Source organism: Pelophylax lessonae, assembly GCF_965119305.1.
Source record: "Pelophylax lessonae genome assembly, chromosome: 11".
Classification (NCBI taxonomy): domain Eukaryota; kingdom Metazoa; phylum Chordata; class Amphibia; order Anura; family Ranidae; genus Pelophylax; species Pelophylax lessonae.
In genome coordinates this window covers 236,443,339-236,587,517 of record NC_138778.1, presented here as the reverse complement: position 1 = coordinate 236,587,517, position 144,179 = coordinate 236,443,339, and the positions used below count along the sequence as shown (strand labels likewise).

At 51.7% G+C, this 144,179-nt stretch overlaps 3 protein-coding genes across 3 annotated transcripts in view; 1 reads left to right on the top strand and 2 right to left on the bottom strand.

Moving 5' to 3' along the window:
• PRKAR1A (protein kinase cAMP-dependent type I regulatory subunit alpha) overlaps positions 1 to 3,994 on the top strand; it is an 18,541-nt gene extending 14,547 nt beyond the window's left edge. Inside the window, exons 6-11 of the mRNA XM_082271216.1 lie at positions 487 to 533; positions 1,836 to 1,994; positions 2,074 to 2,134; positions 3,169 to 3,290; positions 3,377 to 3,458; positions 3,594 to 3,994. Of these exons, the coding sequence (XP_082127342.1) occupies positions 487 to 533; positions 1,836 to 1,994; positions 2,074 to 2,134; positions 3,169 to 3,290; positions 3,377 to 3,458; positions 3,594 to 3,766 (644 nt within the window). The 3' untranslated portion in view covers positions 3,767 to 3,994. The remainder of the gene's footprint in view (positions 1 to 486; positions 534 to 1,835; positions 1,995 to 2,073; positions 2,135 to 3,168; positions 3,291 to 3,376; positions 3,459 to 3,593) is intronic.
• Positions 3,995 to 31,661: 27,667 nt separating this feature from the next.
• On the bottom strand, positions 31,662 to 92,784 carry FAM20A (FAM20A golgi associated secretory pathway pseudokinase). Its single transcript, XM_082271688.1, has 11 exons — positions 92,320 to 92,784; positions 66,984 to 67,168; positions 62,639 to 62,689; positions 53,403 to 53,481; positions 53,205 to 53,297; positions 53,016 to 53,128; positions 49,268 to 49,448; positions 37,747 to 37,856; positions 36,756 to 36,837; positions 36,615 to 36,674; positions 31,662 to 31,982 (listed from the first exon to the last, which is right to left on the bottom strand). Exons 1-11 carry the CDS (start codon positions 92,685 to 92,687, stop codon positions 31,715 to 31,717), a joined length of 1,590 nt encoding a protein of 529 aa, XP_082127814.1. The 5' UTR covers positions 92,688 to 92,784; the 3' UTR covers positions 31,662 to 31,714.
• Positions 92,785 to 126,932: 34,148 nt separating this feature from the next.
• The window catches only part of LOC309566510 (cilia- and flagella-associated protein 337-like), a 99,522-nt gene continuing 82,275 nt past the window's right edge, over positions 126,933 to 144,179 (bottom strand). The window contains exons 19-21 of the mRNA XM_082271682.1: positions 128,784 to 128,839; positions 128,546 to 128,689; positions 126,933 to 127,194 (exon numbers count right to left, since the gene is read on the bottom strand). Of these exons, the coding sequence (XP_082127808.1) occupies positions 127,012 to 127,194; positions 128,546 to 128,689; positions 128,784 to 128,839 (383 nt within the window). The 3' untranslated portion in view covers positions 126,933 to 127,011. The remainder of the gene's footprint in view (positions 127,195 to 128,545; positions 128,690 to 128,783; positions 128,840 to 144,179) is intronic.

Below are 144,179 nucleotides of genomic sequence, written 5' to 3'. Positions count from 1 at the left end.
CCCCCCCACCCCGATCCTTCTGCGCCGTCGATTTTCCCCCCTGATACTTCTGCGCCGTCGATCCTCAAAACCCCCCCCCCTGATCCTTCTGCGCCACAGTTTTTTTCCCCCCTGATTCTTCTGCGCCGTCGTTTTCCCCCGCTGATCGTTTGCCATTGACTCGCTCCCCCAGATCGTTCTCTGCCATTGACAACCCCCCCCCCCTCCAGATAATTTTCTGCCATTGACCCCCCCCCCCAGATCCTTCTATGCCAATGGGCCCTCGCCCGATCCTTCTCCGCCATAAACTCCTCCGCAAGTGCCCCCCCCCCCCCAGAGCGTTATCCAGTATTGATTATCCCCAGATCCTTCTCCGCCATTGACTCCCCCAGTTGTACCCAACTGGCGGTCGGGGCTGCGGTCCCCCGGGGGCCTCTGGCGGTCGGGGCTGCGGTCCCCCGGGGGCCTCTGGCTGTTCCCTTGTAACTGTTGTTTTTTTCCTTGCAGGTGATGAAGGCGATAACTTTTATGTGGTAGACCAGGGAGAGATGGATGTAAGTATTTGGTGTCCTTGCTCGGGGTGATCGGCACATCTTCATGTATTAACCCTGGGTGACCAGTCCTCACTGGGTGTAGGGTGGAGTTGTGTTCATTAACCCTGAGTAACCAGTCCTCACTGGGTGGAGTTGTGTTCATTAACCCTGGGTGACCAGTCCTCACTGGGTGTAGGGTGGAGTTGTGTTCATTAACCCTGAGTAACCAGTCCTCACTGGGTGGAGTTGTGTTCATTAACCCTGGGTGACCAGTCCTCACTGGGTGTAGGGTGGAGTTGTATCCATTAACCCTGGGTGACCAGTCCTCACTGGGTGTAGGGTGGAGTTGTATCCATTAACCCTGGGTGACCAGTCCTCACTGGGTGTAGGGTGGAACTGTATTCATTAACCCTGGGTGACCAGTCCTCACTGGGTGTAGGGTGGAGTTGTATTCATTAACCCTGGGTGACCAGTCCTCACTGGGTGTAGGGTGGAGTTGTATTCATTAACCCTGGGTGACCAGTCCTCACTGGGTGTAGGGTGGAGTTGTATTCATTAACCCTGGGTGACTAGTCCTCATTGGGTGTAGGGTGGAGTTGTATCCATTAACCCTGGGTGACCAGTCCTCACTGGGTGTAGGGTGGAGTTGTATCCATTAACCCTGGGTGACCAGTCCTCACTGGGTGTAGGGTGGAGTTGTATCCATTAACCCTGGGTGACCAGTCCTCACTGGGTGTAGGGTGGAGTTGTATCCATTAACCCTGGGTGACCAGTCCTCACTGGGTGTAGGGTGGAGTTGTATCCATTAACCCTGGGTGACCAGTCCTCACTGGGTGTAGGGTGGAGTTGTATCCATTAACCCTGGGTGACCAGTCCTCACTGGGTGTAGGGTGGAGTTGTATTCATTAACCCTGGGTGACCAGTCCTCACTGGGTGTAGGGTGGAGTTGTATCCATTAACCCTGGGTGACCAGTCCTCACTGGGTGTAGGGTGGAGTTGTATCCATTAACCCTGGGTGACCAGTCCTCACTGGGTGTAGGGTGGAGTTGTATCCATTAACCCTGGGTGACCAGTCCTCACTGGGTGTAGGGTGGAGTTGTATCCATTAACCCTGGGTGACCAGTCCTCACTGGGTGTAGGGTGGAGTTGTATCCATTAACCCTGGGTGACCAGTCCTCACTGGGTGTAGGGTGGAGTTGTATCCATTAACCCTGGGTGACCAGTCCTCACTGGGTGTAGGGTGGAGTTGTATCCATTAACCCTGGGTGACCAGTCCTCACTGGGTGTAGGGTGGAGTTGTATTCAGTTCTCCCACTCTTCCAGGTTTATGTGAATAACGAGTGGATGACCAGCATCGGGGAAGGAGGGAGTTTCGGAGAACTGGCTTTAATCTATGGAACGCCAAGAGCCGCCACCGTAAAAGCCAAAACCAACGTGAAGTTATGGGGGATTGACCGGGACAGTTACCGGAGGATTCTCATGGTAAAAATCTGCACCATGTGAGCAAATAAAGGGGTCCACCATACTCCACACACCTAACCCCCCCATGCTTATGTTCCAGGGGAGCACGCTGCGCAAGCGCAAGATGTATGAAGAATTCCTGAGCAAAGTCTCCATTCTAGGTGAGTGCTTGGCTCCTCCCCATTAGCAGTACTCCTCCTCTTCCTGTTGGGTGTGGCCTGTGGAGCCATATATCCTGATACAGGAAGCGTCGTAGTTTACTCTCATAATAACATCCGCCCAATTCCTGGGATCTGCAATGCAAGTGATTGGCTGTTCCCTCCTACGTCACAAGACGTGATTGGCTGTTCCCTCCTACGTCACAAGACGTGATTGGCTGTTCCCTCCTACGTCACAAGACGTGATTGGCTGTTCTCTCCTACGTCACAAGACGTGATTGGCTGTTCCCTCCTACGTCACAAGACGTGATTGGCTGTTCCCTCCCTACGTCACAAGACGTGATTGGCCGTTCCCTCCCTACGTCACAAGACGTGATTGGCCGTTCCCTCCCTACGTCACAAGACGTGATTGGCAGTTCCCTCCCTACGTCACAAGACGTGATTGGCCGTTCCCTCCCTACGTCACAAGACGTGATTGGCCGTTCCCTCCCTACGTCACAAGACGTGATTGGCCGTTCCCTCCCTACGTCACAAGACGTGATTGGCCGTTCCCTCCCTACGTCACAAGACGTGATTGGCCGTTCCCTCCCTACGTCACAAGACGTGATTGGCCGTTCCCTCCCTACGTCACAAGACGTGATTGGCCGTTCCCTCCCTACGTCACAAGACGTGATTGGCTGTTCCCTCCCTACGTCACAAGACGTGATTGGCTGTTCCCTCCCTACGTCACAAGACGTGATTGGCTGTTCCCTCCCTACGTCACAAGACGTGATTGGCTGTTCCCTCCCTACGTCACAAGACGTGATTGGCTGTTCCCTCCCTACGTCACAAGACGTGATTGGCTGTTCCCTCCCTACGTCACAAGACGTGATTGGCTGTTCCCTCCCTACGTCACAAGACGTGATTGGCCGTTCCCTCCCTACGTCACAAGACGTGATTGGCCGTTCCCTCCCTACGTCACAAGACGTGATTGGCTGTTCCCTCACAGGTAATGAAGCGTTCCGCTATGCCCGCTGACTCATTTCTCTTTCCTGCAGAATCCTTGGACAAGTGGGAGCGGCTGACTGTGGCGGACGCTCTGGAGCCGGTTCAGTTTGAGGATGGACAGAAGATTGTGGTGCAGGGTGAGCCTGGGGACGAGTTCTTCATCATTCTGGAGGTGAGGTGATATTGGGGTGGTCCTGTTTTGGGGTGTTGGTGGAATCCTTCTCCTTCAAATGTAATATTTCTTGGTGGTCTCTGCAGGGTACTGCGGCCGTGCTTCAGCGCCGCTCTGAGAATGAGGAGTTTGTGGAGGTCGGCCGGCTTGGTCCTTCAGATTATTTTGGTGAGTTTATGGCATTGGCTGGTTCTGAACTCCATTACCCATCACATGTCTCCCCCCCCCCCCCCCCCCCCCCACTTAAGCCCCTCCTTGGGGAAGGTGTCATACATCGTACATTGACCTTGCTCTTCCTTCCAGGTGAGATTGCCCTGCTGATGAATCGGCCCCGAGCAGCCACTGTGGTGGCCCGTGGGCCCCTGAAATGTGTGAAGTTGGACCGCCCCCGCTTTGAGCGGGTCCTGGGGCCCTGCTCCGACATCCTGAAGAGGAACATCCAGCAGTACAACAGCTTTGTGTCACTGTCCGTCTGAACTCCTCTACGGCCCCGTCCCTCCACCACTGCACCGCTTTACCACGCCGCCACCATCCTCCGACACGCAGGGACAAAGCCCCTTCCTGTTCCTCGTCACCCTATAATTGCCAGTGTCTAGAGTGACCTGAGAGGGGCATTGTGGGTAGTCTGCTTGCAGTCACATTTCTCGGCTCTCCTTCGTCCTCTTGAAGGGCCAATTTTGGCCCCAGCTGACACCGCTTGTGTGTGCGCGGCTCGTGTGATGGGTGTTGTAGTGAGAGCGGGGGATCGCTTCTTCTTCTACACTGGGGAGGGGGGAGGGAGGGTGGGGTGGCTTTTTTATTGGACGATGTTTGTATTACTTGTGTAGCTTCTGTCCTGTCTGTCTCATATTTTCCTGATGTGTGGGGGATGGGGGACACGGAGAGGCCACTGGGGTTGGTGGATTTCGGATCTCATAGATCAGAGTAGTACAAAGTGATTGGGGGGGGGGGTTGGGGCATCAATGGATGGTAGATAGGGGGCTCTCAGCAACTGTGTTAACGGACTGTAGCTAGGGAATGCAGGGAGGTCACCATTGGGGGAGGGGGATTGATGGTAGATAGGGGGCGCTCAGCAGCTGCCGTGGTTGGTGCAGTTCCCGTATCATTGATCAGTAGTGTGGGTGTGGCGGGGGGAGGCGTGATGGACTGTAGCTAGGGAATGCAGGGAGGCCACCATTGGGGAGGGGGATTGATGGTAGGGGGTGCACAGCAGCTGCCATGGCTGGTGCAGTATGGGTCCCATGGATCAGAAGGGTGGGGTGGGGTGGGGCGGTGTTAACAGACTGTAGCTAGAGAATGCAGCAAAGTCACCATTGGGGAGGGGGATGGATGGATGGTAGATAGGGGGCGCACAGCAGCTGCCAGGATTGGTGGATTTCAGGTGGGTGGGGGGGGATAGACTGTAAATAGGGGGTGCAGATACTCTGATGGGGGGTGCCCAGGTACCTTGCACTGGCAGCTGTGGGATTGGGCTTTGTGGCGTGTTGGCTGTTCCCGTCTCTTTCCACATTCGTCCCGACAGCTTTTTATTCTTTGGATTTTTGGTACATTGGTCACCTCGTGTGATGTCATTCGTCACCTCGTGTGATGTCATTGTATTCTTAATTACTGCTTCTGAATGAAGGGGTCATAGGAAGAGGAACACGGCTAATCGGTTGGGGGTGTGGTCTATTTTCCTCTGTGTGTGTCTGCGTCTCGCTTCCAGTTCCGTATTTCGCAACACAAAGCGATTTTTTGCTTCATAGAAAATCCAGTTGAATTGAGGCCGGCGTGGCAGGAAGTACGGCGCTATTTCCTCCTGTCATGTGACCGCGCTCACCAGGGATAGGAAGATCCGAGCTCTCGCTGTCCTAGACAGGTACACTTTAGTCAGATAAAGAGGACCAGTTTTGTATTGTTACCTGATTCTAGAAGTCTCACTTATTGTATGTGCCGACAGATTATCTATAAATATATAAATATATATTCCTTTTCTTAGAGATTTCTCCTATAAGCAGGTTCAGCAATAAAGATGATTTTAATTCTTACCTTGTCGTTTGCTGCTTCTTCCTGTGGGGGGGGGGGGGGAGGGGCTGATACTACTGGGGGGAGCACTGCACCTTCACCTCTTATGTGCCGCCATATGAAGGATCCCTTCCATAGGACTAAATCTGGTCATCGTCTGTCATTTCTCACATGGCCACAGGAGGGCAACACCACTAACAAATAAAGCATGAGGTAGATGAGCAGATTCAGTGTTCGGAAAGGGACCCGCCGCCCCTCAGATGGCCACAAGAGGGCAGTATCCATAGGATAGATCAGGGGTGTCAAACTCCAATTTAATCGCGGACCGCATCAGCAGTAGGGTTACCCTCAAAGGGCAGGATGTATCTGGGGTGTGCTATGTACACAGTGCAAGATTCAGGAGTGCATTACCTGCAGAGTTCAGGACTACGCTATGTACAGTGTGCAGAGTTCAAGGAGGGCATTATTTACAGAGTACAAGGTTCAGGAGTGCGCTACGTAAAGAGTGCAGAGTTCAGGAGGGTGTTATGTGCAGAGTTCAGGACTACGCTATGTACAGAGTGCAGAGTTCAGGAGTGCATTATTTACAAGGTTCAGGGGTGCGCTACATAAAGAGTTCAGGAGGGTGTTTGTACATAGCGTAGTCCTGAACTCTGTGCAGAGTTCAGGAGGGCCTTGTGTACAGAGTACAAGGTTCAGGAGTGCGCTACATATAGAGTTCAGGAGGGTGTTATGTACAGAGTGCAGGGTTCTGGACTACGCTATGTGCAGAGTTCAGGAGGGCATTATTTACAGAGTACAAGGTTCAGGAGTGCGCTATGTAAAGAGTTCAGGAGTGCGCTATGTAAAGAGTGCAGAGTTCAGGAGGGTGTTATCTGCAGAGTTCAGCACTACACTATGTGCAGAGTCCAGGAGTGCGCTACGTACAGAGTGCAGAGTTTAGGAGGGTTTTGCGTGCAGAGTTTAGGACTACGCTATGTACAGAGTGCAGAGTTTAGGAGGGTTTTGCGTGCAGAGTTAAGGACTACGCTATGTACAGAGTGCACAGTTCAGGAGTGCGCTATGTAAAAAGTGCAGAGTTCAGGAGGGAATTCTGTGCAGAGTTCAGGACTGTGCTATGTACAGAGTACAAGGTTTAGGAGTGCGCTACGTACAGAGTGCAGTGTCCAGGGTGCGTTATGTACAGAGTGCAGCATTCAGGGCTGTGCTGTGTGTGTACAGGGTTTAGGGGTGCACTGAGTTTGTAACCCCAACCCCCCCCCCCCTTCCCCCCCATGAAGCCTCCTCACATCTTTCACCCACTTGGCTCTAGTACCTCCCTGTGTAGGCGGCTCTACTACCTGTGTATTTGCAGGGAAATTGTTCTTTCCTTTTAGATTTTGGAGATCTGTCCCCAATGTGCCCTACCCTGAGGGCGTCCAGGAATCTGTTCGATCTGGGAGCCGTTGAGGTCAAAGCTGTCCCTTGTAAACACAGAAGGGACAGTGGGGAGTGGGAGCGGAGGGTGAGAGCAGGAGGTGGCGGAATGGAGTTCCAGCTGCAAAACTGGGTGTGAGGGCCACATGACAAGGCCTGGAGGGCCACATTTGGCCTTGTGTTTGACATACATGGGATAGATAATGCTGCAGGCAGGCTCCTTCTGTGGGGCTAAATCTGGTCATCTGCACTATATTGACAAAAGTATTGGGACGCCCTCCAAATCATTGGAATCAGGTGCCAATCATCTCTGTGGCCACGGGTGTATAAAATCACGCACCTTGGCATGCAGATGGCTTCTACAAACATTTGGGAAGGAATGGGTCACTCCCAGGAACTTAGTTAATCCAAGCGTGGTGCCGTGATAGGTTGTCACCGGTGCCATAAATCCATCCATGAAATGTCCCTGCTACTTGAATATTCCACAGTCTCCTGTTAGTGGTATTATAACAAAGTGGAAGCAACTGGGAAAAAAGCCACAAAGTGGTAGGCCATGTAAAATGATAGAGTGGGTCAGTGCATGCTGAAGCTCACAGTGCGCAGGAGTCTCCAACTGTCTCCAGTCAATAGCTACAGACCTCCAAACTTCATTTGGCCTTCAGACTAGCACAGCAGAGCGTAGAGAGCTTCATGGAATGAGTTTCCATGGCAGATCAGCTGCGTCCAAGCCTTTCATCACCAAGTGCAATGCAAAGCGCTGATGCGGTAGTGGTAAAGCGCACCGTCACTGGACTTTAGAGCAGTGGAGACGTGTTCTCTGGAGTGACCAATCACGCCTCTCTAGAAATCTGATGGATGTGTCTGGGTTTGGGGGTTGCCTGGAGAATGGTACTTGCCTGATTACATTGAGCCAAGTGTAAAGTTTGGTGGGGGGGGTTTCAAGGGTTGGGCTTGGCCCCTTAGTTGAAGGGAACTCTTAAGGCGTCAGCATACCAAGACATTTTGCACAATTTCATTATCCCAACTTTGTGGGAACGGTTTGGGGGATGGCCCCTTCGTGTTCCAACATGACTGCGCACCAGTGCACAAAGCAAGGTCCATAAAGACATGGATGAGCGAGTTTGGGGTGGAGGAACCTGACTGGCCTGCACAGAGTCCTGACCTCAACCCCATAGAACACCTTTGGGATGAATTAGAGCGGAGACTGTGAGCCAGGTCTTCTCTCAAACATCAGCGCCTGACCTCACAAATGCCCTTCTGGAAGAATGGTCAAACATTCCCATAGACACTCCTAAACCTTGTGGACGGCCTTCCCAGAAGAGTTGAAGCTGTTATAGCTGCAAAGGGTGGGCCAACTCAATATTTAACCCGACTGTCTAATACTGGGATGCCATTAAAATTTGTGTGTGTAAAGGCGGTGTCCCAATACTTTTGGTAACTTCGTGTATTTCTACACCAGTGCTATTGACATGAAATTTTCCCCACATGTCGGTGACAACCCATGCAATCCATACATACAAAGACACCAAAACAAATCTGTTTAGAAATGAAGTTCTGTGTAATAAAATGGAAGGACACCGGGAAAAAGTATTGAACAGCTAACTGAAACGTATGTAATTCCTGGTAGAAAATAATTTGTTGGTAATGACGGCTTCAAGTCGCAGGCTCCTGTGTGGAGGAACGAGTGGCAGGCTCCTGTGTGGAGGAACGAGTGGCAGGCTCCTGTGTGGAGGAACGAGTGGCAGGCTCCTGTGTGGAGGAACGAGTGGCAGGCTCCTGTGTGGAGGAACGAGTGGCAGGCTCCTGTGTGGAGGAACGAGTGGCAGGCTCCTGTGTGGAGGAACGAGTGGCAGGCTCCTGTGTGGAGGAACGAGTGGCAGGCTCCTGTGTGGAGGAACGAGTGGCAGGCTCCTGTGTGGAGGAACGAGTGGCAGGCTCCTGTGTGGAGAAAAGAGTCGCAGGCTCCTGTGTGGAGAAAAGAGTCGCAGGCTCCTGTGTGGAGAAAAGAGTCGCAGGCTCCTGTGTGGAGGAACGAGTGGCAGGCTCCTGTGTGGAGAAAAGAGTCGCAGGCTCCTGTGTGGAGGAACGAGTGGCAGGCTCCTGTGTGGAGGAACGAGTGGCAGGCTCCTGTGTGGAGGAACGAGTGGCAGGCTCCTGTGTGGAGGAACGAGTGGCAGGCTCCTGTGTGGAGGAACGAGTGGCAGGCTCCTGTGTGGAGAAAAGAGTCGCAGGCTCCTGTGTGGAGGAACGAGTGGCAGGCTCCTGTGTGGAGGAACGAGTGGCAGGCTCCTGTGTGGAGGAACGAGTGGCAGGCTCCTGTGTGGAGGAACGAGTGGCAGGCTCCTGTGTGGAGGAACGAGTGGCAGGCTCCTGTGTGGAGAAAAGAGTCGCAGGCTCCTGTGTGGAGGAACGAGTCGCAGGCTCCTGTGTGGAGGAACGAGTGGCAGGCTCCTGTGTGGAGGAACGAGTGGCAGGCTCCTGTGTGGAGAAAAGAGTCGCAGGCTCCTGTGTGGAGGAACGAGTCCCATGCGTTGCTCAGGAGGGATTTTGGTCTTCAAATCTTGAAGGTTCCGTGGGCCTCTTCTATGAACTCTGATCTTTACTTCTTTCCATAGATTTTCTATTGGGTTCAAGTCAGGTGATTGGCTGGGCCATTCTATCCGCTTTATTTATTTTTTTCTCCTTGGCTTTGTGTTTGGGGTCATTGTCTTGCTGAAATGTCCACCCTCGTTTCATCTTGGTGGCTGCAGATGAGAGCAAATCGGGGCCCGGTAAGTGCCTTTCCTTACTTGGGGGTAATACCAGTGTCGGGCTTTAGTCCTCATGCTCTCTCCCTCCTTTTTGGGTCATTTGGGTTAGGGTTAAAGCATGGGAAGGCAATTTTACTTCAAAGGTAAAACAGTTTGTTCTTCCTTTTGAAGGGTCCTTGCTGTTTGGCTCAGGCCTGGATAAAGCTTTGTCCAGATCCTCTGAGAAAGGGAAGAAATGTTATTTTGTTTATTCGTGGACTCGGCTCCAGAATCTTCTTAACCATTGGGTTATGCTGCCCCCTACAGGAGTAGGGCACTAGGCAGGAAAAAGCTTTACAACACCTATGGGGCAGTCCCAGGGTATATACTCCCACTCTCTGCTATAGGCATTCCGTTTTTTTCTGCGTTTGCCCCCAGACCACCTGCAGGGTTTCTTCAGGGCGATACAGGACTTTTTACTACAAGGGGCGATTGTTCTGATTCCAAAATCTGAACGTTTTCTAGGTTTCTGGTCAAACCTGTTTACAGTTCCCAGGAAGGAAGGCAAGGTATGTCCAGTCCTGGGCCTCAAGGTTTTGAACCACTTTACTTGGGTACAGAAGTTCAGAATGGAGTCCATTTGTGTGGTTTTGGCATCCCCACATCAAAGGGCGCTTACCTTCATATTCCAAAATATGTCGGTCATCAGCACTTCCTCCTGCTTTGCCGTGGGCAGGAAGCATTATCAATTCATGGCATTTCCCTTTGGTCTTGTCTCAGCTCCTCGGGTATTCACAAAAGTGTTGGCCCCGGTGTTGCCATTGTAGTGGCAGCGGGAGATTGTGGTTCTGGGTACCTGGACAATCTTCTGTGAGCAGAGTCTCCGACTGCCCTAAAGGACAACCTGGAAATTATTGTGCGGACTCTGCAAGAGTTCGGTTGGAAATTGAACTTCCAAAAATCTGCTTTGGTTCTGTCCACCAAGTTGGACTATCTGAGTCTGACTCTGGACTCGGCTTCAGCCAGGGTTTCTTCCAAGGGAAAAAACTCCAAAAGAGTACTGAGTTGAATTTCAATAAAATGTTAAAAAAATAAAAACCTCCAAAAGCTGCAAGATGTGATTCGGCTCCTGTTGTAAAGCAGTCGGTCATCTTTCGCTGTGCCTGATGGTATCTACCTTTTGAGGCTGTTCCTTTTGCACAGTTCCACTCGAGACCTCTTTGAAGAGAGATTCTTGCCAAGTGGGACAAGAATCCAGTCTCTAGACAATCTGATCCGGTTTAGCAGAATACTAGAGGGTCCCTGATATGATGGCTTTGCTCTCCGGGCGCTTCGACAGGGCAAATCCTTCCTTTCCCTCTATTGAACGGTGGATCCCCATGGTTGTCAGCCTGTCCGGGTGGGGAGCCGCTGTGGGAACTGATGTGCTCAAGGGGTCTGGACTCTGGAGGAGTCAAGACTACCGATCAATATACTGGACCTTCGGGCAATAAGATTTGTATGGCTCATTGGACAGATCGATTGAATCCCTACCGGGTAACCCTGAAGGCAGACAATGCCACAGCCGTGGCGTATGTCAATAACCAAGGGGGCACAAGAAGTGTCCTGGTGGCTCGGGCGGTAGCCGGCAATCTAGGGTTCAGCTGTGTCTCCGGTCGAGAACTCCAGAGGTGGGCCTGTTGGCTTCTCGTCTCAACAGGAAGGTATGGTGGCTCCTTGGGGCCAGTATTCTCTGATATACGCATTTACTCCGCTAAAACTTCTGCCGAGTCTCCTGTGAAGGATTGAGGCAGAAGGGATCTGGTCATCCGAGTGGCTCCAGACTGGCCTCGCCAATCTGGATCTTGGTACGGCTGGTTGCCCATGCCCCTTGGAGACTTCCTCTCGGAGAAGATTTTTGGCCCAAAGGCCAATCTTCCATCCTGTTTTACAGACGCTGGCTTTAACGGCTTGGCTTCTTGGTAACCCAGAATGGGGTCTTTCATTGGCAGTTCAGGGCACTCCCCTTTGGTCTAGCAACCAGTCCAAGGATTTTCAGATCCTGCCTGAGGTGGTAGTCTTATCTTCATCTCCAGGAAATAGCTTTAATCCCTTACGTGGACGATCTACTGATCTTTGGTCCTTCGGCTATCCAGGTGAGATCAGACACCCAGGTTTATCATGCTAGGCTGGTTGGTCAGCATGGAAAAGTCATCCCTGGAGCCACCTCAGATTCAGACCTATTTAGGTTACCAGATAGACTCACAAGTACAAAAACTGAATAAAGTAGTCTCATCAGTAAGACGGCTGATAGGAGCCCCCTCGTGCTCCAGGAGAGAGATCCTGAGAGTTCTGGTGCTCATGGCAGCCAGCATCCCAGCAGTTTTTTGGGCACAACTACGCTTGAGACCTTCAATTCTTCCACCTTTCCTCCTGGGACAAAAAAGGTTGAGTCCCTGGACGTAAATGTTATCCTCACCCTTCAGGTAAAATCTTCCTAAGATGGTGGTTAGTACCAAGCAATAAGGAGAGGGGCAGACCCTGGGGTCAGTGGAGCCCTCTGAAAGTCACCACAGATGTAAGCACCTGGTGATGGGGGGCCCACCTAGAGAAAGCCAAAGCCCAGGGCACCTGGAACAAAGAAGTAGCCCAGGCTTCTTCCAATTTCAGAGAACTCAGAGCAGTGGGCGAAGCTCTTAAGGCCTTCGAGAGTTCCATTTTAGGTAAGGAGATTTAGGTCTGCTTCGACAAAGCTATGGAAGTAGCTTACCTGAATCACAAAGGAGGTACCAGGTCCAGGCCCCTCCTAGACCTAGCTAAGGAGATCTTGGGCCAGGCCGAAGGAAGGGTGGTCTCCTTGTCAGCTATTCACATAAAAGGGGGAAGCACATTTCCCCAGGCGCCAACCAATAAGACAGGGGAAATTGGAACTGAATCCGATGAATCCAGGTGTTTCAGACGTTAGTCCAGAAATTCGGCTGCCCAGAGATCGATCTATTTGCCAGCTTCAAGAACAAGAAGGCAAGGAGATTTTTCTCCCTCTCACAGGAAAGAGAGGTGGAGGGCCTGGATGCTCTGGCCCAGATCTGGCAGTTCGAGTTAGCTTATGCCTTTCCCCCTCTAACTCTAATCCCTCGTCTTACAGAAGCTCAGTCGTTCCCTGGACCTCTGCCTCCCCCTGATTGTGCCGTGGTGGCCAAGGAGGATGTGGTTTGCGACCTTGAAGGCGCTGTCAGTGGTGCCTCCTTTTAACCTCCCTGGCGGTATGATTCTGTCAGGAATTCTGTACCAAAAGCGGTACAATTCTTTTCATGGAAATTTGGCGTTATGTATTATAGGCCTACAATTCTTAGTAATTACTGACTTAAACCTGACCAAAATAAGACTCTAGTAGACATCCCAGATGTGATAAATTTGAAACACAGATGCATGAATTATAATCGAATCAATAATATGTATGTGTGTGTGTGTGTGTATATATATATATATATATATATATATATATATATAATGTGTATGTATATGTGTGTGTATATAGGTAGGTAGATATATATATATATATATATATATATATATATATATATATATATATATAATGTGTGTGTGTGTATATATATATATATATATGTGTGTGTGTGTGTGCATATAATATAAAATGTGTAATGTGTTTGTGTTTTGTGCAACTTTTTTTTTTTTTTTTTTTTTTGAATTTCCCTCCCTAGTTCCGCTCCCATGCAGCATTGCAGGGAACGGAACTAGGAAGTCATCAGACCGACGGAGAGCGACGGAGAGTGGCGGGGATCTCGGCTGGCGGTCACAGCAATGAGAGATCATCGCTGGATCGCCAGGAGAAGGTAAGAGAACACCGCTGCGCTCTCTGCACATCCACCCCGAGTGTGACTCGGGGTTACCGATCCTGGTATGAAAAATCCACCCCGAGTCACGCTCGCGGTTACCGCCAGGGAGGTTAAAGCTTCCAAACCTTCCAGACCTACTCTCTCAGGGTCCAGTATTGCACCTGAGGTCGGAGTTGTTCCAGCTGACGGCCTGGTTAGTGAGTGCCAGATCCATTGGAATAAAGGGCTGCTCAGTCAGTGTGGTAGACACACTCCTTCTGAGCAGTAAACCAGTAACGAGAAAAATCGAAAAGATTGGGTAGAGAAGGGTGTGGCGGTCAACACTCCGAGTACAAACAGCAGCTCTCTGTGTTTTTTAGATGCGAGACTAGCAAAAGAACCTTAAGTTAAAAGATTTTTGACAGCCAGGGATAGAGCTACCCCGTCACAAGAGATAGGTTCCCATCTTGGGACCGGACTAGGGTTCTAGAGGCACCTAGAAACCCTTTTGAACCTATTGAAGAGGTTTCCTTTAAGTTTTCGACCCTAAAACTAGCCTTCCTATTAGCTGTCACAACAGCTAGAAGGGTAAGGGACTTCCAAGGTCTTTCTATTAAAGAACCATTTTTGTTGATCCTCCCAGATAGGATTATCCTCAGGCCAGATCCTTTATATCTGTGCAAAGTAGCATCATCCTTTCATAGGACACAAGAAATAACCTTACCATCCCTTTGTGATAACCCTAAGAATGAGGGGGAAAAGAAATGTCATTGTTTAGATGTGAGGAGATGCCGCCTCATTTATTTACAGAGGACCAAAGAGTTTATGAAATCTAATCATCTTTTGATCCTCTACTCTGGACCAAGGAAGGGGCTTGTTAGCTCAATTCTCGTCAGGAGGCAATCACGATGATATACAGCCTTTCAGTGGCTAACCCCCCCATAGATAGTGAATTCCTCCTCTTCCAGCTGGGAGATGCAAGAACACAGAGTACCTAAACAAAGTGTAGTCACATCTGATTTTATTGCACGTGTAGCTCATATTTAAGGCATGTTTAAGCGGGAAAAAACTGCTTCAACTGGTTTACAATTCATCAGTCAAATTAACAATAGCACATCTCAGACAGAACAGTACATGAAAGGGCCTTTTGCTTTCGCCATGCATCTGTGTCAATATGAGGTGTTTTGTTGTAGTCGGACCGTCTGTGTTCAGCTTGTCTGTGTTAATGTAAGCAATTGTCAATTGTTTATGGGTGGCGTCAGCAATCTCTATGCAACATGTCTTGTAATCTAAATGCAAAATATCCAACTGTCAAGTGTTCAAATGAATGAATGGACAGGTGGTTTAACATGTCGACTAAATGCAAATATAGCTGTCTGCTGTCCAAGGTTGTTATGAATGGGTGCTAGTCTGGCTTGTTAAATCTGTAATTGCAGGGGGCCACCTTCCATCGTAGAATGAGCCCTAACAAAATGTAATATGAAATATAATTTCTGTAAGGCACGTTGATACACTCTTTCAGGGCTTCAAGCATCTAAAACTTCAGTCTCTAGGTGGATCAGATAAGCCATTACCGTGTCATGAGATTTTAGGGTTTCCTGCACCAGCAAAGCTGAAAGCACACTCAACCAGAGCACTGGCATCCTTCTGGACTGAGAAAGCGGGAGGGTCCTGGGAACAGATTCACAGTGCAGCCACCTGGTCCAGCCAAGGCACCTTCCTGAAGCACTACCGAGTGGAGGTGCTGTCTCAGCAAGACCTAGCCTTTGGCCGAAAGGTACTATAGGCCATGGTCCCAGCCCACGGTAGGCCTGTGGTTACTTGATTATCTTCTCGTGTTGCCTTCCTGGAAGGTGAGAGGAGAAAACTGACGGTTAGACTTGCAGGTAACGGTGTTCCTACGAACCTTCCAGGACGGCAGGCCTACTTCCCGCCCAGGTAAAGGGTGAGTAAACAATAGGTAGTAAGTACCAAGTAGTGAGTGTATACCCCTTGTGGACCAGGTGGGAGAATTACTTTTTTGGGACAAGGGGAAGGGTGGGGCCTCTTAAACAGCTGTGAACTGATTGTGTTTCCTGTAGGGTGGAGCCTCTCATCTCTCATGTTTTGCTGTCCTGGAAGGTTCATAGAAACACCATTACCGGCAAGTCTAACCATCGGTTTTCTTTTCCTTTGGTTACCCTTTTTTTTTCGGGAGGTTTCTTTTGATCAAGATTCTTTTGCTGCTACACAGCCACTGTGGCTTCTCTTGCTTTGGGCCTGGATCCAGCTGTCTCCAGTCTAAAGCCCCACACACACGCGTCAAAAATTGGCAGGGAATTTTCGTCCGACGACCGATCGGCCGATTTTCGGCTTGTTAGTATGATGCTTCCGACAACCAACTCCGAATTTTCGGCTGAAAAAAATCTGGTGTGCAGACTATAAAATTTTTGTTGGCAGTCAACACAACGGCCAATTTTCGTGCAGTCAGTACAGATTTTGACAGGGAAAAATCTGATGAGCAAGACTGGGCATGCTCAGAGAAGAAAGAACACAAAGAAAGCAAACCAACACATGACATCACTTCTGAAGTAGAATTTTGTTGGGTGAGAAAATTTGTGTGCAGTCTAGGCACATTCCAACCAACAAAACACAACTCTGGACAAAAGACGGACGATTGGTTGGCCGATAATCGTTGCGTGTGTACGGGGCTTGAGTCCCTACTCCCTTTTGAGACCAACTTACCCCCCCCCCTCTGGGGTGCCTTTATGCTCCTGTTTATCTAGAGAGGAGTTTTCAGCCACTATGTTCTTATTTCATGGGCAAAGTCAGCCCATTTAGAGATATTGGACTGTAGGAGCCACAAGCGGGCCCCTTGTCCTCTCTCACAGAGTCTATATCTGAATCTCCTCTGTGTGCAAGGATGGTGATCGCACCTTGTCTGGTTGTAAGGACTCCGTACAGGAGGAGGTCCAACATGCTGATTTTCCTCCAAAACACAATATAATTGTTGTCCTTTATAGACATGGTATGCATGTGCTTTGCCCTACAGCAGTCTGTTATCCCAACCCAAAGTCTCCAATGTTGGCTCAGCCTGTGCAAATCTTTCCTGTCCCCTCGTTGCAGCCCGTATTGTATGCTGATTGGCCTCATCCTAACAAATCTCCCCTCCCGCTAGTCTCCTGCTTCCTTCCAAGATGGCTACAGACCACCTGTGTGTCACTACTTTCTTATTCTTCATATCTACAGCCTTCAGTTATGCTCAGAAATGGACCTGAAGTGTTACTGATGGCTTCTGTTCTTATAAACCCGTTGTGCATTGCTTATATCCACACACTTCTTCATCTCACTCTTACTTTAAAATGTTTCATTTAAAATCTATTAAAAGTGAAGAGGGGTTCCCAAAGAAGTTGCATGTCCCAGCTGCAAAGCCAGACATCTGTTGTCCTAACCAGACCAGTAGAGGATGTCCCTATATATAAAGACCCTGTGGACACGAGGTTTGAGGCCCTCTTTAAGGCATTATTACTCTGACGGGCCCTGCTATGAAACCCTGGGGTTGTTGCCACGTCATTCTGCCTGATTCTAGCTGATCCTAGTCCAAGGATCGTTATCCTGGAGTCATCTATTCTCCAACAACTCCTTCCGGTGATCTTTCTGTCATTGTGTTGATTTCCAGCAGATTCACTTCATCAGATCTTCAGGATGGCCTCCTGTCAGTACACAAGGAGGACCTTATGGATGGAATGTTGGTCTGCAGAGCTTACTTGCAAACAGCAGCTTATGCAGGACTACTTATTTGAGGACTACTCCTGGCCTGTTTAATTATGAACATGAAAGAGCTAATCACATTGGCCTCTGTTCCATGTTCTTCAATGTCAGAGATGGACAGTCTGTCACTGGTGGTCTCTTCCTATTGTCTGTGTATTGAGGTGTGATGTGGATTCTGTTAAGCCTGTCTGTTCCATTGTTAATTGTTTATGAACTCACATATTGTTTCTGTCCAGATGGTTAGATAATTAGTTCAGGTTAATATTATTTCTTTATACAATTTCATCTGCATATGATAATGTAATCAGGCAACCCCTGACCTGTGTGTGGTAATCTGATCAGGAGGGGGATGTCCATGCTGTATATAAATTCTGTGTGACTGTTCAATAAAGGAGAAGGTTCCAGAACAAGCTAAGTTGTCGGCTAGCTTTTTATGGGGGTGGCTGGAAAATCTGATATCTATGTTAAAGACTGAAGGAAGCCGTATACTGACGGAAGTCCACAAGCACAGTGTGGGTCGCAGTTCCGTTACAGTGACATAATGGCATCACGCAGTTGCTGCAGATTTGTCGGCTGCGCATCCATGATGCCAATCTCCCGTTCAACCACATCCCAAAGGTGCTCTATTGGATGAGATGTGGTGAGTGTGGAGGCCATTGGAGGACAGTGACCTCATTGTCATGGTGAAGAAACCAGTGGTGAGATGATTGGAGCTTTGTGACATGGTGCATTATCCTGCTGGGAGGAGCCATCAGAAGATGGGGACACTGTAGTCATAAAGGGATGGACATGGTCAGCAACAATACTCAGGGAGGGGGTGGCATTTAAACCATGTTCAGTTGGTACTAAGGGGCCCAAAGTGTGCCAAGAAAATATCCCCCACACCATTACACCCCCACCACCAGAACCATTATCCCTACCACCAGCCTGAACCATTACCACCCCCCCCCCCACACCATTACACCACGACCACCAGCCTGAACAATTTAACCCCCCCCCCTTCCCCACACCATTATACCACCAGCACCAGCCTGAACCATTGATACAAGACATGATGGATCCATGCGCCAAATTCTCACCCTACCATCTGAATGTCACAGCTGAAATCCAGACTCATCAGACCAGGCAACATTTTTCCAATCTTCTATTGTCCAATTTTGGTGCGCCTGTGTTTCCTTTTCTTGGCTGACAGGAGTGGCACCCGATGTGATCTTCTGCTGCTGTAGCCCATCTGCTTCAAGGTTGGATGTGTTGTGCATTCAGAGATGGTATTCTGCATACCTTGGGTGTAATAAGTGATTATTTAAGTTACTGTTCCCTTTCTATCCTCTAGAACCAGTCTGCCCATTCTCCTCTGACCTCAACAAGGCATTTTCCTCCACACAACTGCCACTCACTGGATATTTTCTCTTTTTTCCCATTCTCTGTAATCCCGAGAGATGGTTGTGCGTGAGAATACCTGAAATACTCAGACCAGCGGAGACTGGGCACACGGGATAACCCTGCTATTGAGATCGGGTACATGGGGTAACCCCGCTATGGAGATCGGGTACACGGGATAACCCCCGCTATGGAGATTGAGTACACGGGATAACCCCGCTATGGAGATTGGGTACACGGGATAACCCCGCTATGGAGATTGGGTACATGGGATAACCCCGCTATGGAGATCGGGTACACGGGATAACCCCGCTATGGAGGTCGGGTACACGGGATAACCCAGCTATGGAGGTCGGGTACACGGGATAACCCCACTATGGAGGTCGGGTACACGGGATAACCCCGCTATGGAGATCGGGTACACGGGATAACCCTGCTATGGAGGTCGGGTACACGGGATAACCCCCCGCTATGGAGATCGGGTACACGGGATAACCCTGCTATGGAGGTCGGGTACACGGGATAACCCTGCTATGGAGGTCCGGTACACGGGATAACCCCCCGCTATGAAGCTCGGGTACACAGGATAACCCCCCGCTATGGAGATCGGGTACACGGGATAACCCCGCTATGGAGATTGGGTACACGGGGTAACCCCGCTATGGAGATCGGGTACACGGGATAACTCCCGCTATGAAGATCGGGTACACGGAATAACCCCCTGCTATGGAGATAGGGTACACGGGATAACCCCTCGCTATGGAGATCGGGTACACGGAATAACCCCCTGCTATGGAGATCGGGTACACAGGATAACCCCCGATATGGAGATCGGGTACACGGGATAACCCCGCTATGGAGGTCGGGTACACGGGATAACCCTGCTATGGAGATCGGGTACACGGGATAACCCCCGCTATGGAGATCGGGTACACGGAATAACCCCGCTATGGAGGTCGGGTACACGGGATAACCCCCCGCTATGGAGATCGGGTACACGGGATAACCCCCGCTATCTCCATAGCGAGGGGTTATTCCGTGTACCCGATCTTCATAGCGAGGGGTTATTCCGTGTACCCGATCTCCATAGCAGGGTTATCCCGTGTACCCGACCTCCATAGCGGGGTTATTCCGTGTACCGCTATGGAGGTCGGGTACACGGGATAACCCTGCTATGGAGATCGGGTACACGGGATAACCCCCGCTATAGAGATCGGGTACACGGAATAACCCCGCTATGGAGGTCGGGTACACGGGATAACCCTGCTATGGAGATCGGGTACACGGGATAACTCCCGCTATGGAGATCGGGTACACGGGATAACTCCCGCTATGAAGATCGGGTACACGGAATAACCCCCTGCTATGGAGATTGGGTACACGGGATAACCCCCGATATGAAGATCGGGTACACGGAATAACCCCCTGCTATGGAGATTGGGTACACGGGATAACCCCTCGCTATGGAGATCGGGTACACGGAATAACCCCCTGCTATGGAGATCGGGTACACGGGATAACCCCCGATATGGAGATCGGGTACACGGGATAACCCCGCTATGGAGGTCGGGTACACGGGATAACCCTGCTATGGAGATCGGGTACACGGGATAACCCCCGCTATGGAGATCGGGTACACGGAATAACCCCGCTATGGAGGTCGGGTACACGGGATAACCCCCCGCTATGAAGATCGGGTACACGGGATAACCCCCGCTATGGAGATCGGGTACACGGGATAACCCCCGCTATGGAGATCGGGTACATGGGATAACCCCGCTATGGAGGTCGGGTACACGGGATAACCCTGCTATGGAGATCGGGTACACGGGATAACCCCCGCTATGGAGATCGGGTACACGGAATAACCCCGCTATGGAGGTCGGGTACACGGGATAACCCTGCTATGGAGATCGGGTACACGGAATAACCCCTCGCTATGGAGGTTCCAGAACAAGCTAAGTTGTCGGCTAGCTTTGTATGGGGGTGGCTGGAAAATCTGATGTCTATGTTAAAGACTGAAGGAAGCCGTATACTGACGGAAGTCCACAAGCACAGTGTGGGTCGCAGTTCCGTTACAGTGACATAATGGCATCACGCAGTTGCTGCAGATTTGTCGGCTGCGCATCCATGATGCCAATCTCCCGTTCAACCACATCCCAAAGGTGCTCTATTGGATGAGATGTGGTGAGTGTGGAGGCCATTGGAGGACAGTGACCTCATTGTCATGGTGAAGAAACCAGTGGTGAGATGATTGGAGCTTTGTGACATGGGGCATTATCCTGCTGGGAGGAGCCATCAGAAGATGGGGACACTGTAGTCATAAAGGGATGGACATGGTCAGCAACAATACTCAGGGAGGGGGTGGCATTTAAACCATGCTCAGTTGGTACTAAGGGGCCCAAAGTGTGCCAAGAAAATATCCCCCACACCATTACACCCCCACCACCAGAACCATTACCACCCCCCCCACACCATTACACCACGACCACCAGCCTGAACAATTTAACCCCCCCCCTTCCCCACACCATTATACCACCAGCACCAGCCTGAACCATTGATACAAGACATGATGGATCCATGCGCCAAATTCTCACCCTACCATCTGAATGTCACAGCTGAAATCCAGACTCATCAGACCAGGCAACGTTTTTCCAATCTTCTATTGTCCAATTTTGGTGCGCCTGTGTTTCCTTTTCTTGGCTGACAGGAGTGGCACCCGATGTGATCTTCTGCTGCTGTAGCCCATCTGCTTCAAGGTTGGATGTGTTGTGCATTCAGAGATGGTATTCTGCATACCTTGGGTGTAATAAGTGATTATTTAAGTTACTGTTCCCTTTCTATCCTCTAGAACCAGTCTGCCCATTCTCCTCTGACCTCAACAAGGCATTTTCCTCCACACAACTGCCACTCACTGGATATTTTCTCTTTTTTCCCATTCTCTGTAATCCCGAGAGATGGTTGTGCGTGAGAATACCTGAAATACTCAGACCAGCGGAGACTGGGCACACGGGATAACCCTGCTATTGAGATCGGGTACATGGGGTAACCCCGCTATGGAGATCGGGTACACGGGATAACCCCCGCTATGGAGATTGAGTACACGGGATAACCCCGCTATGGAGATTGGGTACACGGGATAACCCCGCTATGGAGATTGGGTACATGGGATAACCCCGCTATGGAGATCGGGTACACGGGATAACCCCGCTATGGAGGTCGGGTACACGGGATAACCCAGCTATGGAGGTCGGGTACACGGGATAACCCCACTATGGAGGTCGGGTACACGGGATAACCCAGCTATGGAGGTCGGGTACACGGGATAACCCCCCGCTATGGAGATCGGGTACACGGGATAACCCTGCTATGGAGGTCGGGTACACGGGATAACCCTGCTATGGAGGTCCGGTACACGGGATAACCCCCCGCTATGAAGCTCGGGTACACGGGATAACCCCCCGCTATGAAGCTCGGGTACACAGGATAACCCCCCGCTATGGAGATCGGGTACACGGGATAACCCCGCTATGGAGATCGGGTACACGGGGTAACCCCGCTATGGAGATCGGGTACACGGGATAACTCCCGCTATGAAGATCGGGTACACGGAATAACCCCCTGCTATGGAGATAGGGTACACGGGATAACCCCTCGCTATGGAGATCGGGTACACGGAATAACCCCCTGCTATGGAGATCGGGTACACAGGATAACCCCCGATATGGAGATCGGGTACACGGGATAACCCCGCTATGGAGGTCGGGTACACGGGATAACCCTGCTATGGAGATCGGGTACACGGGATAACCCCCGCTATGGAGATCGGGTACACGGAATAACCCCGCTATGGAGGTCGGGTACACGGGATAACCCCCCGCTATGGAGATCGGGTACACGGGATAACCCCCGCTATGGAGATCGGGTACATGGGATAACCCCGCTATGGAGGTCGGGTACACGGGATAACCCTGCTATGGAGATCGGGTACACGGGATAACCCCCGCTATAGAGATCGGGTACACGGAATAACCCCGCTATGGAGGTCGGGTACACGGGATAACCCTGCTATGGAGATCGGGTACACGGGATAACTCCCGCTATGGAGATCGGGTACACGGGATAACTCCCGCTATGAAGATCGGGTACACGGAATAACCCCCTGCTATGGAGATTGGGTACACGGGATAACCCCCGATATGAAGATCGGGTACACGGAATAACCCCCTGCTATGGAGATTGGGTACACGGGATAACCCCTCGCTATGGAGATCGGGTACACGGAATAACCCCCTGCTATGGAGATCGGGTACACGGGATAACCCCCGATATGGAGATCGGGTACACGGGATAACCCCGCTATGGAGGTCGGGTACACGGGATAACCCTGCTATGGAGATCGGGTACACGGGATAACCCCCGCTATGGAGGTCGGGTACACGGGATAACCCCACTATGGAGGTCGGGTACACGGGATAACCCCCCGCTATGAAGATCGGGTACACGGGATAACCCCCGCTATGGAGATCGGGTACACGGGATAACCCCCCGCTATGGAGATCGGGTACACGGGATAACCCCGCTATGGAGGTCGGGTACACGGGATAACCCCCCGCTATGGAGATCGGGTACACGGAATAACCCCGCTATGGAGGTCGGGTACACGGGATAACCCCCCGCTATGAAGATCGGGTACACGGGATAACCCCCGCTATGGAGATCGGGTACACGGGATAACCCCCCGCTATGGAGATCGGGTACACGGAATAACCCCGCTATGGAGGTCGGGTACACGGGATAACCCCCCGCTATGAAGATCGGGTACACGGGATAACCCCCGCTATGGAGATCGGGTACACGGGATAACCCCCCGCTATGGAGATCGGGTACACGGGATAACTCTGTCAGATTCTGCACACAATACACTATAATAGCCCCTCCAGATTCCTCAAACATTGGGACATCTTAAAGGAACTCCATTTTCAATGTCATTCCTCCTGACAACCCCATGAAAGTTTTCCACAATCCCGGATGTATTACTGATAGAATTACACCCAGCAAATGTAAATCATCCGTTCCATCGTTCTTTTCCGAGATTCGTGGGTTCTTCAAGTGTGGGAAGTTTAGTTGTGGTGAATTTATGTGACTTGGAGAACCCTCTGATAATGAAGGGAGATCTTTATTTATAGGAGTCAGTGAGGTCCCATTTACACCAGGAAGGGTTCCCATCATACATGATCACATTACCAGTCCAAATGTCACCCCATCATACATGATCACATTACCAGTCCAAATGTTATCCCCATCATACATGATCACATTACCAGTCCAAATGTCACCCCATCATACATGATCACATTACCAGTCCAAATGTTATCCCCCATCATACATGATCACATTACCAGTCCAAATGTTATCCCCCATCATACATGATCACATTACCAGTCCAAATGTTATCCCCCATCATACATGATCACATTACCAGTCCAAATGTTATCCCCATCATACATGATCACATTACCAGTCCAAATGTCATCCCCATCATACATGATCACATTACCAGTCCAAATGTCATCCCCATCATACATGATCACAATACCAGTCCAAATGTCATCCCATCATACATGATCACAATACCCCTCATGTCTCTTCAGATGAAGTCATAGTCCATCTTCTCACCAACAACTTCATATTACTCAACGTATAACTAAAGGCAAAACCTTTTTTTTAGTGTTGGATGGGGGGAGGGGTGAGACCCCCCTGTCAGGTTTTATTGCTGTCTGTGCCCCCGTTGGGGAGATTTTTCCTCTCTATTTGTCCTGTTTTCTGTTATTGAAAGTGACAGAAAAACCCCAAATTTAGGTTGTAATAGAGGGGAAACCTTCCAATGGGGACACTAGTTCAAGTGACCTGGGGGGGGGGTTGGTGTCCCCAAGGGTTTCTTCTCATTTGCAGGGATTTCCTCTCACTTCCTGATTGGCTTTGGGACAGGAAGTTAAGGGAAATCTCACCAATGAGACACAGATGGAGGAAAAAAAAAAAAAAATCTGGCGGGGCTCTAACCCTCCATTAACCCATCCAAAAAAAAAAAAGTTTTGCCTAGAGTTCTACTTTAACACACAAAGAGAAAATGTTCTTCACATTTGGATCCTAAGGAAATAAGTGGTATATGGAATGACTCACTAGTTGAAACTAGGGCAGTACCGGGCCGCACTTGGAAGGAGAGAGCCAGGCCGCACTTGTTGGAGGGAGGGAGTTGGGCCGAACTTGGAGGGAGGGAGCCGGGCTGCACATGTTGGAGGGAGGGAGCCGGGCCGCACATGTTGGAGGGAGGGAGCCAGGCCGCACTTGTTGGAGAGAGGGAGCCAGGCCGCACTTGTTGGAGGGAGGGAGCCAGGCCGCACTTGTTGGAGGGAGGGAGCCGGGCCACACTTGTTGGAGGGAGGGAGCCAGGCTGCACTTGGAAGGAGAGAGCCGGGCCTCACTTGTTGGAGGGAGCCGGGCCGCACTTGTTGGAGGGAGGGAGCCGGGCCACACTTGTTGGAGGGAGGGAGCTGGGCTGCACTTGGAAGGAGAGAGCCGGGCTGCACTTGTTGGAGGTAGGGAGGGACCTAGGCCACAGTTTTTGGAGGGAGGGAGTTTGGCCGCACTTGTTGGAGGGAGGGAGCTGGGCTGTACTTGGAGGGAGGGAGCCGGGCTGCACATGTTGGAGGGAGAGAGCCGGGCCGCACATGTTGGAGGGAGGGAGCCAGGCCGCACTTGGAAGGAGAGAGCCAGGCCGCACTTGGAAGGAGAGAGCCAGGCCGCACTTGTTGGAGGGAGGGAGCCGGGCCGCACTTGTTGGGGGGAAGGAGCCGGGCCGCACTTGTTGGGGGGAGGGAGCCAGGCCGCACTTGTTGGGGGGAGGGAGCCGGGCCGCACTTGGAAGGAGAGAGCCGGGCCACACTTGTTGGAGGGAGGGAGCTGGGCCGCACTTGGAGGGAGGGAGCCGGGCTGCACTTGGAAGGAGAGAGTCGGGCCGCACTTGTTGGAGGGAGGGAGCTGGGCCGCACTTGGAAGGAGAGAGCCGGGCCGCACTTGTTGGAGGGAGGGAGCTGGGCCGCACTTGTTGGAGGGAGGGAGCCAGGCTGCACTTGGAAGGAGAGAGCCAGGCCGCACTTGTTGGAGGGAGCCGGGCCGCACTTGTTGGAGGGAGGGAGCCGGGCCACACTTGTTGGAGGGAGCTGGGCCGCACTTGTTGGAGGGAGGGAGCTGGGCCGCACTTGTTGGAGGGAGGGAGCCGGGCCGCACTTGTTGGAGGGAGGGAGCCGGCCCGCACTTGTTGGAGGGAGGGAGCTGGGCCGCACTTGTTGGAGGGAGGGAGCTGGGCTGCACTTGGAAGGAGAGAGCTGGGCTGCACTTGTTGGAGGGAGGGAGCTGGGCTGCACTTGTTGGAGGGAGGGAGGGAGCCAGGCTGCACTTGGAAGGAGAGAGCCAGGCCGCACTTGTTGGAGGGAGCCGGGCCACACTTGTTGGAGGGAGGGACCTGGGCCACACTTGTTGGAGGGAGGGAGCTGGGCTGCACTTGGCAGGAGAGAGCCGGGCCGCACTTGTTGGAGGGAGGGAGCCGGGCCGCACTTGGAAGGAGGGAGCCGGGCTGCACTTGTTGGAGGTAGGGAGGGACCCGGGCCACAGTTTTTGGAGGGAGGGAGCTTGGCCGCACTTGTTGGAGGGAGGGAGCTGGGCCGAACTTGGAGGGAGGGAGCCGGGCTGCACATGGAGGGAGGGAGCCGGGCCGCACATGTTGGAGGGAGGGAGCCAGGCCGCACCTGGAAGGAGAGAGCCAGGCCGCACTTGGAAGGAGAGAGCCAGGCCACACTTGTTGGAGGGAGGGAGCCGGGCCGCACTTGTTGGAGGGAGGGAGCCGGGCCGCACTTGTTGGGGGGAGGGAGCCGGGCCGCACTTGTTGGGGGGAGGGAGCCGGGCCGCACTTGGAAGGAGAGAGCCGGGCCACACTTGTTGGAGGGAGGGAGCTGGGCCGCACTTGGAGGGAGGGAGCCGGGCTGCACTTGGAAGGAGAGAGCCGGGCTGCACTTGGAAGGAGAGAGCCGGGCCACACTTGTTGGAGGGAGGGAGCTGGGCCGCACTTGTTGGAGGGAGGGAGCCAGGCTGCACTTGGAAGGAGAGAGCCAGGCCGCACTTGTTGGAGGGAGCCGGGCCGCACTTGTTGGAGGGAGGGAGCTGGGCTCCACTTGGAAGGAGAGAGCCGGGCCGCACTTGTTGGAGGGAGGGAGCCGGGCCGCACTTGGAAGGAGGGAGCCGGGCTGCACTTGTTGGAGGTAGGGAGGGAGCCGGGCCACAGTTTTTGGAGGGAGGGAGCCTGGCCGCACTTTTTGGAGAGAGGGAGCCAGGCCGCACTTTTTGGAGGGAGGGAGCCAGGCCGCACTTTTTGGAGGGAGAGAGCCAGGCCGCACTTTTTGGAGGGAGGGAGCCAGGCCGCACTTGTTGGAGGGAGGGAGCCGGGCTGCACTTGTTGGAGGGAGGGAGCCGGGCCGCACTTGGAGGGAGGGAGACGGGCTGCACTTGTTGGAGGGAGGGAGTCGGGCCGCACTTGGAGGGAGGGAGCTGGGCTGCACTTAGAAAGGAGAGAGTCGGGCCGCACTTGTTGGAGGGAGGGAGCCGGGCCGCACTTGTTGGAGGGAGGGAGCTGGGCCGCACTTGGAAGGAAAGAGCCGGGCCGCACTTGTTGGAGGGAGGGAGTCGGGCCGCATTTGTTGGAAGGAGGGACCCGGGCCGCACATGGAAGGAGGAAACCGGGCCGCACTTGAATGGAGGGAGCATGGCTGCATTTGGGGGGAGGGAGCCGGGCCGCACTTGTTGGAGGGAGGGAGCCAGGCCATACTTGGAGGGAGCTTCAATGCAGAAGAGACATAGAGGGGGAGATTTACTAAGACTAAAGCACTCAGAATCTGGTATCGTGGTAACCAATCAGCTTCTGACTTCAGCTTGTTCTATTAAGCTTTGACAATAAAACCTGGACGTGGATTTATTCCTATGCACAGCTGCACCAGATTCTGTGTGCTCCAGTTTTAGTAAATCTTTCCCGGTCTGTATACACCCTGTATTGTGAAAAGTATTGGGACGCCGGCCTTTACACACACATGAACTTTAATGGCCTCCCAGTCTTAGTCCATAGGGTTCAATATGGAGTTGGCTCCACCCTTTGCAGCTATAACAGCTTCAACTGGGAAGGCCGTCCACAAGGTTTAGGAGTGTCTATGGGAATGTTTGACCATTCTTCCAGAAGGGCAATTGTGAGGTCAGGCACTGATGCTGGACAAGAAGGCCTGGCTCGCAGGCTCTGTTTTGATTCATCTCAAAGGTGTTCAATTGGGTTGAGATCAGGACTCTGTGCCAGCCAGTCAAGTTCCTCCATCCCAAACTCGCTCATCCATGTCTTTATGGACATTGCTATGCGCTTCAGCATGTGCCGACCCCGCTCTATCATTCTATGTGGCTGAGTTGCAATTGTTCCCAGTTGCTTCCATTTTGGTATAATACCACTAACAGGGAAAAGAGGGGGGGGTTTGGGACTTTAAATGAGACGCACGGTGGGATGTGCCGTGCGTCTCCATCCCTCTTCAATTGAATAGAAAAAGAAGGTTGGGACTTTAAATGAAAAACATGACCAGGCTATCAGGGACAGTAAAATACATTTATTGATGTAACAAGTAATGAACATAATCATTAAAATTATTCACAATAACGGTAGAACGTAATTCCTCAGAGAAATACAAAAACTGGTAATAATAATATAATAATAACTAACAGGTGACCGTGGAATATTTAGTACCATCTGCTCCTATAGAAGGGGTGACTTCTATGGGACTAAGTCTGCTCATCTCCTAAATGAAGCATTATTTATTCTAGGGATACTGCCCTCCTGTGGCCATGTGAGGGGTGACAGGCCCCTTCCATAGGACTTGATGTGGTCATCTCCTATCTGGAGCTGTATCTGTTGGTGATACTGCCCTCCTGTGGTCATGTGAGGGATGGCTCATTTCTTTCATGGACCTGTATCTTGTTATATTTTAAAGGGAAAAGTAATTGTGGGGGTTTGCAAAGCTGGGATCAGTCATCATATTGGGGGACTTCAATTATCCCGACATTGACTGGGTTGAGGGGACTGCACACTCACAGAAGGCCCGTCTCTTCATGGAAACCTTACTGGATAATTACATGTCACAGTTGGTGGATTCCCCTACTAGAGAAAACGCAGTCCTGGATCTATTGCTCACTAATGACCCAGACATAATCTCGGAGGTAGGAGTCCAGGACAACCTGGGCTCTAGTGATCACAGGATGATCACATTTAGTATAAATAACAATATAGCAAGGCAAGTGGGGAACATAAGAACCCTAAACTTCAGAAGGGCAAACTTTCCAAAATTGTACTCATTGATGGAAAGGGTAAACTGGGACCAAACCCTGGGATCACTGACCACAGAGGAAAAATGGGAATGCTTTAGGAACATATTAAGCAAAGGCATCTTGCAGTGCATTCCTATGGGAAATAAATTTAGAAGAGACAAAGCCAAACCTGGCTGACTAAACCGTAGCGTTAAAAAACTTATTAGGGGAAAAAAATTGGCCTTCAAGAAATATAAATCAGAGGGCACAGTATCGGCTTTCCAGCAATACAAGGAGGCAAATAAGAAAAGTAAATACGAAATCAAAATGGCTAAAATCAGCTTTGAGAGACAAATAGCGGAGGATAGTAAAAAGAACCCAAAGAAATTCTTTAAATATATCAACAGCAAAAAAACTAGGGCAGAGCATATTGCACACATAATTAACAATGATGGGAGGATGGTTACAGAGGACACTGAAAAGGCAACCGTGCTGAACGCTTTTTTCTCCTCAGTCTTTACACAGGAAAAGGAGGGGTACACTGACCATGACTGTATGGGGTACACTGACCATGACTGTATGGGGTGCACTGACCATGGCTGTATGGAGTACACTGACCATGACTGTATGGTCAGTAGTAATACACAGGACTTGCCACTATGGCTAACAGAGGGTGAAATCAGGGAAAGGCTGGATAAACTTAACACAAACAAATCACCAGGCCCGGATGGCGTACATCCGAGAGTACTCAAGGAACTCAGTAAGATTATATCTAGACCACTGTTCCTGATCTTTGCTGACAGTATTAGGACAGGAGATGTACCAGGGGATTGGAGGAAAGCTAACGTGATTCCGATATTCAAAAAAAGGGCAGAGGCATGTCCTGGGAAATTACAGGCCTGTCAGTCTGACATCAGTAGTACGTAAACTTCTGGAGGGGATGATAAGGGACTATATCGTAGAGTTTGCTAAAGACAACAGCATCATCAGCAGTAATCAGCACGGGTTTACAAATGGGCGTTCTTGTCAAACCAATCTCTTAACATTCTACGAGGAGGTGAGCTGTGAGCTAGATAGGGGGAGACCAGTGGATGTGGTGTACTTGGATTTCGCTAAGGCGTTTGATACAGTTCCTCACATACTCCTTAATTTATAAAATAAGGTCTGCAGGCATCGACCGCAAGGTTTGCTCTTGGATACGGAACTGGCTAAAAGGGCGTGTCCAAAGGGTGGTAATAAACAGCGCATACTCAGACTGGTCTTCTTTGGTAAGTGGGGTCCCCCAAGGCTCAGTCCTGGGACCAACCTTGTTTAATTTATTCATAAACAGCATTGAGGTCAGGGATCAGTAGTGCTTTATCAGTTTTTGTAGATGACACAAAACTTGGCAAATGAGGTTTAATGTGGAGAAGTGTAAGGTTTTGCACTTGGGGACTAAAAACATAAAAACACAATACACTTTAGGGGGGGAACCCTTGGGGGAATCAAAAATGGAGAAAGATCTGGGAGTCTTGGTTGATGATAGATTAGGCAACAGCATGCAATGTCAAGCGGCAGCTGCCAAAGCCAACAGAATATTAGCATGCATAAAGAAAGGGATGTATTCCAGAGATAAGACTATAATCCTTCCACTTTATAAAACTCTGGTCCGACCGCATCTGGAGTATTCTGTCCAGTTCTGGTCGCCAGTCCTCAGGAGGGATGTGTTGGAGCTGGAGAGAGTCCAGAGAAGGGCAACTAAACTAATTAGGGGATTGGAGGACCTTAATTATGAAGAGCGTCTGCAATCGCTTGATTTATTCTTCCTTGAGAAGAGACGCCTGAGAGGGGACATGATAGCAATTTATAAATATCTTAATGGGGATCTCAGCTTAGAAAAAAAGCTGTTCATTCGAAGGAATTGCATGAGGACTCGAGGAAATACAATGCGATTGGAGGAGAAGCGTCTTAACCTCAGGCAACGAGGAGGGTTCTTTACTGTTAGGGCTACAAGATTGTGGAATTCTCTACCACAAGAGGTGGTTTCTGCGGGAAGTATGGTGGCTTTCAAAAGACTCTTAGACTTACATCTCAAGGATCAGAACATTCAGGGGTATGTGAGATGATTACAGCCACACACACCTACACAGGGGGAACTGGAAGGACTATTGTCTTTATTCAACCTCAACAACTATGTAACTATGTAAGTGGTTAATCTGGTCTCCAGCAAAGTCCTCCAAGCCATCTAAGCAGGGCTGTGAGGGCTGCTGGACCAATGGAAGTGTGAGCATGAATGGGAAGTTGCTGGTGAAGTCTCGTGTCTATTGCTGAGCACTAGTGACAGTATGTCTGTGTGGTCTAGTCTCAGGGGGTATGGGGGGGGAAGTGGTTGGTCTAGTCTCAGGGGGTGGTCTGGTCTCAGGGTGGGAGGGGTTGTGTGTGTGGGTGGTGGTCGGTCTGATCTTAGGGTGGGAGGGGTTGTGTGTGTGGGGGGTGGTCGGTCTATCGGCATACATGGAACATCACCCCCCCCCCCCCAGAATGGCACACATGGAACATCATTCCCCCACAGAACGGCACACATGGGACATCATCTCCCCCCCCTCCCAGAATGGCACACATGGGACATCAACCCCCCCCCCCAGTAGGGCACACATAGGACCTCACCCCCCCCCCCCCAGTAGGGCACACACGGGACCCCCCCCCCCCAGTAGGGCACACACGGGACCCCCCCCCCAGTAGGGCACACATAGGACCTCACCCCCCCAGTAGGGCACACATGGGACCTCCCCCCCCCCCAAGAATGGCACACATAGGATGAATATTCAGATTTAGGAATGACATTTATTAGAAGTTCATTGGCTCTGCAGTCTCTGTAGTACCCGGAATACTGTGCAGTGATTGGAGCACCGGGGTGGAGGTTGGATGACCTCTGGCAGTAGTCATTCTCTGGTTGTAGTCCTCATGGAGGGGAGAGGGTGTGTCTGGGGGGGGTGATGGGAAGGATGGGTGGGGCTTTCTTCTGAAGCACCGCCTCTTCTCCATGAACATTCATACACCGCCTGACCGCCCTCAGGACTGTCTGCAGCCTCCTGTCCAGGGCCCGGAGGTTAAGCTCGCTCAGGATGGGACTGAGGCTGTCCTGGTGTAATGATTCTCTCATGACATCACTGAGCCGATACTCAGGCCGAGCCAGCAGGTTCAATCGCTGCCACGTGTCCTCCTTCAGCCTGGAGGAGAGAGGAGACATGGTTACCTATCATACATCACCCCCAGTCCCTGTGCAGACCATTGGAGCCCACCCTGGCGGGACGGTCGCTGTGCAGACCATCGGAGCCCCCTCCCCCGACGGGGCAATCCCTGTGCAGACCACCAGGGCCCCCCCAATGGGACAGTTCCTGTGCAGACCACCAGAGCCCCCCCAATGGGACAGTCCCTGTGCAGACCACCAGGGCCCCTCCAATGGGACAGTTCCTGTGCAGACCACCAGGGCCCCCCCAATGGGACAGTTCCTGTGCAGACCACCAGAGCCCCCCCTGATGGGACGGTCCCTGTGTGGACCACCGGAGCCCCCCCCTATGGGACAATCCTTGTGCAGACCACCGGAGCCCCCCCCCAACGGGACAGTCTCTGTGTGGACCACCGGAGCCCCCCCGATGGGACAGTCCCTGTGTGGACCAACGGAGCCCCCCCGACAGGCCGGTCCTTGTGCAGACCACCGAGCCCCCCCCCCCCCCCCCCGATAGGACGGTCCCTCTGCAAACCACTGGAGCCCCCCGATGGGACAGTCCCTGTGCAGGCCACCAGAGCCCCCCCCCCCCGACAGGACGGTCCCTGTGTGGACCACTGGAGCCCTCCCCCCGATGGGACAGTCCCTGTGCAGACCACCGGAGCCCGCCCCCCGTCTCATGTGATTGGATGTACAGGTTACCCCGCCCTGTGTCTCATGTGATTGGATGTACAGGTTACCCCACCCTGTGTCTCATGTGATTGGATGTACAGGTTACCCCGCCCTGTGTCTCATGTGATTGGATGTACAGGTTACCCCGTCCTGTGTCTCATGTGATTGGATGTACAGGTTACCCCACCCTGTGTCTCATGTGATTGGATGTACAGGTTACCCCGCCCTGTGTCTCATGTGATTGGATGTACAGGTTACCCCGTCCTGTGTCTCATGTGATTGGATGTACAGGTCACCCCTCCTGTGTCTCATGTGCAGGCCACCAGAGCCCCCCCCCCCCCCGACAGGACGGTCCCTCTGCGGATCACTGGAGCTCCCCCCCAATGGGACAGTCCCTGTGCAGACCACCAGAGCCCGCCCCCCGTCTCATGTGATTGGATGTACAGGTTACCCCATCCTGTGTCTCATGTGATTGGATGTACAGTTTACCCCTCCTGTGTCTCATGTGATTGGATGTACAGTTTACCCCGCCCTGTGTCTCCTGTGATTGGATGTACAGGTTACCCCGTCCTGTGTCTCCTGTGATTGGATGTACAGGTTACCCCACCCTGTGTCTCATGTGATTGGATGTACAGGTTACTCCGCCCTGTGTCTCATATGATTGGATGTACAGGTTACTCCGCCCTGTGTCTCATGTGATTGGATGTACAGGTTACTCCGCCCTGTGTCTCATGTGATTGGATGTACAGGTTACCCCACCCTGTGTCTCATGTGATTGGATGTACAGTTTACCCCACCCTGTGTCTCATGTGATTGGATGTACAGGTTACCCCACCCTGTGTCTCATGTGATTGGATGTACAGGTTACCCCACCCTGTGTCTCATGTGATTGGATGTACAGGTTACTCCGCCCTGTGTCTCATGTGATTGGATGTACAGGTTACCCCGCCCTGTGTCTCATGTGATTGGATGTACAGGTTACCCCACCCTGTGTCTCATGTGATTGGATGTACAGTTTACCCCGCCCTGTGTCTCATGTGATTGGATGTACAGTTTACCCCGCCCTGTGTCTCATGTGATTGGATGTACAGTTTACCCCTCCTGTGTCTCATGTGATTGGATGTACAGGTTACTCCGCCCTGTGTCTCATGTGATTGGATGTACAGTTTACCCCGCCCTGTGTCTCGTGATTGGATGTACAGGTTACCCCACCCTGTGTCTCATGTGATTGGATGTACAGGTTACCCCGCCCTGTGTCTCATGTGATTGGATGTACAGGTCTGTAGCGGAGTAGCCGTACGATCCACGATATCTCCACTGGTAGTCAGGCACAGCATACAATAATCCTGGTAGCGTATAATATTAACAATCCTATAATAACCAGCAGACACATGGCTTGAAGATCAACACTAGACTGCCTTGTTTATTGAAAAACACAGGGATTACACTCAGCCAAAACCCCTCCCTCTTCGAGACATTCCACACACAAAACTGAACATCCCATAATACCTTACTCTGCCAGACAAACAATAGGACAATATCCAGTGGCTGTGTTTGCCACACGGGGTCTCCACAGAGGGACAGCAGGGGTTTCCAATACACATTCATGAGCCAGCAGCTAACACAATACAAAATCCTACAGGTGCTGCACGAGTTACGTTTCCACATACAATACACACATAATACAGTTGGACAATCATTCCTGACAGAATACTCTGTAAGTGGCGATGCTTGCCACAAGGTTACCCCTCCTGTGTCTCATGTGATTGGATGTACAGGTTACCCCACCCTGTGTCTCATATGATTGGGTGAACCAAAGGTGCTGGAGACCCCAAAATTGTAGGGGAGCGTCTTGGCTACCTACGATATTTTTTGGGGTCTCCAGCACCTTTGGTTCGCCCGTGACAGCTCCACAAAGTGACCGGAAAAACCAGAAACTCTACCCGGAGACACTCAGGTTTAACATTGGCGTTTATGGGGAAAGTTGGTCCACTTTGGCATGTCACTGCTCCGAGCCCAAAGGTCCCCGAGACCCCAAATTTTTTCCAGATGTACCCGAGGGTCTTCGCTACCTACCGTATTTTTTTCATGTCTGATGCAACCTATCGCTCGGTTGTGACAGCTCCCCAAAGGGACCGTGACCTAACCGCAAGGTGACCAGGTTTAACATTAGAGTCTATGGCGGAGGGGCCCGGTTCTCGGGGTCACTGCTCTGCGCCCTTTCATCCCCGAGACCCCAAACTTTGACCAGCCATAGGGGAGTGTCTTGGCTACTGCGATACAATTTTCCAGCACCTTTGGTTCGCCCGTGACCACAATTTTCCCGCGGCGGTGTGTGCGTCCCACCTCAGCCCCTCCTCCTCTCAATCAGCTGTTCGCTAAGTCTTAGGATTTCATCAGGCCTTGAAAATGTCTTGTGCGCATGCGCAGCGGGGCTCGCACCAGCTGGGTTATGACGAAGCGTCACCGGAAGTGACGAGGTTCGGAATTTTCATGGGTCCGACAAAATTTTAGAACACCGGTGTAATGTTTGAAAACCATACCTCGTGAAAATTCCATACCCACGTCACTTCCTGTCAGAAACGGCTGAGTAGCGTAGCAGTGCGCATGCTCACAGCTCCGGATACGTCATTGAACAGCTGAGGAGCTTACAAGTGCGCATGCTCGGAGGGTATGGAATTATCACGGTAGTGTGTTGCAACGTTACACCGCATCAGCTGTTGCAGCGGTTACATTAAAACAGGTCATCTCCGCTCCTACCCCTGTCACTTCCCTGATCTCCGCTCCTACCCCTGTCACTTCCCTGATCTCCGCTCCTACCCCTGTCACTTCCCTCATCTCCGCTCCTACCCCTGTCACTTCCCTGATCTCAGCTACTAAATGTAAAAGCGGCGGCGGGTCTATGAAAATATAAATCACGGAGATGTCGGCTCCGTGATTTATCCGCCGCCGCTTTTACATTTAGTAGCCGAGATCAGGGAAGTGACAGGGATAGGAGCGGAGATCAGGGAAGTGATAGGGATAGGAGCGGAGATCAGGGAAGTGACAGGGATAGGAGCGGAGATCAGGGAAGTGACGGGGATAGGAGCGGAGATCAGGGAAGTGACGGGGATAGGAGCGGAGATCAGGGAAGTGACAGGGATAGGAGCGGAGATCAGGGAAGTGACAGGGATAGGAGCGGAGATCAGGGAAGTGACAGGGATAGGAGCGGAGATCAGGGAAGTGACAGGGATAGGAGGGGAGATCAGGGAAGTGACAGGGATAGGAGCGGAGATCAGGGAAGTGACAGGGATAGGAGCGGAGATCAGGGAAGTGACAGGGATAGGAGCGGAGATCAGGGAAGTGACGGGAATAGGAGGGAAGATCAGGGAAGTGACAGGGATAGGAGCGGAGATCAGGGAAGTGACGGGGATAGGAGGGGAGATGACTCATGTTGCAATGTAACCGCCGCAACAGCTGATGCGGTGTAACGTTACACACACTGCCGTGATAATTCCATACCCTCCGAGCATGCGCAATGCTAAGCTCCTCAGCTGTTCAATGACGTAGGTGCACCGGAAGTGACGAGGGTAGGGAATTTTCACGGGTATGGTTTTTTCACGGGAACACCGGCCATACATGGATTGAAATTCCGCCAGTTCAGTGGGGACTGGGTGATGATCGATCGATGTACAACCAGCCTGTTGGGTTTTTCTTGAACAATCAGAGCTGCCGGTAATACGGCTCGGTGTTCTGATCCTGGAAAGTCTCCTCACTGTCTGGATAGAACAGCGGGAGGGAGGGATTCCCTCATCCACATCGAATGTACGGGTGAGGGGGGGGGGGGATTGAAACATTTTCTACCATTCAACCCGCTGGGTGAACAAAGTGTAATAATGTGTGGGCAGCTTTATAAAACTTCTCACGGATCATGGTTTACGCCCCGGGTATCGGCCAAGCAGGCTCCGCCCTCATCACTCACATGCAGCATTGGTAGAGAGGAGCCAGGATGGTCGTCTCATCGTGGGAAGGTTGTCCAAATCTGCAATACAGCCAGAAGCACATGAATAACGTGTTGGAAAGGCGGAGCCTCTGATCATGTTACTATGGATACGTCACCCACCCTCTGGCGTTATCCAGGTGCAGCAGGAAACCCTCATCTCCAAACTGGGTGAATATCTCATAGTGATGGCGATCCATGTTCCCTGCAGAGAGAAACACATGATGGAGTATCTGTGCAGCTCTATGGTGCGCTCCCTGCAGGTCGGGTTACTGTGGGGCGCTCCCTGTGGGCCGGGGTCACTGCGGGGCGCTCCCTGCGGGCCGGGGTCACTGCGGGGCGCTCCCTGCGGGCCGGGGTCACTGCGGGGCGCTCCCTGCGGGGTCGGGGTCACTGTGGGGCGCTCCCTGCGGGCCAGGGTCACTGCGGGGCGCTCCCTGCGGCTCGGGGTCACTGCGGGGCGCTCCCTGCGGCTCGGGGTCACTGCGGGGCGCTCCCTACGGCTCGGGGTTACTGCGGGGCGCTCCCTGCGGGTCGGGGTCACTGCGGGGCGCTCCCTGCGGGTCGGGGTCACTGCGGGGCGCTCCCTGCGGGTCGGGGTCACTGTGGGGCGCTCCCTGCGGGTCGGGGTCACTGCGGGGCGCTCCCTGCGGGTCGGGGTCACTGTGGGGCGCTCCCTGTGGGTCGGGGTCACTGCGGGGCGCTCCCTGCGGGTCGGGGTCACTGCGGGGCGCTCCCTGCGGGTCGGGGTCACTGCGGGGCGCTCCCTGCAGGTCGGGGTCACTGTGGGGCGCTCCTTGCGGGTCGGGGTCACTGCGGGGCGCTCCCTGCAGGTCGGGGTCACTGCGGGGCGCTCCCTGCAGGTCGGGGTCACTGTGGGGCGCTCCCTGCGGGTCGGGGTCACTATGGGGCAGGCTAGGGGGCACTGTGTACATGGTTCTGGTGTGGTTCAGGGGTTCCAGGCCATGACACACAGGCCAGCTCTTCCTTCCTCTGACCACATTGCTGTATATGTGGCTCAAGCCAGGTACGGACCCCCCCCCCCCTGTCATTACAAAGCACAGGCTGACCCAACCCCCCATCCTTCCCCAGCATGCGGAGCACAGGCTCTTACCTATCAGGAAGTCAAAGATGGCCATGTCAATGACATTGAGGAGTCTCTGGGGGTTGTTGTAGGGGGGGAGGTGTCTGATGGAGTCGCAGTACGCCGTATTCAATTCCCACCTAATAAAGCAGAGAAATGGGGGTCAGAAATATGGAGGAACTCCGACAATAATACAACCCCCCCCCCCCCCCCCCATGTACCTCTCCTATAGAAACTGAGCAATCATTCCCTGCTCTACAGACACAGGCCACAAGGTGGCGCCACAAACCGCCTGAGCCGCCTTCCCATCAGCGCTGTGTGAATTGCTCAATCCCAGACTCGGCCAGATGGGGACATCCAGATGTTTCTCCGCACTTCATCCCCGGAAAATTGGCCTCCAACGCGATTGTTATTCCGAAGAAAATAAATTCCCCCGCATCCACCCCACAATCCTGAACCCCCCCATCCCGGATTACTGAACCCCCCCCCGCATCCATCCCAGAATTCTGAACCCCCCACCCCGGATTACTGAATCCCCCCCCGCATCCATCCCACAATCCTGAACCCCCCCATCCCAGAATCCTGAATCGCCCCCCACATCCATCCCAGAATCCTGAACCCCCCCATCCCGGAATCCTGAACCCCCCCATCCCGGATTACTGAACCCCCCCATCCCAGAATACTGAATCCCCCCCCCACATCCATCCCAGAATCCTGAACCCCCCCCCCACATCCATCCCAGAATCCTGAACCCCCCCGCATCCATCCCACAGTCCTGAACCCCCCCCCGCTTCCATCCCACAACCCTGAACCCCCCCATCCTGGATTACTGAACCCCCCCACATCCATCCCACAATCCTGAACCCCCCCATTCCGGATTACTGAATCCCCCCCCACATCCATCCCAGAATCCTGAACCCCCCCCATCCCAGAATCCTGAATCGCCCCCCACATCCATCTCGGAATCCTGAACCCCCCCATCCCGGATTACTGAACCCCCCCATCCCAGAATACTGAATCCCCCCCCCACATCCATCCCAGAATCCTGAACCCCCCCCCACATCCATCCCAGAATCCTGAACCCCCCATCCCGGATTACTGAACCCCCCCACATCCATCCCACAATCCTGAACCCCCCACATCCATCCCACAATCCTGAACCCCCCCATCCCGGAATCCTGAACCCCCCCATCCCGGATTACCGATCCCCCCCACATCCATCCCAGAATCCTGAACCCCCCCCCCACATCCATCCCACAATCCTGAACCCCCCCATCCCGGATTACTGAACCCCCCCACATCCATCCCACAATCCTGAACCCCCCCCGCATCCATCCCAGAATCCTGAACCCCCCCCATCCCGGAATCCTGAACCCCCCCATCCCGGATTACTGAACCCCCCCATCCCAGAATACTGAATCCCCCCCCACATCCATCCCACAACCCTGAACCCCCCCATCCTGGATTACTGAACCCCCCCACATCCATCCCACAATCCTGAACCCCCCCACATCCATCCCACAATCCTGAACCCCCCCATCCCGGAATCCTGAACCCCCCCATCCCGGATTACTGAACCCCCCCATCCCAGAATACTGAATCCCCCCCACATCCATCCCAGAATCCTGAACCCCCCCCATCCCGGATTACCGAACCCCCCCACATCCATCCCAGAATCCTGAACCCCCCCCCCCACATCCATCCCAGAATCCTGAACCCCCCCATCCTGGATTACTGAATCCCCCCCACAGCCATCCCAGAATCCGGAATCCCCCCGCATCCATCCCACAACCCTGAACCCCCCCATCCTGGATTACTGAACCCCCCCCCACATCCATCCCAGAATCCTGAACCCCCCCATCCCGGATTACTGAACCCCCCCACATCCATCCCACAACCCTGAACCCCCCCATCCCGGATTACTGAACCCCCCCACATCCATCCCACAATCCTGAACCCCCCCACATCCATCCCCGAATCCTGAACCCCCCATCCCGGATTACTGAATCCCCCCCACATCCATCCCAGAATCCGGAATCCCCCCGCATCCATCCCACAACCCTGAACCCCCCCATCCTGGATTACTGAACCCCCCCCCCACATCCATCCCACAATCCTGAACCCCCCCATCCCGGATTACTGAACCCCCCCAGATCCATCCCACAACCCTGAACCCCCCCATCCCGGATTACTGAACCCCCCCACATCCATCCCACAATCCTGAACCCCCCCATCCTGGATTACTGAACCCCCCCACATCCATCCCACAATCCTGAACTCCCCCACATCCATCCCAGAATACTGAACCCCCCCATCCCGGAATCCTGAACCACCCATCCCGGATTACTGAACCCCCCCATCCCAGAATACTGAATCCCCCCCCCCACATCCATCCCACAACCCTGAACCCCCCCATCCTGGATTACTGAACCCCCCCACATCCATCCCAGAATCCTGAACCCCCCCACATCCATCCCAGAATCCTGAACCCCCCATCCCGGAATCCTGAACCCCCCCATCCCGGATTACTGAACCCCCCCATCCCGGATTACTGAATCCCCCCCACATCCATCCCAGAATCCTGAACCCCCCCACATCCATCCCAGAATCCTGAACCCCCCCCCACATCCATCCCAGAATCCTGAACCCCCCCCCCACATCCATCCCAGAATCCTGAACCCCCCCACATCCATCCCAGAATCCTGAACCCCCCCATCCCAGATTACTGAACCCCTCCGCATCCATCCCACAATCCTGAACCCCCCCATCCGGATTACTAAATCCCCCCCCCCACATCCATCCCACAATCCTGAACCCCCCCATCCCAGATTACTGAACCCCCCCGCATCCATCCCAGAATCCTGAACCCCCCTCCCCCCACATCCATCCCAGAATCCTGAACCCCCCCCCACATCGATCCAAGAATCCTGAACCCCCCCATCCCGGATTACCAAACCCCCCCCCCCACATCCATCCCAGTATCCTGAACCCCCCCATCCCGGATTACTGAACCCCCCCACATCCATCCCAGAATCCTGAACCCCCCATCCTGGATTACTGAATCCCCCCCCCCCACATCCATCCCACAATCCTGAACCCCCCATCCCGGATTACTGAACCCCCCCCCCCACAACCATCCCACAATCCGGAACCCCCCCATCCCGGATTACTGAACCCCCCCACATCCATCCCATAATCCTGAACCCCCCCATCCCCGATTACTGAACCCCCCCACATCCATCCCAGAATCCTGAACCCCCCATCCCGGATTACTGAACCCCCCGCATCCATCCCAGAATCCTGAACCCCCCCATCCCAGATTCCTGAACCCCCCCCACATCATCCCAGAATTCTGAACCCCCCCATCCTGGATTACTGAACCCCCCCGCATCCATCCCAGAATACTGAACCCCCCCCATCCTGGATTACTGAACCCCCCCCTCCCACATCCATCCCAGAATCCTGAACCCCCCATCCCAGAATCCTGAATTCCCCTCCCCCAATCCATCCCAGAATCCTGAACCCCCCATCCCAGAATCCTGAATTCCCCTCCCCCAATCCATCCCAGAATCCTGAAACCCCTCCCCATCCCGGATTACTGAACCCCCCCATCCCAGATTACTGAATCCCCCTCCCCACATCAATCCCAGAATCCTGAACCCCCACCATCCCAGAATCCTGAATCCCCCCCAATCCCGGATTACTGAACCCCCCCCACATCCATCCCAGAATCCTGAACCCCCCCACATCCATCCCAGAATCCTGAACCCCCCCCCCCCGCATCCATCCCAGAATCCTGAACCCCCCCCCTGCATCCATCCCAGAATCCTGGACCTCCCCCCCCCACATCCATCCCAGAATCCTGAACCCCCGCCATCCCAGAATCCTGAACCCCCCCCTGCATCCATCCTAGAATACTGGACCTCCCCCCATCCCCCATTACTGAACCCCCCCCATCCCAGAATCCTGAATCCCCCCCCAGCATCCATCCCAGAATACTGACCCCCCCATCCCCGATTACTGAACCCCCCCCATCCCCAATTACTGAACCCTCCCACCCCAGAATACTGAACCACCCCCCCATCCCCAATTACTGAATCCCCCACCCAAGAATACTAAAACCCCCCCATCCCTGAATACTAAAACCCCCCCACCCCCCCAATACTGAACCCCATACATCCAGAATACTGAAATCCCACACCCCCCAATACTGAACCCTACCCATCACCAAATACAACCCCCCCCATCCCTAAATACAGACCCACCCCCATCCCTGAATACTGAACCCCCCCATCCCCGATTACTGAACCACCCCCCATCCCCAATTACTGAACCCTCCCACCCCAGATTACTGAACCACCCCCCCATCCCGGATTACTGAACCCCCCCCACATCCATCCCACAATCCGGAACCCCCCCATCCCGGATTACTGAACCCCCCCACATCCATCCCCTAATCCTGAACCCCCCCATCCCCGATTACTGAACCCCCCCACATCCATCCCAGAATCCTGAACCCCCCATCCCGGATTACTGAACCCCCCGCATCCATCCCAGAATCCTGAATCCTCCCATCCCAGATTCCTGAACCCCCCCCCCCCACATCATCCCAGAATTCTGAACCCCCCCCATCCTGGATTACTGAACCCCCCCCCGCATCCATCCCAGAATACTGAACCCCCCCATCCTGGATTACTGAATCCCCCCCCTCCCACATCCATCCCAGAATCCTGAACCCCCGCCATCCCAGATTACTGAATCCCCCTCCCCACATCATCCCAGAATTCTGAACCCCCCCCATCCTGGATTACTGAACCCCCCCCGCATCCATCCCAGAATACTGAACCCCCCCATCCTGGATTACTGAATCCCCCCCCTCCCACATCCATCCCAGAATCCTGAACCCCCGCCATCCCAGATTACTGAATCCCCCTCCCCACATCAATCCCAGAATCCTGAACCCCCCCCATCCCAGATTACTGAATCCCCCTCCCCACATCAATCCCAGAATCCTGAACCCCCACCATCCCAGAATCCTGAATCCCCCCCAATCCCGGATTACTGAACCCCCCCCACATCCATCCCAGAATCCTGAACCCCCCCACATCCATCCCAGAATCCTGAACCCCCGCCATCCCGGTTTACTGAACCCCCCCCATCCCAGATTACTGAATCCCCCTCCCCACATCAATCCCAGAATCCTGAACCCCCACCATCCCAGAATCCTGAATCCCCCCAATCCCGGATTACTAAACCCCCCCCACATCCATCCCAGAATCCTGAACCCCCCCACATCCATCCCAGAATCCTGAACCCCCCCCCCCCCGCATCCATCCCAGAATCCTGAACCCCCGCCATCCCAGAATCCTGAACCCCCCCCTGCATCCATCCCAGAATACTGGACCTCCCCCCCCCACATCCATCCCAGAATCCTGAACCCCCGCCATCCCAGAATCCTGAACCCCCCCCCTGCATCCATCCCAGAATACTGACCCCCCCATCCCCGATTACTGAACCCTCCCACCCCAGAATACTGAACCACCCCCCATCCCCAATTACTGAACCCTCCCACCCCAGAATACTGAACCACCCCCCATCCCCAATTACTGACCCACCCCCCCATCCCCAATTACTGAATCCCCCACCCAAGAATACTAAAACCCCCCCATCGCTGAATACTAAACCCCCCCCCCCCACCCCCCCAATACTGAACCCCCCACATCCTGAATACTGAAATCCCACACCCCCCAATACTGAACCACCATCCCAGAATACTGAACCCTACCCATCACCAAATACAACCCCCCCCCATCCCTAAATACAGACCCACCCCCATCCCTGAATACTGAACCCCCCCATCCCCGATTACTGAACCCCCATCCTAGAATACTGAACCCTACCCATCACCAAATACAACCCCCCCCCATCCCTAAATACAGACCCACCCCCATCCCTGAATACTGAACCATCCCTAATTACTGAACCCTTCCACCCCAGAATACTGACCCCCCCCATCCCTGCATACTAAAACCCCCCCACCCCCCAATACTGAACCCCCCACATCCTGAATACTGAAACCCCCCCATCACCAAATATGACCCCCCCATCCCTGAATACAGAACCTCCCCCATCCTCGGATACTGAAGCCCCCTCATCTCCAAATACAGAAACCCCCCCCCATTCCCGAATACAGATTTTAGTCTCATGCCTTTCTGTATAGAGGGGTCTCTGGGTCCAACATATCTTCCCATCACGTACAGTAGGGGTACCAAATATCATCCACACTCCATGCAGCCATCATACAGAGCCTTGAAAAAGTATTCACCCCCCCTGAAATTTTCCACATTTTCTCATGTTACAACCAAAAATGTAAATGTATTTTATTTGGATTTTATGTGATAGACGACACAAAGTGGCCATAATTGTGAAGTGGAAGGAAAATGATAAATGATACAAATAAATCTGTGAAAAGTGTGGCTGCATTTGTATTCACCCCCCTTTACTCTGATACCCCTAACTAAAATCTAATGGAACCAATTTCCTTCAGAAGTCACCTAATTAGTAAATAGAAACCCCCTGTGTGTAATGTAATCTCAGTATAAATACAGCTGTTCTGTGAAGCCCCCAGAGGTTTGTTAGAGAACCTTAGTGAACAAACAGCATCATGAAGGCCAAGGAACCCCCCAGACAGGTCAGGGATAAGGTTGTGGAGAAGTGTAAAGCAGGGTTAGGTTATAAAAAAATCTCCCAAGCTTTGACCATCTCACGGAGCGCTGTTCAATCCATCATGGGAAAATGGAAAGAGTATGGCACAACTGCAACCCTACCAAGACATGGCCGTCCACCTAAACTGACCGGCCGGGCCCCTACCAAGACATGGCCGTCCACCTAAACTGACCGGCCAGGCCCCTACCAAGACATGGCCGTCCACCTAAACTGACCGGCCGGCCCCTACCAAGACATGGCCGTCCACCTAAACTGACCGGCCGGCCCCTACCAAGACATGGCCGTCCACCTAAACTGACCGGCCAGGCCCCTACCAAGACATGGCCGTCCACCTAAACTGACCGGCCGGCCCCTACCAAGACATGGCCGTCCACCTAAACTGACCGGCCGGCCCCTAACAAGACATGGCCGTCCACCTAAACTGACCGTCCGGCCCCTACCAAGACATGGCCGTCCACCTAAACTGACCGGCCGGCCCCTACCAAGACATGGCTGTCCACCTAAACTGACCGGCTGGCCCCTACCAAGACATGGCCGTCCACCTAAACTGACCGTCCGGCCCCTACCAAGACATGGCCGTCCACCTAAACTGACCGGCTGGCCCCTACCAAGACATAGCCGTCCACCTAAACTGACCGGCCAGGCCCCTACCAAGACATGGCCGTCCACCTAAACTGACCGGCCGGCCCCTACCAAGACATGGCCGTCCACCTAAACTGACCGGTCGGGCCCCTGGCCGTCCACCTAAACTGACCGGCCGGCCCCTACCAAGACATGGCCGTCCACCTAAACTGACCGGCCGGCCCCTACCAAGACATGGCCGTCCACCTAAACTGACCGGCGGGGCCTCTACCAAGACATGGCCGTCCACCTAAACTGACCAGCCGGGCCCCTACCAAGACATGGCTGTCCACCTATGGTTGTAACACGAGAAAATGTGGAAAATTTCAAGGGGTGTGAATACTTTGGCACATTACACACTCCATGCGGCCATCCTCCACACTCCATGCGGCCATCCTCCACACTCCACGCGGCCATCCTACACACTCCACGCGGCCGTCATCCACACTCCACGCGGCCGTCATCCACACTCCACGCGGCCGTCATCCACACTCCACGCGGCCGTCATCCACACTCCACGCGGCCATCCTACACACTCCATGCGGCCTTCCTCCACACTCCATGCAGCCATCATACACACTCCATGCGGCCGTCATCCACACTCCACGCGGCCGTCATACACACTCCACGCGGCCGTCATCCACACTCCACGCGGCCGTCATCCACACTCCACGCGGCCGTCATCCACACTCCACGCGGCCATCCTACACACTCCATGCGGCCTTCCTCCACACTCCATGCAGCCATCATACACACTCCATGCGGCCGTCATCCACACTCCACGCGGCCGTCATACACACTCCACGCGGCCGTCATCCACACTCCATGCGGCCGTCATCCACACTCCATGCGGCCATCCTACACACTCCATGCGGCCATCCTACACACTCCTTGCGACCATCCTACACACTCCATGCGGCCATCCTACACACTCCATGCGGCCATCCTACACACTCCATGCGGCCATCCTACACACTCCACGCGGCCATCCTACACACTCCTTGCGACCATCCTCCACACTCCATGCGGCCATCCTACACACTCCATGCGGCCATCATCCACACTCCATGCGGCCATCCTACACACTCCATGCGGCCATCCTACACACTAGATTTTACAGGAATAGAAATGCTCAGATCTATAGAAGGGGCCCCTGGACGGGGGAGGGTTAAATCTTTTTCAGCTGCAGCTGGAACATCTGGCGGCGCACTGACTGAGAATTGTGGGAAGTCACATCTGGAGCCACTCAGGAAACCGCGCCTCCCCCACTACCTCAGAACTACAAGTACCAGCAAGGATAAACCCCGTCAGCCCTTCTCCAGGGTGACCGTCACATGACCTGTACATGGGGGGAAGGGGGGGTCACCATGACCAGGGTTAGTTGGGGAGTCACTAGGACCGGGGTTAGTTGGGGGGGTCACTATAACCAGGGTTAGTTGGGGGGGGTCACTAGGACCAGGGTTAGAGTGGGAGTCACTAGGATCGAGGTTAGTTGGGGGGGTCACCATGACCGGGGTTAGTTGGGGGGGGTCACCATGACCGGGGTTAGTTGGGGGGGGTCACCATGACCGGGGTTAGTTGGGGGGGTCACTATAACCAGGGTTAGTTGGGGGGGGTCACTAGGACCAGGGTTAGTTAGGGGGGTCAATAGGACCAGGGTTAGAGTGGGAGTCACTAGGATCGAGGTTAGTTGGGGGGGTCACCATGACCGGGGTTAGTTGGGGGGGTCACCATGACCGGGGTTAGTTGGGGGGGTCACTATAACCAGGGTTAGTTGGGGGGGGTCACTAGGACCGGGGTTAGTTGGGGGGGGTCACTAGGACCAGGGTTAGTTAGGGGGGTCAATAGGACCAAGGTTAGTTGGGGGGGTCACCATGACCGGGGTTAGTTGGGGGGGTCACCATGACCGGGGTTAGTTGGGGGGGTCACCATGACCGGGGTTAGTTGGGGGGGTCACCATGACCGGGGTTAGTTGGGGGGGTCACTATAACCGGGGTTAGTTGGGGGGGGTCACTAGGACCAGGGTTAGTTGGGGGGGGTCACCATGACCGGGGTTAGTTGGGGGGGGGTCACCATGACCGGGGTTAGTTGGGGGGGTCACTAGGACCGGGGTTAGTTGGGGGGGTCACTAGAACCGGGGTTAGTTGGGGGGGTCACTATGACCGGGGTTAGTTGGGGGGTCACCATGACCGGGGTTAGTTGGGGGGGTCACCATGACCGGGGTTAGTTGGGGGGTCACTATAACCAGGGTTAGTTGGGGGGGGTCACTAGGACCGGGGTTAGTTGGGGGGGGTCACTATAACCAGGGTTAGTTGGGGGGGTCACTAGGACCAGGGTTAGTTAGGGGGGTCAATAGGACCAGGGTTAGAGTGGGAGTCACTAGGATCGAGGTTAGTTGGGGGGGTCACCATGACCAGGGTTAGTTGGGGGGGGTCACCATGACCGGGGTTAGTTGGGGGGGGTCACCATGACCGGGGTTAGTTGGGGGGGTCACTATAACCAGGGTTAGTTGGGGGGGTCACTAGGACCAGGGTTAGTTGGGGGGGGGGTCACCATGACCGGGGTTAGTTGGGGGGGGGTCACCATGACCGGGGTTAGTTGGGGGGGGGTCACCATGACCGGGGTTAGTTGGGGGGGTCACTAGGACCGGGGTTAGTTGGGGGGGTCACTATAACCAGGGTTAGTTGGGGGGGGTCACCATGACCGGGGTTAGTTGGGGGGGTCACTATAACCAGGGTTAGTTGGGGGGGGGTCACTAGGACCGGGGTTAGTTGGGGGGGGTCACTAGGACCGGGGTTAGTTGGGGGGGGTCACCATGACCAGGGTTAGTTGGGGGGGTCACTAGGACCGGGGTTAGTTGGGGGGGGGTCACCATGACCGGGGTTAGTTGGGGGGGTCACTAGGACCGGGGTTAGTTGGGGGGGGTCACTAGGACCGAGGTTAGTTAGGGGGGTCACTATAACCAGGGTTAGTTGGGGGGTCACTAGGACCGGGGTTAGTTGGGGGGGTCACTAGGACTGAGGTTAGTTAGGGGGGTCACTATAACCAGGGTTAGTTGGGGGGGTCACCATGACCGGGGTTAGTTGGGGGGAGGGGGGGTTACTATTTTGAGGGTTAGTTGGGGGGAGGGGGGGTCACTATGACTATGGTTAGTTGGGGGGAGGGGGGTTACTATTTTGAGGGTTAGTTGGGGGGAGGGGGGGGTCACTATGACCAGGGTTAGTTGGGGGGTCACTAGGACCGGGGTTAGTTGGGGGGGTCACTATAACCAGGGTTAGTTGGGGGGGTCACTAGGACCAGGGTTAGTTGGGGGGGTCACTAGGACCGAGGTTAGTTAGGGGGGTCACTAGGACCGGGGTTAGTTGGGGGGGTCACTATAACCAGGGTTAGTTGGGGGGGTCACTAGGACCAGGGTTAGTTGGGGGGGTCACTAGAACCGAGGTTAGTTAGGGGGGTCACTAGGACCAGGGTTAGTTGGGGGGGTCACTAGGACCGAGGTTAGTTAGGGGGGTCACTATAACCAGGGTTAGTTGGGGGGATCACCATGACCGGGGTTAGTTGGGGGGAAGGGGGTCACCATGACCGGGGTTAGTTGGGGGGAGGGGGGGTTACTATTTTGAGGGTTAGTTGGGGGGAGGGGGGGTCACTATGACCATGGTTAGTTGGGGGGAGGGGGGTTACTATTTTGAGGGTTAGTTGGGGGAAGGGGGGTCACTATGACCGGGGTTAGTTGGGGGGTGGTCACTAGGACCAGGGTTAGTTGGGGGGAAGGGGGTCACCATGACCGGGGTTAGTTGGGGGGGAAGGGGGTCACTATGACCGGGGTTAGTTGGGGGGGAAGGGGGTCACTATGACCGGGGTTAGTTGGGGGGGGGGGTCACTATGACCAGGGTTAGTTGGGGGGAGGGGGGGTTACTATTTTGAGGGTTAGTTGGGGGGAGGGGGGGTTACTATTTTGAGGGTTAGTTGGGGGGGAGGGGGGTCACTATGACCGGGGTTAGTTGGGGGGAGGGGGGGGGTTACTATTTTGAGGGTTAGTGGGGGGGAGGGGGGGTTACTATTTTGAGGGTTAGTTGGGGGGTGGTCACTAGGACCAGGGTTAGTTGAGGGGGGGGGGGGGTCACTATGACCATGGTTAGTTGAGGGGGGGGGGTATGATCAGTATAACTTGTAGGAGCTGATTGGACCATTTTGTGCGACTTACTCTTCCTTCCCGGTGAAGGTGTAGGAGCGGATCCAGGGGCTCGGCACGGACAGGCGGGGTGCAAAGGTCAGGGGAGGCAGGAATGTGGAGAGCGACCCCTCCAATGTATGGGGGTTCCCACACACCGCGTACTCCGTCTTACACATGTACGGACACTTCGCAAAGAAGCAGACATTTCCCGCTGAGGAGAGAAAGGAGGACATCAGTGATCCCCAAATAGAGGAGGAGAATCCCTGTCTATGGAGATCGCACAGGATCCCCCGTCTATGGAGATCACACAGGATCCCCCGTCTATGGAGATCGCACAGGATCCCCCGTCTATGGAGATCGCACAGGATCCCCGTCTCTATGGAGATCACACAGGATCCCCCGTCTATGGAGATCGCACAGGATCCCCCGTCTATGGAGATCACACAGGATCCCCCGTCTATGGAGATCGCACAGGATCCCCGTCTATGGAGATCGCACATGATCCCCATCTATGGAGATCGCACAGGATCCCCGTCTCTATGGAGATCACACAGGATCCCCGTCTCTATGGAGATCGCACAGGATCCCCGTCTCTATGGAGATCGCACAGGATCCCCATCTATGCAGATCGCACAGGATCCCCATCTATGCAGATCGCACAGGATCCCCGTCTATGCAGATTGCACAGGATCCCCGTCTATGGAGATTGCACAGGATCCCCATCTATGGAGATCGCACAGGATCCCCCGTCTATGGAGATCGCACAGGATCCCCCGTCTATGGAGATCGCACAGGATCCCCCGTCTCTATGGAGATCGCACAGGATCCCCGTCTATGGAGATCGCACAGGATCCCCGTCTCTATGGAGATCGCACAGGATCCCCGTCTATGGAGATCGCACAGGATCCCCGTCTATGGAGATCGCACAGGATCCCCCGTCTCTATGGAGATCGCACAGGATCACCGTCTATGGAGATCGCACAGGATCCCCCGTCTCTATGGAGATCGCACAGGATCACCGTCTATGGAGATCGCACAGGATCCCCGTCTCTATGGAGATCGCACAGGATCCCCGTCTCTATGGAGATCGCACAGGATCCCCGTCTCTATGGAGATCGCACAGGATCCCCGTCTCTATGGAGATCGCACAGGATCCCCGTCTATGGAGATCGCACAGGATCCCCCGTCTCTATGGAGATCGCACAGGATCACCGTCTATGGAGATCGCACAGGATCCCCGTCTATGGAGATCGCACAGGATCCCCCGTCTCTATGGAGATTGCACAGGATCACCGTCTATGGAGATCGCACAGGATCCCCCGTCTCTATGGAGATCGCACAGGATCCCCCGTCTATGGAGATCGCACAGGATCACCGTCTATGGAGATCGCACAGGATCCCCGTCTCTATGGAGATCGCACAGGATCCCCGTCTATGGAGATCGCACAGGATCCCCCGTCTCTATGGAGATCGCACAGGATCCCCGTCTCTATGGAGATCGCACAGGATCCCCGTCTCTATGGAGATCGCACAGGATCCCCGTCTCTATGGAGATCGCACAGGATCACCGTCTATGGAGATCGCACAGGATCCCCCGTCTCTATGGAGATCGCACAGGATCACCGTCTATGGAGATCGCACAGGATCCCCCGTCTCTATGGAGATCGCACAGGATCCCCGTATCTATGGAGATCGCACAGGATCCCCGTCTATGGAGATCGCACAGGATCCCCCGTCTCTATGGAGATCGCACAGGATCCCCCGTCTCTATGGAGATCGCACAGGATCCCCGTCTCTATGGAGATCGCACAGGATCCCCGTCTCTATGGAGATCGCACAGGATCCCCGTCTCTATGGAGATCGCACAGGATCCCCGTCTCTATGGAGATCGCACAGGATCCCCGTCTCTATGGAGATCGCACAGGATCCCCGTCTCTATGGAGATCGCACAGGATCCCCGTCTATGGAGATCGCACAGGATCCCCGTCTATGGAGATCGCACAGGATGCCCGTCTATGGAGATCGCACAGGATCCCCCGTCTATGGAGATCGCACAGGATCCCCGTCTATGGAGATCGCACAGGATCCCCCGTCTATGGAGATCGCACAGGATCCCCGTCTCTATGGAGATCGCACAGGATCCCCGTCTATGGAGATCGCACAGGATCCCCCGTCTATGGAGATCGCACAGGATCCCCGTCTATGGAGATCGCACAGGATCCCCGTCTATGGAGATCGCACAGGATGCCCGTCTATGGAGATCGCACAGGATCCCCCGTCTATGGAGATCGCACAGGATCCCCCGTCTATGGAGATCGCACAGGATCCCCGTCTCTATGGAGATCGCACAGGATCCCCGTCTCTATGGAGATCGCACAGGATCCCCGTCTCTATGGAGATCGCACAGGATCCCCGTCTCTATGGAGATCGCACAGGATCCCCGTCTCTATGGAGATCGCACAGGATCCCCCGTCTATGGAGATCGCACAGGATCCCCCGTCTATGGAGATCGCACAGGATCCCCCGTCTATGGAGATCGCACAGGATCCCCCGTCTATGGAGATCGCACAGGATCCCAGTCTATGGAGATCACACAGGATCCCCGTCTATGGAGATTGCACAGGATCCCCGTCTCTATGGAGATCGCACAGGATCCCCGTCTCTATGGAGATCGCACAGGATCCCCATCTATGCAGATCGCACAGGATCCCCGTCTATGCAGATCGCACAGGATCCCCGTCTATGGAGATCGCACAGGATCCCCGTCTATGGAGATCGCACAGGATCCCCGTCTATGGAGATCGCACAGGATCCCCCGTCTATGGAGATCGCACAGGATCCCCGTCTCTATGGAGATCGCACAGGATCCCCGTCTATGCAGATCGCACAGGATCCCCGTCTATGCAGATCGCACAGGATCCCCGTCTATGCAGATCGCACAGGATCCCCGTCTATGGAGATCGCACAGGATCCCCGTCTATGGAGATCGCACAGGATCCCCCGTCTATGGAGATCGCACAGGATCCCCCGTCTATGGAGATCGCACAGGATCCCCGTCTCTATGGAGATCGCACAGGATCCCCGTCTATGCAGATCGCACAGGATCCCCGTCTATGCAGATCGCACAGGATCCCCGTCTATGCAGATCGCACAGGATCCCCGTCTATGGAGATCGCACAGGATCCCCGTCTATGGAGATCGCACAGGATCCCCCGTCTATGGAGATCGCACAGGATCCCCGTCTCTATGGAGATCGCACAGGATCCCCGTCTATGCAGATCGCACAGGATCCCCGTCTCTATGGAGATTGCACAGGATCCCCGTCTCTATGGAGATTGCACAGGATCCCCGTCTCTATGGAGATCGCACAGGATCCCCGTCTCTATGGAGATCGCACAGGATCCCCGTCTATGCAGATCGCACAGGATCCCCGTCTCTATGGAGATTGCACAGGATCCCCGTCTCTATGGAGATCGCACAGGATCCCCGTCTCTATGGAGATCGCACAGGATCCCCGTCTATGCAGATCGCACAGGATCCCCGTCTCTATGGAGATTGCACAGGATCCCCGTCTCTATGGAGATTGCACAGGATCCCCGTCTCTATGGAGATCGCACAGGATCCCCGTCTCTATGGAGATCGCACAGGATCCCCGTCTATGCAGATCGCACAGGATCCCCGTCTCTATGGAGATTGCACAGGATCCCCGTCTCTATGGAGATCGCACAGGATCCCCGTCTCTATGGATTTCTCTCAGGGTCAATGCCCACCCCCATACCTGGAGAGACGAAGAAGACATTGTCCAAATAAGCATTGCTGGCCTCCAGGATGTCGCGGGTCACATTGACTAATCGGCCAGAAACCGGAGGAACTCGCCGGAAGTCCAGAACCCTGGAGAGGGAAAAGACGAGAATCATCACTGGAGGAAACCATTACAACGCGAGGAAAGAGTTCCTGAAGGACTTACCGGTCCAGGTGGAAGGCCGCTATCTCCGCGTTGTGTCGCTGGAAGTCCACAAAGTAAAAGAAATCTTCTGGGGTTTGCTCATCTCGGCTCTGCCTTAGGATGGAGAACACAAGAGCTAGCACTTCAAAGAGCAAGGAAAGTGAGGGCTACAACTGGGGGGGGGGGGGGGGTCATAACGCAGAGATCTGACTCCAATACCTCATTGGCTTAAACATGGCTTTCCCGAAATCCTGGAAACGCAGAACCAACTTCAGGTGAGTCCCGCTTGGCTTCACAACTACAAAGAAGAGATACGAAAGAGATTGTGAAACAATCTATTACCATCCCTGCCTCAACAATCCAATCACATCCAATCAGGAGGGCCATTGTACATCCAATCAGGAGGGCCATTGTACATCCAATCAGGGGGGCCATTGTACATCCAATCATGGGGGGCCATTGTACATCCAATCATGGGGGGCCATTGTACATCCAATCATGGGGGGCCATTGTACATCCAATCATGGGGGGCCATTGTACATCCAATCAGGAGGGCCATTGTACATCCAATCATGGGGGGCCATTGTACATCCAATCAGGGGGGCCATTGTACATCCAATCATGGGGGCCCTCCTTAAACGTCTATACCTGAAGGTACTCCACCCTAAACGTCCATACCTGGAGGCACGCCTCCCTAAACGTCTATACCTGGAGGCACGCCACCCTAAACGTCTATACCTGGAGGAACGCCACCCTAAACGTCTATACCTGGAGGTACGCCACCCTAAACGTCTATACCTGGAGGAACGCCACCCTAAACGTCTATACCTGGAGGTACGCCACCCTAAACGTCTATACCTGGAGGAACGCCACCCTAAACGTCTATACCTGGAGGCACGCCACCCTAAACGTCCATACCTGGAGGTACGCCTCCCTAAACGTCCATACCTGGAGGCACGCCTCCCTAAACATCTATACCTGGAGGTACGCCTCCCTAAACATCTATACCTGGAGGAACGCCACCCTAAACGTCTATACCCGGAGGAACGCCACCCTAAACATCTATACCTGGAGGTACGCCTCCCTAAACGTCCATACCTGGAGGTAAGCCTCCCTAAACGTCCATACCTGGAGGCACGCCTCCCTAAACGTCTATACCTGGAGGAACGCCACCCTAAACATCTATACCTGGAGGTACGCCTCCCTAAACGTCCATACCTGGAGGTAAGCCTCCCTAAACGTCCATACCTGGAGGCACGCCTCCCTAAACGTCTATACCTGGAGGAACGCCACCCTAAACGTCTATACCTGGAGGTACGCCTCCCTAAACGTCTATACCTGGAGGTACGCCTCCCTAAACGTCCATACCTGGAGGCACGCCTCCCTAAACGTCTATACCTGGAGGAACGCCACCCTAAACATCTATACCTGGAGGTACGCCTCCCTAAACGTCTATACCTGGAGGTACGCCACCCTAAACGTCTATACCTGGAGGTACGCCTCCCTAAACGTCTATACCTGGAGGCACGCCTCCCTAAACGTCCATACCTGGAGGAACTCCACCCTAAACGTCCATACCTGGAGGTACGCCTCCCTAAACGTCTATACCTGGAGGTACGCCACCCTAAACATCTATACCTGAAGGTACGCCACCCTAAACGTCTATACCTGGAGGAACGCCACCCTAAACATCTATACCTGGAGGTACACCACCCTAAACGTCTATACCTGGAGGTACGCCACCCTAAACGTCCATACCTGGAGGTACGCCTCCCTAAACGTCCATACCTGGAGGTACGCCTCCCTAAACGTCCATACCTTGAGGAACGCCACCCTAAACGTCTATACCTGGAGGCACGCCACCCTAAACGTCTATACCTGGAGGTACGCCTCCCTAAACGTCCATACCTGGAGGCACGCCTCCCTAAACGTCTATACCCGGAGGCACACCACCCTAAACGTCTATACCTGGAGGCACGCCACCCTAAACGTCTATACCTGGAGGAACGCCTCCCTAAACGTCTATACCTGGAGGAACGCCACCCTAAACGTCTATACCCGGAGGCACGCCTCCCTAAACGTCTATACCCGGAGGCACACCACCCTAAACGTCTATACCTGGAGGAACGCCACCCTAAACGTCTATACCCGGAGGCACACCACCCTAAACATCTATACCTGGAGGCACGCCTCCCTAAACGTCTATACCCGGAGGCACACCACCCTAAACGTCTATACCTGGAGGTACGCCTCCCTAAACGTCTATACCCGGAGGCACACCACCCTAAACGTCTATACCTGGAGGAACGCCTCCCTAAACGTCTATACCCGGAGGCACACCACCCTAAACGTCTATACCTGGAGGCACGCCTCCCTAAACGTCCATACCTGGAGGCACACCACCCTAAACATCTATACCTGGAGGTACGCCTCCCTAAACGTCTATACCTGGAGGTACGCCACCCTAAACATCTATACCTGAAGGTACGCCACCCTAAACATCTATACCTGGAGGTACGCCACCCTAAACGTCTATACCTGGAGGAACGCCACCCTAAACATCTATATATGGAGGTACGCCTCCCTAAACGTCCATACCTGGAGGTACGCCTCCCTAAACGTCCATACCTGGAGGAACGCCACCCTAAACGTCTATACCTGGAGGCACGCCACCCTAAACGTCTATACCTGGAGGTACGCCTCCCTAAACGTCCATACCTGGAGGCACGCCTCCCTAAACGTCTATACCCGGAGGCACACCACCCTAAACGTCTATACCTGGAGGCACGCCACCCTAAACGTCTATACCTGGAGGAACGCCTCCCTAAACGTCTATACCTGGAGGTACGCCTCCCTAAACGTCTATACCCGGAGGCACACCACCCTAAACATCTATACCTGGAGGTACGCCTCCCTAAACGTCTATACCCGGAGGCACACCACCCTAAACGTCTATACCTGGAGGTACGCCTCCCTAAACGTCTATACCCGGAGGCACACCACCCTAAACGTCTATACCTGGAGGAACGCCTCCCTAAACGTCTATACCCGGAGGCACACCACCCTAAACGTCTATACCTGGAGGTACGCCTCCCTAAACGTCTATACCTGGAGGTACGCCTCCCTAAACGTCTATACCCGGAGGCACACCACCCTAAACGTCTATACCTGGAGGTACGCCTCCCTAAACGTCTATACCCGGAGGCACACCACCCTAAACGTCTATACCTGGAGGAACGCCTCCCTAAACGTCTATACCCGGAGGCACACCACCCTAAACGTCTATACCTGGAGGTACGCCTCCCTAAACGTCCATACCTGGAGGTAAGCCTCCCTAAACGTCCATACCTGGAGGCACGCCTCCCTAAACGTCTATACCTGGAGGAACGCCACCCTAAACATCTATACCTGGAGGTACGCCTCCCTAAACGTCTATACCTGGAGGTACGCCACCCTAAACGTCTATACCTGGAGGAACTCCACCCTAATTGTCCATACCTGGAGGTACGCCTCCCTAAACGTCTATACCTGGAGGTACGCCTCCCTAAACGTCTATACCTGGAGGTACGCCTCCCTAAACGTCTATACCTGGAGGTACGCCTCCCTAAACGTCTATACCTGGAGGTACGCCACCCTAAACGTCTATACCTGGAGGTACGCCTCCCTAAACGTCTATACCTGGAGGTACGCCTCCCTAAACGTCTATACCTGGAGGTACGCCACCCTAAACATCTATACCTGAAGGTACGCCTCCCTAAACGTCTATACCTGGAGGAACGCCACCCTAAACATCTATATATGGAGGTACGCCTCCCTAAACGTCCATACCTGGAGGAACGCCACCCTAAACATCTATATATGGAGGTACGCCTCCCTAAACGTCCATACCTGGAGGTACGCCTCCCTAAACGTCCATACCTGGAGGAACGCCACCCTAAACGTCTATACCTGGAGGCACGCCACCCTAAACGTCTATACCTGGAGGAACGCCACCCTAAACATCTATACCTGGAGGTACGCCTCCCTAAACGTCCATACCTGGAGGCACGCCTCCCTAAACGTCTATACCCGGAGGCACACCACCCTAAACGTCTATACCTGGAGGCACGCCACCCTAAACGTCTATACCTGGAGGAACGCCTCCCTAAACGTCTATACCTGGAGGTACGCCTCCCTAAACGTCTATACCCGGAGGCACACCACCCTAAACGTCTATACCTGGAGGTACGCCTCCCTAAACGTCTATACCCGGAGGCACACCACCCTAAACGTCTATACCTGGAGGTACGCCTCCCTAAACGTCTATACCCGGAGGAACGCCACCCTAAACGTCTATACCCGGAGGCACGCCTCCCTAAACGTCTATACCTGGAGGAACGCCACCCTAAACGTCTATACCCGGAGGCACGCCTCCCTAAACGTCTATACCCGGAGGCACACCACCCTAAACGTCTATACCTGGAGGAACGCCACCCTAAACGTCTATACCCGGAGGCACACCACCCTAAACATCTATACCTGGAGGCACGCCTCCCTAAACGTCTATACCCGGAGGCACACCACCCTAAACGTCTATACCTGGAGGTACGCCTCCCTAAACGTCTATACCCGGAGGCACACCACCCTAAACGTCTATACCTGGAGGAACGCCTCCCTAAACGTCTATACCCGGAGGCACACCACCCTAAACGTCTATACCTGGAGGTACGCCTCCCTAAACGTCTATACCCGGAGGCACACCACCCTAAACGTCTATACCTGGAGGTACGCCTCCCTAAACGTCTATACCCGGAGGCACGCCACCCTAAACGTCTATACCCAGAGGCACGCCACCCTAAACGTCTATACCCGGAGGCACGCCTCCCTAAACGTCTATACCCGGAGGCACACCACCCTAAACGTCTATACCCGGAGGCACGCCTCCCTAAACGTCTATACCCGGAGGCACACCACCCTAAACGTCTATACCTGGAGGCACGCCTCCCTAAATGTCTATACCTGGAGGCACGCCACCCTAAACGTCTATACCTGGCGGAACGCCTCCCTAAACGTCTTTACCCGGAGGCACACCACCGTAAACGTTAGCCCTTAGAGGCATGAAGCCCTAAACCTCTGTACCTGGAGGCACGCAGCCCTAAACGTCGGCTCCTGGAGGCACGCAGCCCTACACATCTATACCTGGAGGCACGCCATCCTAAACGTCCATACCTGGAGGAACGCCACCCTAAACGTCCATACCTGGAGGAACGCCACCCTAAACGTCCATACCCGGAGGCACACCACCCTAAACGTCCATACCTGGAGGTACGCCTCCCTAAACGTCTATACCTGGAGGCACGCCTCCCTAAACGTCTATACCTGGAGGCACGCCTCCCTAAACGTCCATACCTGGAGGAACGCCACCCTAAACGTCTATACCTGGAGGCACGCCACCCTAAACGTCTATACCTGGAGGCACGCCACCCTAAACGTCTATACCTGGAGGCACGCCACCCTATACGTCTATACCTGGAGGAACGCCACCCTAAACATCTATACCTGGAGGTACGCCTCCCTAAACGTCCATACCTGGAGGCACGCCTCCCTAAACGTCTATACCCGGAGGCACACCACCCTAAACGTCTATACCTGGAGGCACGCCACCCTAAACGTCTATACCTGGAGGAACGCCTCCCTAAACGTCTATACCTGGAGGTACGCCTCCCTAAACGTCCATACCTGGAGGCACGCCTCCCTAAACGTCTATACCCGGAGGCACACCACCCTAAACGTCTATACCCAGAGGCACGCCACCCTAAACGTCTATACCTGGAGGAACGCCACCCTAAACGTCTATACCCGGAGGCACGCCTCCCTAAACGTCTATACCCGGAGGCACACCACCCTAAACGTCTATACCTGGAGGAACGCCTCCCTAAACGTCTATACCTGGAGGTACGCCTCCCTAAACGTCCATACCTGGAGGCACGCCTCCCTAAACGTCTATACCCGGAGGCACACCACCCTAAACGTCTATACCCAGAGGCACGCCACCCTAAACGTCTATACCTGGAGGAACGCCACCCTAAACGTCTATACCCGGAGGCACGCCTCCCTAAACGTCTATACCCGGAGGCACGCCACCCTAAACGTCTATACCTGGAGGCACGCCACCCTAAACGTCTATACCTGGAGGAACGCCTCCCTAAACGTCTATACCTGGAGGTACGCCTCCCTAAACGTCCATACCTGGAGGCACGCCTCCCTAAACGTCTATACCCGGAGGCACACCACCCTAAACGTCTATACCCAGAGGCACGCCACCCTAAACGTCTATACCTGGAGGAACGCCACCCTAAACGTCTATACCCGGAGGCACGCCTCCCTAAACGTCTATACCCGGAGGCACACCACCCTAAACGTCTATACCTGGAGGAACGCCACCCTAAACGTCTATACCCGGAGGCACACCACCCTAAACATCTATACCTGGAGGCACGCCTCCCTAAATGTCTATACCTGGAGGTACGCCTCCCTAAATGTCTATACCTGGAGGTACGCCTCCCTAAATGTCTATACCTGGAGGCACGCCACCCTAAACGTCTATACCTGGAGGTACACCACCCTAAATGTCTATACCTGGAGGCACGCCACCCTAAACGTCTATACCTGGCGGAACGCCTCCCTAAACGTCTTTACCCGGAGGCACACCACCGTAAACGTTAGCCCTTAGAGGCATGAAGCCCTAAACCTCTGTACCTGGAGGCACTCCGCCCTAAACATCTATACCTGGAGGCACGCAGCCCTAAACGTCGGCTCCTGGAGGCACGCAGCCCTACACATCTATACCCGGAGGCACACCGCCCTAAACGGTGGCTCCTGGAGGCACATAGGTCATAATGTTGGCTCCTGGAGGCACGCAGGTCTAAACGTCGGCTCCTCTAGGCACGCCGCCCTAAATGTCGGCTCCTGGAGGCACACCGCCCTAAACCAGTGTTTCTCAACCTTTTTTTTTTTTAAGGCACCCTTTACAATTTTGAAGACTCATTCCAAAGATGTTATCCATGCTGGGCAGAGGCTAACAGATCTCTGCCCTGCCCTGTTGTCAGCACTCGCTGCATCCACCATAAGACCTCCGCATCCAAGACCGTGGGTGCAGGTGAGCAACGCACACTATTACTGTGCCACATTGTCTATTCTTCAGTCAGGATTTCCAGACAGTCAGCTGGTACTTCTGGACATTCCCAGGCAAGGAGAGCCCAGCCCTGGCGCTGAGCAGAGTCTAGCAGTCTTCTGTAGGCGATCTCCAGCTCCCATTCCTGAACGGTCAGAAACTCCATATCTTCCAGTGCCCAGAACACTTCCGAGATGTTCAGAATCTTTTCTCTGTAATGCATAATTTCCTCTAACCGCCACTCCAACTCGTTCCCAAAGTTAGGGTCCCCTGACAGCTTCTCATACAACAGTCCACCATAGCCAAAGCCTTCCGTTGGGCTATCATCTGCTATCCAAGGGCATGTTTGGGATACATGCCACCGGAGGGCTCTATAGCTCTCTTCCAACCGCATCTCTGCCCAGACCAGCCTGTTTAACTCAGCTGTCCGTACTGCGACCAGTACCTCTTCTGGATGGAGGGGAGGATTTTTCCCTGGTGGCGCTGTTCAGGAACTAGCGTTTCCTTCCAGAGATCCAAGCGCACAGAATCATGCCATCCTAGCAGGACCTTCTCTGACAATGGTCCCCTGTGCTGTATCTGCATCTCTCGCAACCTCCTTCCGAATTCCTCTTCCATGGAGGCTGATATCTGTACCTCTCCTCTTCTGCTATCCGGACCTTGGATCCCGATGGAGGTTTGGATGTCCCAGACTGCAGGAAACATCCCAACAATTTGCCACCAATGTAACGGAACCTCAACCCACACTGTACTTGTGGTCTTCCGTCAGTATACGGCTTCCTTGCAGTCATGAACATAGATATCACATCCTAGCCGCCCCCATACAAACCTAGCCGACAACTTAGCTTGTACAAGTTAAGGAACCTTCACCTTCTCGGATAAGAACGGTTTATTAAAAACACAGGCACAAAGAGATATACACTGTGGGACAACCCCCTTAGCAGCCAATCCACATACACACATACGTACATCCCATAATAGGTTGATCTTAAGGCAGACAGAAACAATAGAACAATGGAATACAGGCACTTGATCCAACAATATTCAAGCAATCTGAAAGTGAAATTGTTATCTTTATATATTTCCTGAGGGACATTGTTCAGAAATATTATTGCCCCAAGTGAAAGAGGCCCTTCATTCTTTCCACACAAACCACACATATAGAACCCAGGATAACCGGGGTCACACAAACCACACATATAGAACCCAGGATAACCGGGGTCACACAAACCACACATATAGAACCCAGGATAACCAGGGTCACACAAACCACACATATAGAACCCAGGATAACCGGGGTCACACAAACCACACATATAGAACCCAGGATAACCGGGGTCACACAAACCACACATATAGAACCCAGGATATCCGGGGTCACACAAACCACACATATAGAACCCAGGATAACCGGGGTCACACAAACCACACATATAGAACCCAGGATAACCGGGGTCACACAAACCACACATATAGAACCCAGGATAACCGGGGTCACACAAACCACACATATAGAACCCAGGATATCCGGGGTCACACAAACCACACATATAGAACCCAGGATAACCGGGGTCACACAAACCACACATATAGAACCCAGGATAACCGGGGTCACACAAACCACACATATAGAACCCAGGATAACCGGGGTCACACGAAAATGCTGAGTCCGGTGTGGTTGTACAGTGAGTATGATTAGTGCAGACCAGACTGGGGCTCTTGGTCACCCTGTGCCCCTAATAGACACAGGGTGACTTACACATAAGAGGGGCCGGAGAAGCTGGACAAAGAGTTTCCTGACCTCTCTAAAGTAATCTGGGTTCCACGAGCCCCCCAACCAAAGTGACTCCCGTCACACGCAGCCACACTTTTCACAGATTTATTTGTATCATTTATCATTTTCCTTCCCCTTCACAATTATGGCCACTTTGTGTCGGTCTATCACATAAAATCCCAATAAAATACATTTACGTTTTTGGTTGTAACATGACAAAATGGAAATTTCAAGGGGTGTGAATACTTTTTCAAGGCACTGTATGTATATATACCCCCTCCCCCTCTCTCTCTCTGTATATTATTCTGCATACCTGAAAATCGATCAATCCCAATGTACTGACGGCTAATCTCATTTCTTGAGGCCCAAAATCGCCAGGACAGTACAAACACCCCAAATCACCCCTTTATGGGAAGTAGACAGTTGGAGAGATTTAGTGGCACGAACCGCACTGGTGGGATCAAACCAAACTGATTGTGTGACCCCTTCCTGCAAAGCTCTGATTGGCTGCTGTGGAAGATCACTTACTCTGGCTGCAGTCACACTCTCCGTTCAGAGCCTTCTCATCCGGACTGTATTCTGCAAGACATGGAGAGCAAGAGGATCAAACACATGGAGTTATACCGCCCCCCTCTGCCCACTGCTGCTCCTCTCTGCCCCCCTCTGTCCACTACCGCCCCCCTCTGTTCACTGCCACTCCTCTCTGCCCCCTCTGTCAGCTACCACTCCCCTCTGTCCACTGCCGCTCCTCTCTGCCCCCTCTGTCCACTACCGCCCCCCTCTGCCCACTACCGCTCCCCTCTGTCCACTACCGCTCCTCTCTGCCCCTTCTGTCCACTACCGCTCCCCTCTGTCCACTGCCGCTCCTCTCTGCCCCCTCTGTCCACTACCGCTCCCCTCTGTCCACTGCCGCTCCTCTCTGCCCCTTCTGTCCACTACTGCTCCCCTCTGTCCACTGCCGCTCCTCTCTGCCCCCTCTGTCCACTACCACTCCCCTCTGTCCACTGCCGCTCCTCTCTGCCCCCTCTGTCCACTACCGCTCCCCTCTGTCCACTGCCGCTCCCCTCTGTCCACTGCCGCTCCCCTCTGTCCACTGCCGCTCCCCTCTGCCCCTTCTGTCCACTGCCGCTCCCCTCTGTCCACTGCCACTCCTCTCTGCCCCTTCTGTCCACTACCGCTCCCCTCTGTCCACTGCCGCTCCTCTCTTCCCCCTCTGTCCACTACCACTCCCCTCTGTCCACTGCCGCTCCTCTCTGCTCCCTCTTTCAGCTACCACTCCCCTCTGTCCACTGCTGCTCCTCTCTGCCCCCTCTGTCCACTAACGCCCCCCTCTGTCCACTGCCGCTCCTCTCTGCCCCCTCTGTCAGCTACCACACCCCTCTGTCCACTGCCGCTCCTCTCTTCCCCCTCTGTCCACTACCGCCCCCCTCTGTCCACTGCCGCTCCTCTCTGCCCCCTCTGTCAGCTACCGCTCCCTTCTGCCCACTACCGCTCCCCTCTGTCCACTGCTGCTCCTCTCTGCCCCTTCTGTCCACTACTGCTCCCCTCTGTCCATTGCCGCTCCTCTCTGCCCCCTCTGTCCACTACCGCTCCCCTCTGTCCACTGCCGCTCCTCTCTGCCCCCTCTCTCCACTACCGCTCCCCTCTACCAAATACCGCTCCCCTCTGTCCACTACCCCCGCTCTGCCCATTACCGCTCCCCCTGTTCACTACCGTTCCTCTCTGCCCACTACCGCTCCCCTCTGTCCACTACCCCCCCTCTGCCCATTACCGCTCCCCCTGTTCACTACCGTTCCTCTCTGCCCAATACCGCTCCCCTCTGCCCATTACCGCTCCCCCTGTTCACTACCGTTCCTCTCTGCCCAATACCGCTCCCCTCTGTCCACTACCCCCCCATCTGCCCATTACCGCTCCCCCTGTTCACTACCGTTCCTCTCTGCCCACTACCGCTCCCCTCTGTACACTACTGCCCACTCTATGCCCACTACCACCCCTCTCTGCCCACTACCACCCCTCTCTGCCCACTACCGCTGCCTTCTGTCCACTACTACCCCCCCTATGCCCACTACCACTCCCCTGTGCCCACTATCGCTCTCCTCTGCCCACTATGGCCCCTCTCTGCCCACCACTGCCCCTCTCTGCCCACCACTGCTCCCCTCTGCCTCCTACCACCCCCTGTGTCCCCTACCGCCCCCCTGTGTCCACTACCGCCCCCTCTGTCCACTACCGAACCCCTCTGTCCACTATCGCACCCCTCTCTTTTCACTACTGCTCTCCTCTGCTCACTAACACCCCCCCCTCTGCTACTGTTCCCCTCTACTCACTACCACTCCCCTTTGGCCACTGCTGCCCCCCTCTGCCCACCACCGCCCCTCTCTGCCCTCCACCACTCCCCTCTGCCCACTACCACTCCCCTCTGCCCACTACTGCCCCTCTCTTTCCACTACTGCTCCCCTCTGCCTACTACCACTCCTTACTGTCCTCTACCGCCCCTCTCTGTCCTCTACCACCCTTCTCTGTCCACTATTACCCCCTCTGCCCACCACTGTTCCCCTCTGCCCACTACCTCTCCCCTCTACAGCTCCCCTCTGCCCACTACCATTCCCTTCTGCCCACTACCGCTCCCCTCTGTGCACTACCGCTCCTCTCTGCACACTACCACTCCTCTCTACCCACTACAGCCCCTCTCTGCCCACTACCGCTCCCCTCTGCCCACTACCATTCCCTTCTGTGCACTACCGATCCCCTCTGCTCACCACCACTCCCTTCTGCCCACTACCACCTCCCTCTGCTCACTACCACCTCCCCTCTGTCCACTACTGATCTCCTCTGCCCACTACCACCCCCCTCTGACCACTCTCCTCTGCCCACCACCTCTCTCCTCTGCCCCCTACCGCCCCTCTCTGCCCACTACCACCCCTCTGCCTACTACCGCTCCCCTCTGCTCACTGCCACCCCCCTCTGCCCTTCACCTGCACTGTCACCCCCCTCTGCCCTTCACCTGCACTGTCACCCCCCTCCGGACAGATCCATACTGATACTGATGATCCATACTGATGCAGAGTATTGCACCTCTGTCCTCTGGAGAGAGGTCTATCATGCATGCAGTGAAGGCACCGGAGACAGTTAATGATCAGTGTGAATGGTGGATCTGGCAGACGTATAATTAGAGGAGACTTGTTAATCACAGGTGTCATCTGCACTGTCTGATCTCTTCCATACAACATGTGCGACGTGTCAGAGCTCCAAGAAAACGTGCTTATATCTCCCATAGAAGTGCCAGGGGGGTGGAATAGTCCCATCACGGTGTTAGGGGGGGGGGGGGTAGAATAGTCCCATAGAGGTGTCCAGGGGCGGTGAAATAGTCCCATAGAGGTGTCGGGGGGGGGTGGACTAGTCTAATTGAGGTGTCGGGGGGGGGGGGGGGGTGGAATAGTCCCCATAGAGGTGTTTGGGTAGGAGGGGTGGAATAGTCCCCATAGCGGTGTTGGGGGGTAGGGTGGTGGAATAGTCCCCGTACAGTTGTTGGGGGGAGGGGGTGAAATAGTCCCCATAGAGGTGTTGTGGGGAGGGGGGGGAAATAGTCCCCATAGAGGTGTTGGGGGGAGGGGGGTGAAATAGTCCCCATAGAGGTGCCAAGGGGGGATGGATTACTCTCCACAGAGGTGTAGGGGGAAGGGGGGGTGGAATAGTCCCCATAGAGGTGTCGGGAAGGAGGGGGCGTGGAATAGTCTCTATATAGGTGTCGGGAAGGAGGGGGGGGTGGAATAGTCGACATAGAGGTGTCGGGAAGGAGGGGGGGGGGTGGAATAGTCTCTATATAGGTGTCGGGGGGAGGGTGGTGGAATAGTCCCCATAGAGCTGTGGGGATGGTTGAATAGTCCCCATTGAGGTGTTGGGGGGTTGTTATAGTCCCCAGAGAGGTATCGGGGGGAGGTCGAATTGTCCCCATAGAGGTGTTGTGGGGTAGGAGGGACGGCAGAGTCCCGAAAGAGGTGTCGGGGGGAGGAATAGTCCCCATAGAGGTGTCGGGGGGAGGGGGGGGAATAGTCCCCATAGAGGTGTCGGGGGTGAAATAGTCCCCATAGAGGTGTCGGGGGGGGGGAGGTGTGGTGGAATAGTCCCCATAGAGGTGTTGGGGAGGGTTGAATAGTCCCCATAGAGGTGTTGGGGGGGAGGGGGGGTGGTAAAGTCCCCATAGAGGTGTTGGGGGAGGGGGCAGAATAGTCCCCATAGAGGAGTTGGGGGGGGGGGGAAAGGGGGATAGGGATAGAATAATCCCCATAGAGGTGTCGGGGGAGGTGAAATAGTCCCCATACAGGTGTCGGGGGGGTGGAATAGTCCCCATACAGGTGTCACGGTGGTGGAATAGTCCCCATAGAGGTGCCTGGGGGGAATAGTGCCCATAGAGGTGCCTGGGGGGAATAGTCCCCATAGAGGTGCCTGGGGGGAATAGTCCCCATAGAGGTGTCGGAGGGGAGGGGGGGTGGAATAGTCCCCATAGAGGTGTCAGGGGGGGTGGAATAGTCCCCATAGAGGTGCCTGGGTGGAATAGTCCCCATAGAGGTGCCTGGGGGGGAATAGTCCCCATAGAGGTGCCTGGGGGGGAATAGTCCCCATAGAAGTGTCATAGGGGAGGGGTGGTGGAATAGTCCCCATAGAGGTTTCGGAGGGGAGGGGGGGTGGAATAGTCCCCATAGAGGTGTCGGAGGGGAGGCGGGGGTGGAATAGTCCCCATAGAGGTGTCAGGGGAGGGGGGTGTAATAGTCCCCATAGAGGTGTCAGGGGGGGTGTAATAGTCCCCATAGAGGTGTCAGGGGGGGTGGAATAGTCCCCATAGAGGTGTCGGGGGGGGTGGAATTGTCCATCTTACCTGCACCTATAATGGTCACATTATTCAGGTCACGAAGCAGCTGGTCCACCACTGGGCTGTGCCGGGGGTAGAGCGCCTCCTTACTGATCCCCAGATGGAACTGCAGCCAGGAGGTGCTGAGACTGAATTGGGCCTCCAGCAGGGAGGTGTCGAGGTTCTGATCTGTGAGCTGCGTCCTCCGCCGTCTGTAAGAAAGGACAACAAACCTCTCAATGCAGGAGCTCAGACTGGGAGCTGGAAGAGGTCATAGCAGATTATGGAAGGCAGTCATTGTGTTTAATGGCTGGATAGGGGGATTATGTCTTCATCCATCCATCCCTCCATCCATCCCTCAATGTCTCCATCCACCCATCTATCCCTCTCCATCCATCCATGTCTTCATCCATCCATCTCTCCATCCATCCATCCATGTCTCCATCCATCCCTCCATGTCTTCATCCATCCATCTCTCCCTCTCCATCCATCCATGTCTCCATCCACCCATCCCTCCATCCATCCCTCCATGTCTCCATCCACCCATCTCTCCCTCTCCATCCATCCATGTCTCCATCCACCCATCCCTCCATCCATCCCTCCATGTCTCCATCCACCCATCTCTCCCTCTCCATCCATCCATGTCTCCATCCACCCATCCCTCCATCCATCCCTCCATGTCTCCATCCATCCATGTCTCCATCCATCCCTCCATGTCTCCATCCACCCATCCCTCCATCCATCCCTCCATGTCTCCATCCACCCATCCCTCCATCCATCCCTCCATATCTCCATCCACCCATCTCTCCCTCTCCATTCATCCATGTCTCCATCCACCCATCCCTCCATCCATCCCTCCATGTCTCCATCCACCCATCTCTCCCTCTCCATCCATCCATGTCTCCATCCACCCATCCCTCCATCCATCCCTCCATGTCTCCATCCACCCATCTCTCCCTCTCCATCCATCCATGTCTCCCTCTCCATCCATGTCTCCATCCATCCCTCCATGTCTCCATCCATCCATCCATGTCTCCATCCACCCATCGCTTCCTCGCCATCCATCCATCCATCCATCCATCTCTCCCTCTCCACCCATACATGTCTCCATCAACTTATCTCTATCTCTCCATCCATGTCTGTATGCTTTATTTTGATGAGAAATCACTTTGAACCCTTCCAGCCTTTCTAGCCGTGGCCATCTTGAGTAAAAGCAGAAGATTCATGTAACATTTACTTCATGGAATCCATCTGCCCTTAGCTCAGGCATGCAGGCAGGAGAGTGTGCTTAGCTGAGAAAGCCCCTCCCCCCTCTTCTCCCCTCCTGGATGACATAATTGCCCAGGTCTGGAAACCAGGAAGGAACTGAAGAAATGTTTTAAAAAAAAGTTTAACACCAGAAAATAGGAAGCACTTTTCCTCTCTATGTACTAATGATGAGAGGAGGATTACACAGAGTCAGTGCTGATTGGAGAGTGAAGTTCCTTGTTTTGGAACTCAGATTCTGCCACCTCCAGGAGGACGGGACACTAGCAAACAATACATCTGTAGCCCCTCCTACTCCCTCATTTCTTGCTCATGTCATTGGACAGTTTCTCCTCAGGTCTGTTTTACATTTCTTCTGCTTTGTGGTCGGATTCCTCCAATTCTTCCTGGTTATTGAGGTTCTTCAGAAGTTCCCCAGCACCCTCCCAGGTTGATTCCAGAGACGTTTGATCATTTCTGACTCAGATTCAAAGTCTCATTAATCTACCTCTGAGAAGAGTATTCTTGAGGCATCGGAGTCTTCTACCGTATTTGTCATCCCATGACAGAAAAGGTTAGATCCCTCAAAAATGAGCTCTCCACTGCTGGGGTGGAGCCCTTCTTAAATAGGAAAATGTGGAACAAATGTCTGGGACTTTCGTTGTGATGGATTGCATTGAACGTTCGTCCTTCATGGGTCTGATGTCTAAAAAGATGCAGTGAGCACTCTTCCGAAGTGGCCTTTGAATGCTTTTTCCTCTCCAGGCCTACCCTTCCCTCTCCGAGCCTACCCTTCCCTCTCCGGACCTACCCTTCCCTCTCCGGGCCTACCCTTCCCTCTCCTACCCTTCCCTCTCCTACCCTTCCCTCTCCGGGCCTACCCTTCCCTCTCCGGGCCTACCCTTCCCTCTCCGAGCCTACCCTTCCCTCTCCGGGCCTACCCTTCCCTCTCCGGGCCTACCCTTCCCTCTCCGGGCCTACCCTTCCCTCTCCGAGCCTACCCTTCCCTCTCCGGACCTACCCTTCCCTCTCCGGGCCTACCCTTCCCTCTCCGGGCCTACCCTTCCCTCTCCGGGCCTACCCTTCCCTCTCCGGACCTACCCTTCCCTCTCCGGGCCTACCCTTCCCTCTCCGGGCCTACCCTTCCCTCTCCGGGCCTACCCTTCCCTCTCCTACCCTTCCCTCTCCTACCCTTCCCTCTCCGGGCCTACCCATCCCTCTCCTACCCTTCCCTCTCCGGGCCTACCCTTCCCTCTCCGGGCCTACCCTTCCCTCTCCTACCCTTCCCTCCAGGCCTACTGTGGCAAACACAGCCACTGTATATTGTCCTTCGTGTATGCATTAGGTTTATTGCATGTGTATACCTTTAAGAACCAAGTGTTTGTAATGTAATGCTACAGCCCATCCCCCCCCCTCCTGTTTCTGTGTCTAATTGTGTGGATTCATGACACATAGACAATGGTCTGGACTGGAGACATCTCTCCGCAGGGGGTGTGTATTGAGAGACTGCCTGTTTCAATGTACAAATATTCAGTCCCCCATGTGGTCCGCTGCTGTACAGCCCCTGGAATGTCTGTGGGGAAGCCCCTTGCATGGGGAATCCCATAAATACTGAAAGCCTGTGAATAAAAGTTGTTGTTGACTCCCAGCCTATGTGTCGTCTAGTTCTTGGGAGGGAAGGATGGTATAACGCTACCTGGATTGTTGCATGCTGTACCGGCCTATTTGGAATATTACCTGTTTTCCTGTCTATCAGCGGAGACCATGTAGATTAAACTACCTCTCCGCTACACCTACCCTTCCCTCTCCAGGCCTACCCTTCCCTCTCCAGGCCTACACTTCCCTCTCCAGGCCTACACTTCCCTCTCCAGGCCTACACTTCCCTCTCCAGGCCTACCCTTCCCTCTCCAGGCCTACCCTTCCCTCTCCAGGCCTACCCTTCCCTCTCCAGGCCTACCCTTCCCTCTCCAGGCCTACCCTTCCCTCTCCAGGCCTGCCCTTCCCTCTCCAGGCCTGCCCTTCCCTCTCCAGGCCTGCCCTTCCCTCTCCAGGCCTACCCTTCCCTCTCCAGGCCTACCCTTCCCTCTCCAGGCCTGCCCTTCCCTCTCCAGGCCTGCCCTTCCCTCTCCAGGCCTACACTTCCCTCTCCAGGCCTACACTTCCATCTCCAGGCCTACACTTCCATCTCCAGGCCTACACTTCCCTCTCCAGGCCTACACTTCCATCTCCAGGCCTACACTTCCATCTCCAGGCCTACACTTCCATCTCCAGGCCTACACTTCCCTCTCCAGGCCTGCCCTTCCCTCTCCAGGCCTGCCCTTCCCTCTCCAGGCCTGCCCTTCACTCTTCAGGCCTATCCTTGCCTCTCCAGGCCTGCCCTTCATATCATGGATGCCACAGGAGGCCGGAGAAGACTCCTGCTTTGGTGTGTATGTTGGTAGAAGGTCTAAGGAAAGGCTATGTTCCTCCCATCCTTCATCTTTACATGCTTCTGTGGTGGGTACCCCTAGGCCCTTTGAGCTTGAGTCCCAGGCAGCCCATGAGGCTTAAAGCCAAAGACTGGCTCTGCATGAGGGCTTATCTCCACTTCTAAAAGTGGGGGCCGACTGTGTTCTTGGGTAGTTTGCCTCTGACACTAGGGTGCAGAGAGCGCCCTTGTAGACCCACAGGCTACTCCTTTTTCTAGGACACCCCTTTCCACTGCTAATTCTGGCCTCCTTTGTACTTTGGTACCGGTTGGTGCACCTTCAGCGGTCTCCTTGGGTTCCTCCCAACCCCGGACCCTGCAGTCCAGCCCAGGCGTTATTGGTTGTAGAAGCTGCACCATACTTGGGCCTTCGCTATTTTCCTCAGGAAATTCCCCAGTCCCTGGGACAGGAAAAGCCCTTCTTGGTAGACTGTAGTGCCTCTCCTGTCCAGAGGGACCCCTGATAAGTGATAAACCCCCTCTTCTTGTTATAACATTGTGACGGGTCCGGTACAATCATCTTATCCAAAAACATCTGAACCCCGTGGATCCCATGCCCGGTACACACTGCACCTCGCCCACCGTCCCATGCCCGGTACACGCTGCACCTCGCCCACCGTCCCATGCCCGGTACACGCTGCACCTCGCCCACCGTCCCATGCCCGGTACATGCTGCCCCTCCCCCTCCATCCCATGCCCAGTACACACTGCCCCTTGCCCTCCATCCCATGCCCCGGTACACGCTGCACCTCGTCCACCGTCCCATGCCCGGTACACGCTGCACCTCGCCCACCGTCTCATGCCCGGTACACACTGCCCCTTGCCCTCCATCCCATGCCCGGTACACACTGCCCCTTGCCCTCCATCCCATGCCCAGTATGCGCTGCCCCTCGATCTCCGTCCCATGCCCGGTACATGCTGCCCCTCGATCTCCGTCCCATGCCCGGTACATGCTGCCCCTCCCCCTCCATCCCATGCCCAGTACGCGCTGCCCCTCGATCTCCGTCCCATGCCCAGTACGCGCTGCCCCTCGATCTCCGTCCCATGCCCGGTACATGCTGCCCCTCCCCCTCCATCCCATGCCCAGTACGCGCTGCCCCTCGATCTCTGTCCCAAGCCCGATACACGCTGCCCCTCGCCCTCCATCTTGTGCCTGGTAAACGCTGCCCCCCCCGCCCTCTGTTCCGAGCTCAGTACACGCTGACCCCGCCCTCCGTCGTGTTCCCGATACACGCTGCCCCTCGGCCTCCATCTTGTGCCTGGTAAACGCTGCCCCTCACCCTCCAGCCAGTGCTCAGAAAACATGCTACCCCTCCCACTCTGTCCCATGCCAGGTACACGCTGCCCCTCACCCTCCTCTCAGAGCGGTCACTCTGACAAAGGTCACCTCCTTATCAGGAACACGCCGGCCCTGTGCAGAGATATCACCATCATAAAGGGGAACTCCTACTATACCGAGAATTCACCCCTGACACCAGATGTGTGACTGACAACCTGTAAGTCTATGACTCCGCCCAGAAATCACATGACCCCTGACACCCCACACACTAAGGAGACACCCAGAGATCACATGACCCCTGACACCCCACACACTAAGGAGACACCCAGAGATCACATGACCCCTGACACCCCGCACACTAAGGAGACACCCAGAGATCACATGACCCCTGACACCCCGCACACTAAGGAGACACCCAGAGATCACATGACCCCTGACACCCCACACACTAAGGAGACACCCAGAGATCACATGACCCCTGACACCCCACACACTAAGGAGACACCCAGAGATCACATGACCCCTGACACCCCACACACTAAGGAGACACCCAGAGATCACATGACCCCTGACACCCCGCACACTAAGGAGACACCCAGAGATCACATGACCCCTGACACCCCGCACACTAAGGAGATACCCAGAGATCACATGACCCCTGACACCCCACACACTAAGGAGACACCCAGAGATCACATGACCCCTGACACCCCACACACTAAGGAGACACCCAGAGATCACATGACCCCTGACACCCCACACACTAAGGAGACACCCAGAGATCACATGACCCCTGACACCCCACACACTAAGGAGACACCCAGAGATCACATGACCCCTGACACCCCGCACACTAAGGAGACACCCAGAGATCACATGACCCCTGACACCCCGCACACTAAGGAGACACCCAGAGATCACATGACCCCTGACACCCCGCACACTAAGGAGACACCCAGAGATCACATGACCCCTGACACCCCCCACACTAAGGAGACACCCAGAGATCACATGACCCCTGACACCCCACACACTAAGGAGACACCCAGAGATCACATGACCCCTGACACCCCGCACACTAAGGAGACACCCAGAGATCACATGACCCCTGACACCCCGCACACTAAGGAGATACCCAGAGATCACATGACCCCTGACACCCCGCACACTAAGGAGACACCCAGAGATCACATGACCCCTGACACCCCACACACTAAGGAGACACCCAGAGATCACATGACCCCTGACACCCCACACACTAAGGGGACACCCAGAGATCACATGACCCCTGACACCCCGCACACTAAGGAGACACCCAGAGATCACATGACCCCTGACACCCCACACACTAAGGAGACACCCAGAGATCACATGACCCCTGACACCCCGCACACTAAGGAGATACCCAGAGATCACATGACCCCTGACACCCCGCACACTAAGGAGACACCCAGAGATCACATGACCCCTGACACCCCACACACTAAGGAGACACCCAGAGATCACATGACCCCTGACACCCCGCACACTAAGGAGACACCCAGAGATCACATGACCCCTGACACCCCACACACTACGGAGACACCCAGAGATCACATGACCCCTGACACCCCACACACTAAGGGGACACCCAGAGATCACATGACCCCTGACACCCCGCACACTAAGGAGACACCCAGAGATCACATGACCCCTGACACCCCACACACTAAGGAGACACCCAGAGATCACATGACCCCTGACACCCCACACACTAAGGGGACACCCAGAGATCACATGACCCCTGACACCCCGCACACTAAGGAGACACCCAGAGATCACATGACCCCTGACACCCCGCACACTAAGGGGACACCCAGAGATCACATGACCCCTGACACCCCGCACACTAAGGAGACACCCAGAGATCACATGACCCCTGACACCCCGCACACTAAGGAGACACCCAGAGATCACATGACCCCTGACACCCCACACACTAAGGGGACACCCAGAGATCACATGACCCCTGACACCCCACACACTAAGGAGACACCCAGAGATCACATGACCCCTGACACCCCGCACACTAAGGAGACACCCAGAGATCACATGACCCCTGACACCCCGCACACTAAGGAGACACCCAGAGATCACATGACCCCTGACACCCCGCACACTAAGGAGACACCCAGAGATCACATGACCCCTGACACCCCACACACTAAGGAGACACCCAGAGATCACATGACCCCTGACACCCCGCACACTAAGGAGACACCCAGAGATCACATGACTCCTGACACCCCACACACTAAGGAGACACCCAGAGATCACATGACCCCTGACACCCCGCACACTAAGGAGACACCCAGAGATCACATGACCCCTGACACCCCGCACACTAAGGAGACACCCAGAGATCACATGACCCCTGACACCCCGCACACTAAGGGGACACCCAGAGATCACATGACCCCTGACACCCCGCACACTAAGGAGACACCCAGAGATCACATGACCCCTGACACCCCGCACACTAAGGGGACACCCAGAGATCACATGACCCCTGACACCCCGCACACTAAGGGGACACCCAGAGATCACATGACCCCTGACACCCCGCACACTAAGGAGACACCCAGAGATCACATGACCCCTGACACCCCGCACACTAAGGAGACACCCAGAGATCACATGACCCCTGACACCCCACACACTAAGGAGACACCCAGAGATCACATGACCCCTGACACCCCGCACACTAAGGAGACACCCAGAGATCACATGACCCCTGACACCCCGCACACTAAGGAGACACCCAGAGATCACATGACCCCTGACACCCCGCACACTAAGGAGACACCCAGAGATCACATGACCCCGGACACCCCGCACACTAAGGAGACACCCAGAGATCACATGACCCCTGACACCCCGCACACTAAGGAGACACCCAGAGATCACATGACCCCTGATACCCCGCACACTAAGGAGACACCCAGAGATCACATGACCCCTGACACCCCGCACACTAAGGAGACACCCAGAGATCACATGACCCCTGACACCCCACACACTAAGGGGACACCCAGAGATCACATGACCCCTGACACCCCGCACACTAAGGAGATACCCAGAGATCACATGACCCCTGACACCCCGCACACTAAGGAGACACCCAGAGATCACATGACCTCTGACACCCCGCACACTAAGGAGACACCCAGAGATCACATGACCTCTGACACCCCGCACACTAAGGAGACACCCAGAGATCACATGACCCCTGACACCCCACACACTAAGGAGACACCCAGAGATCACATGACCCCTGACACCCCGCACACTAAGGAGACACCCAGAGATCACATGACCCCTGACACCCCGCACACTAAGGAGACACCCAGAGATCACATGACCCCTGACACCCCGCACACTAAGGAGACACCCAGAGATCACATGACCCCTGACACCCCGCACACTAAGGAGACACCCAGAGATCACATGACCCCTGACACCCCGCACACTAAGGAGACACCCAGAGATCACATGACCCCTGACACCCCGCACACTAAGGAGACACCCAGAGATCACATGACCCCTGACACCCCGCACACTAAGGAGACACCCAGAGATCACATGACCCCTGACACCCCGCACACTAAGGGGACACCCAGAGATCACATGACCCCTGACACCCCGCACACTAAGGGGACACCCAGAGATCACATGACCCCTGACACCCCGCACACTAAGGAGACACCCAGAGATCACATGACCCCTGACACCCCGCACACTAAGGAGACACCCAGAGATCACATGACCCCTGACACCCCGCACACTAAGGGGACACCCAGAGATCACATGACCCCTGACACCCCGCACACTAAGGGGACACCCAGAGATCACATGACCCCTGACACCCCGCACACTAAGGAGACACCCAGAGATCACATGACCCCTGACACCCCGCACACTAAGGAGACACCCAGAGATCACATGACCACTGACACCCCGCACACTAAGGAGACACCCAGAGATCACATGACCCCTGACACCCCGCACACTAAGGAGACACCCAGAGATCACATGACCCCTGACACCCCGCACACTAAGGAGACACCCAGAGATCACATGACTCCTGACACCCCGCACACTAAGGAGACACCCAGAGATCACATGACCCCTGACACCCCGCACACTAAGGAGACACCCAGAGATCACATGACCCCTGACACCCCGCACACTAAGGGGACACCCAGAGATCACATGACCCCTGACACCCCGCACACTAAGGGGACACCCAGAGATCACATGACCCCTGACACCCCGCACACTAAGGAGACACCCAGAGATCACATGACCCCTGACACCCCGCACACTAAGGGGACACCCAGAGATCACATGACCCCTGACACCCCGCACACTAAGGAGACACCCAGAGATCACATGACCCCTGACACCCCGCACACTAAGGAGACACCCAGAGATCACATGACCCCTGACACCCCGCACACTAAGGAGACACCCAGAGATCACATGACTCCTGACACCCCGCACACTAAGGAGACACCCAGAGATCACATGACCCCTGACACCCCGCACACTAAGGAGACACCCAGAGATCACATGACCCCTGACACCCCGCACACTAAGGAGACACCCAGAGATCACATGACCCCTGACACCCCGCACACTAAGGGGACACCCAGAGATCACATGACCCCTGACACCCCACACACTAAGGGGACACCCAGAGATCACATGACCCCTGACACCCCGCACACTAAGGGGACACCCAGAGATCACATGACCCCTGACACCCCGCACACTAAGGAGACACCCAGAGATCACATGACCCCTGACACCCCACACACTAAGGAGACACCCAGAGATCACATGACCCCTGACACCCCGCACACTAAGGAGACACCCAGAGATCACATGACCCCTGACACCCCGCACACTAAGGAGACACCCAGAGATCACATGACCCCTGACACCCCGCACACTAAGGAGACACCCAGAGATCACATGACCTCTGACACCCCACACACTAAGGAGACACCCAGAGATCACATGACCCCTGACACCCCGCACACTAAGGAGACACCCAGAGATCACATGACCCCTGACACCCCACACACTAAGGAGACACCCAGAGATCACATGACCCCTGACACCCCGCACACTAAGGAGACACCCAGAGATCACATGACCCCTGACACCCCACACACTAAGGAGACACCCAGAGATCACATGACCACTGACACCCCGCACACTAAGGAGACACCCAGAGATCACATGACCCCTGACACCCCACACACTAAGGAGACACCCAGAGATCACATGACCCCTGACACCCCGCACACTAAGGAGACACCCAGAGATCACATGACCCCTGACACCCCGCACACTAAGGGGACACCCAGAGATCACATGACCCCTGACACCCCGCACACTAAGGGGACACCCAGAGATCACATGACCCCTGACACCCCGCACACTAAGGAGACACCCAGAGATCACATGACCCCTGACACCCCGCACACTAAGGAGACACCCAGAGATCACATGACCACTGACACCCCGCACACTAAGGAGACACCCAGAGATCACATGACCCCTGACACCCCGCACACTAAGGAGACACCCAGAGATCACATGACCCCTGACACCCCGCACACTAAGGAGACACCCAGAGATCACATGACTCCTGACACCCCGCACACTAAGGAGACACCCAGAGATCACATGACCCCTGACACCCCGCACACTAAGGAGACACCCAGAGATCACATGACCCCTGACACCCCGCACACTAAGGGGACACCCAGAGATCACATGACCCCTGACACCCCGCACACTAAGGGGACACCCAGAGATCACATGACCCCTGACACCCCGCACACTAAGGAGACACCCAGAGATCACATGACCCCTGACACCCCGCACACTAAGGGGACACCCAGAGATCACATGACCCCTGACACCCCGCACACTAAGGAGACACCCAGAGATCACATGACCCCTGACACCCCGCACACTAAGGAGACACCCAGAGATCACATGACCCCTGACACCCCGCACACTAAGGAGACACCCAGAGATCACATGACTCCTGACACCCCGCACACTAAGGAGACACCCAGAGATCACATGACCCCTGACACCCCGCACACTAAGGAGACACCCAGAGATCACATGACCCCTGACACCCCGCACACTAAGGAGACACCCAGAGATCACATGACCTCTGACACCCTGCACACTAAGGAGACACCCAGAGATCACATGACCCCTGACACCCCGCACACTAAGGAGACACCCAGAGATCACATGACCCCTGACACCCCGCACACTAAGGGGACACCCAGAGATCACATGACCCCTGACACCCCACACACTAAGGGGACACCCAGAGATCACATGACCCCTGACACCCCGCACACTAAGGGGACACCCAGAGATCACATGACCCCTGACACCCCGCACACTAAGGAGACACCCAGAGATCACATGACCCCTGACACCCCACACACTAAGGAGACACCCAGAGATCACATGACCCCTGACACCCCGCACACTAAGGAGACACCCAGAGATCACATGACCCCTGACACCCCGCACACTAAGGAGACACCCAGAGATCACATGACCCCTGACACCCCGCACACTAAGGAGACACCCAGAGATCACATGACCCCTGACACCCCACACACTAAGGAGACACCCAGAGATCACATGACCCCTGACACCCCGCACACTAAGGAGACACCCAGAGATCACATGACCCCTGACACCCCGCACACTAAGGAGACACCCAGAGATCACATGACCCCTGACACCCCACACACTAAGGAGACACCCAGAGATCACATGACCACTGACACCCCGCACACTAAGGAGACACCCAGAGATCACATGACCCCTGACACCCCACACACTAAGGAGACACCCAGAGATCACATGACCCCTGACACCCCGCACACTAAGGAGACACCCAGAGATCACATGACCCCTGACACCCCACACACTAAGGAGACACCCAGAGATCACATGACCCCTGACACCCCACACACTAAGGAGACACCCAGAGATCACATGACCCCTGACACCCCGCACACTAAGGAGACACCCAGAGATCACATGACCCCTGACACCCCACACACTAAGGAGACACCCAGAGATCACATGACCACTGACACCCCGCACACTAAGGAGACACCCAGAGATCACATGACCCCTGACACCCCACACACTAAGGAGACACCCAGAGATCACATGACCCCTGACACCCCGCACACTAAGGAGACACCAAGCTCCTAGGCTGTCGCCTATAGAGGGCGTTTCACGGGTTACACCTTTCCATGTGTACACAGCAAACATGAGCCGAGCCAACCCGGATCTACCCTCCCCCGCCACCACCAGGAGAAGTAGTACTGTGCAGAGTCCATACATACAGAATAAGAACAGATACTGAGAATTACACCCGGCATACAGGACAGGAGAAGTAGTACTGTGCAGAGTCCATACATACAGAATAAGAACAGATACTGAGAATTACACCCAGCATACAGGACAGGAGAAGTGGTACTGTGCAGAGTCCATACATACAGAATAAGAACAGATACCGAGAATTACACCCAGCATACAGGACAGGAGAAGTGGTACTGTGCAGAGTCCATACATACAGAATAAGAACAGATACCGAGAATTACACCCGGCATACAGGACAGGAGAAGTGGTACTGTGCAGAGTCCATACATACAGAATAAGAACAGATACCGAGAATTACACCCAGCATACAGGACAGGAGAATTAGTACTGTGCAGAGTCCATACATACAGAATAAGAACAGATACCGAGAATTACACCCAGCATACAGGAGAATGGAAGTAGTACTGTGCAGAGTCCATACATACAGAATAAGAACAGATACAGAGAATTACACCCGGCATACAGGACAGGAGAAGTAGTACTGTGCAGAGTCCATACATACAGAATAAGAACAGATACTGAGAATTACACCCGGCATACAGGAGAATGGAAGTAGTACTGTGCTGGTGATGTAACAGGAAGTGAGGGGAATGAGGGATGCTGTGTGGGTTATGGGGGGCCCTCGGCGGGGTCTATCTGGGGCCCCCAATAATACAATCCATAGAAGGAGAGGGTGAGGGGTTAAGCAGAGGAGCGATGAGTAGTTCTGGCGTTCCCAGCAGACGCTCCGCCTGTTCTCTGCATATTTCTGCCATGAGCAGACTGTGTGCTCCAACCCCCACCACCCAACTCTGCAGCAAGATGAGGGAGACTCCCAGGGGTGTACTGTACTACAGAGACTGCAACAAGATGAGTGAAGATGGGGTCAGGGCAAGGATGAGGACAGGGGTCAGGACAGGGGAGAGGTCAGGGCAAGGATGAGGACAGGGCAAGGATGAGGACAGGGGTCAGGACAGGGGAGAGGTCAGGGCAAGGATGAGGACAGGGGAAAGGTCAGGGCAGGGATGGGGACAGGGGTCAGGACAGGGGAGAGGCCAGGGCAAAGATGAGGACAGGGGTCAGGACAGGGGAGAAGTCAGGGCAAGGATGAGGACAGGGGTCAGGACAGGGGAGAGGTCAGGGCAGGGATGGGGACATGGCAAGGATGAGGACAGGGGTCAGGACAGGGGAGAGGTCAAGGATGAGGACAGGGGTCAGGACAGGGGAGAGGTCAGGGCAGGGATGGGGACAGGGCAAGGATGAGGACAGGGGTCAGGACAGGGGAGAGGTCAGGGCAAGGATGAGGACAGGGGTCAGGACAGGGGAGAGGTCAGGGCAGGGATGGGGACATGGCAAGGATGAGGACAGGGGTCAGGACAGGGGAGAGGTCAGGGCAGGGATGGGGACAGGGCAAGGATGAGGACAGGGGTCAGGACAGGGGAGAGGTCAGGGCAGGGATGAGGACAGGGGTCAGGACAGGGGAGAGGTCAGGGCAAGGATGAGGACAGGGGAAAGGTCAGGGCAGGGATGGGGACATGGCAAGGATGAGGACAGGGGTCAGGACAAGGGAGAGGTCAGGGCAAGGATGGGGACAGGGCAAGGATGAGGACAGGGGTCAGGACAGGGGAGAGGTCAGGGCAAGGATGAGGACAGGGGAAAGGTCAGGGCAGGGATGGGGACATGGCAAGGATGAGGACAGGGGTCAGGACAGGGGAGAGGCCAGGGCAAGGATGAGGACAGGGGTCAGGACAGGGGAGAGGTCAGGGCAGGAATGGGGTCAGGGCAGGGATAGGGACAGGGGTCAGGGCAGGGATGGGGACAGGGGTCAGGGCAGGGATGGGGACAGGGGTCAGGGCAGGGATGAGGACAGGGGTCAGGGTAGGAATGGGGGTCAGGGCAGGGATGGGTACAGGGGGTCAGGGAACAGGACAGGTGAATGGACCCACATTTTGGGCAGTTGTAGGGAACTATGACTGGGCCCTCATTACTGTCAGAGTGCACCAAACGAGCCAAGACCTCAATCCCGTGAGATTCTGTGGAAGAAGTAGAATAGCCGCCTGCTTAGATAACATGTGACAACCTAAAATTATTTTACAAATCTTCTGAACTTTAAAAGTTGTGTAAATAAATCGGTAAATAGGTACCCTGTCCTGACCCCTGTCCTCATCCTTGCCCTGTCCCCATCCCTGCCCTGACCTCTCCCCTGTCCTGACCCCTGTCCTCATCTAAATAGGGAGTATGGTGCCAGCCCTAGGTTCCTCCAATCAGAGACCCGGGGTATATGCAGCCACCTTCATGTGATTGGACACTGGCAGACTATATTGTGGGATGGTCTATGAAGCCTCTCCCATTTCTAGCAAGCCATAGGATAAACTGCCAGGACAGGGGGCGGTGCCCGGTGTTATTATGGGTATTACGGTTTGGTTGGGTTCGGATCGTATTGTACAGGCGATACAAAGACTCTGGGATGTCCCTGAGCAATATAACAGAGCTGGGCATCACAGCAACTAGGGATGGGCTTTATGTTCGAGTCGAACGAAAGTTAAACTCGAACATCAGCTGTTTGTGCGTTAGCTGAACACACAAACAAATTGGGCGCTCGGAGGGAAGTTCGCCCGCCGATGAGCGCCCCAAAATGCACTGCGCTGTTGCAGTGCATTGATTGCTGATGATTGGCCAAAGCATGTACCTGAGCTGTATGCTTTGGCCAATCACAGCACAATGTCCTGTCAGAGCCGTGATTGGCCAAAGGCAGCGTCCACACCCCACACTATATAAAGCTGCTGCTCACACGGCCGCCATGTACAGAGGTTAGGCAGGTAGTTAGTGGGTAGTGAGATGAGTTAGTTTAGTGTAGTGAACAGGAATACCCCACTTTTATAATTTATAGATATGTTGTAGTCCTGGGTCCCCTCTCAGTGCTCCCCAAGTTTTGTGTCCCTGTCACTTATAGTTTGTGAGCAGTGCCATGCCAAGCTGACCAATATTTCCCATACATGACAATGTTAGGGAAGGAGAGCAGTGCCATGCCAAGCTGACCAATATTTCCCATAGATGCCAATGTTAGAGACGGGGAGCAGTGCCATGCCAAGCTGACCAATATTTCCCATAGATGACAATGTTAGGGAAGGAGAGCAGTGCCATGCCAAGCTGATCAATATTTCCCACAGATGACAATGTTAAAGACAGGGAGCAGTGCCATGCCAAGCTGATCAATATTTCCCACAGATGACAATGTTAAAGACAGGGAGCAGTGCCATGCCAAGCTGATCAATATTTCCCACAGATGACAATGTTAAAGACAGGGAGCAGTGCCATGCCAAGCTGACCAATATTTCCCATAGATGACAATGTTAAAGACAGAGCAGTGCCATGCCAAGCTGACCAATATTTCCCATAGATGACAATGTTAAAGACAGGGAGCAGTGCCATGCCAAGCTGACCAATATTTCCTATAGATGACAATGTTAGAGACGGAGAGCAGTGCCATGCCAAGTTGACCAATATTTCCCATAGATGACAATGTTAGGGAAGGGGAGCAGTGCCATGCCAAGTTGACCAATATTTCCTATAGATGACAATGTTAGGGAAGGAGAGCAGTGCCATGCCAAGCTGACCAATATTTCCCATAGATACCAATGTTAAAGACAAGGAGCAGTGCCATGCCAAGCTAACCAATATTTCCCATAGATGCCAATGTTAAAGACAGGGAGCAGTGCCATGCCAAGCTGACCGATATTTCCCATAGATGACCATGTTAGGGAAGGAGAGCAGTGCCATGCCAAGCTTACCAATATTTCCCATAGATACCAGTGTTAAAGACAGAGAGCAGTGCCATGCCAAGCTGACCAATATTTCCCATAGATGACAATGATAAAGACAGGGAGCAGTGCCATGCCAAGCTGACCAATATTTCCTATAGATGACAATTTTAGAGAGGGAGAGCAATGCCATGCCAAGCAGTGCCCATATACGCCAATGTTAGAGACGGGGAGCAGTCAGTGCCATGCCAAGCTGACCAATATTTCCCATAGATACCAATCTGAAAATTGGTCTAGGCAGGAAGGGGATGAAAGTACCCTGTATTTAAGTGGTTAAGGGGAACCCTATGACAGAATAAAAAAAAAAAAATGGCACGGGCCCCCCCCCCCCCTCCCCAAAATAAAATCTATACCAGGCCCTTCGGATCTGGTACAGATTTTAAGGATAACTTCAAACCAAAATTAAAAAAAAAAAAAAAGGTGTGAGGTCCCCCCCCCCCAAAATCCATACCAGACCCTTATCTGAGCATGCAGCCTGGCAGGCCAGAAAGGGGGTGGGGAACGAGCAAGCGCCCCCCCCCCTCCTGAACCATACTAGGTCGTTTGCCCCCCCAAACCACCTTGTCCCCATGCTGATGGGGACAAGGGCCTCTTCCCGACAACCCTGGGCTGTGGTGTGGGGGTCTGCAGGTGGGGGGCTTATCGGAATAAAGAAGCCCCCTTTGACAAGGGGGCCCCCAGATCCCGGCCCCCTACCAAAGAAGTAGACCCCACACCAAAAAAGTGTAATAAAGGAAAAAGCACAGAACACAGTTTTTGGCAAGTCCTTAATTAAAAACCATAAATAATAAATAGTGTCCCTCAATGTACATCCAAAGTCAATCACGACGCCCGCCAACCCGAAAAATAGAAAACATTTTTAAAAAATGTAAAGAAGCTTCGCCTCTTTTGAGCCGTTCTCCAGCTTTGACAGCTCTTTTATAGGCAAGGGGTGGGGCCACCTAGTTACGTCACCCGGTGGCACCGCCCCTTCTGACGTCACATGAGCCGACAATACATCATAGCCGCGAGCAAGTTTAAATGACATTTTTTCCTTTAGAAATGTCAGTATTGCTGCAGCAGGCTCCATACATCATACAGATGCACCACTTTACAGGCACATTAAGGGGACCCCCTCAGGCACGATATTTAAAAAGGAACTTTTCCTTTTTATGGTTTCACTTTAAGCATCATTAAAATCACAGCTCCTGGAAAATTATTGTTTTAAAAACATTTTTTGCATTGATACATGCCCCCCCAGGGCAGTACCCGGACCCCCATACATTTTTTTAATGGCAATAACTTGCATATAAGCCTTTAAAGTGAGGACTTTGGATTTTTCATGTTCGGGTCCCATAGACTTTAATAGAGTTTGCATGTTCGCTAGAACTTTTCCTTGTTCGAGATGTTCTGATGCGAACCGAACAGGGGGGTTCGGCCCATCGCTAGTCACCAGTACACCCTTCACCTCAATCCTGGGAAACAGTTGGAGTCACCGGTGCATCCACTTTAAAGGCCAGAGGATCGATGGACCTGTCTACCTTTTTGAAGTAGGATGCCATGAGATCCACCTCTAGGGTCCCCACTCCCCAATTGTGAGAGATGTCCAAGAACACTTCAGGTCCACCATTGAATTGACAGGCAAATGGCCCTTAGTTCTGGAATGTGGATAGGAAGTCTGGACTGCAGTGTTTCCATGCCTTGGACTCCTCCCCAGCCTTAAAGGCCAGAATCATGAGACCCATTCAGGTTAACTGAGAAGGAACTTACCAAATTCCAGTGCAGGCCAATGATATCCTGGCCTTGGGAGACATGGGCCAGCCCAGAGACTGAGGAAGATAACCCCATGCAGTCAGCAAATTGAGGTCTGGACAGAAAATTAGCAAAAATTAATGCCTTCAAAAAGCCACCCTCAGATCTTGTAAGCTCATGCTAAAGCAGATGAATGGACACTTGGAGTGACGGGTCTAAATACCAGACATGTCCAGGACTAGGCCCAGGTTCTCCAAGCAATCGCTCTAATCCAACGCAGATCTCTGGAGGTTGAGGATCCACAGGAAGTTTAGGAATATCTGCATGTCCTCTGGAGGTTGGCAGAAAATGCCAAAAATTCCCCCTATTGCAGGCCGATTCTATCCGGAACTTTTAGATCCACAGGAAGGGGTTGATAATCTTAAAATCAAGGATGGAGCAACTTTGGATTTTAGAATCGTAAATAGGTTGAGATAAACCTCTGGAAACTTCATTCTGAAAGAACCCGGAACAGTCACTCGACTGCGAGGCCTAAAGTCCTGCAATACCGGGGCAGAAGCAGGCAGATTTGAGGGCATTAAAAGGGGAGGAGGCAGGAACTAGAAATTCAGCCTGTCCAACTGGGACACCACGTCTAAAGATCTGATATTCCCTGAGTCTAGGTGGTCACTAGTCATCCACCCACCTGTACCAGTGGAGACACCCCCTCATTGCAATGCGAGATTGGCACCAGACTTGGCTGGCTAAGTCTTGCAATGGGATTGGGATGAGGATTCGGAATTGGAAGCCTAGGAGGGACGAAAGGAACTCTTCCAAAATCCAGGTGCACCTGAGTCTGCGGCAGACATCTTGGCTTTATTCCCATGGGGAAGGCTTCATTCACACTGGCACTCCTGTGTTTCACTCTTGCATTGAAACGTTTCTGCTTTAAAGCAGTTTGAAATGTTTACACAGATCTTTAAAGAACAGAGTTCTCGAATCTTCCATTGACATTGATAGGGAGAATTAATCTCGTTAAGATGAAGCTGCTGCCCCCGCTCTTGTATATTGTGCGCCAATCCCCGGTGTGGATCCCAAAGAGGATCTTTAAACAATTTCATTCCCTGATGACTGCCTTCCTCTGGGGTGCCTGCCCCCCTAGACTGCGCTTATCTATACTGCAGCGGCCCTGGACTCATGGGGGTCTGGCTTGTCCCGATTTTTTTAAGTACTTAGTGGCTGGCTTATTAACTCATGCTCATAACTGGCTCATTTCGGATGACTCTAACTCTGCAGTGGTGCTTGAGGCGGCCCTGCTTGGGTCTTATGAGGTGCTGCGTAATGCCCTTTTCCGTGGACCCAGGGCTCCATATCCCCTCACGGCCTCCATGAAGGCGGTCATCAGGGCCTGGACAACGGTTTCCCCATATGCCAAATCTGACCTTAGTCGGCTGTCTCCGAAGCTCCCCCTATGCCGAAACCCGGAACTGCCTGAATTCCACTCCATCCCTGATCCATCTCTCTGGGCCGTTAGGGGAATTCGGTGTCTTTCCCACATCTGTTCAGGGGATGGTCTTCTTAGTTTTGACCAATTGAAAGACAAATTTACTTTGCCCAACTCTTACTTTTTCAGATTCTTGCAATTCAGTCATGCCTTTCGGACTCAGTTCGGGGGTTCTCCCCCGGATTTGACTCCGGCAGACTTGGAACTGGTCCTCCGGTATGAGGATCTGCAGAAACCGCTCTCCTCCATATACAGATCCCTGATGCCTAGTGTGCATGTGGGTCTGGAGGGGTTGCAGGCGTCCTGGGTGGCGGAGGTGCCGGAATTGGATTCAGAGGACTGGGAAGATGTCTGGGATTATCCCTTCAAACATTTGGTATCCTCAAGGGATCGCTTAGTCCAATTCAAGATTCTACATAGGTTTCACCTCACGCCTTCTAGGTTGCATCGGGTGTCTCCCGACTTCCCGGATGTCTGCTGGCGGTGTGGCTCTGCTGCCCCTTCTTATGCACATATGATCTGGCACTGTCCGTCCCTGCAAAGATTTTGGTCTGAGGTCTTGGGCTTCATCGCCAGTTTGACTACTATTACTGTCCCAGCCGGCATTGAGACCTGTATCCTGGGACTTGTGAATGCGTTGGCTCACTCTGTTGCTACTCGCACCCTGTTGGGATTACTGCTCTTTTATGCTAGGAAGTTGGTGGTGATGCGCTGGAGGGAATCAGGGGCCCCGGCCCTATCAAAGTGGAAGGCATTGGTGAATTCGATGGTACCACTGTATAAAGCTGTTTAGAAATTTAAGGGGTGCCCCAATAAATTCCACAAAGTCTGGCACCTGTGGGTGGAAGCTACTGATCCTGCTGATGAACCCTCTGTTCCGGATCCCGTTGTTTCTTCAGCTGCCGGGTAGGTTGTTCCTGTCTATGTAGGCTGCTGTGATCTGTTAGTGCTTTCCTGCATGTTGGAATGTCGGTACTCAGACCTGTGAAGCTTTTGAACTTCTTGGAGCTACAGCCTTGTTGGGGGTTTTTATTTTCTTATCTTTGTTTTTTATTTGTATGCTTGGTCTTGTTACTGTGGTTCTATGTTGTTGAGCCTGGGTATGCCCACACTGCTCTGTTTTATATGTTGTTTTTCAAAATTCAATAAACAGAATTTCAAAAAAAAAAAAAAAAACAGAACAGAGTTCTATTTTCTCTAAACGCACTTAAACTGACTGCATCGAAATGCAGGAAAACGCACAGCGTGAATGGCATTAAAAATCATTACATACATTTAGAGGAGTTTTCAGAACCAGTATGAGGCTTAAGTGCCCTCCCCCCACATGACTTCCTAATAAAGGTGTCTAAGGACTCTCCAGAGCTCTCTATCAAATGGAAAGCTTTCCGGACGTTTCTTAGAGACCTCCTTCACAGCCACCATATCCTGCGGATAGAAACGACAGCCAGGTGAGACCCTTGGCACAGGGAGTCTTACATAGTTACATAGTTACATAGTTAGTGAGGTTGAAAAAAAGACATCAGTCCATCCAGTTCAACCTATGATGTGTGTGTGTGTTTGCTTTTAACCGTACATTGTATACCCCTGTATGTTGTACATTGTATACCCCTGTATGTTGTACATTGTATACCCCCTGTATGTTGTACATTGTATACCCCTGTATGTTGTACATTGTATACCCCTGTATGTTGTACATTGTATACCCCTGTATGTTGTACATTGTATACCCCCTGTATGTTGTACATTGTATACCCCCTGTATGTTGTACATTGTATACCCCTGTATGTTGTACATTGTATACCCCTGTATGTTGTACATTGTATACCCCTGTATGTTGTACATTGTATACCCCTGTATGTTGAACATTGTATACCCCCTGTATGTTGTACATTGTATACCCCTGTATGTTGTACATTGTATACCCCTGTATGTTGTACATTGTATACCCCCTGTATGTTGTACATTGTATACCCCCTGTATGTTGTACATTGTATACCCCTGTATGTTGTACATTGTATACCCCTGTATGTTGTACATTGTATACCCCCTGTATGTTGTACATTGTATACCCCTGTATGTTGTGGTCTTTAAGGTGTCCATCTAATAGTTTTTTGAAACTATCAATGCTCCCTCCTGATACGACGTGGAAGAGAATTCCACATCCTTACCGCTCTTACAGTGAAGAACCCCTTACGCACTTTAAGGTTAAACCGCCTTTCCTCTAGTTTTAGTGAGTGGCCACGTGTCTTATTGCATCTCCTTTCTCTGAATAGTTTGTTCCTTATGCTCGGGTCACCAGTACAGTATTTGTACATTGAGATCATATCCCCCCTCAATCGTCTCTTCTCCAGAGAGAATAAGTTCAGTGCTTGTAGTCTTTCCTCATAGCTGATGTCCTCCATTCCCCTAATTATTTTTGTTGCCCTTCTCTGGACTTTCTCCAGTTCCAGCACATCCTTCCTGAGGACCGGTGCCCAGAACTGGACAGCATACTCCAGATGTGGCCGGACCAGAGTCTTGTAGAGTGAAAGAATAATCTCTTTATTTCTGGAGTGAATCCCCTTTTTTATACATCCCAGTATTCTGTTGGCATACTGCCAAACCTTCTTCGGGAGTAGCTGTTTGGAGTATGCTACTCCATTGGTCGTTCGATCTTTGTATACTCCCATTCACAAATTGCGTGCATATAAATCTTCTGGCTCTGAGTGGTCCCTGCATTTACACTTGAGAAAAGAGCGCGCATGCTCCCCAAGAGCTTGGCGCACGCTCTGAAACGCGTCGTGTGCACTTTGACCCTGCCTACGTCACGCGGTCGACGCTGAGTCCCAGCCTGCCTCCAGAGTTCGGTCTCAGAAGAGAGAGCCAGCATCTCCCCGCTATTCATCCACCGGATAGGATTACCATTACATCCTTCCTCTCGGCAGCAGCATCACAGACAGTTGACCTCATGACTTCGCATTTGAGCCTACATTTATCTCATCTCTAGTGAGTTACCATTTACTGTATGCTTTAAATCCAATAAACATATTGCACTTAGAGGTGCTCTGCTTGTCTTTTCGGAGTAGCTGTTTGGAGCACCGATCGATCTGTCAGCATTGAGCCCGGTTACATGCCTGTCATGCCACAAATGGTCTGGGGAACGGCCAGCTGAGCTCAAACGAGCAAAGCAGTCTTTAAAGAGGGCCTTCAACCTTTTGTCAATGGGGTGCTTAAAGGCCTGGGACTTCTTTGACCAGAACAATGATAGATTTGTTCAGAAAGAAAAAGCCCGACCCAACACCAAAACCTTCTATTTCCGTGGAAAGGCTCCACCATCGGGTACTCCTTGGGAGGAGAATACATTCTGCCAGGCCATGTCCAGTCTTTGTACAGAACATCCTAGACTAGCGGGTGGATGGGGAAAGTCCTAGTATGCTTTCTGGATTTGGGTAGAAACCCTCCCTACCCCATACTGGTGAACATTGGCTCTGATGGGGATTCCACCTTCAAACGAGTTCCCGCTGCCTCCACAATTGTAATGGTTTCCTTCAGCTTGGCCGACTGACCATCCTTCCTGGAGAAGTCCTGAAAGATTTTCCCTTCACTCCTTCATCTCCCTCACCTTCCTCATCAGGGGGAAATGCGTCAGTCATGGCCAGGTTAGACAACGACCCAGAAGGGGATGCAGGCTGACCGGCAGTCTCAAGCAGCACAGAAACCTTCCCCATGAAACTCCAACACAGAGACCAGTAACAAAGGAAGGAATGGAGGTACCCTGAGGGGTTAAGGAGGGATGGCATGCCTGCCCCTCTATGGAGGGGAGTCACACCGGTGGAAACTACCACTGCCCTGGACCTGCTGCACACCCTGCAACCTCGCTGTACTATTGTACCAAGACCAAGCACCAATGCAGGGTCCAGAGTCAGGCACACCATTACAGGCCTATGTCCTCATGTCATGAGTCTGGGTATGGTCCCCAAGGTTCTGCTGAGGAACACCAAACCAGAAGCTGCAGGAGGTTTTCACCAGGGTTGTAGGTGCAGCTGGGTTGGGAAAGGGATTTCTCTGCGTGAAGGTCAGTGAGGAATCTTCTTAGTCTTAGTGTGGGGGGGGGGGGGGTTATATGGGCTGGAGAAGATTGCTGGGAGTGGGAGGGGTTATATGGGATGGTGAATATTGCTGGGAGTGGGAGGGGTGATCCCACAATTCTGTTTGCTTGTGTCCCATCTCCTGAAGGTGGCTGTATATAACCCTGGGTCTCTGATGAAATGAGCCCGTGTCCTGTACAAATGTAATTCCAGATTTTATACAGTCCCAAGTGGTGGACATGCCGCACTGTAACTGGATTATTCCCCACCCCCTTCATATGTACCTGCACTACTTGTAACCATTAGGATTTAAGGTGTTAAGCCATATGTTAAGCATTAGATGCAGAATGAACGTTCATGGTTTATGTTGGAGGTAGAGGTCAGAACGTTTCTGACTTTCCATGTCTATGGTGCCGGAATCCCAAACCAACCTTACCTCAACCATAATGACCGTAACCTGTTGTATGATGCTTTTAGAAAAAGAAATGTTAACAGCAATATTAACTCTATCATTACCACAAGACTGGATGGTATTAATAGGGATCCCACCCCAACGAGTCCATAATACCACAAGACTGGATGGTATTAATGGAGAGCCAACCCCAACGAGTCCATAATACCACAAGGTTGGATGGTGTTAATGGAGATCCCACCATAATATGTCCATAATACCACAAGACTGGATGGTATTGGAGATTCCACCACAACAAATCCATAATAACATGAGAATGGATGGTATTAATGGAGATCCCACCACAACGAGTCCAAAATACCACAGGGCTAGATGGTATTATTGGAGATCCCACCACAACGAGTCCATAATTCCACAGGGCTGGATGGTATTAATGGAGATCCCACCACAAGGAGTCCATAATACCACTAGACTGGAGGGTATTAATGGAGAACCCACCACAAGGAGTCCATAATACCACTAGACTGGAGGGTATTAATGGAGAACCCACCACAAGGAGTCCATAATACCACTAGACTGGAGGGTATTAATGGAGAACCCACCACAAGGAGTCCATAATACCACTAGACTGGAGGGTATTAATGGAGAACCCACCACAAGGAGTCCATAATACCACTAGACTGGAGGGTATTAATGGAGAACCCACCACAAGGAGTCCATGATACCACTAGACTGGAGGGTATTAATGGAGAACCCACCACAACGAGTCCATAATACCACTAGACTGGAGGGTATTAATGGAGATCCCACCACAACAAATCCATAATAACACGAGAATGGATGGTATGGAGATCCCACCACAAGGAGTCCATTAAACCACCAGACTGGAGGGTATTAATGGAGAGCCCACCCCAACAAGTCCATAATACCACAAGGCTGGATGGTGTTAATGGAGATCCCACCACATCAACTCCATAATACCACAGGGCTGGATGGTATTAATGGAGATCCCACCAAAAGGAGTCCATAATACCACTAGACTGGAGGGTATTAATGGAGAACCCACCACAAGGAGTCCATAATACCACTAGACTGGAGGGTATTAATGGAGAACCCACCACAAGGAGTCCATTATACCACTAGACTGGATGGTATTAATGGAGAACCCACCACAAGGAGTCCATTATACCACTAGACTGGATGGTATTAATGGAGAACCCACCACAACGAGTCCATTATACCACTAGACTGGATGGTATTAATGGAGAACCCACCACAAGGAGTCCATTATACCACTAGACTGGATGGTAATAATGTAATAATGGAGATCTCACCACAATCAGTCCATAATATCACAATGAGTTGATACTGATAACACCTGGTATTGTCACTCTTACCTGTTGAGGTTGGTGGCTCTCTTGCGGTAGTTGAGAATGGCTTCATGGGAATTCAGCAGCAGGTCCTGGGTTGGGGCTCTGGGCTCCTGTATCTGGTACAGTGGGTGTGAGAAGAGGTGCTGCAATTTGGAGCCTCCGATTCCTGTTGTCGGTTCTGCAGTTCTGGGGACTGTTGGCCTTGGTGCTGCTTCTGCAGTATTGAGGGTTGTAGTCCCTGGGGCTGGTCCTGTGCTGTTCTGAGTTTGGCAGTTGCATTTCCGGATGAGTCTGCTCTGAATTTCTGGCCACAAGTGGAAGTAAAAGTCAGCTGCCAGGATGGCAGAAAACGCCAGGATCAAGATGAGTCTGTCCCTGCGGAGCAGCAACATGGGGACACAGGATGGCACAGCGAGGAGGGCCTGGTGAGAAGGGAATGTGAAGGCAAGGTGTTGCTGGGAACTGGTGGGTCAGGTTACAGTGGTGAAGCTGGGGCTGGGGGGTCAGGTTACAGTGGTGATGTGGAGCTGGGGGGTCTGGTTACAGTGGTGAAGCTGGGGCTGGGGGGTCAGGTTACAGTGGTGAAGCTGGGGCTGGGGGGTCAGGTTACAGTGGTGAAGCTGGGGCTGGGGGGTCAGGTTACAGTGGTGAAGCTGGGGCTGGGGGGTCAGGTTACAGTGGTGAAGCTGGGGCTGGGGGGTCAGGTTACAGTTGTAACGTGGAGCTGGGGATTGAGGTTACAGTGGTGAAGTGGAGCTGGGGGGTCAGGTTACAGTGGTGAAGTGGAGCTGGGGGGGGGGTCAGGTTACAGTGGTGAAGTGGAACTGAGGGTCAGGTTACAGTGGTGAAGTGGAGCTGGGGGGTCAGGTTACAGTGGTGAAGTGGAGCTGGGGGGGTCAGGTTACAGTGGTGAAGTGGAGCTGGGGGGGTCAGGTTACAGTGGTGAAGTGGAACTGAGGGGTCAGGTTACAGTGGTGAAGTGGAGCTGGGGGGTCAGGTTACAGTGGTGAAGCTGGGGCTGGGGGGTCAGGTTACAGTTGTAACGTGGAGCTGGGGATTGAGGTTACAGTGGTGAAGTGGAGCTGGGGGGTCAGGATACAGTGGTGAAGTGGAGCTGGGGGGGGTCAGGTTACAGTGGTGAAGTGGAACTGAGGGTCAGGTTACAGTGGTGAAGTGGAGCTGGGGGGTCAGGTTACAGTGGTGAAGTGGAGCTGGGGGGGTCAGGTTACAGTGGTGAAGTGGAACTGAGGGGTCAGGTTACAGTGGTGAAGTGGAGCTGGGGGGTCAGGTTACAGTGGTGAAGCTGGGGCTGGGGGGTCAGGTTACAGTTGTAACGTGGAGCTGGGGATTGAGGTTACAGTGGTGAAGTGGAGCTGGGGGGTCAGGATACAGTGGTGAAGTGGAGCTGGGGGGGGGTCAGGTTACAGTGGTGAAGTGGAGCTGGGGGGTCAGGTTACAGTGGTGAAGCTGGGGCTGGGGGGTCAGGTTACAGTAGTGAGGTGGAGCTGGAAACTATGGGGTGGGGGGGGGGGTCAGGTTACGGAGGTGAAGTGGAACTGGGGTGCCAGGTTTCAATGGTGATGTGGAACTGGGGGGGGGGGGTCAGGTTACAGTGGTGAAGTGGAACTGGGGGGTCAGGGGACAGTGGTGAAGTGGAACTAGGGGGGGTGGGTCACATTACAGTGGTGAAGATGAATTGGGGGGGGGTCAGGTTACAGTAGTGAGGTGGAGCTGGAAACTTTGGGGGGGGGGGGGCAAGTTGCAGAGGTGAAGTGGAACTAGGGAGGTCAGGTTACAGTGGTTGGGTTGAACCGGGGGGGGAGGGTTAGGTTACAGTGGTGCAGTGGAGCTGGGGGGTCTGGTTACAGTGGTGAAGTGGAGCTGGGGGGTCAGGTTACAGGGGTGAAGTGGAGCTGGGGGGGTCAGGTTACAGTGGTGAAGTGGAGCTGGGGGGTCAGGTTACAGTGGTGAAGTGGAGCTGGGGGGTCAGGTTACAGTGGTGAAGTGGAGCTGGGGGGTCAGGTTACAGTGGTGAAGTCGAGTGTACTCTGACATACCCAGCTACACTGTATACACACTGCCTGCCCCCCACTGCACACAACCAATCTCTATACCCCTCACACTGCACAAGCTGGGGGGGGGGGTCAGTTTACAGTGGTGAAGTGGAACTGGGGGGGGGGTTAGGGTCACAGTAGTGAGGTGGAGCTAGGAATAAAGGGGGTGGGGGTACAGAGATGAAGTGGAACTGGGGGTCAGGTTACAGTAGTGAAGTGGAGCTGGGGGGTCAGGTTACAGTGGTGAAGTGGAACCGGGGGAGGGGGTTAGTGGTGATTTGGGTTGGGGGGGGTCAGGTAGGGAAGTGGAACTGGGGGGGTCAGGTTACAGTGGGGAAGCGGAGCTGGGGGTCAATTTACAGTGGTGAAATGGAACTGGGGGGTCAGGTCACAGTGGTGAAGTGCAGCTGGGGGGGGGGGGTCAGGTTACAGTGGTGAATTGGAGCTGGGAACTATAGGGGGGTCAGGTTACAGAGGTGAAGTGGAACTGGGTAGTCAGGTTACAGTAGTGAGGTGGAGCTGGAAACTATGGGGTGGGGGGGGGGGGTCAGGTTATGGAGGTGAAGTGGAACTGGGGGGGTCAGGTTACAGCGGTTGGGTTGAACCAGGGGGGGGGGTCAGGTTACAGTGGTGAAGTGGAGTGTACACTGACATACCCAGCTACACTGTATACACACTGCCGGCCCCACACTGCACACCACCAATCTCTATACCCCCACACTGCACACCACCGATCTCTATACCCCCCCCCCCACACTGCACACCACCAATCTCTATACCCCCTCACACTGCACACCACCGATCTCTATACCCCCCCACACTGCACACCACCAATCTCTATACCCCCCACACTGCACGCCACCAATCTCTATACCCCCCACACTGCACACCACCAATCTCTATACCCCCCCCACTGCACACCACCAATCTCTATACCCCCCCCCCTCACACTGCACACCACCAATCTCTATACCCCCCTCACACTGCACACCATCAATCTCTATACCCCCCACTGCACACCACCAATCTCTATACCCCCCACACACTTCACACCACCGATCTCTATACCCCCCCCCCCACACTGCACACCACCAATCTGTATACCCCACCCCACACACTGCACACCACCAATCTCTATACCCCCCTCACACTGCACACCACCAATCTCTATACCCCCCCACTGCACACCATCAATCTCTATACCCCCCCCACACTGCACACCACAGATCTCTATACCCCCCTCACACTGCACACCACCAATCTCTATACTCCCCACTGCACACCATCAATCTCTATACCCCCCTCACACTGCACACCACCAATCTCTATACCCCCCACACTGCACACCACCAATCTCTATACCCCCCCCACACTGCACACCACTGATCTCTATACCTCCCACACTGCACACCACCAATCTCTATACCCCCCACACTGCACACCACCAATCTCTATACCCCCCACTGCACACCACCAATCTCTATACCCCCCACACACTGCACACCACCAAGCTCTATACCCCCCACACTGCACACCACCGATCTCTATACCCCCCACTGCACACCACCAATCTCTATACCCCCCCACACTGCACACCACCAATCTCTATACCCCCCACACTGCACACCACCAATCTCTATACCCCCCTCACACTGCACACCACCAATCTCTATACCCCCCACACTGCACACCACCAATCTCTATACCCCCCTCACACTGCACACCACCAATCTCTATACCCCCCACACTGCACACCACCAATCTCTATACCCCCCACACTGCACACCACCAATCTCTATACCCCCCTCACACTGCACACCACCAATCTCTATACCCCCCCACACTGCACACCACCAATCTCTATACCCCCCACATACTGCACACCACCGATCTCTATACCCCCCACACTGCACACCACCAATCTCTATACCCCCCACACTGCACACCACCAATCTCTATACCCCCCTCACACTGCACACCACCAATCTCTATACCCCCCCACACTGCACACCACCAATCTCTATACCCCCCCACACTGCACACCACCAATCTCTATACCCCCACACTGCACACCACCGATCTCTATACCCCCCCCACACTGCACACCACCAATCTCTATACCCCCTCACACTGCACACCACCGATCTCTATACCCCCCCACACTGCACACCACCAATCTCTATACCCCCCACACTGCACACCACCAATCTCTATACCCCCCACACTGCACGCCACCAATCTCTATACCCCCCACACTGCACACCACCAATCTCTATACCCCCCCCCACTGCACACCACCAATCTCTATACCCCCCCTCACACTGCACACCACCAATCTCTATACCCCCCTCACACTGCACACCATCAATCTCTATACCCCCCACTGCACACCACCAATCTCTATACCCCCCACACACTTCACACCACCGATCTCTATACCCCCCCCCACACTGCACACCACCAATCTGTATACCCCACCCCACACACTGCACACCACCAATCTCTATACCCCCCCACTGCACACCATCAATCTCTATACCCCCCCCCCACACTGCACACCACAGATCTCTATACCCCCCTCACACTGCACACCACCAATCTCTATACCCCCCACTGCACACCATCAATCTCTATACCCCCCCCCCCACACTGCACACCACTGATCTCTATACCTCCCACACTGCACACCACCAATCTCTATACCCCCCACACTGCACACCACCAATCTCTATACCCCCCACTGCACACCACCAATCTCTATACCCCCCACACACTGCACACCACCAAGCTCTATACCCCCCACACTGCACACCACCGATCTCTATACCCCCCACTGCACACCACCAATCTCTATACCCCCCCACACTGCACACCACCAATCTCTATACCCCCCACACTGCACACCACCAATCTCTATACCCCCCTCACACTGCACACCACCAATCTCTATACCCCCCACACTGCACACCACCAATCTCTATACCCCCCTCACACCACCAATCTCTATACCCCCCACACTGCACACCACCAATCTCTATACCCCCCACACTGCACACCACCAATCTCTATACCCCCCTCACACTGCACACCACCAATCTCTATACCCCCCCACACTGCACACCACCAATCTCTATACCCCCCACATACTGCACACCACCGATCTCTATACCCCCCACACTGCACACCACCGATCTCTATACCCCCCACACTGCACACCACCGATCTCTATACCCCCCACACTGCACACCACCGATCTGTATACCCCACACACTGCACACCACCAATCTCTATACCCCCCTCACACTGCACACCACCAATCTCTATACCCCCCACACTGCACACCACCAATCTCTATACCCCCCCCACACTGCACACCACTGATCTCTATACCTCCCACACTGCACACCACCAATCTCTATACCCCCCACACTGCACACCACCAATCTCTATACCCCCCACTGCACACCACCAATCTCTATACCCCCCACACACTGCACACCACCAAGCTCTATACCCCCCACACTGCACACCACCGATCTCTATACCCCCCACTGCACACCACCAATCTCTATACCCCCCACACTGCACACCACCAATCTCTATACCCCCCACACTGCACACCACCAATCTCTATACCCCCCTCACACTGCACACCACCAATCTCTATACCCCCCACACTGCACACCACCAATCTCTATACCCCCCTCACACTGCACACCACCAATCTCTATACCCCCCACACTGCACACCACCAATCTCTATACCCCCCACACTGCACACCACCAATCTCTATACCCCCCTCACACTGCACACCACCAATCTCTATACCCCCCCACACTGCACACCACCAATCTCTATACCCCCCACATACTGCACACCACCGATCTCTATACCCCCCACACTGCACACCACCAATCTCTATACCCCCCACACTGCACACCACCAATCTCTATACCCCCCTCACACTGCACACCACCAATCTCTATACCCCCCCACACTGCACACCACCAATCTCTATACCCCCCCACACTGCACACCACCAATCTCTATACCCCCACACTGCACACCACCGATCTCTATACCCCCCCCACACTGCACACCACCAATCTCTATACCCCCTCACACTGCACACCACCGATCTCTATACCCCCCCACACTGCACACCACCAATCTCTATACCCCCCACACTGCACACCACCAATCTCTATACCCCCCACACTGCACGCCACCAATCTCTATACCCCCCACACTGCACACCACCAATCTCTATACCCCCCCCACTGCACACCACCAATCTCTATACCCCCCCTCACACTGCACACCACCAATCTCTATACCCCCCTCACACTGCACACCATCAATCTCTATACCCCCCACTGCACACCACCAATCTCTATACCCCCCACACACTTCACACCACCGATCTCTATACCCCCCCCCACACTGCACACCACCAATCTGTATACCCCACCCCACACACTGCACACCACCAATCTCTATACCCCCCCCACTGCACACCATCAATCTCTATACCCCCCCCCCCCCACACTGCACACCACAGATCTCTATACCCCCCTCACACTGCACACCACCAATCTCTATACCCCCCACTGCACACCATCAATCTCTATACCCCCCCCCCCACACTGCACACCACTGATCTCTATACCTCCCACACTGCACACCACCAATCTCTATACCCCCCACACTGCACACAACCAATCTCTATACCCCCCACTGCACACCACCAATCTCTATACCCCCCACACACTGCACACCACCAAGCTCTATACCCCCCACACTGCACACCACCGATCTCTATACCCCCCACTGCACACCACCAATCTCTATACCCCCCCACACTGCACACCACCAATCTCTATACCCCCCACACTGCACACCACCAATCTCTATACCCCCCTCACACTGCACACCACCAATCTCTATACCCCCCACACTGCACACCACCAATCTCTATACCCCCCTCACACCACCAATCTCTATACCCCCCACACTGCACACCACCAATCTCTATACCCCCCACACTGCACACCACCAATCTCTATACCCCCCTCACACTGCACACCACCAATCTCTATACCCCCCCACACTGCACACCACCAATCTCTATACCCCCCACATACTGCACACCACCGATCTCTATACCCCCCACACTGCACACCACCGATCTCTATACCCCCCACACTGCACACCACCGATCTCTATACCCCCCCACACTGCACACCACCGATCTCTATACCCCCCACACTGCACACCACCAATCTCTATACCCCCCACACTGCACACCACCAATCTCTATACCCCCCTCACACTGCACACCACCAATCTCTATACCCCCCACACTGCACACCACCAATCTCTATACCCCCCTCACACCACCAATCTCTATACCCCCCACACTGCACACCACCAATCTCTATACCCCCCCCACTGCACACCACCAATCTCTATACCCCCCCACACTGCACACCACCAATCTCTATACCCCCCACACTGCACACCACCAATCTCTATACCCCCCTCACACTGCACACCACCAATCTCTATACCCCCCACACTGCACACCACCAATCTCTATACCCCCCTCACACCACCAATCTCTATACCCCCCACACTGCACACCACCAATCTCTATACCCCCCACACTGCACACCACCAATCTCTATACCCCCCTCACACTGCACACCACCAATCTCTATACCCCCCCACACTGCACACCACCAATCTCTATACCCCCCACATACTGCACACCACCGATCTCTATACCCCCCACACTGCACACCACCGATCTCTATACCCCCCACACTGCACACCACCGATCTGTATACCCCACACACTGCACACCACCAATCTCTATACCGCCCCCCCACACTGCACACCACCAATCTGTATACCCCACCCCACACACTGCACACCACCGATCTCTATACCCCCCTCACACTGCACACCACCAATCTCTATACCCCCCACACTGCACACCACCAATCTCTATACCCCCCACACTGTAGACAATACACATCCTGCACTGACCTGGATCTGCACAGAGTAGAGAGAAGAGAAGACTCAGCACTGACACTCCTCTCTATACCCCCCACATACTGCACACCACCGATCTGTATACCCCCCACACTGCACACCACCAATCTCTATAACCCCCTCACACTGCACACCACCAATCTCTATACCCCCCCCCCCCCCACTGCACACCACCAATCTGTATACCCCACCCCACACACTGCACACCACCGATCTCTATACCCCCTCACACTGCACACCACCAATCTCTATACCCCCCACACACTGCACACCACCAATCTCTATACCCCCCACACTGCACACCACCAATCTCTATACCCCCACACTGCACACCACCAATCTCTATACCCCCCCATACACTGCACACCACTGATCTCTATACCCCCCCCCACTGCACACCACCAATCTCTATACCCCCCCCCACTGCACACCACCAATCTCTATACCCCCCACACACTGCACACCACTGATCTCTATACCCCCCACACTGCACACCACCAATCTCTATACCCCCCCCCCCACTGCACACCATCAATCTCTATACCCCCCACACACTGCACACCACCAATCTCTATACCCCCACACTGCACACCACCAATCTCTATACCCCCCACACACTGCACACCACCAATCTCTATACCCCCACACTGCACACCACCAATCTCTATACCCCCCCCCACACACTGCACACCACCAATCTCTATACCCCCCTCACACTGCACACCACCGATCTCTATACCCCCACTGCACACCACCAATCTCTATACCCCCACTGCACACCACCAATCTCTATACCCCCTACACTGCACACCACCAATCTCTATACCCCCCACACTGCACGCCACCAATCTCTATACCCCCCACACACTGCACACCACCAATCTCTATACCCCCTCACACTGCACACCACCAATCTCTATACCCCCTCACACTGCACACCACCAATCTCTATACCCCCTCACACTGCACACCACCAATCTCTATACCCCCTCACACTGCACACCACCAATCTCTATACCCCCCACACTGCACACTTCCAATCTCTATACCCCCCCCCCACACTGCACACCACCGATCTCTATACCCCCCCTCACACTGCACACCACCGATCTCTATACCCCCCACACTGCACACCACCGATCTCTATACCCCCTCACACTGCACACCACCAATCTCTATACCCCCTCACACTGCACACCACCAATCTCTATACCCCCTCACACTGCACACCACCAATCTCTATACCCCCCACACTGCACACTTCCAATCTCTATACCCCCCCCCCCCACACTGCACACCACCGATCTCTATACCCCCCCTCACACTGCACACCACCGATCTCTATACCCCCCACACTGCACACCACCGATCTCTATACCCCCCACACTGTAGACAATACACATCCTGCACTGACCTGGATCCGCACAGAGTAGAGAGAAGAGAAGACTCAGCACTGACACTCCTCTCTGTGTACTGAGCCCCGCCCCCCTCACCTGAACTGTCACCTCCAACTGTCACTGCTTAACCCTTCACCTCCCTGACAACTCCCCACTATCAGAGAGATATACAGAGGAAGTCTGCAGACTATTCCACCACTGACCTATCTACAGAGAACTGCAGACTATTCCCCCACTGACCCCTCTACAGATCTGCAGACTATTCCACCACTGACCCCTCTATAGAGAACTGCAGACTATTCCACCACTGACCCCTCTACAGAGAACTGCAGACTATTCCACCACTGACCCCTCTACAGATCTGCAGACTATTCCACCACTGACCCCTCTACAGATCTGCAGACTATTCCACCACTGACCCCTCTACAGATCTGCAGACTATTCCACCACTGACCCCTCTACAGAGAACTGCAGACTATTCCACCACTGACCCCTCTACAGAGAACTGCAGAGTATTCCACCACTGACCCCTCTACAGATCTGCAGACTATTCCACCACTGACCCCTCTACAGAGAACTGCAGACTATTCCACCACTGACCCCTCTACAGATCTGCAGAGTATTCCACCACTGACCTCTCTACAGATCTGCAGACTATTCCACCACTGACCCCTCTACAGAGAACTGCAGACTATTCCACCACTGACCCCTCTACAGAGAACTGCAGAGTATTCCACCACTGACCCCTCTACAGATCTGCAGACTATTCCACCACTGACCCCTCTACAGAGAACTGCAGACTATTCCACCACTGACCCCTCTACAGATCTGCAGAGTATTCCACCACTGACCTCTCTACAGATCTGCAGACTATTCCATTACTGACCCCTCTACAGATCTGCAGACTATTCCACCACTGACCCCTCTACAGAGAACTGCAGAGTATTCCACCACTGACCCCTCTACAGATCTGCAGACTATTCCACCACTGACCCCTCTACAGAGAACTGCAGACTATTCCACCACTGACCCCTCTACAGAACTGCAGACTATTCCACCACTGACCCCTCTACAGATCTGCAGACTATTCCACCACTGACCCCTCTACAGAACTGCAGAGTATTCCACCACTGACCCCTCTACAGATCTGCAGACTATTCCACCACTGACCCCTCTACAGATCTGCAGACTATTCCACCACTGACCCCTCTACAGATCTGCAGACTATTCCACCACTGACCCCTCTACAGATCTGCAGACTATTCCACCACTGACCCCTCTACAGAGAACTGCAGACTATTCCACCACTGACCCCTCTACAGATCTGCAGAGTATTCCACCACTGACCTCTCTACAGATCTGCAGACTATTCCACCACTGACCCCTCTACAGAACTGCAGAGTATTCCACCACTGACCCCTCTACAGACCTGCAGACTATTCCACCACTGACCCCTCTACAGAGAACTGCAGACTATTCCACCACTGACCCCTCTACAGAGAACTGCAGACTATTCCACCACTGACCCCTCTACAGAGAACTGCAGACTATTCCACCACTGACCCCTCTACAGATCTGCAGAGTATTCCACCACTGACCTCTCTACAGATCTGCAGACTATTCCACCAGTGACCCTTCTACAGATCTGCAGAGTATTCCACCACTGACCCCTCTACAGATCTGCAGACTATTCCACCACTGACCCCTCTACAGATCTGCAGACTATTCCACCACTGACCCCTCTACAGATCTGCAGACTATTCCACCACTGACCCCTCTACAGAGAACTGCAGACTATTCCACCACTGACCTCTCTACATCTACAGATCTGCAGACTATTCCACCACTGACCCTTCTACAGAGAACTGCAGACTATTCCACCACTGACCTCTCTACAGATCTGCAGACTATTCCACCACTGACCCCTCTACAGATCTGCAGACTATTCCACCACTGACCCCTCTACAGAGAACTGCAGAGTATTCCACCACTGACCTCTCTACAGATCTGCAGACTATTCCACCACTGACCCCTCTACAGATCTGCAGACTATTCCACCACTGACCCCTCTACAGATCTGCAGAGTATTCCACCACTGACCCCTCTACAGAACTGCAGACTATTCCACCACTGACCCCTCTACAGATCTGCAGACTATTCCACCAGTGACCCTTCTACAGATCTGCAGAGTATTCCACCACTGACCCCTCTACAGAACTGCAGACTATTCCACCACTGACCCCTCTACAGATCTGCAGACTATTCCACCACTGACCCCTCTACAGATCTGCAGACTATTCCACCACTGACCCCTCTACAGAGAACTGCAGACTATTCCACCACTGACCCCTCTACAGAGAACTGCAGACTATTCCACCACTGACCCCTCTACAGAGAACTGCAGACTATTCCACCACTGACCCCTCTACAGATCTGCAGAGTATTCCACCACTGACCTCTCTACAGATCTGCAGACTATTCCACCAGTGACCCTTCTACAGATCTGCAGAGTATTCCACCACTGACCCCTCTACAGAACTGCAGACTATTCCACCACTGACCCCTCTACAGATCTGCAGACTATTCCACCACTGACCTCTGTACAGATCTGCAGAGCATTGCTCTGACTCACCCCCCTCCTGACAGATCCATAATGATATATTCTGCAGATTATCCCATCACTGACCTCTCTAGCGATCTGCAGAGCATTGCACTAGGACAGCTGATTGTAGGGGGTGGGGTGGAACTTCTATTATTATGGGAATGTTGGAATAATTAGAGGAACTCTCAGAAATGATTTCCAGGTTCTGCTCTGCAGAGCCCCCTGGTGGGTGAATGGAGGTACTGCACATTCAGATGGAGCGCAGAACTATGGGCACAACTTGGTTTGTTTTCCATTTAGGATGGCGTAACCCCCCCTCCCATCCCCCACCATCTGTGTCCCCATTGGGGAGATTTACCTTCACTTCCTGTCCCAGAGCCAAACAGGAAGTGAGAAATCATCTGCAGTATAACGACTGCACGGCGTCATCAGAGCCAACTCTTGTCATGTCTATGGTGACATGGTGTCCCGGAGGAGAGAAAATACTCAGCGCCTGGCCTCCCTTCAGCCTTCTCATTACACCACCCCTGGGATATCACACCTCCAACATGACCCTCCATAAGGTGGACAATACTCTTCTCCTGGCCGCTCTATACCCTTCTGATTACACCACCCCTGGGATCTCACACCTCCAACACAACCCTCCATAAGGTGGACAATACTCAGCTCCTGGCATCCCTTCACCCTTCAGATTTCACCACCCTGGGGGAATCACACCTCCAACATGACCCTCCATAAGGTAGAAAATACTCCGCTCCTGGCCGCTCTATACCCTTCTGATTACACCACCCCCAGTATCTCACACCTCCAACATGACCCTCCATAAGGTAGAAAATACTCGGCTCCTGGCCTCCCTCCACCTCTCTGATCAGTGTAGGGGTGGTGATGAGCACACATGAGATGAGTGATGAAGGTGGAGAATGCTGACCCCTGCTGCGGGGTAAGTTGTTATTTTGGCCCCGAGATTCTGACATAGAAGATCCTCCTTCGGAGGCTTCCTGAGTTTCCTCTTTGCCTGAACTGACCCAAGGAGTCATTTATTTTTTGGAAGATTGTCAGCCTTTTGCTTGTCTTGAAAAGTAGACAAACAATGCTAATGTGCTGAGCTGCCTCCAGGTAAAGGTGTAACCATCCCCGGAACAAACACGAAGAGTCTGCTTCATCCGCCTTGGGAAGGAAGCCCAGATCCACCATCAGGACAAATATTTACGGGGATGAGAAATTCACCTAAACCGGCCATACAGAAGACAAAACTCAGCTGTCCAATAGGGATCAGGGTGTGGCCATCCCCGCTAGACACAAGTCAATTGTTCAATCGATCTCTGATGGAATGATGGGTGGTAAAAATTGGTGGAAGGTTTTCCTCGATCAGATGCTGGTCAGTGTACAGAGGCCACCGTCAGTGGACCTGGGTGGGGGGCAGATTCCTTACATAGTTATTTACAGTTGGTAAGCCTGAATGAAGACCCCCAGTCCATCCAGATTCCTCCAACCTTTTTTTTCCATTTATTTCACCCACCAGTGTATGGCCAACGTTACTCTTCTATTCAAGGTGACTGCAATCAGCAGAGGCCTTCAGGGTTAGGAGCTCTAGGGAGGCTGTAACGGAACCGCGACCCGCACTGTGCTTGTGGGCTTCCATCAGTATACGGCTTCCTTCAGTCTTGAACATAGATATCAAATATCCTAACCGCCCCCCTTACAAAGCTAGCTGACAACTTAGCTTGTACTGGAACTGTCTCTTTATTGAACAGGCACACAGAATTTATATACAGCATGGACATCCCCCTCCTGATCAGATTACCCCATCAAGTCAGGGGTTGCCTGATTACATTATCATATGGAGATGAAATTGTATACAGAAATAGAATTAACCTGAACTAATTATCTAGCCATCTGGACAGAAACAATATTTGAGTTCATTAACAATTAACAATGGGACAGACAGGCTTAACAGAATCCACATCCCACCTCAATACACAGACAATAGGAAGAGACCACCAGTGACAGACTGTCCGTCTCTGACATTAAAGAACATGGAACAGAGGCCAATGTGATTGGCTCTTTCAATGAACATGTTCAGAATCAATCAGGCCAGGAATAGTCCTCACATATCTCTCGAGATACATGGCTGACAAATATTACTGTCCCACTCCAGCAATCCAAACCATATTCTCAGTGTCCATTAGGTACCGGTCTTTCACTCCCAGTGACGGTGAGTCCCATCACAGAGACCATGAAAATAGAGAAAATTCCAGAAGAAGAAATAACAAGTCCTACGTAGAAGAAGATGGGATGGACAAAATTATGATAGGAACGTTTTACAAATATCTGGAGTATAGAAGATCCAAAGTCAGATCTTTCTTTTATGGCAGCCATTGGAACACGGAGAGCATAACAGCCAACCCTTCTCTTGGCATTCATTCTAGAAAAGAGGCCATTATCTGCTGAAGGCTCGGTGCTTCCACTACCCCCAAGAAGAAACTGTAGTGCAAATGGCCTGAGAACCAGGGGGGGACTGGGGCAGGGGGGCAATTGCCCCCCCAGGCCGTTCTGATGCCCTGTAAAAAGGCTGCACCGCTTCTGCCATAGACATGCCTAAAGGCATACCTCCCAACTTTTGAACTTCGCAATGAGGGACACTCAAAGAGAAACAAAATTGTGGGTGTGGCCAATTGTTTAGCAGTGGGAGGGGGCTTAAGGGATAGGGTAAACAAAACCCAGACTTCCTAGTACTCATAAAATATGCTTTGATTGCTCAGCCTACCTTAAAGAAGAACTTCATTAAAATAGTCAGAGACTGCATAGCAACCAGCAACTGTTGGGACAATGAAGACTTTGGTGAGAAGAATATAATGTACAGTATTGTGTATATAGTGCAGGAGTGTGTAATGTACAGAATGCAGGAGACAGGAGTATGTAATGTACAAAATGCAGGAGACAGGAGTATGTAATGTACAGAATGCAGGAGACAGGAGTATGTAATGTACAGAATGCAGGAGACAGGAGTATGTAATGTACAGAATGCAGGAGACAGGAGTATATAATGTACAGAATGCAGGAGACAGGAGTATGTAATGTACAGAATGCAGGAGACAGGAGTATATAATGTACAAAATGCAGGAGACAGGAGTATGTAATGTACAGAATGCAGGAGACAGGAGTATGTAATGTACAGAATGCAGGAGACAGGAGTATGTAATGTACAGAATGCAGGAGACAGGAGTATGTAATGTATAGAATGCAGGAGACAGGAGTATGTAATGTGCAGAATGCAGGAGACAGGAGTATGTAATGTACAGAATGCAGGAGACAGGAGTATGTAATGTACAGAATGCAGGAGACAGGAGTATATAATGTACAAAATGCAGGAGACAGGAGTATGTAATGTACAGAATGCAGGAGACAGGAGTATATAATGTACAGAATGCAGGAGACAGGAGTATGTAATGTACAGAATGCAGGAGACAGGAGTATATAATGTACAAAATGCAGGAGACAGGAGTATGTAATGTACAGAATGCAGGAGACAGGAGTATATAATGTACAGAATGCAGGAGACAGGAGTATGTAATGTACAGAATGCAGGAGACAGGAGTATGTAATGTACAGAATGCAGGAGACAGGAGTATGTAATGTACAGAATGCAGGAGACAGGAGTATGTAATGTACAGAATGCAGGAGACAGGAGTATGTAATGTACAGAATGCAGGAGACAGGAGTGTGTAATGTACAAAATGCAGGAGACAGGAGTATGTAATGTACAGAATGCAGGAGACAGGTGTATGTAATGTACAAAATGCAGGAGACAGGAGTATATAATGTACAGAATGCAGGAGACAGGAGTATATAATGTACAGAATGTAGGAGACAGGAGTATGTAATGTACAAAATGCAGGAGACAGGAGTATGTAATGTACAGAATGCAGGAGACAGGAGTATGTAATGTACAAAATGCAGGAGACAGGAGTATGTAATGTACAGAATGCAGGAGACAGGAGTATGTAATGTACAAAATGCAGGAGACAGGAGTATGTAATGTACAGAATGCAGGAGACAGGAGTATGTAATGTACAGAATGCAGGAGACAGGAGTATATAATGTACAGAATGCAGGAGTCGGACTCTGCACCATCCACCCCCCCAGCTCTATACACCCCAAATGCCCCCAGCAGCTCTATCCACCCCAAATGCCCACCCTAGCACTATCTATCCCAAAGGATTCCTGGTGAAGAGAAGTAAAAAGTCCCCACCGCTGACCTACTGAGTGGGGGATGAAGACAAGGACAGAGCGCAGGTCCCCCCAGCATGGATGATGTAAACTGTGTCTGAGCAGAGGCCAGTTCTATGCCCCACTGGAGACTCTCCTCCATTGGCAACCCCTTGAAAAAGCTGAACCCAACCCCCCCTTGTAGCCAGGTCGGGAACCCATATTTGGCCAGTGAGTGGGGAGTACCTAGAGTGGAGCTGGTTTGTTCTTGCCCCCTGGGCTGAAAGTTGCCAGTCAGCCCCTGCTGAGAACAAACCTGTAATAGATAAGACGGCTCCGAATCTCATGCGAGAATTTGAAATTTATGAGAAGCTTTCTAATTTGAAAATTAATTTTACTAAATCGGAGGCCATGGGTATCCAGCTGTCAATTAAGATTTCGAGGCATCTACGACAGGTACTTCCATTTCAATGGTCTGACAAATCCCTCAAATATCTGGGTACATATATACCTGCGGTATTAGATACGACGTATGCAATTCATTTTCTCCCATTATTGTCACAAATACGGATACTTCTAGAAAAATGGAACAAGGGCTTACACTCCTGGTTCGGGAGATGTAATCTTCTTAAGATGTGTATTCTCCCAAAAATGTTATTTTTGTTTCAAGCATTACCGATTGTGGTTCCAGCAGCCTTTTTTAGGAAAGTCCATTCATTATTTATAAGATTTGTATGGTCCAACAAGAAATCTCATATAGCTCGCAATCAACTTATACTGCCTAAGGAGTTAGGGGGATTGGCACTCCCCGACGTTTTAAAATACTATCAGGCAGCCCATCTAAGCAGATGGATAGATTGGCGGCGACATACCCATCTTAAGTTGTGGATACAAATTGAGCAACAACAGAGTGATTGCAATCTAGGAGGTGCACCTTGGTGTCATAGGTATCTCTCCCGGGAAACTTTGAAGCATCCCACAATTGGGGCGACAGTACGGGTGGCATTCACTAATATAAAACAGACACAGTTGACTACTGCAAATTCCCCACTGCTCCCAGTTATAGGAAACCCTGCTTTCTCTCCAGGGATAACGGATCGCCCATTACGAGAATTGGGAAATAGAGGACTTTATCAAGTATCTCATTTTGTATGTGAAAACAAGTGGCCTACCCTTATGCAATTGACCAATGAACAGGGGCAATTCCGTTTACCCTTTTGGAATGCAGTACAGTTGTTACATTTTTTACGTACCTTACCACTTCCGGAAACATTTGATAGAAATCTTTCGTGCTTTGAGGAATACTGTTCAGGTAGTGAGGTCCTAACCCACCCTCTATCTAGAGTCTATGACCTATTGTTAAGGACTTCAGAAAATGCACGGTTATCATGCTTAGATAAGTGGGAAAGGGATTTGAATCGTACATTTACACAGAAACAGGAGCGGGTTATGTATAATCTTGCACTGAAAATTCCTGTCTGTACCACAACCCAAGAAACCAATTATAAAATTTTGGTAAGATGGTACCGTGTCCCTTCTCTTCTCCATAAATACTACTCACATGTCTCAGATAGCTGCTGGAGATGTGGAGAAGAGTCGGGAACACTCCTACATATTTTTTGGACTTGTCCCAAACTAAGAGAATTTTGGGAGGCTGTCCGAGAACTGGCACAGGAATTTACGGACTTTGAGATTCCAAAGGACCCAGCTCTGTTTCTATTGCATGTTTCGGATAACCCTATGAGAGGATATAAAACGTCAGTTGTATATCATATATTAAATGCAGCCAAATCATGCATTCCACTGAGATGGAGATCTCAGTCACCACCTACTATTAGGGACTGTATATGTAAAATTGAAGATACTAACAAAATGGAAGATTTACGATTCACAAGACTATGTAAAAAAGGAATGTATGAGAAGACTTGGGGCTCTTGGAGCTCCTTCATCCTCTCAGAGAGAGGACGAAACATGCTTAGTCAGGGGAAGGCTCAAGTTTGAAATCTACAGGCGGGTGCATGGGAGAATAACAATTTGCATATCTATAACCCCCTTCCCCATTAAATGGGGTTCAGGGGTGTCTCCTTTTTTTTTTTTTTTTATCTCTCTTTTCTTGCCTTTTTTTTTTTTTTTTTTTTTTCTTTCTATTATAAAGGGGAGGGGAGGATGGGGGGGAGGGAGGGGAGGATGGGGGGAGGAGGGGAAAGAAGGGAAGAAAAAAAAAGGGGGAAAAAAAAAAAAGATGAGAGAAAAAGGAAGTGTAACACTGAGCACTCCGGTCCCTACTTCTGGACCGGAGCGCTCGCAGCGTTCGTTCCAGATCCACTCACCTGTGCCCGCTCCGGCTCCCTCCTCCGCTCCCCGCTCACATGGTTCCCGGAGCGCGCGCCCCTGCACCATAGGGCGCGCGTGTGCAGGTCGTTTGAAATTTAAGGGGCCTGTGCACCAGTAATTGGTGCCTGGTCCAAACCTCCCTTCCTGTTTCCTGTGACCTGTTTCCTGTTTCCTGTTTCCTATATAAGTGACCTGCCCCTTTCAGCCATTGCCGGATCTTTGTTGCCTTGTTGCCTTAGTGAAAGGGTTATTTGTGTAATCCTTTGCCTGTTGCCGAACCCTTTGCTAACGATTACCGCCTCTGAACCTGTGCTGCCTGCCCTGACCTTTGCTACGTCTGACTACGCCTCTACCTGTCCCTTTGTACTACGCCTATCTCAGCAGTACGTGAGGTTGAGCCGCTACCTGAAGACACGACCTGGTAGTTACCGCCGCAGCAAGCCCATCCCGCCTTGCGGCGGGCTCTGGTGAAAACCAGAAACTACTTAGAACCAATCCTCCGGTACGGTCCACACCATTCCCTCCCTGACACAGCGGATCCACACCCTGCACCGCTCCTGCTACCAGTCCGGACCCTGACAGGAAGGCATAATGAACAATATTATCAATGCAGGAATTATATAGCTTATTTTATTATTTTTGAAAATTTGGTATGTCAGACTGCATAATGAAGGACAATATCTTAGTATCCTGCTGATATAGATATACTGTTATTGAGCGTTTAGATGCCTATCTTCTGTTTTTGTTTCTGAGAGAGACATGACTGATTATTGATGACTATGTATTGATGTAATTACTTTGATGTGAAATATCAGTTTCTTTTTGTTTTTGTTTTTCTCTTTCTTGAATGAATAAATAAAATATTGAAAAAAAAAAAAAAAAGACTGAAGGGGCCTTAAAGTCCTCCATTAAGAACACATCACTTCCATATTTAAGGTGTATCATGGTGCCAAGCAATCACCTGATTAACCGCCCGCTCGATCATCACCGCAGGTAATAGGCTGCAGAGCTGATCTGTGTATTCTGACTGTCAGGGAGTCTGCCCACTTCCAGAATACAATGACATCCACATCAAATGTGTGGATGGGGGAATCGTGTCAGTTTTTCTGGTACAACCCGCTGATTGAACAGGGAAAAATATACCTCCTGTACGGCCAGCTTTGGTGTAATCAGTTAGAATGGCGTCTTCCAATTGATTTTCTTTTCTCTCTGGAATCCATAGTGTACCTCTGAAAAACAAACTACCTCTGGAGATTCATTGAGAAGCTTTAGATTCAAAATTAAACAAAAAAACCTGAGCAAATTATGGAAGTCCCTTATTCCTTTCCAAGGAATCGGAGTCGGCTCTCTGGTCTAAGACGTCAGGTTCAGGTACTGACAGGATTCATTGGGAACTCCACAAACTCCACTTTCGACTTCCATTTGCAAGTCTTAAAAGGAGATTTCGATCCTTGAGAGGATTGGTGAAGTCTTCCATTGCTTCCACCATTTTGTATAATCGATGGTTTGTGGGACTTCTTGTCCAGCCACTGTCTTGGAATCACAAATAAACCTCTTGCCGAGAGAATTCTTTTTCGCAGTATTGGTGTTTTTGTCCAAAGTATGATGGAGAGCCGATATCACGTAGCTGGTAGCAGAGCCTGATATGACGAGGAAAGCCTCTCTTACACTTCTGACTCGGGGCCCCTGATAATGTAGACAGGAGGCGCAGGAGTACAGAGTGGCACGAGTGGTTGTAAGTCTTGCTAGAAGCAGGGCAGGTGTCCACGCTGGGCAGGAGAAGTCACCAGAAGGCTTCAGCAAGCAGATAAGTAGGCAAATGGCTGGTGCTGGCGACAGCAGGCAGAGTAGCAAAGTCAGGCTGGCCGGGTCATACACAGACGGGAGGCAGGGCCGGTGCGTCCACTAGGCAAACTAGGCAGCCGCCTAGGGCGCATTGCCACCTAGGGGCGCAGCCAGGAGTCGGCAATCTCTCTCCATCATGAATGATTATTGTGAGCTGAGGGGAGAGGTGGTGGTGGGGGAGGAAGAAGGGACAGAGAAAGATGCCAGGTGTCTTGGGCAGTGGCCCAACTATCAGGCCCTGGCTTTCCACTACTGTTGGAGGGGCCCCAAGAGGCAGGCATGGAGCCCACCAGAGTGCTGCCTGCATGATGATCCTCTTCAGCTGGAGCTGAGCAGCCTTAACCCCAGTCAGGAAGTGACTCTCTGCACTGAGCTGGTCCCTGGGTGTTACATGGAGCATCCCTGGTATGAAAGGGAATCGGGGTCACCAGGTGTGACATGGAGGATAGGGGTCATCGGGTGTGCCATGGGGGATTGGGGTCCCCAAGTGTGACATGGAGGAACATCGGGGTCCCCAGGTGTGACATGGAGGAACATCAGGATCTGACATAGAGGAACATTGGAGTCACTGAGTATGACAGCATGACATGGAGGAACATCGGGGTCCCCAGGTGTGACATAGAGGAACATTGGAGTCACTGAGTATGACAGCATGACATGGAGGAACACGGGGGTCCCTGGGTGTGACATGGAGGAACATCAGGGTCAGTGGGTATGACAGCATGACATGGAGGAATATTGGGGTCCAAGGGTGTGACATGGAAAAACATCAAAGTCCCTGGGTGTGACACGGAGGAATATGGGGGTCACTGGGTATGAAAGCATAACATGGAGGAACCATCAGATCAGGGTCACTGGGTATGACATAGAGGAGTATTTAACCCCTTCCCTTTTTTTTTTTTTTGGGGGTGGGGGGGGGGGCGCAAGTAGCTGGTCTTGCCTATGGCGTAAAATAGTCTAGCACCGGCCCTGATGGGAGGGATCGGGTACAGCGAATAGACAGGAACGTGGTCAGGAGACAAGTCAGATCTGGAGCCAATCAGTGGAATAGGAGCCAGAGAAGCAGGCAGAAGCAGAAGTCAGGGGTCAAGCCGAGGTCAATGCAGGTGGAGTTCAGAGGAAGGTCAAGACAAGCCGGGTCAAAAACTGGAAGCAGGATGCAGGTTCAAAGGATCACAGATACACAGAAGGCTGAAGACAAAGCAGCACTGATCTTGAGTCCTGGCTGAGTTTAAATAGCCTGTTTGGCGCCAGCATCTGTCACAGGTGTGCGCAAGCGCGCACAAAAATGCAATGCGTGCGTGCATAAGTTCGCGCATGCGCATATTTATTACCCAGCGCTGAATTATTATGTGCACGAAAGGGAATATGTTTTAGCTAATGCCCAAAAGTTCATCCAGAGGAATTATCTATTTTGGTGGCATGTGAATTCTGACAGCTGCATCGATATCCCCAAAAAAGATCACTCTACAAACAGATCTACATCTTTACACCCCACAAACCAAACCCTTTAACCACTTCCGGACTGCTCACGTTGCTGCTACTGCAACAAGGTGGCAGCCCTGGGTCCAACGATGTAGACCTACGTCACTGGACCCCTGCCTGTTTCGGCGGCGCGCGCACCGCCGGAGGCTCGCTCCCGCTGTATTCAGACACAGCGGGAGGAGAAGCAGTGATCACCGTCTCTCTTCCCCGATCATCGGGGAAAGTGTGAGAAGATCCGCCTGCTTATGTAAACAAAGAGAGCGGATCTTCTCTGTGACAGACAGGGACAGATCACAGGATTCAGCACAGCTCAACCTGCGATCTCGGTCTGTGTCACACAACCCCCTCCCCCCACACACACGTCAGTAAGCATGAGGCACACATTTAACCCCTTGATCACCAACAGTGTAAACCTCTTCCCTGCCAGTGTCATTAGTACAGGGACAGTGCATATTTATAGCACTGATTACTGTAGTAATGTCACTGGTCTCCCCAAAAATGTCAGTTAGGGGTCCGATCTGTACGCCGCAATGTCGCAGTCCTGCAAAAAAAAATTGCAGATCACCGCCATTACTAGTAAAAACAAAAAACAATAAAAATGACAAACCTTTCCTGTACTTAGTTAATTTTTGCGCAAACCAATCAAAATGCACTTATTGTGATTTTTTTTTTACCAAAAATATGAAGCAGAAAACAAATTGGCCTAAAATGTTAAAAAAAATTTGATTTGTAAATCTTTTTGGGAATGTTATATATCAGAATGTAAAAAATATTGTTTTTTTTTTCTTAAATTGTCGCTCTTTTTTTCAAAAATTAAAAATTGCACAGGTGATGAAATACCACCAAAAGAAAGCTCTATTTGTGGGGAAAAAAAGGGACATCAATTTAATTTGGGTACAGCGTCGCACGACCGCGCAATTGTCCGTTAAAGTAACGCAGTGCCGAATCACAAAATATGGCCTGGTCAGGAAGGGGGTAAAATCTTCTGGTCTTAAAGTGGATAAAAATACGCTCATTGAGGATTTTTTTGTCAAAGACATGTAGATAAATACATTTTGGCCTAAATATATGACAAAAATTGAATATATTGGATATTTTTTAACTGTCAAAGTAGAAAATGGCAATTTTTTGCAAAATTTTTGCTTATTTCTTTATTGATCTCGCAAAAAATAAAAAGCGCAGAGGTGATCAAATACCCCCAAAAGAAAGCTCTGTTTGTGGGGAAAAAAATGTTTTTTTGGGTACAGCATTGCATGACCGCGCAATTGTCAGTTAAAGTTGCGCAGTGCCAAGTTGAAAAAAGTGTCCTGGTCATTAAGCAGCCAAATACTCCAGGGCTAAAGTGGTTAAGAAACACAGCTAGGTCATAACTTTTGAATTAAAGGCTTCTTGTCCATTGGCTCCTTAAAGTGGAGTTCCACCCAAAAGTGGAACTTCCGCTCATTTGCTTCCCCCCCCCCCCTCCGGTGTCACAAACTACCCTCGGAAATTTGGCCCCCTCCTCCTTCCCCTGCTGCCGAGCCAATCCGAAAGCACAGCGCGCTTCGCACATGCGCAGTAGGGACCCGCCCCTGAAGCCACAAGGCTTCACTGCTGGGTTCCCTCACCGGCAATGGCGGCGTCAGCACCCGACAGCCGATGGAAACATTGTCTGCGGTGCCGAAATCGCTGGACTCCAGGACAGGTACGTGTCCTAACATTAAAAGTCAGCAGCGACAGTGTGTGTACAGTGTGTGTACAGTGTGTGTGTACAGTGTGTGTGTACAGTGTGTGTACAGTGTGTGTGCAGTGTGTGTACGGTATGTGTACAGTATGTGTACAGTATGTGTACAGTGTGTGTACAGTGTGTGTGTACAGTGTGTGTACAGTGTGTGTGTACAGTGTGTGTACAGTGTGTGTGTACAGTATGTGTACAGTGTGTGTACAGTGTGTGTGCAGTGTGTGTACAGTGTGTGTACAGTGTGTGTGTACAGTGTGTGTACAGTATGTGTACAGTGTGTGTACAGTGTGTGTGCAGTGTGTGTACGGTATGTGTACAGTATGTGTACAGTATGTGTACAGTGTGTGTACAGTGTGTGTGTACAGTGTGTGTACAGTGTGTGTGTACAGTGTGTGTACAGTGTGTGTGTACAGTATGTGTACAGTATGTGTACAGTGTGTGTACAGTGTGTGTGTACAGTGTGTGTACAGTGTGTGTGTACAGTGTGTGTACAGTGTGTGTGTACAGTGTGTGTACAGTATGTGTACAGTATGTGTACAGTGTGTGTACAGTGTGTGTACAGTGTGTGTGTACAGTGTGTGTACAGTATGTGTGTACAGTGTGTGTAGAGTGTGTGTACAGTGTGTGTGTACAGTGTGTGTACAGTGTGTGTGTACAGTGTGTGTGTACAGTATGTGTACAGTGTGTGTAGCTGCTGACTTTTAATTTTTGGAGGGGGAGGGGGTGAGGCTGGAACACCGCTTTAGGTACTTTAAAAGTCAATTTTTGGAAAAATGAGGGGAATCTAGAAAATAGGGTTTTGTACTTGACCTGTAATATCTTTGTTGCAGGATCCAGGATTGGCAAAGTTCCACCTCCAGGTGATTGGACACAGACAAAAGCAAAGCTGAAAACTCTAATTTCTGAGCCAATGGGAAGTCCAAAACCAATCACATAATGGGTGGGCAACGCAGCAAACAACGGTTAATAGGTATCATGAATCCCAACAAGAAAAAAACACAACAAGGTGATGCCCAATTCACAGGACCGTCTTACAGACTTTGAACCTGAAGCCAACATCCACTCAGGCCTGGACATCCACCTGGAAGAACTTACCAAACGTGTTACCAGAAGACCAGGCGGTTGCTTTACAGAACTCCAAAAATGGGAGCCTGATGCCGGAAGGCCCAAAAAGCAGCCTGGAGCTGAAAGAGAGGAGCATTCACCTACCGGTCATAAGCCTGAGATAGGAGTTGTCAAATCCACCTAGTACTGGTTCTATATGACAGGGGCTCAGTCGTCTCTGCCGTCATCTGTGTACCAGCTACATTAATCTGCTCATAAACAAGTACTATGGTGTAATTACAGGTAATTCAATTTCACAGAGACACCGAACAGAAACTGCCACCAAGACACTTCTACCTAATCATTACCATGAAATTACTCCATTGCCTAATGATAACCGCACTGAACCGCTTTTATATGGAAGAGGTGCCAACCTGAATTATAGAGGACACATTATATTTAACTTTATATTATACTTTATTATATTTAACACACACAGCAGACTTTAAATAACAATCAGCAAGACATCTGTGTATCTGGCCTTGTGGTATACAGCCGGTCTAGGTGTCGGAGCTCCATATGGGGTGTAGATAGGAGAGGGGTGTACAGTCAGTCTCTGTGTTGGAGCTCTGTATGGTATGTAGATAGGAGAGGGGTGTAAAATAGGTTTAGATGTCGGAGCTCCGTATGGGGTGTAAATAGGAGAGGGTTGTACAGTCTGACTAGGTGTCGGAGCTTTGTATGGTGGGTAGATAGAAGAGGGGTGTACAGTCTAGGTGTCGGAGCTCCATATGGGGTTTAGATAGGGGAGCAGTGTACAGTCTAGGTGTCGGAGCTATGTATGGGGTGTAGATAGGAAAGGGGTGTACAGTATAGATGTCGGAGCTCTGTATAGCGTGTAGATAGGAGAGGGGTGTACAGTCTAGGTGTCAGAGCTCCATACTGGGTGCAGATAGGAGATGGGTGTAAAGTCTAGGTGTCGGAGCTCTGTATGGGGTGTAGATAGGAGAGGGCTATACAATCTAGGTGTCAGAACTCCGTAGGGAATGTAGATAGGAGAGCTCTGTACAGTCTTGGTGTCAGAGCTCCATATAGGGTGTAGATAGGAGAGGGGTGTACAGTCAGTCTAGGTGTCGGAGCTATGTATGGGGTGTAGATAGGAGAGCGGGGTACAGTTGGTCTAGGTGTCAGAGCTCCGTATGGGGTGTAGATAGGAGAGTGGTGTACAGTCAGTCCAGGTGTCGGAGCTCCATATGGGGTGTAGATAGGAGAGTGGTGTACAGTCTGTTTAGGTGTCGGAGCTCCATATGGGGTGTAGATAAGAGAGTGGTGTACAGTCAGTCCAGGTGTCAGAGCTCCATATGGGGTGCAGATAGGAGAGTGGTGTACAGTCAGTCCAGGTGTCAGAGCTCCATATGGGGTGCAGATAGGAGAGTGGTGTACAGTCTGTTTAGGTGTCGGAGTTCCATATGGGGTGTAGGTAGGAGGGCCGTGTTGTAACGCTTCTGCGTTTCTTATATGGTGTGGATTTTCAGCTGCAGAAATAGTTCCACGTCAGTAGTCATGTAAGAGATATGCTGAGATACCATTCCCAACCTCAATGACTCATCATGTGTGGAAGGTCTTATTTCAGCCAGTAAATACACACACTCAACAAGCTGGTTCCTAGTGTGACTTTATGTATGTAGTAACACAGTGATGAAGATTTAAGAGACAGGTTGAGTGAAGGTGGTAGGTGATAGACACTTGAAGGTGACACAGTAGCAGATGGATGCAGGTAGGTTTAGCAGTCATGTATGGTAGCAGATGACAGAGTAGCAGGTGGACATACAAGAGTGATCAACCCAGTGCAGGAAAGTAGCAGTAGCCTCAAGAGCTAGCAATCTAGTTATGCAGATGTGATAAACAGTCTTTACTATGCAGAGCTAGATAGTGTAAGCTTAGTATAAGTTTATAGAGAATTCCCCTGCGGGGTACTTAGCACTATTAGCGATACAGCCGAAGGGTGGTTCAGGAGAGGCGGATGATCCAGTAGTGGGATACAGGGATCAGCGCAGCGAGGTTCCGTCAGCGAGGTAAGCTTGCAAGCATGGAAGCTTCAAGCAAGGTTAGCATCCAGGTAAGGGTGTTTGAACGAACACATGTGAGTGAGAACCGGCGCTTTAAATAGCCATCTAGTCCGGCGCTGGGTGATGACAGCTCCAGTCTTAAAGGTGTATGCGCACCTTTCCAAAAGTAAATGGTGGGGCGCATACACTTGTGGAAAGTGTAATTTAGGGTTCCAAAGGTACCGGAACATTACAATACCCCCCCCCCCTTAAGGCCTGCTCCTGAAGGCCTCTGGAGCTGGTTTGTCTGGGTATCTCGCATGAAAATTGCGGATTAATCTAGGGGCATGTATGTCAGAGGCGTTTAGCCAGGTGTCGTCTTGGGGCCCATAGTTCTTCCATCTAACCAAGTACTGAAGTCTTCTTCTGTAGATACGAGAATCCAGAATCTCTTTTATCTCGTATTCTTCTCCACCTTCAACTTGTACAGGAGGGGGAGGTGGAATATTAGGCCTTATTCCTTGGTCCGGAACATGGGGTTTTAGTAGCGACACATGGAAAATGGGATGGATTTTTAGGTCCATTGGCAATGTAAGCTGCACTGCAGCTTTTCCAATAAGTTTCTTGATTGGGAAAGGTCCCAAGAACAGAGGTCCAAGCTTTTTGCTAGGGATCTTCAGTCTCAAGTTTTTTGTTGAGAGCCAAACGAGGTCCCCGATAGTATACTGTGGAGAAGGTCTTCTACGAAGATCATAGTACTTCTTTTGTTGACTGTGAGCGTGTGCAATGGTAGTATTTAGTAAACCCAGAGAGTCCTTTATTTGGGTAAGATAGTCTGAGGCTACTGGGTTATTTGAAGGAAGGATGCGTGGAGGGAGAATAGAGGAATGGAACCCATAGTTCAAGTAGAACGGACTCTGCTTGGTTGTACTGTGAGTTGCGTTGTTGTAGGCAAATTCTGCCAGGGGGAGAAGATCCAACCAATCATCCTGTTGGTAAGAAGTGTAACAATGTAAATACTGCTCGATGCATTGGTTGACTCTTTCAGTCTGTCCGTTGGTCTGCGGATGGTAAGGAGAAGTGAGCTTCCGCTCAATCCGTAGTATGTGACATAGTTCTTGCCAGAATTTAGAAATAAATTGGGATCCACGGTCAGACAAAAGAGTTTTTGGGATACCATGTAATCTAAAGACATGTTTCATCAGGAGTTCTGCCGTTTGTTTGGACGAAGGTAGTCTGCGAATAGCAATGAAATGTGCCATCTTTGTCAGATGGTCCACTGACACCAAGATGGTATTAAATCCTTTGGAAGGAGGCAATTCTACGATGAAGTCCAATGACAAAACCTCCCATGGAGTTTGGGGTATTGGTAGACTGCATAGTAGACCGGATGGTCTCGTAGTGTCAATTTTGGACCTGGCACAGACATTGCATGAAGAGACGAATTTTTGTATAGATGTTTTCATGTCAGGCCACCAGAATTGTCGAGAAATCAAATTGAAAGTCTTTGTCATACCCATATGTCCTGCCATAGGCACATCATGCGATAATTCCAAGATCTTGGTGCGTAGGGTAGGTGGTATGTAAAGTTTGTCGTTGTAGTAGAGGAAGCCTTCTGCATCAGTATTTAGTTGTGGTGGGGGTGAATCCAAACTTATACCATGCAGAACCTCTTCCTTTAAGGAACGGACAACTCCAATAATGCGTTTGTGAGGTATTATAGGAACGGAAGGGATTTCAAAGTAGTTTTCTTCAGTTAGTCGTGATAGTGCATCCGCCTTTTTGTTCTTATCTGCAGGTGTGTAGGTCACTAGGAAGTTAAACCTTAGAAAGAATAGTGACCATCGTACCTGTCGGTGAGAGAGTTTTGCAAGTCTGAAGATATTGGAGGTTTTTATGGTCCGTGTATATAATTATTGGTAGTTGGGTGCCTTCGAGTAGATGTCGCCAATTCTCCAGAGCCAATTTTATAGCAAGCAGTTCCTTTTCACCCACGGGGTAATTTACCTCGGGACTGCTCAGGGATTTAGAAAAAAAGGCGACTGGATGAAGTGGTGAAGTGTGGGTAGGTCGTTGGGAGAGTATTGCTCCTACTGCCATGTTTGACGCATCTACTTCCAGAATGTATTGGAGGGATGGGTCTGGATGGCGTAATATGGGAGCGGAAGTAAACCTTGTCTTTAACAAGTGGAAAGCTTTATTGGCTTCTTCTGACCATTTAAATGGTATTTTTATGCTAGTGAGCTGTGTGAGGGGTCTCACAATAGCAGAAAAGTTTTTTATGAACTTCCTGTAGAAATTTGAAAATCCCAGGAATCGCTGTAGCGCCTTGCGTGTAGTTGGTGTAGGCCAATCCTGAATGCAGGATATTTTACTTATGTCCATCTCGATTCCTGTTTTGGATATGATGTAGCCTAGAAAGAGTACCTCATCTTTATGGAACAAGCATTTCTTCAGCTTCACATAAAGATTATGTGCAAGCAATCTCGATAATACAAGTCTTACATGTCTTATGTGTTCAGACAGGGATCGTGAATATATAAGTATATCGTCCAGATATACCACAACACAGACATCTAGTAAGTCTTTAAAAATATTGTTTATAAATCGTTGGAAAACTGCAGGGGCATTGCATAGGCCGAATGGCATCACAAGATATTCGAACAATCCGTATCTAGTTCTGAATGCAGTCTTCCACTCGTGTCCATCACGGATTCGAATGAGATTGTATGCTCCTTTCAGGTCTAATTTTGAAAAATAGGTAGCTCCACGCACCTGCTCAATGAGCTCAGGGATAAGCGGTAGAGGATAGCGATCTTTTATTGTGATGGCATTCAATTCCCTGTAGTCGATGATAGGTCTGAGACTTGAATCTTTATTGCGAACAAAAAAGAGTCCTGCTGCTGTAGAAGAAGTGGAAGGTCTAATAAAACCTTTTTCCAAGTTCTCATCCAAATAGGTTTTGAGATGGGCAAGTTCATCCTGTGAAAGAGGATAAACATGACCGAACGGCAATTTGCTATTTGGGAGTAGATCAATGCTACAATCATAGTCTCGATGAGGAGGTAATGTTTGAGCATTTTTCTCAAGAAAAACCTCAGAAAGATCCTGATAACATAGTGGTGCAATCTCATCTGTCACCACAGACAGAATCTTCCCGGAAAACGGGAGGTTACACGTATCCTCGCAATAACAAGAAGGGAAGGTCAAGGACCGTTTCTTCCAATCTATGGTTGGTTGGTGTGTGTGTAACCAGGGAAGTCCCAACACAATGGGAAAGTGGGGTGATGGTATTAAATCGAAGGTAGAAGTCTCCCTATGAGACTCGTTAATAGTGACTAGAAGTGCTTGTGTCTGATCGGTGATCGGACCAGAGGATAACGGAACACCGGTAATAAGACTTACTGAGACAGGTTTGAGTTTAGAAATAATAGGAATTTTATTTAAAGCAGCAAAACATATATCCATATAATTTCCACAAGATCCTGTGTCAATCATGGCCTTAGTAGTAATCCTGTTCTGGTCCCACTGTAATGTCAAAAAAACAGAAATGTAGGTGTTAGTGAATGAAGTTGTCAATCCTCCTAGGGAGACATGTGAACACTCACCCTTCTTTTTGTTGACTAGGGGACAGACGTTTATCTTGTGATCCGGGAATGCACAGTACAAGCAGAGATTTTCATTTCGTCTTTTGGCTTTTTCCATAGTTGATAGCGGTGGGCGTATGGTTCCTATCTCCATAGGAACGGGGTCAACGGCCAGACTCCGAGAGGAAACGGATAATGGCATTCCCATCTTTTCAGCCTTTCTTTCTCGTAGTCTTCTATCTATGGTAATACTGAGTTGTATTAGTGCATCCAGGGTTTTTGGAAGATCCGCTCGGGCGAGCTCGTCCTTAACGGCTTCTGATAGGCCAAGCCTAAATTGGGTTTTCAGAGATGCATCATTCCATTCTGAATCAAGGGTCCATCTCTTGAACTCTGCGACAAAGTCTTCTACAGGCCTCCTTCCTTGTTTCAAGGATCTTAACTGAAGATCAGCAGTACTCTGCCTATTGGGGTCATCATATAGGCTAGTGAGCTCTGCCAGGAACAAGGCATAGGAGTTGAGAAGCTGGTCGCTTTTCTCAAAAAGAGAATCTGCCCAGGCTCGAGGATCGTTTGATAGGTAAGAAATAATAGTACAAACCTTAATGTGATCAGTAAGGTAGGTACGAGGTTTTAGCAAAAAAAGTAACTCACATGCGTTTTTAAATTCGCGAAATTTTTTGCGATCGCCTGTAAATACCAAAGGGGGATTTATCTTGGGTTCAGGGGACTGAGCAGAGGTAAGTTGTGTCAGTCTAATTACCTGCTGCGACAGAGCCTGATTGTCTTCTTTTAATTCAGCCAGTGCGTGTATTAACGCAGATACTTGCTGTTTTAATTGTGTCACCTGAGTGGTTATTTCTGCTGAATCCATTTTTTGGTTCGTTCAATCTGTAACGCTTCTGCGTTTCTTATATGGTGTGGATTTTCAGCTGCAGAAATAGTTCCACGTCAGTAGTCATGTAAGAGATATGCTGAGATACCATTCCCAACCTCAATGACTCATCATGTGTGGAAGGTCTTATTTCAGCCAGTAAATACACACAATTAGCAAGCTGGTTCCTAGTGTGACTTTATGTATGTGGTAACACAATGATGAGGGGTTGAGGGATAGGTTGAGTGAAGGTGGTAGGTGATAGACACTTGAAGGTGAGACAGTAGCAGATGGATGCAGGAAGGTTTAGCAGTCATGTATGGTAGCAGATGACAGAGTAGCAGGTGGACATACAAGAGTGATCAACCCAGTGCAGGAAAGTAGCAGTAGCCTCAAGAGCTAGCAATCTAGTTATGCAGATGTGATAAACAGTCTTTACTATGCAGAGCTAGATAGTGTAAGCTTAGTATAAGTTTATAGAGAATTCCCCTGCTGGGTACTTAGCACTATTAGCGATACAGCCGAAGGGTGGTTCAGGAGAGGCGGATGATCCAGTAGCGGGATACAGGGATCAGCGCAGCGAGGTTCCGTCAGCGAGGTGAGCTTGCAAGCATGGAAGCTTCAAGCAAGGTTAGCATCCAGGTAAGGGTGTTTGAACGAACACATGTGAGTGAGAACCGGCGCTTTAAATAGCCATCAAGTCCGGCGCTGGGTGATGACAGCTCCAGTCTTAAAGGTGTATGCGCACCTTTCCAAAAGTAAATGGTGGGGCGCATACACTTGTGGAAAGTGTAATTTAGGGTACCAAAGGTACCGGAACATTACACGTGTACAGTCAGTCTAGGTGTTGGAGCTCAGTATAGGGTGTAGAAAGAAGAGGGATGTACAGTCTAGGTGTCGGAACTCCATATGGGGTGTAGATAGGGGAGCAGTGTACGTTGGTCTAGGTGTCGGAGCTCTGTATGGGGTGTAGATGGGAGAGCGGTGTACAGTCAGTCTAGATGTCAGGGCTCCATATAGGGTGGAGATAGGGGAGCGGTATAGAGTCTAGGTGTTGTAGCTCCGTATGGGGTGTAAATATGAAACTGGCGTTGTAATGGATCAACCGGCACCCCGGACTGGGTACCTCCGTTGACGGATGCTCCTAGTGCTTCCCGAGGGCTCCAAGCACTCCACCAGACACCATAGCCACCTCAGACCCCACGAACCACCGCAACTTGGTTGGGGTCTCGCCATCTCCTACCCACCCTGGATTTATGACAAGGCTCCAGGTTCCAGTGGGTGAACCTCTCTTTCCCCAGATAGGGCAGCAGGCACAGGTACAAGCTCTTACTCAAGCTCTTACAAGAGCATAGTAATTATCCAAGGGAGTATGAAGAACATAGCAATCCCTTGTAGCATATTCCCCCAATGAGAGACAGGACTCTAGATTGAGGGTGAAGTATAACTCAAACTTTATTGAACAAGAAACAGACTTTTATATAGTTTTCCCCCACAAGGTTACCACCCAGGTGGACCTTGTGGAGAACATGACATGACATTCACAATCCAATAGAAACAGAGTTTTACACTCCTATACAATGTACACAATCCCTCCCCTCTGTCTGATTACAGTAGCATATACAGATGAAAGTGTATACAGGAACAGAATTAACTAATTATCTAGCCTTCTGGACAGAACATTGTGAGATCATTAACATTTAACAATGAGACCGGCACAAACCACATTCCCTCCCAAAACACAAATAGGGAAGTCTGCCAATGACAGTCTGTGTGTCTCTTTCACAGAAAAGCACACGGAATACACATTATCTAGGAGGCAGACTTCATGGCAATGTTTTATAACAGTCTGAGTCTCCCAGTGTAAAGTAGGATTAAATCTCCATATATTTATATGAAGATATTGCTGACAAATATTACTGTCCCATCTGAAGCAATTCAAACCATTAATTATCTGTCTTTCACTCATAGTGACGGTTAGTACTGTCACAGGCGTACAGTTAGTCTAGGTGTCAGAGTTCCGTATGGGGTGTAGATAGGGAAGGTGAGTACAGTCGGTCTAGGTGTGGGAGCTCTGTATGGGGTGTATATAGGGGAGCAGTGTATGACGGTCTAGGTGTCGGAGCTCCGTATGGGGTGTAGATAGGAGAGCGGTGTACAGTCGGTTTAGGTGTCAGATCTATGTATGTTGTGTAGATAGGAGAGGGGTGTACAGTCAGTCTAGGTGTTTGATCTCCGTATGAGGTGTAGATAGAAGAGCGGTGTACAGTCGGTATTGGTGTCAGTGTTCAGTATGGGGTGTAGATAGGGGAGGTGAGTACAGCCGGTCTAGGTGTCAGAGTCCTGCATGGGGTGTAGATGGGGGAGGTGAGAACAGTCGGTCTAGGTGTCAGAGTCCTGTATGAGGTGTAGATAGGGGAGGTGAGTACAGCCGGTCTAGGTGTCAGAGTCCTGTATGGGATGTAGATAGGGGAGGTGAGTACAGTCGGTCTAGGTGTCAGAGTCCTGTATGGGGTGTAGATAGGGGAGAACAGTCGGTCTAGGTGTCAGAGTCCTGTATGGGATGTAGATAGGGGAGGTGAGTACAGTCGGTCTAGGTGTCAGAGTCCTGTATGGGGTGTAGATAGGGGTGGGTGAGTACAGTCGGTCTAGGTGTCTGAGTCCTGTATGGGATGTAGATAGGGGAGGTGAGTACAGTCGGTCTAGGTGTCAGAGTCCTGTATGGGATGTAGATAGGGGAGATGAGTACAGCCGGTCTAGGTGTCAGAGTCCTGTATGGGGTGTAGATAGGGGAGGTGAGTACAGTCGGTCTAGGTGTCAGAGTCCTGTATGGGGTGTAGATAGGGGAAGTGAGTACAGTCGGTCTAGGTGTCAGAGTCCTGTAGGGGTGTAGATAGGGGTGGGTGAGTACAGTCGGTCTAGGTGTCTGAGTCCTGTATGGGGTGTAGATAGGGGAGAACAGTCGGTCTAGGTGTCTGAGCTCCGTATGGGGTGTGGATTGGAGGGCGGTGTCCTGTCGGTTTAGGTGTCGGATCTACGTATGCTGTGTAGATAGGAGAGGGGTGTACAGTCAGTCTAGGTGTCAGAGTCCTGTATAGGGTGGGGATTGGAGGGCGGTGTACAGTCGGTTTAGGTGTCGGATCTACGTATGTTGTGTAGATAGGAGAGGGGTGTACAGTCAGTCTAGGTGTTTGATCTCCGTATGAGGTGTAGATAGGGGAGATGAGTACAGCCGGTCTAGGTGTCAGAGTCCTGTATGGGGTGTAGATAGGGGAGTACAGTCGGTCTAGGTGTCTGAGCTCCGTATGTTGTGTAGATAGGAGAGGGGTGTACAGTCAGTCTAGGTCTTTGATCTCCGTATGTTGTGTAGATAGGAGAGCTCCGTTGGTGTGTATGGTGAGTCTGGGTGTGATAGTCCCATATAATGTGTTACACAATGAATAGGGGTATTTCTGAATCATCAGGAATGAGGGGGGAGGGACAGAAGATGCGAGTCTCTGCTGTTCAGGCTCTGTAGATTCTGGGATGATCTTTTATCTTGTGCCTTGGGGTCCCTGTAGGACTCCCCTTGTTGGGGCCTCCAGAAGTCACTTGTGCCCAGGCCGGAGAGACCATGAGAGATAGTGGGTACCTCTGCCATTTCCTAAAACAAAACGGTAAAATCAGCAATGGTCCTCATAAAACACAGGAACAGTCAGTCCCCATCCCAACCACCAGATTGTGACCTTTGCTGCACTTCTAACCTTAGGACTTTCTGTGGCACCATTCTGGAAATGTGGAGCGGAGCTGTATTGGCCTCTCAGTGGACTGTTTCCAGGGTTTACCATGGCAGGCTGGGATTTTAGGGCACACATACGACGGCTCTATGATTAGGCAAATCTACACCGATCAGCCATAACATCATGACCGCCCACCAAAACCCATCCAGGCATGGACCCCCTAAGACCCCTGAAGGTACACTGCGCTGACTGACACCAAGCTAAGTTGGGAGGTGGGGCCTCCGTGGATCGGACTTGTTTTCCAGCAGATCCTACGGATGCTCCATTGGATTGAGATCGGGAGAATTTAGGAGACAAAGTCAACAGCTCAAATGTGTTGTTGGGTTCCTTAAATCATTCTTGAATTCATCAGACCAGGCCACCTTCTTCCATTGCTCCATGCACCAGTTTTGATATTCACGTGCCCATTTTAGGTGCTTTTGGCTGTGGAAACGGGTCAGCATGGACACGAGTCAGCATGGACACGGGTCAGCATAGACACGGGTCAGCATGGACACGGGTCAACATGGACACGGGTCAGCATAGACACGGGTCAGCATGGACACGGGTCAGCATGGACACGGGTCAGCATGGACACGGGGCAGCATGGACACGGGTCAGCATAGACACGGGTCAGCATGGACACGGGTCAGCATGGACACGGGGCAGCATGGACACGGGGCAGCATGGACACGGGTCAGCATAGACACGGGTCAGCATGGACACGGGGCAGCATGGACACGGGTCAGCATGGACACCCTGACAGGTCTGCGGCTACCCAGACCCATACACAACAACCTGAGATGACCATCAGCTTCAGGGACTACATATTTACTTGCTGCCTAACATACCCCACCCACTTCCAGGTGCCATTGTCATGTGACAATCAAAGTTATTCATTGACCTGTCAGTGGTCAGAATATTCTGGCTGATCGGTGTACTCTTTATAGATCACAATTTACACAGCACTTTACGTATCGTACATTCACATGGGTCCCTGTCCTCAAGGAGCTGACACTCTAAGGTGACTATCTCACATGCATACTTACACATCTAGTTTAGACCAGTGCCAGCAGGTTTTTGGAGTGTGGGAGAAACCTGGAGTACCAGGAGGAAACCTGCACAGGGAGAACATGCAAACTCCATGCAGACAGTGTCCTGGTTGGGATGGAGACCATGGACCCCCAGAGCTGAAAGGCAGATCATACAGCATCCTCTCAGTTTGTGTCATCTTACCGCCACATGAAGAGCCTGGAACGGCGTGCACAGCTGACCATAGAGGCTACACTTGCTGAGGTCAATGGCGAGTCTCTTCTTCTCTTTTCTGCCAGCAGACGCTTTCATGTGATTTTCTGGAAATCTCACATCTATGGAGGACTCCTAGCCAACACAAGAAGACACGGTATACGGATATCTGCTTCTATTATATACTGTATATAGTGTATGTGGTCAGCCGGGGATAGAAATCTATTACCTCATCATCAGCCAAATCATGCATCAACTCCGAGTCCAGCTCCAGCGGAGGTAACCCTGCAAGACAGGAGGTCCCAAATCATCATACTGCCACCAACCAATCAGAGCTAGTGCCATCTGCACCATCACCACACTGCCACCAACCAATCACCACACTGCAACCAACCAATCACCACACTGCCACCAACCAATCAGAACTAGTGCCATGTTCGCTATCACCACACTGCCACCAACCAATGAGAACTAGTGTTAGGTGCAGTATACAGACCTACAGTATCTCACAAAAGTAAGTACACCCCTCCCATGTGACAACACTGAAGAAATGAGACTTTGCTACAATGTAAAGTAGTGAGTGTACAGCTTGTATAACAGTGTAAATTTACTGTCCCCTCAAAATAACTCAACACACAGCCATTAATGTCTAAACCGCTGGCAACAAAAGTCAGTACACCCCTAAGTGACAATGTCCAAATTGGGCCCCATTAGCCATTTTCCCTCCCCGGTGTCATGTGACTCGTTAGTGTTACAAGGTCTCAGGTGTGAATGGGGGAGGTGTGGTAAATTTGGTGTTATCGCTCTCACTCTCTCATACTGGTCACTGGAAGTTCAACATGGCACCTCATGGCAAAGAACTCTCTGAGGATCTGAAAAAAAGAATTGTTGCTCTACATAAAGATGGCCTAGGCTATAAGAAGATTGCCAAGACCCTGAAACTGAGCTGCAGCACGGTGGCCAAGACCATACAGCGGTGTAACAAGACAGGTTCCACTCAGAACAGGCCTCACCATGGTCCACCAAAGAAGTTGAGTGCCGTGCTCAGCGTCATATCCAGAGGTTGTCTTTGGGAAATAGACGTATGAGTGCTGCCAGCATTACTGCAGAGGTTGAAGGGGTGGGGGAGGGGTCAGCCTGTCAGTGCTCAGACCATACGCCGCACACTGCATCAAATTGGTCTCCATGGCTGTCATCCCAGAAGGAAGCCTCTTCTAAAGATGATGGACAAGAAAGACTAAGGACATGGATTACTGGAACCGTCTCCTGTGCTCTGATGAGACCAAGATAAACTTATTTGGTGTCAGATGGTGTCAGGCGTGTGTGGGGGCAACCAGGTGAGGAGTATAAAGACAAGTGTGTCTTCCTACAGTCAGGCATGGTGGTGGGAGTGTCATGGTCTGGGGCTGCATGAGTGCTGCCGGCACTGGGGAGCTACAGTTCATTGAGGGAACCATGAATGCCAACATGTACTGTGACATACTGAAGCAGAGCATGATCCCCTCCCTTCAGAGACTGGGGGGCAGGGCAGTATTCCAACATAACGACCCCAAACACCTCCAAGATGACCACTGCCTTCCTAAAGAAGCTGAGGGTAAAGGTGATGGACTGGCCAAGCGTCTCCAGACCTAAACCCTATTGAGCATCTGTGGGGGATCCTCAAACAGAAGGTGGAGGAGCGCAAGGTCTCTAACATCCACCAGCTCTGTGATGTCATCATGGAGGAGGGGAAGAGGACTCCAGTGACAACCTGTGAAGCTCTGGTGAACTCCATGCCCAAGAGGGTTAAGGCAGTGCTGGAAAATAATGGCGGCCACACAAAATATTGACACTTTGGGCCCAATTTGGAGATTGTCACTTAGGGGTGTACTGACTTTTGTTGCCAGCGGTTTAGACATTAATGGCTGTGTGTTGAGTTATTTTGAGGGGACAGCAAATTTACACTGTTATACGCAGGGCTGCCGCTAGAAATCCTGGGGCCCCATACAGCCTACCTGACAGCCCCCCCCCCTCCACCGAAAATATCAAAATTATATTATCACCCCCTCCCCCAATCCCTCCCAATCACCCCTCACAGCGCAACCCCCCAAATCTACAGTGTAGTGTAGAGCACTGTAGTGCAGTGTAGAGTAGAGTGGTGTAGTGTAGAGCAGTGCAGTGCAGTGTAGTGTTGTATAGTGTAGTGTAGAGCAGTGTGGTGTAGTTTAGTGCAGTGTAGTGAAGAACAGTGTAGAGCAGTGTAGTGCAATGTAGTGTGGTGCAGACTGGTGTAGTGTAGGGCAGTGTGGTATAGTGTAGTGTAGTGTAGAGCAGTTTAGTGTAGTGTAGTGCAGTGTAGTGTAGTGTAGTGCAGTGTAGTATAGTGCAGTGTAGTATAGTGCAGTGTAGTATAGTGCAGTGTAGTATAGTGTAGTGTAGTATAGTGCAGTGTAGTATAGTGCAGTGTAGTATAGTGCAGTGTAGTATAGTGCAGTGTAGTATAGTGTAGTATAGTGCAGTGTAGTATAGTGCAGTGTAGTATAGTGCAGTGTAGTATAGTGCAGTGTAGTATAGTGTAGTGCAGTATAGTGTAGTGCAGTGCAGTGTAGTATAGTGTAGTGTAGTATAGTGTAGTGCAGTGCTGTGTAGTATAGTGTAGTGTAGTATAGTATAGTGTAGTGCAGTATAGTGTAGTGTAGTGCAGTGTAGTATAGTGTAGTGCAGTGTAGTATAGTGCAGTGTAGTATAGTGTAGTGCAGTGCAGTGTAGTGTAGTATAGTGTAGTGTAGTATAGTGCAGTGTAGTATAGTGCAGTGTAGTATAGTGTAGTGTAGTATAGTGTAGTGTAGTATAGTGCAGTGTAGTATAGTGCAGTGTAGTATAGTGTAGTGCAGTATAGTGTAGTGCAGTATAGTGTAGTGCAGTATAGTGTAGTGTAGTGTAGTGTAGTATAGTGTAGTGTAGTATAGTGTAGTGCAGTATAGTGTAGTGCAGTGCAGTGTAGTATAGTGTAGTGTAGTATAGTAGAGTGTAGTGCAGTATAGTGTAGTGTAGTGCAGTGTAGTATAGTGCAGTGTAGTATAGTGTAGTGTAGTATAGTGTAGTGCAGTATAGTGTAGTGCAGTGCAGTGTAGTATAGTGTAGTGTAGTGTAGTGCAGTGTAGTATAGTGTAGTGTAGTGTAGTGTAGTATAGTAGAGTGTAGTGCAGTATAGTGTAGTGTAGTGCAGTGTAGTATAGTGCAGTGCAGTGTAGTATAGCGCAGTGTAGTGCAGTGTAGTATAGTGTAGCGCAGTGCAGTGCAGTATAGTGCAGTGTAGTATAGTGCAGTGTAGTATAGTATAGTGTAGTGTAGTATAGTGTAGTGTAGTATAATGTAGTGCAGTATAGTGTAGTGCAGTGCAGTGTAGTATAGTGCAGTGTAGTATAGTGTAGTGCAGTGTAGTATAGTGTAGTGTAGTGTAGTATAGTGTAGTGCAGTATAGTGTAGTGCAGTGTAGTATAGTGTAGTGTAGTATAGTATAGTGCAGTGTAGTGCAGTGTAGTATAGTGTAGCGCAGTGCAGTGCAGTGTAGTGTAGTATAGTGCAGTGTAGTATAGTGCAGTGTAGTATAGTATAGTGTAGTGTAGTATAGTGTAGTGTAGTATAATGTAGTGCAGTATAGTGTAGTGCAGTGCAGTGTAGTATAGTGCAGTGTAGTATAGTGTAGTGCAGTGTAGTATAGTGTAGTGTAGTGTAGTATAGTGTAGTGCAGTGCAGTATAGTGTAGTGCAGTGTAGTATAGTGTAGTGTAGTATAGTATAGTGCAGTGTAGTATAGTATAGTGCAGTGTAGTATAGTATAGTGTAGTGTAGTATAGTGTAGTGTAGTATAGTGTGGTGCAGTATAGTGTAGTGCAGTGCAGTGTAGTATAGTGCAGTGTAGTATAGTGCAGTGTAGTATAGTATAGTATAGTGTAGTGTAGTATAGTGTAGTGCAGTATAGTGTAGTGCAGTGTAGTATAGTGTAGTGTAGTATAGTGTAGTGCAGTATAGTATAGTGCAGTATAGTATAGTGCAGTGTAGTGCAGTGCAGTGTAGTGCAGTGAGGTGTAGTGTACTGTAGTCTATATCATGTGACATTTGGGTCATGTGTGCAGAATTGGAAATCTCCGTTCATTAAAGGTTTATGCGGTATTTACTGTTAGAATAAAGAAACATTCGGGAAATAAGTCGTGGTCCAGGCATGTGCTATTTAACTAATATTGCTGGTTGCTAAGGAGCCGGCGCCCGCCGAGTCCTTTACAATTAGGGGCACAGGGTGACCAAAAACCCCAGTCTGGTCTGCACTAATCAGACTCACTGTACAATCACACTGGACTCAGCATTTGGTGTTACCCCGGTTTGTGTTGGGGGAGGGGCTCTTTCACTTAGGACAATAATATTTCTGGACAATGTCCCTCAATAAATATATGAAGATAAACAATTTCACTTTTCAGATTGCTAGAAGTTTGAGGTGGGGTGCGGTTTGTTAAGTGCCTGTATCCCATTGTTCTATTGTTTCTGTCTGCCTTGGGATCAACCTATTATGGGATGTATGTGTGTATGTGGATTGGCTGCTAGAGGGGAGGGGGGATTGTCCCAGAGTGTATATCTCTTTGTGCATGTGTTTGAATAAACAGTCTTATGATTCTTACCACCCAACACTGAAGTCATAAGTGACTAGGTGGGATAAGGGATCTTGGATCGTGCTGGTACCAGGCAAGGGAAGCTTATACAGCAGACATATTCTTCTTGAGTACGGGGTCCGTTACATGAAGTTCCCCCCTGTGACAGTACTCAGCGTCACTGGGAATGAAAGACAGACACTATATTGTGGGGTCCTTGGAGTAATGTTACTTTGGATTCAAGTCCATGTCCCCTCAAGACAGTCAGACCCATCATAGCAGATGGTAATATCATCAGCTCAACCACCTGTCTTCCACCCATTGTTGAATATGCTGATTTACTCACCTTTTATCTACTGTGGGTTCTGTGTTTACACTTATGATAATGTGTATTGTACTTCATAAGCTCGAGGGCAGCAGTCTGCTAGTTAATTGGCTCAGTTTGATTGAATCATTGTCATCTATTAGTTACTGGTAGCAAAGTAGAATACTGTTTGTGTTGGTTGTTCTTTAGATAATTAGTTCAGGTTAATTATATTTCTGTATATAATTTTCATCTGCGTATGATAATGTAATCAGGCACCTGACCTGTGTGGGGTAATCTGATCAGGAGGGGGATGCCCATCCTGTATTTATTCGGTGTGAGTTTGTTCAAATAAATATCCCAGTTCTATACAAGCTAAGTTCCATCTAGTTTTGTATGGGGGGCGGCTAGAATATCTGATACCTATAATCAAGACTGGAGGAAGCCGTATACTGAGGGAATCCCACAAACACAGTGTGGTTCCGTTACACCCCCAAAATCCATATTATCCAAAAAGCCATATTTTTGCTTTTTTAAGCCGGCTTTCTTTGTTTCTTGGTAGGGGCCTGGCAGGTCAGTTTAGGTGGACAGCCATGTCTTGGTAGGGGCCCGGCCGGTCAGTTTAGGTGGACGGCCATGTCTTGGTAGGGGCCTGGCTGGTCAGTTTAGGTGGACGGCCATGTCTTGGTAGGGGCCTGGCCGGTCAGTTTAGGTGGACGGCCATGTCTTGGTAGGGGCCTGGCCAGTCAGTTTAGGTGGACGGCCATGTCTTGGTAGGGGCCCGACCGGTCAGTTTAGGTGGAAGGCCATGTCTTGGTAGGGGCCCGGCCGCTCAGTTTAGGTGGACGGCCATGTCTTGGTAGGGGCCCGGTCGGTCAGTTTAGGTGGACGGCCATGTCTTGGTAGGGGCCCGGTCGGTCAGTTTAGGTGGACGGCCATGTCTTGGTAGGGGCCTGGTCGGTCAGTGTAGGTGGACGGCCATGTCGTGGTATGGTTGCCCAGGCTGGTCAGTTTAGGTGGACAGCCATGTCTTTGTGGGGGCCCAGCTGGTCAGTTTAGGTGGACGACCATGTCTTGGTAGGGGCCCGGCCGGTCAGTTTAGGTGGACGGCCATGTCTTGGTAGGGGCCCGGCTGGTCAGTTGAGGTGGACGGCCATGTCTTGGTAGGGTTGCCCAGGCAGGTCAGTTTAGGTGGACGGCCATGTCTTGGTAGGGTTGCCCAGGCCGGTCAGTTTAGGTGGACGGCCATGTCTTGGTAGGGGCCCGGCCGGTCAGTTTAGGTGGACGGCCATGTCTTGGTACGGTTGCCGTTGTGCCATACTCTTTCCATTTTCCCATGATGGATTGAACAGCGCTCCGTCAGATGGTCAAAGCTTGGGAGATTTTTTTATAACCTAACCCTGCTTTACACTTCTCCACAACCTTATCCCTGACCTGTCTGCTGTGTTTCTTGGCCTTCATGATGCTGTTTGTTCACTAAGGTTCTCTAACAAACCTCGGAGGGCTTCACAGAACAGCTGTATTTATACTGAGATTACATTACACACAGGGGGACTCTATTTATTAATTAGGTGACTTCTGAAAGTAATTGGTTCCATTAGATTTTAGTTCGGGGTATCAGAGTAAAGGGGGGTGAATACAAATGCAGCCACACTTTTCACAGATTTATTTGTATCATTTATCATTTTCCTTCCCCTTCACAATTATGGCCACTTTGTGTCGTCTATCACATAAAATCCCAATAAAATACATTTACGGTTTTGGTTATAACATGAGAAAATGTGGGAAATTGCAAAGGGTGTGAATACTTTTTCCTGGCACTGTAGCTATAGTCTATATGCAGACATAGTCCTGTGTGGGGGAGGGGGGAGGGTGTCAGTCTAGACAAAGCTCTCAGGGAATGTGTCACCCGTGCTCCTCATCTCTGCCATCATCACCTCAGCAGAGTCATTTCAGCCAGCAGCCCACATCCTGCCGCTGGCACCGACTCTTCGACCACAAGAAGCCATGCCAGCGGGAGGGGGTGGAGGGCGGCCAGGACATTGCGGTCTGCGGGGAAGAGTTGTGAGATGAGTAAATGGAGCGAGGATGGGAAGAATTGGATAATTCCAGAGAAGAGGAGGAAGCAATGCCAGGACCAGAATACACCCAACCCCCACCACATCACACCCAACCCCCACCGCATCACACCTGACCCCCACTACATCACACCCAACCCCCACCTCATCACACCTGACCCCCACTACATCACACCCAACCCCCACCTCATCACAACCGAGCCCCACCGCATCACACCCGACCCCCACCTCATCACACCCTACCCCCACTGCATCACACCCGACCTCCACCGCATCACACCCAACCCCCACCGCATCACACTCGACCCCCACCGCATCACACCTGACCCCCACCGCATCACACCCAACCCCCACCGCATCACACCCGACCCCCACCGCATCACACCCGACCCCCACCGCATCACACCCGACCCCCACCTGCATCACACCTGACCCCCACCTAATCACACCTGACCCCCACCACATCACAACCGAGCCCCACTGCATCACACCTGACCCCTACTAGATCACACCTGACCCCCACCTGCATCACACCTGACCCCCACTACATCACACCCAACCCCCACCTCATCACAACCGAGCCCCACCGCATCACACCCGACCCCCACCTCATCACACCCTACCCCCACTGCATCACACCCGACCTCCACCGCATCACACCCAACCCCCACCGCATCACACTCGACCCCCACCGCATCACACCTGACCCCCACCGCATCACACCCAACCCCCACCGCATCACACCCGACCCCCACCGCATCACACCCGACCCCCACCGCATCACACCCGACCCCCACCTGCATCACACCTGACCCCCACCTAATCACACCTGACCCCCACCACATCACAACCGAGCCCCACTGCATCACACCTGACCCCCACTAGATCACACCTGACCCCCACCTCATCACACCTGACCCCCACCACATCACACCTGACCCCCACCGCATCACACCCGACCCCCACCTCATCACACCGACCCCCACCTGCATCACACCTGACCCCCACCTCATCACACCTGACCCCCACCACATCACAACCGAGCCCCACCGCATCACACCTGACCCCTACTAGATCACACCTGACCCCCACCTGCATCACACCTGACCCCCACCACATCACACCTGACCCCCACCTCATCACAACCGAGCCCCACCGCATCACACCTGACCCCCACTAGATCACACCGACCCCCACCTCAACACACCCTACCCCCACCACATCAGGGGGAGGGTACAGATGTAGAATTAGCCAGTGGAAAGCAAGTTTCAGAGGGCAGAAATGGGGGCATTAGCGGTAGGGTGTTCGGAGCTCCTATACCCAGGGTGGGTATGGGGAAAAATCACAAGAGCAGCCTAAAAACATCAAATGAGGATAAATGTAACCGGTCAAAATTACGAGGTTTGTATACCAATGCCAGAAGCCTGGCCAACAAGATGGGAGAGCTGGAGCTACTGATGTATGAGGAGGACTTAGATTTTGTGGGGATAACAAAGACTTGGTTTGACAGCTCTCATGATTGGATGGCGACCATTCAGGGGTATTCCCTTTATCGCAGAGATAGAGAGGGTAAAAAAGGGGGAGGGGTATGTCTGTATAATAAGAACAGTATACAGGTAAATATGAGGGATGATATTAATAATGGAGCTATGGACGAGGCAGAATCCCTATGGGTAGAGCTTCAAAGGAAAGGCACGGTGGGGAAGGTAATATTGGGCGTATGCTATAGGCCCCCAACCAGAGGGAGGAGGGTGAGGTGGACCTCATGTTACAGATAGGATTGGCAGCAAGGATGGGAAATGTCATTATAATGGGGGACTTTAATTATCCTGATATAGACTGGGCAGAAGGAACCTCAGCCAAGGCTCGGCAGTTCCTAAATGTTCTGCAGGACAATTTTATGGGTCAGATGGTGAACGCACCGACAAGAAACAATGCGGTACTTGACCTACTGATTACCAACAATACAGACCTGTTCACGGATATAGAAATACGGGGCAACTTAGGAAACAGTGACCATAGGGCAATTAGTTTCAGTATTAATTATAGTAATAGGAAACACAAGGGTAATATAAGGACACTGAATTTCATAAGAGCCAATTTCCCAAAACTGCGCTCTCTGCTAGAAAATATCAAATGGGATAGAACCCTGGGAACAAAGAACACGGAGGAAAAATGGGAGTGCTTCAAGAGCATACTAAACAAAGGGATTGGCCAGTGCATTCCAAAGGGAAATAAATTTAAAAGAGCAAAACTAAACCCTGGGTGGCTAAACTCCAACATAAAAATGTATATTAGAGCTAAAGAAAAGGCCTTCAAAAAATACAAGGCTGAGGGGTCATTGGCAGCATTTAAGCATTACAAAGAGCGTAATAAGAAATGTAAAGGGGAAATCAGGGCGGCTAAAATAGAACACGAGAGACATATAGCGGAGGAGAGTAAAAAGAACCCCAAGAAATTCTTTAAGTATATAAAGAGTAAGAAAGCGAAGCCAGAACACATTGGCCCCATAAAAGACGATAAGGGAGTTTTGGCCACAGAGGACAGGAAAAAGGCGGAAGTGTTAAATAATTTCTTCTCTTCAGTCTTCACAAAAGAATCGGGGGGCTACACGAACCCCGCTTGTAAGGCCGAACTAAACAACACACCTCAGGAAATACCGCCATGGCTAACAGAAAATAGACTTAGAACTAAACTAGAGAAAATTAACATAAATAAATCACCGGGATCGGATGGCTTGCACCCGAGGGTTCTTAAAGAGCTCAGCCAGGTGATTGCCAGACCATTATTCTTGATCTTTAAGGATAGTTTACAGACGGGTATGGTGCCAGCTGATTGGAAAAAAGCCAACGTGGTACCAATATTTAAAAAGGGGCCGAGATATATCCCGGGTAACTATAGGCCGGTCAGCCTAACATCAGTAGTGTGCAAGATTTTGGAGGGGATGTTAACCGCTTCCATACAGAGCAGTTAGACCCCCTTCCTGCATAGACCAATTTTCAGCTTTCAGCACTCTCACACTTTGAATGACAATTGCTCAGTCATGCTACACTGTAACCAAACAAAATTTTTATCATTTTTTTCACACAAATAGAGCTTTCTTTTGGTGGTATTTGATCACAACTGGGGTTTTTTTTTTCGTGATATAAGCAAAAAAAGAGCAAAAATTTTGCAAAAAAAACACTTTTTTTTAGTTTCTATTATAAAATTTTGCAAAAAATTATTTTTTCTTCATACATTTGGGCCAAAATTTATACTGCTACATATCTCTGGTAAAATTAACCCAAATTAGTGTATATTATTTAGTCTGTGTGAAAGTTATTGAATCTAGAAACTATGGTACCAATTACTGAAAATTTATCACACCAGATGTACTGATGGCCTATCTCCTTTCTTGAGGCCCTGAAATGTCAGGACAGTACAAATACCCCCCAAATGACCCCTTTTTGTAAAGTAGACAGTCCAAGGTATTTAGTAAGAGGCATGGTGAGTTTTTTGAAGTTATAATTTTTCCCCACAATTCTTGGGAAAATGAAGAAAACATTTTTTTTCTTTTTTTTCCCAAAACGTTGTCAATTTATAAGCTATTTCTAACACATAGCATGTACACAGCAAAAATGACACCCCAAAATTCATTCTGCTACTCCTTCTGAGTATGGTGATACCACATGTGTGAGACTTTTACACAGCCTGGCCACAAAAAGAGACTCCACGTCCAAGTAGCACCATAAGGCGTTTTAGGAGCATAAATACACATAAAACTTTCTTACTACCTATCACACTTTTCAAGGCCCTAGAGCACCAATACAATGGAAAAGTCCACAAAATGACCCAATTTTGGAAAGCAAACACTCCAACGTATATTCTATGAGGCATTATGGGTCCTTTGAACATGTCATTTTTTTCCACAAGTTTTTGGAAAATGTGGGAAAAAAATAAAAACTTTTTTTTTTTTTACACAAAGTTGTCAATTTATAGGATATTCCTAACACATAGCATGTACATAGCAAAAATGACACCCCAAAATACATTCTGCCACTCCTCCTGAGTATGGCAATACCACATGTGTGAGACTTTTTCACAGCCTAGCCATATAGAGGGGCCCAACATCCAAGGAGCATCATCATGCATCCTAGCCACTTGCCTAGGCCTATTTTTGACATTTGGTGTTTACAAGCTAAAATCAGTTGTTTTTGCTAGAAAACTACTTAGAACCCCAAAACATTATATATTTTTTTTTAGCAGAGACCCTAGAGAATAAAATGGAGATTATTGCAATATTTTTTATCACACCGTATTGGCGCAGCGGTCTTCCAAACGCAATTTTTTGGGAAAAAATTCACTTTTTTTAATTAAAAAATAAGAAACCAGTAAAGTTAGCCCAATTGTTTTCCATAATGTGAAAGATAACGTTACGCCAAGTAAATAGATACCCAACATGTCATGCTTCAAAATTGCGCACGCTCACAGAATGGTGACAAACTTTGGTACTTAAAAATCCCCATAGGCGACATTTTAAAAATTTCTACAGGTTGCTATCTTAGAGTTACAGAGGAGGTCTAGGGCTCAAATTATTGCTCTTGCTCTAACGATCGCGACGATACCACACATGTGTAGTTTGAACACTGTTTACATATGTGGGCGGGGTTTCCGTATGCGTTCGCTTCTGCGCGCGAGCTCGCGGGGACAGGGCGCTTTAATTTTTTTTTTTTTTTTTTACTATTTATTTTATTTATTATTTTTTATTTTTACACTGTTTTTTTTAAAAAAAAAAAATTGATCATTTTTATTTCTATTACAAGAAATGTAAACATTACTTGTAATAGAAAAAGGCACGACAGGACCTCTTTTTTGTGAGATCTGGGGTCAAAAAGTCCTCAGATCTCACAAGTACACTAAAAGATAGAAAAAATAAAAAAAATAAAAAATAAAAAAAAATAAAATAAAATGAAAAAAAAAAAAGGGACCTTTAAACTGGTTGCTAGGCAACGACGTTTGCCGTAGCTCCGGTCCTCCAAGACCATAGAGTCGAGTGAGGGCAAGCTTGCCCTCACTCGACATCCTGTCTGTGAGGATCTGGGACCGGATCGTTTTCCCCGCTGCCGGCGGGTCCGGTAAGCGGGGAAAAGGACCAGAATGCAGCGGGAGGGGGGGGGGCACCTCTTCCGCCACCCCGGAAGGGTGATCCCGCGGCGAATCTGCCGCTGGGACCACCCTTATCGGAAAGCCAACCGTCCACCGTTTAAAAAAATACCAGGGTTATGGCAGCTATCTGCTGCCATAACACCGGTATTTAGGTTTAAACGGAGGAAGTATATAAACCTTTTTGGACTTAGACATGGTGGCTGTATGAAGGGTGACAGGTACTCGGGTACTTTGCTGGGCAGGTGACAGGTACTCTGGTACTGATGAGCAAGTGGCAGGTACTTGAGTACTCCGATAGGCAGGTGACAGGTACTCGGGTACTCTTATGGGCAGGTGACAGGCAGGTGATAGGTACTGATGAGTAATACTGATACTGATAGGTGATACTGTACTGATGGGTACTGATGATCAGTACTGATACTAATAGGTGATAGGTACTGATGGGTACTGATGAGTACTGATGAGTAGTGATGGGTACTGATGAGCAGGTGGCAAGTACTCGGGTACTTCAGGTGTCAGGTACTCTGATGAGCAGGTGGAAGGTACTCGGGTACTCTGTTGGGTAGGTGACAGGTACTCGGGTACTCGGGTACTCCGGTGACGGGTACTCAAAGTACCAGAGTACCTGTCATCAGAGTACCCGAGTACCTGTCATCAGAGTACCCGAGTACCTGTCATCAGAGTACCTGATGGCCTGATGGGCTGGTGACAGGTACTCGGGTACTTTGATGGGCTAGTGACAGGTGCTCCTTATTGGGGGGGGGGGGGAATCAGTGTGTTTAGGGTGCACTGTAGTTGGTAACTAGCTGTTACCGCACTCTCTTCCTCACACAGGATCAGTGTGTGAGGAGGAGAACACGGTGACAGCTAGTTACCGTGTTCTCTGATGACATTTGTGACCGGCTGTGATTGGACACAGCCGGTCACGTGGTAAAGAGCCAATTTCATTGGCTCTTTACCTAGATCGGGGATGGGCTCTGTCCGAGGGACGAGCCTCGTCCCCGATCGCCGCGCTGCGCGCCCCGGGGGCGCGCAGTAGCGGGGAGATCCGGGCGCCGTCATATGACGTCCGCCCGGATCGAGAAAGGATTTGTGCCGACGTCTTTTTACATGACGCGGTACGGAAGGGGTTAAGGGACCACATACAAGACTTTAGTAATGAAAACGGTATTATTAGTAGTAATCAGCATGGATTCATGAAAAATTGTTCTTGCCAAACCAATCTATTAACCTTCTATGATGAAGTGAGCAGCCACCTAGATAAAGGAAGGTCTGTGGATGTGGTGTATCTGGATAACGGAAGGCCTGTGGATGTGGTGTATCTGGATAAAGGAAGGTCTGTGGATGTGGTGTATCTGGATAAAGGAAGGCCTGTGGATGTGGTGTATCTGGATAAAGGAAGGTCTGTGGATGTGGTGTATCTGGATAAAGGAAGGTCTGTGGATGTGGTGTATCTGGATAAAGGAAGGCCTGTGGATGTGGTGTATCTGGATAAAGGAAGGTCTGTGGATGTGGTGTATCTGGATAAAGGAAGGCCTGTGGATGTGGTGTATCTGGATAACGGAAGGCCTGTGGATGTGGTGTATCTGGATAAAGGAAGGCATGTGGATGTGGTGTATCTGGATAAAGGAAGGTCTGTGGATGTGGTGTATCTGGACAAAGGAAGGTCTGTGGATGTGGTGTATCTGGATAAAGGAAGGCCTGTGGATGTGGTGTATCTGGATAAAGGAAGGTCTGTGGATGGGGTGTATCTGGATAAAGGAAGGTCTGTGGATGTGGTGTATCTGGATAAAGGAAGGTCTGTGGATGTGGTGTATCTGGATAAAGGAAGGCCTGTGGATGTGGTGTATCTGGATAAAGGAAGGTCTGTGGATGTGGTGTATCTGGATAAAGGAAGGTCTGTGGATGTGGTGTATCTGGATAAAGGAAGGTCTGTGGATGTGGTGTATCTGGATAAAGGAAGGCCTGTGGATGTGGTGTATCTGGATAAAGGAAGGTCTGTGGATGTGGTGTATCTGGATAAAGGAAGGTCTGTGGATGTGGTGTATCTGGATAACGGAAGGCCTGTGGATGTGGTGTATCTGGATAATGGAAGGTCTGTGGATGTGGTGTATCTGGATAAAGGAAGGTCTGTGGATGTGGTGTATCTGGATAAAGGAAGGCCTGTGGATGTGGTGTATCTGGATAAAGGAAGGTCTGTGGATGTGGTGTATCTGGATAAAGGAAGGTCTGTGGATGTGGTGTATCTGGATAAAGGAAGGTCTGTGGATGTGGTGTATCTGGATAAAGGAAGGTCTGTGGATGTGGTGTATCTAGATAAAGGTAAGCCTGTGGATGTGGTGTATCTGGATAAAGGAAGGTCTGTGGATGTGGTGTATCTGGATAAAGGTAAACCTGTGGATGTGGTGTATCTGGACTTTGCAAAGGCCTTTGACACCGTTCCCCACAAACGATTACTGTACAAACTAAGGAAGGTAGGTATGGACCATAAGGTGAGTACCTGGATAGAGAACTGGCTCCAGGGGAGAGTACAGAGGGTGGTGATTAATGGGGAGTACTCGGATTGGGTGGGTATGGAAAGTGGGGTCCCCCAGGGTTCTGTCCTGGGACCAATCCTGTTTAATTTATTCATAAATGATCTAGAGGAGGGGATATCTAGTACAATCTCAGTATTTGCAGATGATACTAAATTAGGCATGCCAATATCTTCTATGCAGGATGTGGAAACCTTACAAGCGGACCTGAACAAAATAACGGGGGGGGGCAACTACATGGCAGATGAGATTTAATGTTGAAAAATGTAAAGTAATGCACTTGGGGGCCAGAAACCAGAAAGCAAGCTACTCACTAGGGGGGGAACCTCTGGGTGAGTCTAGGATGGAAAGGGACCTGGGGGTACTGGTAGACAACAGGCTTGGCAGTGGCATGCAATGCCAAGCCGCTGCAAGCAAAGCCAACAGAATACTGGGATGTATAAAAAAGGGGATTCACTCCAGAAATAAAGAGATTATTCTCCAGCTCTACAAGACTCTGGTCCGGCCACATCTGGAGTATGCTGTCCAGTTCTGGGCACCGGTCCTCAGGAAGGATGTGCTGGAACTGGAGAAAGTCCAGAGAAGGGCAACAAAAATAATTAGGGGAATGGAGGACATCAGCTATGAGGAAAGACTACAAGCACTGAACTTATTCTCTCTGGAGAAGAGACGATTGAGGGGGGATATGATATCAATGTACAAATACTGTACTGGTGACCCGAGCATAAGGAACAAACTATTCAGAGAAAGGGAATACAATAAGACACGTGGCCACTCACTAAAACTAGAGGAAAGGCGGTTTAACCTTAAAATACGCAGGGGGTTCTTCACTGTAAGAGCAGTAAGGATGTGGAATTCTCTTCCGCAAACATTTGTATCAGCAGGGAGCATCAATAGTTTCAAAAAACTATTAGATGGGCACCTTAAAGACCACAACATA

Bases quoted from the DNA above. Each gene is read 5' to 3' on its own strand.
- FAM20A (XM_082271688.1), bottom strand. From the start codon at position 92,687: ATGTTGCTGCTCCGCAGGGACAGACTCATCTTGATCCTGGCGTTTTCT. The intron at 62,690-66,983 runs GTAAGATGGACA...CATGTCTTGCAG, and splicing joins TGTGACCATTATAGGTGCAG to AATACAGTCCGGATGAGAAG. The intron at 37,857-49,267 runs GTAAGTCGCACA...CTGCTTTATTAG, and splicing joins ACCTTCACCGGGAAGGAAGA to GTGGGAATTGAATACGGCGT.